General features: G+C 60.6%; 13 protein-coding genes and 1 non-coding gene across 24 annotated transcripts; 5 read left to right on the forward strand and 9 right to left on the reverse strand.

Annotated features, from left to right (window-relative positions):
- Positions 1-1,692: 1,692 nt before the first annotated feature.
- LOC136302828 (interleukin-36 receptor antagonist protein-like) lies at positions 1,693-6,175 on the reverse strand. The gene is made up of 5 exons (XM_066206408.1): positions 6,097-6,175; positions 5,875-5,981; positions 4,767-4,910; positions 3,589-3,713; positions 1,693-2,239 (listed from the first exon to the last, which is right to left on the reverse strand). The coding sequence occupies exons 1-5, from the start codon at positions 6,126-6,128 to the stop codon at positions 2,042-2,044; spliced, it is 606 nt and encodes a 201-aa protein (XP_066062505.1). The 5' UTR covers positions 6,129-6,175; the 3' UTR covers positions 1,693-2,041.
- Positions 6,176-8,220: 2,045 nt separating this feature from the next.
- Positions 8,221-10,456, reverse strand: LOC136302758 (interleukin-36 receptor antagonist protein-like). Of its 2 annotated transcripts, XM_066206285.1 has the most exons (5): positions 10,221-10,306; positions 9,971-10,031; positions 9,796-9,884; positions 9,538-9,713; positions 8,221-8,528 (listed from the first exon to the last, which is right to left on the reverse strand). In XM_066206285.1, exons 1-5 carry the CDS (start codon positions 10,222-10,224, stop codon positions 8,316-8,318), a joined length of 543 nt encoding a protein of 180 aa, XP_066062382.1. In that variant the 5' UTR covers positions 10,225-10,306; the 3' UTR covers positions 8,221-8,315. The 2 variants fall into 2 exon arrangements, with proteins under 2 accessions (XP_066062382.1, XP_066062381.1); XM_066206284.1 differs by having other exon boundaries at positions 9,796-10,031; positions 10,221-10,456.
- Positions 10,457-10,765: 309 nt separating this feature from the next.
- TMED4 (transmembrane p24 trafficking protein 4) lies at positions 10,766-13,822 on the forward strand. The gene is made up of 5 exons (XM_066206286.1): positions 10,766-10,944; positions 11,570-11,670; positions 12,577-12,702; positions 12,819-12,965; positions 13,244-13,822. The coding sequence occupies exons 1-5, from the start codon at positions 10,800-10,802 to the stop codon at positions 13,391-13,393; spliced, it is 669 nt and encodes a 222-aa protein (XP_066062383.1). The 5' UTR covers positions 10,766-10,799; the 3' UTR covers positions 13,394-13,822.
- Positions 13,823-14,059: 237 nt separating this feature from the next.
- Positions 14,060-25,266, forward strand: DDX56 (DEAD-box helicase 56). 5 transcript variants are annotated; one of them, XM_066206276.1, is made up of 14 exons: positions 14,060-14,142; positions 15,068-15,229; positions 15,618-15,778; positions 16,222-16,392; positions 17,164-17,254; positions 18,564-18,808; positions 19,404-19,502; positions 20,062-20,238; positions 20,866-20,960; positions 21,174-21,247; positions 21,905-21,994; positions 22,680-22,785; positions 24,276-24,358; positions 24,765-25,266. In XM_066206276.1, the coding sequence occupies exons 1-14, from the start codon at positions 14,080-14,082 to the stop codon at positions 24,825-24,827; spliced, it is 1,680 nt and encodes a 559-aa protein (XP_066062373.1). In that variant the 5' UTR covers positions 14,060-14,079; the 3' UTR covers positions 24,828-25,266. The 5 variants fall into 5 exon arrangements, 3 of the variants coding, with proteins under 3 accessions (XP_066062373.1, XP_066062374.1, XP_066062375.1); XM_066206277.1 differs by having other exon boundaries at positions 18,570-18,808; XR_010724133.1 differs by lacking the exon at positions 24,765-25,266 and having other exon boundaries at positions 22,680-23,338.
- Positions 25,267-28,324: 3,058 nt separating this feature from the next.
- Positions 28,325-41,363, forward strand: NPC1L1 (NPC1 like intracellular cholesterol transporter 1; the record flags this gene model as incomplete). The annotated part of the gene is given in 20 exon segments (XM_066206073.1): positions 28,325-28,383; positions 28,385-28,481; positions 29,632-31,148; positions 32,036-32,136; positions 32,543-32,715; positions 33,345-33,473; positions 33,724-33,906; positions 34,308-34,425; positions 34,933-35,060; positions 35,393-35,530; positions 36,043-36,132; positions 36,685-36,875; positions 36,962-37,089; positions 38,246-38,366; positions 38,601-38,656; positions 38,850-39,000; positions 39,635-39,866; positions 40,311-40,424; positions 40,565-40,727; positions 41,206-41,363. Coding segments are annotated over 20 exon segments (4,047 nt in total), but the record flags the coding sequence as incomplete, so codon positions are not given.
- A 753-nt stretch (positions 41,364-42,116) lies between these two features.
- On the reverse strand, positions 42,117-44,651 carry MRPS24 (mitochondrial ribosomal protein S24). Its single transcript, XM_066206236.1, has 4 exons — positions 43,874-44,651; positions 43,176-43,244; positions 42,834-42,945; positions 42,117-42,502 (listed from the first exon to the last, which is right to left on the reverse strand). The coding sequence occupies exons 1-4, from the start codon at positions 43,898-43,900 to the stop codon at positions 42,219-42,221; spliced, it is 492 nt and encodes a 163-aa protein (XP_066062333.1). The 5' UTR covers positions 43,901-44,651; the 3' UTR covers positions 42,117-42,218.
- Positions 44,652-45,433: 782 nt separating this feature from the next.
- CUNH2orf42 (chromosome unknown C2orf42 homolog) lies at positions 45,434-53,776 on the reverse strand. The gene is given in 10 exon segments (XM_066206235.1): positions 45,434-45,549; positions 45,551-45,720; positions 46,630-46,792; positions 46,871-46,971; positions 47,618-47,725; positions 48,455-48,559; positions 49,707-49,829; positions 50,599-50,703; positions 51,746-52,554; positions 53,667-53,776. Coding segments are annotated over 10 exon segments (1,740 nt in total). The 5' UTR covers positions 53,693-53,776; the 3' UTR covers positions 45,434-45,519.
- A 299-nt stretch (positions 53,777-54,075) lies between these two features.
- Positions 54,076-70,851, reverse strand: TIA1 (TIA1 cytotoxic granule associated RNA binding protein). 5 transcript variants are annotated; one of them, XM_066206252.1, is made up of 12 exons: positions 70,694-70,851; positions 65,705-65,801; positions 63,949-64,047; positions 62,752-62,806; positions 62,116-62,203; positions 59,394-59,469; positions 58,180-58,288; positions 57,372-57,467; positions 57,200-57,284; positions 56,596-56,719; positions 56,060-56,199; positions 54,076-55,440 (listed from the first exon to the last, which is right to left on the reverse strand). In XM_066206252.1, the coding sequence occupies exons 1-12, from the start codon at positions 70,717-70,719 to the stop codon at positions 55,323-55,325; spliced, it is 1,113 nt and encodes a 370-aa protein (XP_066062349.1). In that variant the 5' UTR covers positions 70,720-70,851; the 3' UTR covers positions 54,076-55,322. The 5 variants fall into 5 exon arrangements, with proteins under 5 accessions (XP_066062349.1, XP_066062348.1, XP_066062352.1 ...); XM_066206251.1 differs by lacking the exon at positions 70,694-70,851 and adding an exon at positions 70,283-70,413; XM_066206255.1 differs by lacking the exon at positions 70,694-70,851 and adding an exon at positions 69,508-69,633 and having other exon boundaries at positions 54,077-55,440; positions 63,949-64,043.
- A 957-nt stretch (positions 70,852-71,808) lies between these two features.
- Positions 71,809-71,879, reverse strand: TRNAG-CCC (transfer RNA glycine (anticodon CCC)). Its single transcript has one exon. It is a non-coding gene; the product is annotated as a tRNA-Gly (tRNA).
- Positions 71,880-71,952: 73 nt separating this feature from the next.
- PCYOX1 (prenylcysteine oxidase 1) lies at positions 71,953-77,418 on the forward strand. Its single transcript, XM_066206300.1, has 6 exons — positions 71,953-72,097; positions 72,971-73,177; positions 73,858-74,032; positions 74,372-74,583; positions 74,719-74,871; positions 75,235-77,418. The coding sequence occupies exons 1-6, from the start codon at positions 71,977-71,979 to the stop codon at positions 75,885-75,887; spliced, it is 1,521 nt and encodes a 506-aa protein (XP_066062397.1). The 5' UTR covers positions 71,953-71,976; the 3' UTR covers positions 75,888-77,418.
- A 1,026-nt stretch (positions 77,419-78,444) lies between these two features.
- On the forward strand, positions 78,445-80,500 carry SNRPG (small nuclear ribonucleoprotein polypeptide G). The gene is made up of 4 exons (XM_066206099.1): positions 78,445-78,534; positions 78,788-78,810; positions 79,308-79,432; positions 80,331-80,500. The coding sequence occupies exons 1-4, from the start codon at positions 78,503-78,505 to the stop codon at positions 80,379-80,381; spliced, it is 231 nt and encodes a 76-aa protein (XP_066062196.1). The 5' UTR covers positions 78,445-78,502; the 3' UTR covers positions 80,382-80,500.
- Positions 80,501-80,640: 140 nt separating this feature from the next.
- Positions 80,641-87,455, reverse strand: LOC136302636 (prenylcysteine oxidase 1-like). The gene is made up of 6 exons (XM_066206098.1): positions 85,769-87,455; positions 84,690-84,896; positions 83,833-84,007; positions 83,284-83,495; positions 82,992-83,144; positions 80,641-82,628 (listed from the first exon to the last, which is right to left on the reverse strand). Exons 1-6 carry the CDS (start codon positions 85,959-85,961, stop codon positions 81,970-81,972), a joined length of 1,599 nt encoding a protein of 532 aa, XP_066062195.1. The 5' UTR covers positions 85,962-87,455; the 3' UTR covers positions 80,641-81,969.
- A 1,185-nt stretch (positions 87,456-88,640) lies between these two features.
- On the reverse strand, positions 88,641-90,909 carry FAM136A (family with sequence similarity 136 member A). Its single transcript, XM_066206261.1, has 3 exons — positions 90,745-90,909; positions 89,553-89,693; positions 88,641-88,886 (listed from the first exon to the last, which is right to left on the reverse strand). Exons 1-3 carry the CDS (start codon positions 90,829-90,831, stop codon positions 88,698-88,700), a joined length of 417 nt encoding a protein of 138 aa, XP_066062358.1. The 5' UTR covers positions 90,832-90,909; the 3' UTR covers positions 88,641-88,697.
- A 2,620-nt stretch (positions 90,910-93,529) lies between these two features.
- Positions 93,530-102,627, reverse strand: TGFA (transforming growth factor alpha). Of its 2 annotated transcripts, XM_066206237.1 has the most exons (7): positions 102,547-102,578; positions 102,263-102,331; positions 99,638-99,691; positions 96,975-97,089; positions 94,747-94,896; positions 94,088-94,200; positions 93,530-93,621 (listed from the first exon to the last, which is right to left on the reverse strand). In XM_066206237.1, the coding sequence occupies exons 1-7, from the start codon at positions 102,575-102,577 to the stop codon at positions 93,614-93,616; spliced, it is 540 nt and encodes a 179-aa protein (XP_066062334.1). In that variant the 5' UTR covers position 102,578; the 3' UTR covers positions 93,530-93,613. The 2 variants fall into 2 exon arrangements, with proteins under 2 accessions (XP_066062334.1, XP_066062335.1); XM_066206238.1 differs by lacking the exon at positions 102,263-102,331 and having other exon boundaries at positions 102,547-102,627.
- Between the last annotated feature and the right edge of the window lie 31,247 nt (positions 102,628-133,874).

Raw genomic sequence — 133,874 nt, forward strand, 5'->3', positions numbered from 1 at the left:
GGGGGGGCAGCACCCAAGGGTGCGGGTCCCCAAATTGAGGAGGGGGGCGGGTCCTGCCCCCAAAATCTGGTGACACCGCGCCCCAAGTGACCCCAAAACGGGGGGACCCCGAAGTTTATGGGGACCCCAGAAGTGATGGGGAACCCCAAAATGAGCGGGGGAGACCCCAAGAAAGGGGGGGGGACCCCAAACTTTGTGGGAGACCCTAAAAGTATCGGGCGACCCCCCAAAGGGGCTGGGGTGACTTAAACAGGGGGGAGACCCCAAAAATGGGGGGACCCTCAGCGCCCGGGGGGACCCCAAAGTTTATGGGGGACCCCAAAAGTTCGGGGGGACCCCAAAACTTACGGGAGACCCCAAAGTTCAGGGCGGGGTGGAGGGCGAAGGTTACGGGGGCGTGGCCCCGAGGTTTGGGGGGGCTGTCCCCGCGGGGGCGGGGCCCGGGGGGGTTTTGGGGACCCTCGGGGACCCCCCAGGGGACCCCGGATCCCCCCGGGGCTTTGGGGACCCCCCCGGGTGCCGCCCCCCGCCCTCCCCTCCCCCTTCCCTTACCGGCACTGCCGCGCGGGGGGCGTGGTCTGAGGGGACACGCCCATACAAGGGGGCGTGGTCCTCGGGGATACGCCCATATGTGAGGGCCGTGGACGGGGACACGCCCATACGTGGAGGGGCGGGGCGAGTTCATTACCATGTGTGGCCACGCCCATAGCGAAAGGCCACGCCCCCAACGTGAGACCACGCCTCCCACAGTGAGACCACGCCCCGTTCCGTCAGGGAAGGATCGGGGAGGGCTGGGGGATGCGGAGACCCCCAAAAAAGGGAATTGTGACTCCAAAGAGGGAATTGTGACCCCAAAGAGGGAATTGTGACCCCAAAAAAGGGAATTGTGACCCCAAAGAGGGAATTGTGACCCCAAAAAAGGGAATTGTGACCCCAAAGAGGGAATTGTGACCCCAAAAAAGGGAATTGTGACCCCAAAGAGGGAATTGTGACCCCAAAGAGGGAATTGTGACCCCAAAAAAGGGAATTGTGACCCCAAAGAGGGAATTGTGACCCCAAAAAAGGGAATTGTGACCCCAAAGAGGGAATTGTGACCCCCAAAAGGGAATTGTGACCCCAAAGAGGGAATTGTGACCCCCAAAAGGGAATTGTGACCCCAAAGAGGGAATTGTGACCCCCAAAGAGGGAATTGTGACCCCAAAAAAGGGAATTGTGACCCCAAAGAGGGAATTGTGACCCCCAAAAGGGAATTGTGACCCCAAAGAGGGAATTGTGACCCCAAAAATGGAATTGTGACCCCAAAGAGGGAATTGTGACCCCAAAGAGGGAATTGTGACCCCAAAAAAGGGAATTGTGACCCCAAAGAGGGAATTGTGACCCCAAAAAAGGGAATTGTGACCCCAAAGAGGGAATTGTGACCCCAAAAAAGGGAATTGTGACCCCAAAGAGGGAATTGTGACCCCAAAAAAGGGAGTTCTGAGCCCAAAAATGGGTCCTGACCCCAGAGGGGTCCCTGGGGTCCCCCCCGGTGCTGCCCCCCAGGCGCCGCTGTCCCCACAAACGACACCCGCCAGGTGACACCGACAGTGGCACGTTATTGACAGCACAGTGACAGCAGCCCCGGGTGTCCCCAGCCCACCCCTGGGTGTCCCCAACCCACAGATGTGTCCCCACCCCGTGGATTTGTCCCCAGTCACGGATGTCCCCAAGGCCTGGGTGACCCCTGGGTGTCACTTTGGGTGCAGGCAGAAGGTGGTGGCACCAGGGATGTCCCCAAGGCCCGGGTGTCCCCATGGTGTCACTTGAAGCACAGGTAGAGGGTGGTGGCCCTGGGGAATGTCCCACCAGGGATGTCCCCAAGGCCCCGATGTCCCCAGGCTGGTGGCACTGTCATTTTCTGTGCAGGTAGAAGGCGGTGGCATCAGGGATGGCCCCAAGCCCTGGATGTCCCCGTGGTGTCACTTATTGTGCAGGTAGAAGGCGGTGGCACCAGGGATGTCCCCAGGGCTGGGTGTCCCCAAGGCTGGATGTCCCCGTGGTGTCACTTCCGGTGCAGGTAGAAGGCGGTGGCGGCGGGGGGCGGGGCCAGCGCCAGCTCCTCCCCCGGGGCGGTGCTGAGGAAGAGCCCGGGGAAGGCCGCGGCCTCGAAGGTGTGCGTGGAGCCCCCGAAGGTCTTGTAGAAGGTGAAGGGCGTGGCCGTGTCCTTGTCACCCGCGAACAGCTCCATCACCCCCACGTCCTGCAGGGGACAGCAGGTGTGACACCTGCGGCGGTGGTGGCACCCGGTGCCCAGGTGACCCCACCTCCAGGTGACCCCACCTCGAGGAACCCGCACTGACCCTATCTCCAGGTGATCTCACCTCCAGGTGATCCCATGTCCAGGTGACCCCATCTCCAGGAACTACACTGACCCCGTGCCCAGGTGACCCCAAACCCAGGTGACCCCACCTCAAGGAACCGACACTGACTCCATCTCCAGGTGATCTCACCTCCAAGTGACCCCATGCCCAGGTGACCCCATCTCCAGGAACTACACTGACCCCGTGCCCAGGTGACCCCAAACCCAGGTGACCCCACCTCAAGGAACCGACACTGACTCCATCTCCAGGTGATCTCACCTCCAAGTGACCCCATGCCCAGGTGACCCCATTTCAAGGAACCCACAGTGACCCCATCCCAAGGTGATCCCGTGCCCAGGTGACCCCATCTCAAGGAACCCCCATCTCCAGATGACGCCACCACCAGGTGACTGCGTCTCCAGGTGACCACACCCCTGGGCGGTGCCACCATTAAGTGACCCCGCCCTGGGGAATCCCCAGTTCCAGGTGACGCTGGTTTGGGGTTCGGGGTGACATCACTTTAGGGTGCCCGACCTGGGGCTGACCCCGCCCCCCCGTGCCCACCACACCTTGGGATGACCCTTCCCGGGGTGTCCACCTTGGGTTGCCCACCTTGGGTTGTCCACCTTGGCCTGACCCACCTTGGGTTGTCCACCTTGGATGTCATCCCACACCTTGGGATGACCCTTCCCGGGGTGTCCACCTTGGGTTGCCCACCTTGGGTTGTCCACCTTGGATTGACCCACCTTGGCCTGACCCACCTTGGGTTGTCCACCTTGGATGTCATCCCACACCTTGGGATGACCCTTCCCGGGGTGTCCACCTTGGCCTGACCCACCTTGGGTTGTCCACCTTGGGTTGTCCACCTTGGCCTGACCCACCTTGGGTTGTCCACCTTGGATGTCATCCCACACCTTGGGATGACCCTTCCTGGGGTGTCCACCCTGAGTTGATCCAATTGGGATTGGCTTGACCCACCTTGGCCTGACCCACCTTGAGGTGACCCAGCTTGGGGTCCCAACCACGTTTGGATGCCACCACCCTGAGTTGTCCCAATTGGGATTGACCCAAACCGACGTGACCCCCCTCAGCCTGTCCCACCTCTGCGTCCCCACCGCCCCACACTGAGTTGCCCCCTGGGCCACCCCCAGGTCCCTTTGGTCACCCCCAGTCCCCTGTGCCACCCCCTGGTAACCCCCAGGTCACGCCCTGTCCCCTGTGTCACCCCCGGTGTCACCCCCGGTGTCACCTGGAGGTGCAGGCGGGGCTCGGGGCCGGTGCCGCAGGACAGGGCCTGGGTGCCACCGCGGATGCCAACGATGAGGGGACAGCGCCGCCGCTCCAGGTGCCGGTTGGGGACAACGCTGATGGGCTCTGGGGGACACCGGGGTTGGCACCTCAGAGGGTCACCCACGGGGGTGTCACTCATGGAGTGTCACCCCTGTCCTCCCCAGAGTGACACCTACAGAGTGTCACCACTGTCCCCGCAATGTCCCCCCCCGAGTGTCACCCATGGAGTGTCCCCCCTGTGCCCCCAAGGGTCACCCATGGAGTGTCACCACTGTCACCACAGAGGATCACCCATGGAGTGTCACCCCTGTCCCTGCAGTGTCACCCATGGGAGTGTCACCCCTGTCTGCCACCAGAGGGACACCCATAGATTGTCACCCCTGTCACCCTCAAGGGACATCCGTGGATTGTCACCCCTGTCACCCCAGAGAGACATCCATAGATTGTCACCCTGTCCCCACAGAAGGTCACCAATGGAGTGTCACCGCTGTCCCCCCAGAGGGACATCAATGGAATGTCACCCCTATCACCCCCAGCATGACACCCACGGGAGTGTCACCCCTGTCACCCACTAGAGGGACACCCCTGGATTGTCACCCCTGTCACTCCCCAGAGTGTCACCCACAGAGTGTCACCCGTCCCTGAGTGTCACCCACCGATTGTCACCCCTGTCCCTCCCAGAGTGTCACCCACAGAGTGTCACCCCTGTCCCTGAGTGTCACCCACGGATTGTCACCCCTGTCACTCCCCAGAGTGTCACCCACAGGAGTGTCACCCCTGTCCCTGAGTGTCACCCACCGATTGTCACCCCTGTCCCCCCCAGAGTGTCACCCACAGAGTGTCACCCCTGTCACCCACTAGAGGGACACCCCTGGATTGTCACCCCTGTCACTCCCCAGAGTGTCACCCACAGAGCGTCACCCGTCCCTGAGTGTCACCCACGGATTGTCACCCCTGTCCCCCCCAGAGTGTCACCCACAGAGCGTCACTCCTGTCCCACAGTGACACCCACCAAGCGTCACCCCTGTCCAAAAGTGTCCCTCACGCAGTGTCACCCACCGAGTGTCACCCCTTTCCCCGCGGTGCCCCCCACGTGGTGTCCCCCGTGTCCCCGCGGTGTCCCCGCGGTGTCCCCACCTTCCTGTGCGGCGTTGGCCACCTGCAGGGCGGCGGCCACCAGGTGTCCGTCCCGCAGGTACAGCCCGCGCTGCTCCGTGTCCCGCAGCACGTACTGGTACGGCCGGGCCGCCCGCGGGGACAGCCCGAATGTCACTGGCACCTCTGGGGACACACACGGGGACATGGGGACACACAGACAGTGACACGCATGGGAACACACACGGGGACATGGGGACATGGGGACACACACACAGTGACACACATGGGGACACACACGGGGACATGGGGACATAGGGACACACACACAGTGACACACATGGGGACACACACGGGGACATGGGGACATGGGGACACACACACAGTGACACACATGGGGACACACACGGGGACGTGAGGACACACACAGTGACACACACGGGGACACACACGGGGACATGGGGACACACACACAGTGACACATATGGGGACACACACGGGGACATGGGGACATGGGGACACACACACACAGTGACAGACATGGGGAAACACATGGGGACACACATGGGGACACACACAGGGACATGGGGACACACACACAGTGACACACATAGGGACACACACGGGGACACACATGGGGACACACACGGGGACACACACGGGGACACACATGGGGACACACACGGGGACACACACGGGGACATGGGGACATGGGGACACACGCACACAGTGACACACATGGGGACACACATGGGGACACACACAGGGACATGGGGACACGGGGACACACGCACAGTGACACACATAGGGACACACATGGGGACATGGGGATGTGGGACATTGGGGGAATGGACACGTGGGGACTTGGGACACAGGGACATCACAAGGACATGGGGATGGGGGACGTGGGGACAATGGGACATGGGGACATGGGGACAGGGGCACATGTGGGGCAGCAATGGCACAGGAGACACAGGGACATGGGGATGGGGACATGGGGACACAGGGACGTGGGAACATGGGCACGGGGACATTGGAACATGTGAGACAGGGGTTGGCACGGGGACATGGGGACACGGGGACATTCGGAGCAGGGCTGGGCACAGGGACACAGGGACGGGGACACAGGGACGGGGACACCCGCACTCACCTTCCCCCAGGAACTCCTCGAACAAGGCCACCATGTCGGGGTCGGTGACAGCCCCGCCCGTGTCCCCGGGCGCCGCCAACCACGGGCGCTGTCCCCGCGGTGCCACCCTGCGGGGACAGCGGGGTTAGGGCAGGGGACAGCGGGAGGGGAGGGGACACGCCCCGGGCCGCGAGGGGAGGGACGGCGCTGTCCCCGCGCTGTCCCCACGGTGTCACCGCTCACCTGGGGGCAGCTCTCGACGTGCAGTGCGACATGGCTGTGCCTGCCGAGAGGGTGACGCGGGTGACACGGGTGGCACAGGTGACACAGGTGACACGGGTGGCACGGGTGACACGGGTGACACGGGCTTGTCGCCGTCCCCAGCGGTATCTGCGGATGTGTCACCAGCCGGGATGGTGTCCTGTGTCCCTCGGGCCGTGTCACCCGTGGGTGACAGTGGCTTTATAGGCGCGGGCGGGGCGGGGGACAGAGCCCGCCCCGGTAATTGGCGAGGTGGGTGACAGTGACGCCGAGCGATGGCGAAATGTCACCTAGTGCCAGCGTCCCCAGCTGTCACCGCGGCGGGGATGTCCCCTGAGCCGTGTCCCCTGGGCCAGGCCTGACCTCGCTGTGTCCCCTGTCCCACACCCCTGTCCCCAGGGTGCTGGTGTGTCCCCTGTGGTCCCTTGTCACCACTGTCACCACCAGCGCTGTCCCCAAGGTGCTGGTGTGTCCCCTGTGGTCCCTTGTCACCACTGTCACCACCAGCGCTGTCCCCAGGGTGCTGGTGTGTCCCCTGTGGTCCCTTGTCACCACTGTCACCACCAGCGCTGTCCCCAGGGTGCTGTGAGCACTGTCCCCACACTCCCCCATGTCCCTTTGTCCCCTGTGTCCCCTCCCCATGGTCCCCTGTGCCTTGTCCCCAAGGTCCCACATCTCCTGTCCCCAAGGCTGTGTGTGCCTCGTCCCCGTGATCCCGTGTGCTCTGTCCCCAGGGTGTCCCCAGGGTGCCCCCATGTCCCCTGTCCTTTGTGCCCTGTCCCCAAAATGCCACCTTCCCTGTCCCCATGGTGCCACATGCCCCATCCCCACAGTGCCCGTGCCCCCATCCCCATGTCCCCTGTCCCCATTGTCCCCATCCCCTAACCCCATGGTGTCCTGTCCCCAAAACCCCATGTCCCCTGTCCCCAAAATGCCACATTCCCTGTCCCTGTTGTCCCACGTGTCTTGTCCCCAAGATCCCATGTCTCTATTGTCCCCCTGTCCATGTCCCCAGTCCCTGATGTCCCCATGATGCCCACGGGTCCTGTCCCCACATCCCCGTGTGTCCCTGTCCCCGCTGTCCCCCTCCCCTGTCCCCACATCCCCGTGTGTTCCTGTCCCCGCTGTCCCCCTCCCCTGTCCCCACATCCCCGTGTGTTCCTGTCCCCGCTGTCCCCCTCCCCTGTCCCCACATCCCCGTGTGTCCCTGTCCCCGCTGTCCCCCTCCCCTGTCCCCACATCCCCGTGTGTCCCTGTCCCCGCTGTCCCCCTCCCCTGTCCCCACATCCCCGTGTGTCCCTGTCCCTGCTGTCCCCCTCCCCTGTCCCCACATCCCCGTGTGTTCCTGTCCCCGCTGTCCCCCTCCCCTGTCCCCGCGGTGTCCCCGTGTCGCGGTGTCCCCGCTGTGTCCCCACCGGCTCCGGGAAGCGGCCGCGTCACCCGGCGCGGGGATGTCCCGCTGTGTCCCCACGGCGCGGGTGGCGCAAGAGCGGCCACCCCGGGCTGGTGACACAGCCCCGCCCTGTCCCCTCCCGTGCCACCGCCGTGCCACCCACGCTCCACACCGCGCGGCATCAGCGTCTTTATTGTCACACCGGATGTCGCTGTCCCCGGGGGGGGTGGCATTGTCCCCGGGGGGGGTGGTATTGTCCTCAGAGGGATGTCGCTGTCCCCGAGGGGTGGCATTGTCCCCGGGGGGGTGGCATTGTCCTCAGAGGGATGTCGCTGTCCCCGAGGGGTGGCATTATCCCCGGGAGGTGGCATTGTCCCCACAGGAATGGCACTGTCCCCGGGTGGGTGGCATTGTCGCTGTCGCCAGGAGGATGTCACGGTCCCGGAAGGATGTCACCGAGCTGGGGAAGATACTACCGAGGAGTAACGATGTCACCTCCCCTGGGTGAGGATGTTCACCAACCCCAGGGGCATGTCACCATCCTGAGGGCGATGCCACCATCCCTGGGAAGATGTCCCCATGCCTGGGGTGAGGATGTCACCCTCCTGGAGAGGATGTCACCCTTCCCAGGGGGATGTCCCCATGCTGGGGGTGATGGCACCCTCCCTCGGAAGATGTCACCATCCCTGGGGTGAGGATGTCACCATCCTGGGGGGGATGTCACCCTCTCCAGGGGGATGTCACCCTCCCTGGGAAGCTGTCCCCGTGCCCGGGGCCGGGCTGTCCCCGCGCAGGGCCCGGGGGTGGCTCAGCAGAGCTGGAAGTAGAAGTCGACGAGGTGGGAGGTGACATCGCGGTGGCAGCAGAGCGCCAGGGGCTGGTGGCCGCGCGGGGACGTGCACAGGAACCAGCCGGGGTGCGCGGCCGACTCGAAGCGCCACAGCCCGTCCCGGTAGGAGCGGAAGAAGGTGAAGGCGGCCGCGCTGTCCCCGGCGCGGGGCAGCTCCCGGATGTCCACGTCCTGCGGGCCACCCCGTGTCACCCGCGGGGACAGCCCGGCAGTGTCCCCGGCACCGCGGGCACCGCGCTGCACCGCCCGGGCTGCGTTGTCCCCCGTGTCCCCACACGGCAGTGTGCCATCCCCGCGGTCCCCGTGTCCCCATGCCCACAGCCCCGGTGTCCCTATCCCCGCTGTCCCTGTGTCCCCAGGTGTCCCCTCCATTCCCATGGCGTCCCCTCCCCAAGCCCTTTGTGTCCCCACCCTCATCACCGCCCCCACGGTGTCCCCATCTCTTCAGGCGTCCCCTTCCCCTCGGCATCCCCCTCCTGCTGTCCCCGTGGTGTCCCCATCTCCATCCCGTGTCCCCGCGGTGTTCCCCGGTGTCCCCTGGTGTCCCCATGGTGTCCCCATTCCCTGTCCCCGTGGTGCTCCCCTTCCTCCTCTCCGCGGTGTCCCCTCGTGTCCCCATCCCCTAGATGTCCCCGTCCCCTTCCCTGCAGTGTCCCTGCAGTGTCCCCATCCCCTTGGTGTCCCCACTCTCACGGCGTCCCCATCCCCTTGATGTCCCCGTCCCTTTTGATGTCCCCGTCCCTCTGTTGTCCCCACTTCCTTGGCACGCCCATCCCCACCCCTGTGATGTCACCACCCCCTCGGCACGCCCGTCCCTGTGCCCGCGCTGTCCCCTCTCTATCCCCGCGCTGTCCCCTCGCTGTCACATCTCAATCCCCAACCCTGTCCCCTCCCTGTCCCCATCCCTGTCCCCGCAGTCCCTGTCCCCACCTGCAGGCTGAGCCGCGACTCCCCGGCGCTGCTGTCCCCATCCCTGTCCCCGTCCCCATCCCTGTCCCCTCCCTGTCCCCATCCCTGTCCCCGCTGTCCCTGTCCCACCTGCAGGCTGAGCTGCGACTCGCCGGAGCTGCTGCCCCACCCCTGTCCCCTCGCTGTCCCCCTCCCTGTCCCCGCTGTCCCTGTCCCCTCGCTGTCCCCTCGCTGTCCCCTCGCTGTCCCCTCCCTGTCCCCGCTGTCCCACCTGCAGGCTGAGGCGCGGCTGCCCGCCCTTGCCCTTGCCGTGGCTGTCGCTGTCGCTGTCGCCGTGGCTGTCGCTGTCGCTGTCGGCGCGCAGGCAGCGGGAGCCGCGGCGGATCCCCAGGATCACCGGCAGCCGCGCGGGCTCCAGGGCTCGGTTGGGCACCCAGAACACTTTCTCTGCGGGCGGGTGACACCCTCAGCGCCTGTCCCCTGGCTGTCCCCACCGTCCCCAAGTGTCGCCCCCCACCCCGTGTGTCACCTTCCAGCGCGGCGTTGGCGCCCTGCAGGTGGCCGGCCAGCAGCTGGTCACCGCGCAGGTACAGCGACTTCTGGTTCACGTCCCACAGCCTGCCGGGGGGGCAAAGCGGGGCCAGCCGTGCCACCGGCACTGTCCCCCGGCCGCTGGCCCGCCGTCCCCCCGGGCCGGCCCTTACCGGTACTGGAACACTTTGGTCTGCAGGACGGGCGCCCGGCAGAGCGCGGAGCCTTCGGCCTCTGCGCGGAGGAAGAGGAGGGCGAGGCTGAGGGTGACCCCCCGGAGAGCCCCGCGCCCCCTGCCCGCGCCCCCCGAGCTTTGGGGACCCCTCCCGGGGGGGGTCCCGGCGGTGTCACCGTCCCTGCCAAGCGCTCCGTGTCCCCTCCCGCCCGGCCGGGCCGTGCGCGGGGTCCCCGGGCAGCGCTCACCCATGGGACCCCCGGCTCTGCTGGGACCCCCGGCTCTGCTGGGACCCCCGGCTCCGGTGAGACCCCCGGTTCTGTGGGCGCTGCGGGCGGCGGAGAGAGAGGAAGGAAGGAAGGAAGGAGGTTGGCGTTGGTGATGTTGCCACACTGCAGGGAAGGGCGGGCCCCGCCCCGGCCATTGCTCAGCACCCCCGCGGGGTGACAACCGAGGGGACACACTGCGGAGGGCAAAGGGAGGCGACAACGCTGCGCGGTGACAGCGTGACCCCCAAGGGGGCCGCGGCGGGGCTCGAACCAGTGACCTCAGCAGCCACGGAGCGGCGCCCTCCCCGCTGCGCCACGGCGGCGGCGGGCGCGCATGCGCAGTGCGGGAGCGGCGGGCAAGGACCGCGGGCGGCGTGGGGAGCGCTGAGTGGCCGCGGGCGCCGCGCACGCGCAGAGCGAGGCGCGAAGCCGCGGGGCTCTGAGGGCGGCACTGCGCGTGCGCGGCGCGGGCGGTGAGGGCGCGGCGCACGCGCACTGAGCCAGGTGAGGCGCTGGCGCATGCGTAAAGCGCCCCCCGGCGGCCGGGCAGGAGGGAGCATGGCGGCGCTGGGGGAGGCGCTGAGGGCGGCGGTGGCCGCGCTGCTGCTGCTGGGCTGGAGCGCCCACGGGCTCTACTTCCACATCGGCGAGACCGAGAAGCGCTGCTTCATCGAGGAGATCCCCGATGAGACCATGGTCATCGGTACGGGCGGCGGGGCAGGGAGCACCGGGAGTGGCGGGGGTGGTGAGGGGGGAACGGGAGAGACCATCGGGACTGGCGGGGGGAGAGAGGGGTAACGGGAGAGACCATCGGGAATGGCGGGGAGGAGAGGGGATAACGGGAGAGACCATTGGGAATAGCGGGGGGGGAGAGGGGATAACGGGAGAGACCACCGGGAATGGCGGGGGGAGAGAGGGGTAACGGGAGTGGCCACCGGGAATGGCGGGGGGGAGTTACCGGGAGGGACCACCGGGGATGGCGGGGGGCAGTTACCGGGAGGGACCACCGGGGATGGCGGGGGGCAGTTACCGGGAGGGACCACCGGGGATGGCGGGGGGCAGTTACCGGGAGGGACCACCGGGGATGGCGGGGGGCAGTTACCGGGAGGGACCACCGGGGATGGCGGGGGGCAGTTACCGGGAGGGACCACCGGGGATGGCGGGGGGCAGTTACCGGGAGGGACCCCCGGGCATTTTGGCGAGGTAACGGGAGGCAGCATTCGGGCGCGGAGATTACCGGGCAGCGGGAGGAGCCACCGGTGGGTTTGGGGGGGATCAGAGCCCACCGGGCCCGGGGGTCCCGCTCTGAGGGGCCCGGCCCGGTGCAGGGAATTACCGGACACAGCTGTGGGACAAACAGTCCGAGTCCTTCCTGCCCTCCACGCCCGGGCTGGGCATGCACGTGGAGGTCAAGGACCCCGATGGAAAGGTGAGGGGGCGGTTGGGGATCCCCCGGGTACGGGGAGGGGTCCCTGGGGTGCCATTCCCACCGGGATGGGGGTCCCTGGGGTGCCATTCCCACCGGGATGGGGGTCTCTGGGGTGCCATTCCCACCGGGATGGGGGTCTCTGGGGTGCCATTCCCACCGGGATGGGGGTCTCTGGGGTGCCATTCCCACCGGGATGGGGGTCCCTGGGGTGCCGCTCTGTCCTGGCCGGGGTGTCCCTGACCCAACCCTGCTGTGTCCCAGTGCCCGGGGGGTGACAGTGGCCATGCCCTGGTCCTCATGGTGTGACAACAGCCGTGTCTTGGTGCCCAGTGTGGTGACAATGTTCTCATGGTGACCCAGGCGATACCAGTGACCATGCCCTGGTGCCCATGGCAGTGACAGTGGCCCCGTGGTGGCACAGGGGGTGACAGTGGCCATGCTCCGATGCCCTGAGGGTGACAGTGGCCATGCCCTGGTGCCCATGGGGTGATGACAGTGGCCCCGTGGTGGCACAGGGGGCCATGCCCAGGTCCCAGGGATGGTGACAGTGTCCCCGTGGGGTGCCAGTGGCCATGCCCAGGTCCCAGGGATGGTGACAGTGTCCCCGTGGGGTGCCAGTGGCCATGCCCAGGTCCCAGGGATGGTGACAGTGTCCCCGTGGGGTGCCAGTGGCCGTGCCCAGGTCCCAGGGATGGTGACAGTGTCCCCGTGGGGTGCCAGTGGCCGTGCCCAGGTCCCAGGGATGGTGACAGTGTCCCCGTGGGGTGCCAGTGGCCGTAGCCCTGTAGCCATGGGGTGGTGACAGTGTCCCCGTGGTGGCACAGGTGGCCATGTCCTGGGCCCCGTGGGGTGGCAGCGGCCACGGCCCGGTCCCTGTCAGTGGCAGTGTCCCCGTGGTGTCCCCAGGTGGTGCTGTCCCGGCAGTACGGCTCCGAGGGTCGCTTCACCTTCACCTCCCACACGCCGGGCGAGCACCAGATCTGCCTCCACTCCAACTCCACTCGCATGGCGCTCTTCGCCGGGGGAAAGCTGGTAATGTTGGGCTGGGGACACCGGGGGACAGCCCACAGCCTTTGTGACATCCCCGTGCCCTCCCAATGGCTGTCCCAGCCCTGGGGACACCCCTGGTGACATCGCTGTCCCCGCAGCGGGTGCACCTGGACATCCAGGTGGGCGAGCACACCAACAACTACCCCGAGATCGCGGCCAAGGACAAGCTGACGGAGCTGCAGCTCCGCGCCCGGCAGCTGCTGGACCAGGTGGAGCAGATCCAGAAGGAGCAGAACTACCAGAGGGTGAGGGGGACAATCCATGGGGTTTTGGAGTGAATGCAAGGGGATTTTGGGGTGAATCCATGGGGATTTGAGGTAATCCGTGCGGGGTTTTGGTGTAAATCCGGGCGTTTGGGGATAAATCCGTGGGGTTTTGGTGTAGACCCCCTTGGTTTTGGGGTCAATCCCTGCCATTTTGGGGTGAATCCACGAGGTTTAGGGTAAATCCCAGTGGTTTTGGGATTCAATCCCTGCCATTTTGGGGTGAATCCGTGCTGTTTTGGCCCCGTCCGGCCCCGCAGTACCGCGAGGAGCGTTTCCGCATGACGAGCGAGAGCACCAACCAGCGCGTGCTCTGGTGGTCCATCGCCCAGACCATCATCCTCATCCTCACCGGCATCTGGCAGATGCGGCACCTCAAGAGCTTCTTCGAGGCCAAGAAACTGGTGTAGCCCCCCGAAAACCCCGGGGGGCTCCCCAAAACTCGCCCTCACCTCCTTATGGGGGATCCCTCCCACCCTGGGGTGTTGGGGAGAGACCCCCAGATCAATCTCCCCCACCCTGGGGTGCTCAGAGGGACCCTCAAATAGATCCCACCCGCCCTGGGGTGATTGGAGGGACCCCAAAACCCATCCCACCCACCCCGGGGTGCTCGGAGGGACCCCCAGATCGATCCCCTCCACTCTGGGGTGCTGGGGAGGGACCCCCAAACCCATCCCACCCACCCCAGGGTGCTCAGAGGGACGCTCGCTGCCTGCAGGGGGCCGTGGGCGGGTTTGGGGGGAGTCCTGCCTTCCATGGGGGGAGCAAAGATAACCCACCCACCCCGAGGTGGGAGTTTTTTTGGGGGAGAAATAAAGGTTTTTTTGGTTCCACCAAGAGCTGTCGGTGCGTTTTTTGGGGCGGGGAAGGGGTTCTGGCGCTGCAGGCATTCACTGCCCGGCCCAGGCGCTGGCGGGGGGTGAACCCCCCAAAAACCCACCCCGGGGCGATTTGGGGGCGTCGGGGGGAGTGGTGTCAGTCCTCCGCCGCCGGGGGGCGCTGTAAGCTCCCAGCAGCCCCGGCGGCGCTCTGGGAGCGAGACCGGAAGTGTGTGGGCGGTGCGGCCGGAAGTGCCTTTCTGGGCGGCGGGGCCAAGATGGCGGCAGCCATGGAGGCGAAGGGATTCGAGCACATGGGGCTGGACGGGCGGCTGCTGCGGGTCAGGGGAACGGGGACCGTGAGGGGAGAACGGGCGGCTGCTGCGGGAACGCGGAGCGGGGCTCGGGGCGGGGGGTGGCGATGGGCGGGTGCCGTGAGCGGTGTTGGGGGGACGGGGAACCTCTGAGGGGACGGCATGGGGACATCGGGGTCCCTTGGGCGGATGGGATGGCGACACTGGGGTCCCTTAGAGGGGAATGGGGTCATTGGGGTCCCTTTGGGGGGCATGGGGACATTGGGGTCCTTTGGGGACACGGGGACACTGGGGTCCCTTTGGGGACATGAGGAGCGGGACGTTGGGGTCCCTTGAGGGGTGGGGGACCCTGAGGGGACACCGGAGTCCCCCGGGGTGGGGAGACACTGGGGACTGTCACCGTGGGGACCCTGCCATGGCCGTGGGGTGACACTGAGGACACTGCCATGGCCGTGGGGTGACACTGAGGACACTGCCATGGCCGTGGGGTGACACTGGGGACCTTGCCATGGCCGTGGCGTGACACTGGGGACCCTGCCATGGCCGTGAAAAAGGGCTGGCTGGGAGGGGACACTGGGGACTGTCACCGTGGTGTCCCTGTGTCCCCATGTCCCCACAGGCGATGGCAGAGCTGGGCTGGGCTGTCTCCATGGGTAGGGGCTGTCCCCACGGTGGCACTGGTGACACTGAAGTGTCCCCACAGGCGGTGGCAGAGCTGGGCTGGGCTGTCCCCACGGCCATCCAGCCTCACTGGGGACTGTCCCCACGGTGTCCCTGTCCCCACAGGCGGTGGCAGAGCTGGGCTGGGCTGTCCCCACGGCCATCCAGGCTCACTGGGGACTGTCCCCACGGTGTCCCTGTCCCCACAGGCGGTGGCAGAGCTGGGCTGGGCTGTCCCCACGGCCATCCAGGCTCACTGGGGACTGTCCCCACGGTGTCCCTGTCCCCACAGGCGGTGGCAGAGCTGGGCTGGGCTGTCCCCACGGCCATCCAGGCTCAGGCCATCCCGCTGGCCCTGGAGGGCCGGGACCTGCTGGCCAGAGCCAGGACGGGCTCCGGGAAAACGGGAGCGTACGGCCTGCCCCTGCTGCACAAACTGCTGGGGGTCAAAGAGGTGTGTATGGGGACACTGGGGGGGACACTGGGGACACTGGGGGGGACTGGGGACACTGGGGGGGACACTGGGGACACTGGGGCTGCCCCTGCTGCACAAACTGCTGGGGGCCAAAGAAGTATGGGGGGACACTGGGGACACTGGACGTGGGGGACATCGGGGGGCACTGAAAGACTGGGGATGGGGGATTGGGGGTGACCCTGCTGTCCCCCTGTGTGTCCCCAACTGTGCTACAGACCGTGCAGGGCTGATGTTCCTGTGACCCCTGTGTGTCCCCAGGCGTCCCCAGCCGTCCCCCAGGCCGTGCGGGCCCTGGTGCTGGTGTCCCTGATGTCCCTGTGTGTCCCTGATGTCCCTGTGTGTCCCTGATGTCCCCGTGTCCCCCCAGGCGTCCCCAGCCGTCCCCCAGGCCGTGCGGGCCCTGGTGCTGGTGCCCTCGGCGGAGCTGGCCCGGCAGGTGTGTCACACCCTGCGCCGTCTCGCCGCCTTCTGCTCCCGCCAGCTGCGCGTGGCCGAGCTCTGCGGGCACTCGGACATCGCTGACCAGCGGTCAGTCACCCCCCGGCCCCGGGCTCCCCTCAGACCCCCCTGGGTGTCCTCCTGGTGTCCCTGACCCCTGGCTGTGTCCTGACACCCTCCTGGTGTCCCCTGAGACCCTCTGGGTGTCCCCCCTGGTGTCCCTGACCCTCCTGGTGTCCCCCAGGACCCTCCTGGTGTGCCCTTGGTGTCCCTGACCCCTCCATGGGTGTCCTTTCAATGCCCCGGGTGTTCCCAAGCCCTTGTGACCCCCCTGGTATCCCCTGGGGCCCCCCTGGATGTCCCCTGGGTGTCCCTGACCCCTGGGTGTCCCCTGGGTGTCCCTGACCCCTGGGTGTCCCCTGGGTGTCCCCTGGGTGTGCCCTGGGTGTCCCCTGGGTGTCCCTGACCCCTGGGTGTCCCCTGGGTGTGCCCTGGGTGTGCCCTGGGTGTCCCTGACCCCCCTGTGTCCCCAGGCCGGTGCTGATGGAGCAGCCGGACGTCGTGGTGGGCACTCCGGGCCGTGTCCTGGCGCACGTGGCCGGGCACAGCCTGACCCTGCGGCCGTGGCTGGAGGTGCTGGTGCTGGACGAGGCCGACCTGCTGCTGTCCTTCGGCTGCGGGGACGACATCAGGGCCCTGCTCTGGTGGGGACACCGGGGGACATGGGGGTCATGGAGGGGATGGTGGGGGCTTAGAGGGGGGACAGAGGAGGGGACAGTGCGAGGGACACGGGGACAGTGCTGAGGTAGAGGGGGGACAGTGGGAGGGGACGTGGAGGGACACAGTGGGGACATGAGGGGACAGTGGGAGGGGACACGAAGGGACGGTGCAGGGGTACAGAGGGGACGCGGGGCGGGGCATGGAGGGGATGTGGGGGGACATAGAGGGGACAGTGCAGGGGTGGAGGGTGGGACACGGGTAGGACAATGGGAGGGGACACTGGGGGGGACATGGGGGGACAGTGCAGGGGTAGAGGAGGGACATGGGGGACATGAAGGGGACGGTGGGGGGACACGGGGGGGACAACGGGAGGGGACGTGGGTGGGACAGTGGAAGAGGACGTGGGACAGTTTAGGATGGAGGAGGGGACACAGGAGGGGACATGGAGGGAACAGTGGGAAGGGTCATGAGGGGACAGTGTGAGGTAGAGGAGGGGACATGAGGGGACAGCGTGGGGGTGCAGGGGGACACAGGTGGGACAGTGGCGGGGAAAGGGTTGGGGGGCTCTGGGCTTTTGGGATCTTGAAGGTTTTGTGGGGCGCTGGAGGGTCATGGGGGTTCTGAGGGGTTTGGGGGGGTTCTGGGGGCACTCTGAGGGTTTTGGGGTGCCCAGGGGGGGTCTGGCATGCCCGGGGGGGGATTTGGGGTGCCCTGGGGGGGTTTTGGGGTGCCCCTGACCCCCCGTTCCCCCGCAGCCACCTGCCCAAGATCTACCAGGCCATGCTGGTGTCGGCCACGCTGAACCCCGAGCTGGAGGCGCTGCAGGAGCTGGTGCTGCACAACCCCGTCAGTCTGGGGGGGGTCTGGGGGGTCTGGGGGGTCTGCAATGAGGCTGGGGGCTCCCACAGAGATGGGAAACGATGGGATTCGGGAATGCTGGCGCCGCAGGGCCGCGTTTGGGGATGGGAGAACACCGGGATTTGGGATGGCCCCGGTCCCAGGAGTGCGTTCTGGGGCTGTAACTGGGGGTTTTGGGGCTGGGAATTCCGGCTCCGCCATCTCCCATTTCCCATCCCCCAATCCCAAATTCCCGTTCCTGACTCCAAATTCCAGCTCCCTGACCCCAAATTCCCATCCCCAATCCCAAATTCCAGCTCTCTGACCCCAAATTCTCATCCCTGACCCCAAATTCCCATCTCTAATCCCAAATTCGCATTCCAGCTGCTGGGAATTCCAGCTCCCTGACCCCAAACTCCCATCCCTGACCCCAAATTCCCCTTCCAGGTGCAGGTGCTCCCTCTGGAGCCGTGTTTCTTTTGCATTTCCCAGCTGCAGCAGTTCCATGTGCTGGGAATTGCAGCTCCCTGACCCCAAATCCTCGTCTCTGGCCCCACATTCCAGCTCCCTGACCCCAAATTCCCATCCCTGACTCCAAACTCCCTTTCCAGGTCCACGTTCTCCCCCCAGAGCCCCGTCTCCGGGTGTGTCCCAGCTGCAGCAGCTGCAGGTGCTGGGAATTCCAGCTCCCTGACCCCAAATTCGCATCTCTAATCCCAAATTCCCATTGCAGGTGCTGGGAATTCCAGCTCCCTGACCCCAAATTCGCATCTCTAATCCCAAATTCCCATTGCAGGTGCTGGGAATTCCAGCTCCCTGACCCCAAATTCGCATCTCTAATCCCAAATTCCCATTGCAGGTGCTGGGAATTCCAGCTCCCTGACCCCAAATTCGCATCTCTAATCCCAAATTCCCATTGCAGGTGCTGGGAATTCCAGCTCCCTGACCCCAAATCCTCATCCCTGACCCCAAATCCTCATCCCTGACCCCAAATTCGCATCTCTAATCCCAAATTCCCATTGCAGGTGCTGGGAATTCCAGCTCCCTGACCCCAAATTCGCATCTCTAATCCCAAATTCCCATTGCAGGTGCTGGGAATTCCAGCTCCCTGACCCCAAATTCGCATCTCTAATCCCAAATTCCCATTGCAGGTGCTGGGAATTCCAGCTCCCTGACCCCAAATTCGCATCTCTAATCCCAAATTCCCATTGCAGGTGCTGGGAATTCCAGCTCCCTGACCCCAAATCCTCATCCCTGACCCCGAATTCCAGCTCCCTGACCCCCACTTCCCATCCCTGAGCCCAAACTGCCATTGCAGGTGCAGGTCCTGCCCCCGGAGCCCCGTCTCCCGGGCGTGTCCCAGCTGCAGCAGCTGCAGGTGCGGTGCGGCACGGAGGAGGACAAGTTCCTGCTGCTGGCGGCGCTGCTGAAGCTGCGGCTGCTGCGGGGCCGGGCGCTGCTCTTCGTGGGCAGCCTGCCCCGCGCCTTCCGCCTCAAGCTCTTCCTGGAGCAGTTCGGGATCCCCGCCTGCACCCTCAACCCGCAGCTGCCCGCCAGGTCCAGGTGGGTCGGGGGGGATCTGTGGGGTGGGATGTGTGGGGTGGGATTTGGGGGATTTCACACCTGCACCCTCAACCCGCAGCTGCCAGCATGGTCCAGGTGGGTCCGGGGGAATTTGTGGGATTTGTGGGGTGGGATTTGGGGGATTTCACACCTGCACCCTCAACCCGCAGCTGCCTGCACAGTCATAGTGGGTCAGGGGGGATAATGGGGTGGGATTTGTGCGAATTCCCATTTGGGACCTCAGCCCACAGCTGCCAGCATGGTCCAGGTGCGTCAGGGGGACTTATGGGATTTGTGGGATTTGTAGGGTGGGATGGGAGTTCCCGTTTGGGGCCTCAGTTCCTGGGAATTCCCATTTGTGTTCTCAATTTCTGTGATCTCACCTGATCCCAGTGATTTCTGAGGGGAAATAAGCGGGGTGGGATTTATGGGAATTCCCGTTTGGGATCTCAGTTCCTGGGAATTCTTGTTTGTGCGGGATGTCCCTGGTGACACTGGTGACATGTGTGTCCTTGTCGAAGATGCCTGGTGGCACAGGTTGTCTCTGGTGTCACCCTGGGTGACAGTTGGTGACACTGACACGTCCCTGTGGCAGGTGCCACGTCATTGCCCAGTTCAATCGCGGTCTGTACGATTACATCGTGGCCACCGACGAGGAGGGGACAGCAGAGACACCGCGGCAGGGGACAGCCAGGTCAGCCGGGGACAGCTCTGGGGACAGCTCTGGGGACAGCCAGGACAGCTGGGGACAGCCCTGGGGACAGCCCTGGGGACAGCCAGGACAGCTGGGGACAGCCCTGGGGACAGCCAGGACAGCTGGGGACAGCCAGGACAGCTGGGGACAGCTCTGGGGGCAGCCAGGACAGCTGGGGACAGCTCTGGGGACAGCTCTGGAGACAGCCAGGACAGCTGGGGACATCTGTGGGGACAGCTCTGGGGACAGCTCTGGAGACAGCTCTGGGGACAGCCCTGGGGACAGCTCTGGGGACAGCCAGGTCAGCTGGGGACAGCCAGGTCAGCTGGGGTCAGCTCTGGGGACAGCAGGGTGGCACAGGGGACTGGGGAGCCACCAGGGAGCCATTGGTGTCACGTGTGTCGTGTGGGTGGCACTGGGCATTGGGGGTGGCACTGGGTTCAGGGCCGGAGGGGACAGCAGCTGTGTCCCCATGTCCCCGAGTGTCCCCGGGAAGGGTGGCAGCAGGGGACAGCAGGAGCAGCGTCCCCATGTCCCTGAGCCCTTTGTGTCCCCCCAGGAAGGGTGGCAAGAAGAGTGTCCCCAGGAAGGGTGACAAGAGGAAGGGACAGTCCCCCCGCTGTCCCCAGGACCCCGAGTTTGGCGTGTCTCGTGGCATCGATTTCCAGAACGTCGCCGCCGTCATCAACTTCGATGTCCCCAACTCAGTGGAGACCTACATCCACCGTGTGGGCAGGTGTGTCCCCGCCGTCACCGCCGTGTCACCGGGCTCCCCGGGGGGCTGGGGCTGTCCCTGGGGGGGTCTGGGGGGTCCCCAGGGTGTCCCAGCTATCCCTGTCCCCAGGGTGTCCCCATGTCCCGGCTGTCCCTGTCCCCAGGGTGTCCCAGGGTGTCCCCATGTCCCGGCTGTCCCTGTCCCCAGGGCTGTCCCCAGGGTGTCCCCATGTCCTGGCTGTCCCTGTCCCCAGGGCTGTCCCCAGGGCTGTCCCCAGGGCTGTCCCCAGGGTGTCCCAGGGTGTCCCAGGGTGTCCCAGGGTGTCCCCATGTCCTGGCTGTCCCTGTCCCCAGGGCTGTCCCCAGGGCTGTCCCCAGGGCTGTCCCCAGGGCTGTCCCCAGGGTGTCCCCATGTCCTGGCTGTCCCTGTCCCCAGGGCTGTCCCAGGCTGTCCCCAGGGTGTCCCCATGTCCTGGCTGTCCCTGTCCCCAGGGCTGTCCCCAGGGTGTCCCCATGTCCCGGCTGTCCCTGTCCCCAGGGTGTCCCAGGGTGTCCTCATGTCCTGGCTGTCCCTGTCCCCAGGGCTGTCCCAGGCTGTCCCCAGGGTGTCCCCAGGGTGTCCCCATGTCCCGGCTGTCCCTGTCCCCAGGACGGCGCGTGGGGACAATCCGGGCACGGCGCTGACGCTGGCACTGCCCCAGGAGATGGAGGCGCTGCGACACATCGAGGACGCGCTGCCAGGAGGTCTGGGGACACTGGGGACACTGGGGGGGTTTGGGGACATTGGGGGGACATTGGGGGGACTGGGGACACTGGGGGGGATTGGGGACATTGGGGGGACTGGGGACACTGGAGGGGATTGTGGACACTGTGGTCTGGGGACACTGTGGGCTTTGGGGGGTCCTGGTGGCACTGAGGTGACCCTGGGGACACTGAGGTGACCCGGTGTCCCCGCAGAGAACGGGCAGTCCCTGCTGCAGCCCTACGAGTTCAAAATGGAGGAGATCGAGACCCTGCGGTACCGCTGCCGGGTACGGGGACAGGGGGACAACGGGGACACTGAGGGGACAGTGGGACACTGGGGGCACCGGGGGGACACTGGGGGCATTGAGGGGACACTGGGGACACTGAGGGGACACTGGGGATCCTGCGGTACTGCTGCTGGATATGGGGAATGAGGGGACAATGGGGACACTGAGGGGACATGGGGACAGTGGGGACACTGAGGGGGCTAGTGCCACCCCGTGTCCCCTTCTGAGGATGCAGTGGGGGGTCCCCGGGGGTGTCCCCGTGTCCCCAGACAGGACGCCATGTGCTGTCACCAAGCAGGCCTGTTCCCAGTGTCCCTATTCATGTCCCCAGTGTCCCTGTGTCCCCACTGATGCCCCCATTGATGTCCCCAAGCAGGATGCCATGTGCTCTGTCACCAAGCAGGCCTGTCCCCATTGATGTCACTGTGTCCTCATGTCCCCACTGATGTCCCCAATGTCCCCATTGATGTCCCCACCAGGACGCCATGCGCTCGGTGACCAAGCAGGCCTGTCCCCAATGCTGTCACTGTGTCCCCAATGTCCCCATTGACGTCCCCAATGTCCCCAGGACGCCATGCGCTCGGTGACCAAGCAGGCCTGTCCCCAATGCAGTCACTGTGTCCCCAATGTCCCCATTGATGTCCCCAATGTCCCCAGGACGCCATGCGCTCGGTGACCAAGCAGGCCGTGCGCGAGGCGCGGCTCCGGGAGCTTCGCCAGGAGCTGCTCAACTGCGAGAAACTCAAGGTGAGCCTAAAAACTGACACTACAACGGGGTGAAAACACCCAGAATCGGGCAAAAGCATCCAAAATTGGATAAAGACACCCGAAATTGGGGTAAAAACATCCGAAATGGGGATAAAACCCCCCAAATTGGGATAGAAACCCCGAAATTGAGATAGAAATGTCAACAACGGGGATAAAACCCCCAAATCAGGTAAAAACATCTAAAATGGGGATAGAAGCACCCAAAATGGGGAGAAAAAAACCCAAAATGGGGATAAAAACATCCAAAATCGGGATCAAACCCCCAAATTTAAAAACTTGGATTTAAAAATTTGGATTTTAAAATCCTGAATTCCCCCTTAAAAAACCCACAAATATCAATAAAAAGCCCCCAAAGTCCCTTTAAAAGACCCAAAATTCCCCTTTAAAAACCCCCCAAAAAATTCCCCTTCAAACCCCCAAAAATTCCCCTTCAACCCCAAAAAATTCTCCTTAAAACCCCAAAATTCTTTTTGGGATTTCCTCCCCAAATTCTCCCGTTTTACCCCAATTTTTTTTTGTCATTTTAGCTCCACCCAGCAGGCTTTGGGGGAGGAATTTCCCTGCTGCAATGAGTGAATTAATAACTAATTAACGGCTAATTAATGGCTAATGAAGGACCTGAGGACAAATCCGGGGATTTGGGGGATTTTTTTGGCATTTCCAGGTTTATTTTGAGGACAACCCCCGGGATCTGCAGGCGCTGAGACACGACCGGCCCCTGCACCCGGCCAACGTCCAGCCTCACCTGGGCCACGTCCCCGAGTACCTGGGTAGGGAAAAATGGGGCAAAACCCAGGAAAACTGGGAAAAAATGGGATAAAAATGGGGAAAATTACAAAAAATTGGGGGAAAAATGGGTTAAAATGGATAAAAATGGGGAAAATTACAAAAATTTGGGGGAAAATTGGGTTAAAATGGATAAAAATGGGGAATGGGAGCGACCCCTGCACCTGGCCAACGTCCAGCCTCACCTGGGCCACGTCCCCGAGTACCTGGGTACCCAAAAATGGGGTGAAAATGGGAGAAAATGGGAAAAAATGGAATAAAAATGTGAAAAAATGGGGTTAAAATGGAAAAATGGGTAAAAACTGGGAATGGGAATGGCCCCTGCACCAGGCCAGTGTCCAGCCACACCTGGGCCACAGCTCTGGGTACCTGGGTACCCAAAAACGGGGCAAAAAACAGGGAAATTGGGAAAATAGGGGATAAAAATGTGAAAAAACCGGGATAGAAATGGGAAAAAATGGGTGAAAAATGGGTAAAAACGGGTGGGAAATGGGGAATGGGAGCAGCCACACCTGGGCCACGTCCCCGAGTACCTGGGTACCCAAAATGGGGTGAAAATGGGAAAAAACAGGGCAAAATTATGAAAAAAACGGGGTAAAAATGGGGAAATCAGGGAGAAACTGGGAAAAATGGGGGGAAAATGGAAAACGGGGCAGGGAAAATGGGGAGAAAGGGAGAGAAAACGGGAAAAATGGGGGGAAAACGGGAAAAATGAGGATTGGGGGAGGTTTGGGCGGTGGGCAGAAGCCCCTGATTGTCCCCCAGGTCCTGTTTTGGGGGGAAAAAAGCAGGAAAATGGGAAAAAGGGGTAAATTTGGGGTGGACTAGCCCCTCTTCAACCCCCCAGGTTTGGTTTGGGGGTGGTTTGTGGGGTAAATTTGGGGTCAGGGGTGGGTTTGGGGTGGAACAAGCCCTTTTTTACCTCCCTGGGTTCGGTTTTGGGGTGGGAAACGGGGTAAATTGGGGTTCAGCTTTGGTTTTGGGGTGGATTATGGGGTAAAAGAGGCTTCAGGGGTGATTTTGGGGTGGCAAATGGGGTCATTGGGGATCCAGGTCCGGTTTTAGGGTGGAATGATCCCTTTTTGTCCCCCCAGATTGGTTTTTGGGTGGTAAATGGGGTAAATTGGGGTCCAGGTTCAGTTTTGGGGTGGAATAACCCCTTTTTTACCCCCCTGGCTTTGGTTTTGGGGTGGGAAATGGGGTAAATGGGGTTCAGGGGTGGGTTCGGGGTGGTTTATGGGGTAAATCAGGGTTCAGGGGTGGGTTTGGGGTGGTTTATGGGGTAAATCAGGGTTCAGGGGTGGGTTTGGGGTGGTTTATGGGGTAAATCGGGGTCCAGGGGTGGGTTTGGGGTGGGTTTGGGGTGGTTTATGGGATAAATCGGGGTTCAGGGGTGGGTTTGGGGTGGTTTATGGGGTAAATGTGCCCCAGGCTCAGTTTTGGGGTGCCATCTCCCCGTTTTTGCTCCCCCCAGTGCCCCCCAGTCTCCGTGGCATCGCCAACCCCAACCCCAAAAAGAGAAAAGGGCCCCGAGGGGCCGGACGGGGGGGGAAAAAGGTGAGGGACCCCAAAACTCCCCCAAATTCCCTCAAATCCCCCAAAACTCCCCAAATTCCCAAACCCCTGAGCCCTCAAATCCCCCCCCCAAATTCCCCTAAATCCCCCCAAATTTTCCCCAAATCCCACAGATCCCCCCTGAACCCTCAACCCCACCCCAAATTTCCCCCTGAACCCCCAAATCCCCCCCAGATCCTCCCCAAATTCCCTCCCTTGCCACTCCCAGGGGTCCCGCTGGGGGGGCCGGGGGAAGTGAGGGACCCCCAAATTCCCCCAAACTCTCCCCCAATCCCCCCTAAATCCCAGAAATTCCCCCAAAATTCCCCAAATCCCCCCTAAATCCCAGAAATTCCCCCCAAATTCCCCAAATCCCAGAAATCCCCCAACCCCCCCGTTTGTGTTCCAGCCCCGCGGCTCCGGGAACCCCCTGCAGAGCTTCAGGTTCACCCGCTGTGGGAACAAAGCCTGACACACCTGGGGACACCTGGGGACACCTGGGGACACCTGGGACACCCCCTGACCACCCTGGAGACACCTGGGGACACACCTGGGGACACCTGGGACACCCCCTGACCACCCTGGGGACAATGGGGACACCCCTGGGGACACCTGGGACACCTGGGACACACCTGGGGACACCTGGGACACCCCCTGACCACCCTGGGGACAATGGGGACACCCCTGGGGACACACCTGGGACATCCCTTGAGCCTGGGGACACCCCTGGGGACATCCTCTGAGCCCTGGGGACATCCCGGGGACACCACAGTCACCCCGAGGTCACTGCTGTCACCCCCTGTGCCACCCTGGGGACACCGGTGTCACCCCTTGACCCTCTCCCTGTCACCCTGGGGCCACCCCGTGTCCCCGCGGGGCACTGGTGACAAATAAAGGTGCCAAGGAGCCGCTCCCGTGTCCCCTGGTGTCTCTTTGTGTCCCCGGGCCCGGCTGGGGACAGGGCCAGGCGGGGGGTGGGGACAATTGGGGACAGGCTGGTGACGCAGGTGTGGGCAAAGGTGCCCGGGCGGGGTCTCCGTTACCTGTGCCCGTTATCTGTCACTGTCCCCATTATCTGTCCCCATTATCTGTCCCCTGTCCCCATTATCTGTCCCCATTATCTGTCACTGTCCCCATTATCTGTCCCCTGTCCCCATTATCTGTCCCCATTATCTGTCACTGTCCCCATTATCTGTCCCCATTATCTGTCACTGTCCCCATGATCTGTCCCCTGTGTCCCGTTATGTCACTGTCCCCATTATCTGTCCCCCCTTATCGTCCCCAAGGCCACCAGGGCCATAAATGGCGGGTCAGGGACACCTGGGCGTGGCACCGATGGCACCTGGGGGGTGGCACCGCCGTAGGGACACTGCGGGGACCGGGGGGGCACCGGTGACACCGGGGGGGGACAGGTTTGGCACTGCCCACCCTGATGACATCCTGGTGACATTGGGGACAGGGGTGGCACTGTCCTGTCCTGGTGACACTGGGGACAGAGGTGGCACTGCCCACCCTGGTGACATTGGGGACAGGGGTGGCACTGTCCTGTCCTGGTGACATTGGGGACAGAGGTGGGACTGCCCATCCTGGTGACATTGGGGACAGGGGTGGCACTGTCCTGTCCTGGTGACACTGGGGACAGAGGTGGCACTGCCCACCCTGGTGACATTGGGGACAGGGGTGGCACTGTCCTGTCCTGGTGACATCGGGGACAGGGGTGGCACTGTCCTGTCCTGGTGACATTGGGGACAGAGGTGGGACTGTCCTCTCCAGGTGACATTGGGGACAGGGGTGGCACTGTCCTGTCCTGGTGACATTGGGGACAGGGGTGGCACTGCCCATCCTGGTGACATTGGGGACAGGGGTGGCACTGTCCTGTCCTGGTGACATCGGGGACAGGGGTGGCACTGTCCTGTCCTGGTGACATTGGGGACAGAGGTGGGACTGTCCTCTCCAGGTGACATTGGGGACAGGGGTGGCACTGTCCTGTCCTGGTGACATTGGGGACAGGGGTGGCACTGCCCATCCTGGTGACATTGGGGACAGGGGTGGCACTGTCCTCTCCAGGTGACACTGGGGACAGAGGTGGCACTGCCCATCCGGGTGACATTGGGGACAGGGGTGGGACTGTCCTCTCCAGGTGACATTGGGGACAGGAGTGGCACTGTCCTGTCCTGGTGACATTGGGGACAGGGGTGGTGGCACTTCCCGGCCGCCAGCCAGGGACCAGGGCACTGAACCCGCCCGGGGACAGAGGGCAGCAGGTGGCACTGTTACTGTCACATGGGATGGCACTGTCACCGCCGAGATAGTGCTGGCACACAGAATGGCACCGGGATGGCGCTGTCACCGTCACACGGGATGGCACTGGCACTGTCACACGGGATGGCACCGGGATGGCGTTGTCACTGTCACATGGGGATGGCACTGGGATGTCACTGTCACCACCAGGATGCCACTGTCACACAGGGATGGCACCAGGATGGCGTTGTCACTGTCACATGGGGATGGCACTGGGATGTCACTGTCACCACCAGGATGCCACTGTCACACAGGGATGGCACCAGGATGGCACCAGGATGATGATGTCACCCAGGGGATGGCACTGTCACCACCGAGATAGTGCTGGCACACAAGGGATGGCACCGGGATGTCGCTGTCACCACCAGGATGCCATTGTCACACAGTGATGGCACCGGGATGGCCCTGTCACTGTCACACGGGGATGGCACTGGGATGACAATGTCATACAAAGGATGGCACTGTCACCACCAGGATGCCACTGTCGCACAAGAGATGGCACTGGGGTGGCAGGGGCACTACTGGAACGGCCCTGTCACCACCAGCGTGACACTGGGGTGACCCCGGTACACAGAGATGGCACCGGGATGGCCGTGGTGTCACCGCCAGGATGGCCCTGTCACACGGGTGGCACTGGGATGGTCCTGTCACCACCCGGATGGCCCTGGCACACAGGGAAGGCCCTGGCACCCAGGGGTGGCACTGGGGTGGCCCTGGCACCGCCGAGTCCTGCTCACGGCCTGGGGGACACCAGGGTGTCACCCCCGGGATGTGGCACTGTCACAGGTGCCCGTGGGTGACGTCGTGCTGCCACCCGGTGCCACCCCGCGCTCCCAAATTCCCGTTTTTGTGCCCAAATCGGCGCTGGCACTGCCACCAGTGCCACCACTGCCACCCAGTGCCACCCAGTGCCACCATTGCCACCGCGAGCTCCCGAATTCCCGGTTTTGTGCCCAAATCGGCGCTGGCACTGCCACCACCCGGTGCCAGCACTGTCACCCGGGTCCGGCACTGTCACCACCCGGGTCCGGCACTGTCACCACCCGGGGCTGGCAGTGTCACCACCCGGGGCCGGCACTGTCACCACCCGGGGCTGGCACTGTCACCACCCGGGGCTGGCAGTGTCACCACCCGGGGCCGGCACTGTCACCACCCGGGGCTGGCAGTGTCACCACCCGGGGCCGGCAGTGTCACCACCCGGGGCTGGCAGTGTCACCACCCGGGGCCGGCAGTGTCACCACCCGGGGCTGGCAGTGTCACCCGGGTCTGGCACTGTCACCACCCGGGTCCGGCACTGTCACCACCCGGGGCTGGCACTGTCACCACCCGGGTCCGGCACTGTCACCACCCGGGTCTGGCACTGTCACCCGGGTCCGGCACTGTCACCACCCGGGGCTGGCACTGTCACCCGGGTCCGGCAGTGTCACCACCCGGGGCTGGCAGTGTCACCACCCGGGTCCGGCACTGTCACCACCCGGGTCCGGCACTGTCACCACCCGGGGCTGGCACTGTCACCCGGGGCCGGCAGTGTCACCACCCGCCGCCCGTCCCGGAGCCGGGGCTGGCGCGGCCCCGCCCGGATCGATCGATGGCGGCGGGTTAATGATCGCCGCGGTTAATGAGCGCTGGCTGCCGGTTCATTAATGATCGATCCGGGCCCGCCGCGATTGGCCGCGCCGCCGTCAGGCCAGCGGGACCCTCCCAGGGTGGCACCGCGGGGGCGGGGGGGGTTTAAAGGCGCGGGTGACACTCGGGGACAGACCCCGTCGGCATGGCCGGGTCCCTGGCGCTGTCCGGCGCCCTCCTGGCCGCGCTCCTGGCGCTGGTAGGGGACAGGCGACACCGCGGGTGGCACTGGGAGGGACAGCGGGGCGGCGGGGGCGGGCACGGGGAGTGGCACCGGGGGGGCTGGGGACACCCGGGGCCGTCGGGTGACATTCGGGGGCTGAGCGTGGCACAGCCAGGGCCCATCGGGTGACATTTGTGACATTCGGGGGCTGAGCGTGGCACAGCCAGGGCCCATCGAGTGGCATTTGGGGACTGTGGGTGGCACAGCCAGAGCCCATCGGGTGACATTTGTGACATTCGGGGGCTGAGGGTGGCACAGCCAGGGCCCATCGAGTGGCATTTGGGGACTGTGGGTGGCACAGCCAGGGCCCATCGGGTGACATTTGTGACATTCGGGGGCTGAGCGTGGCACAGCCAGGGCCCATCGGGTGACATTTGTGACATTCGGGGGCTGAGGGTGGCACAGCCAGGGCCCATCGGGTGATATTTGTGACATTCGGGTGCTGAGGGTGGCACAGCTGGGGGACACCGGTGTCCATCGAGTGACATCTGGGTGACATTCAGCGGTGACAGCTCTGGGGACACTGCTATGGTCCCCTTTGGGTGGCATTTGGGTGCCCTTTGGGTGCCCTTTGGGTGACACTGGGAGGTGACAGCGTTGGTGGCACTGGTGCCCTTTGGTGCCATTCAGGGATGATGCGGAGGAGCTGGGAGTGGCAGAGCCGCTCCTTGTGGTGCCCTTGGGTGACACCACGGTGACGCCTGGGTGACATTCGGGGGGACTGTTCATGGCAGAGCCCCCTGAGAGGCAGGGGACACCCTTGTGGTGCCCACTGGGTGACATTTGGGTGACATTTGGGTGATGTTTTGGGCCACTGGGCGTGGCAGAGCGCGGGGCTCTGTGGTGTCCTTTGGGTGACGTTTGGGTGACATTTGGAGGGGCTGGGGGTGACAGAATGAGGGGACAATGTCCTGGTGCCACTGGGTGACATTTGGAGAGACTGAAGGTGGCAGAGCTGTGGGGACACCGCAGCACCCACCAAATTCCCCTTGACCCCTCAAGGTGCCACTGCCACCACGCCACCAACCCATCCCTGTCCCATCCCTGTCCCCATCCCTGTCCTCTCCACGTCCCTGTCCCCGCCGTCCCCACCCGTGTCCCACGGCTGTCCCCGCTGTCCCCGCAGGCCTGTCCCTCGCTGACCCCCACGCACCAGGCCGGCGTCTGCGCCTTCTACGGCCAGTGCGGCCGCAACCCCGAGGTGAACGTGTCGCTTGTCCCCTCCTCGGTGCCCTGCCTGGACAACTCCCCGGCCCGGCCGGCGCAGGGGCTCCTGCTGTCGCTGCTGCGCTCCGTGTGCCCGGAGCTGGTGGGCAGCGACAACGACACGCGCGTGTGCTGCAGCTACAACCAGCTGCAGGCTCTGCAGTTCAGCGTGGCGCTCTCGGGGGCCGTGCTGGCGCGCTGCCCCTCCTGCGCCCGCAACTTCGCCAACCTGCACTGCCGCAACATCTGCAGCCCGGACCAGAGCCTGTTCACCGACGTCACCCGCGTCACCAACTCCAGCACGCGGCCCGGCCAGCTGGCCGTGCTGGAGTACCGCGTGTTCTACCGGCGCCGCTTCGCCGAGGCCGCCTTCTCGTCGTGCCGGGACGTGCAGCTGCCGGCCACGGGCGGCTACGCCATCGCCACCATGTGCGGCCGCTACGGCGCCGAGCTGTGCACGGCGCAGCGCTGGCTGGACTTCCAGGGCGACAAGAACAACGGGCTGGCGCCGCTGCAGATCCAGTTCCTCCTGCTGGAGGACGCCGACGCCGGGCCCGGGCAGGGGGTGGCCCCGCTGGACGCGCCGGTGTGGGGCTGCGACCAGGCCCCCGGCGACGACCAGGAGCCGTGCTCGTGCCAGGACTGCGCCCAGGCGTGCCCGCCCGTGGTGCCGCCCTCGGAGGAGCCGCCGCCGTTCCGCCTGGGCCGCGCCGACGGCGTGCTGGTCATCTGCGCGCTCCTCTTCGTCCTCCTCGCCCTGACCTTCCTGCTGGCCCTGTGGTGCCGCCGGGACGCCCGGGAGCCGCCGCCCAAAGCGCCCGGCCGCGGGTGCTCTCAGCGGGCCACCGACGCCTGGCACGGCGGCCTGCAGCGCGCCTTCCGTCTCTGGGGCACGGCGGTGGCCTCGTGGCCCGTGCCCGTGCTGCTGGCCGCCGTGGCCGTGGCCGGAGGGCTGTCGGCCGGCCTGGTCACCCTGCGGCTGACCACGGACCCCGTGGAGCTGTGGTCGGCCCCCGAGAGCCGCGCCCGGCTGGAGAAGGAGTTCCACGACCGCCACTTCGGGCCCTTCCTGCGCACCAACCAGGTGATCGTGACGGCGCCGGGCCGGCCCGGCCTCACCTACGACTCCGTGGTGCTGGGGACCAAGAACTTCAGCGGGGTGCTCACCCTGGACGTCCTACGAGTGCTGCTGGAGCTGCAGGACAGGCTGGCGGCCGCCACGGCGTGGGCGCCCAGCTCGGGCAGGAACGTCACCCTGCAGGACGTGTGCTACGCCCCGCTGAACCCCGCCGAGCCCGGCGTGGACGACTGCGCCGTGTCCAGCGTCACCCAGTACTTCCAGAACAACCGCAGCCACCTGGAGCGCAGCGCCCCGCAGCAGGACGGGCAGAGCCAGGGCACGGCCGACTGGCACGACCACCTCATCTACTGCGTCAAGTGGGTGCCCGGGCAGGGGCAACGGGGGGAGCCCGGGGCCTGCGGGGGGCACGGCGGGGCTCGGGGGTGCCGGGGGGCACGGTTGTGCGGTTGGGGTGGTGCCCGTGGGGCTCTGGACATGATGTGGTGCCCAGTTGTGGGGCTGGGGTGGTGCCCGTGGGGCTGCGTCCATGATTTGGTGCCAGGCTGTGCGGTTGGGATGATGTCCATGGGGCTGTGTCCATGATATGGTGCCCAGCTGTGGGGCCGGGTGACATCTGTGGGGTGCTGGGTATGGTGTGGTGCCCTTGGGGTGCCCAGTTGTGGGGCCGGGGTGGTGCCCGTGGGGCTGTGTCCGTGATTTGGTGCCCAGTTGTGGGGCTGGGTGACATCTGTGGGGTGCTGGGTATGGTGTGGTGCCCATGGGGTGCCCAGTTGTGGGGTTGGGTGACATCTGTGGGGCTCTGTCCATGACTTGGTGCCCATGGGGTTCCCATTTGTGGGGCCGGGGTGGTGCCCGTGGGGCTGCGTCCATAGTTTGGTGCCCAGTTGTGGGGCCGGGTGACATCTGCGGGGCTCTGGGCACGGCCTGGTGCCCGTGGGGGTTTATCTGTGGGGCTGAGGGGTCTCTGTGGGGTGCCAGGGTGTCCCCCCTGTGTCCCCCAGGATGTCCAGGTGCCTGTGGGGTGCCAGGCCCAGCGGTTGGGGTGTCACCCGTGTGTCCCCATCACTGTTGGGGTGCCACCTGCATGTCCCCAGCACAGCTGAGGTGCCAGGCTGTGTGTCTGGGGTGTCACCCGCGTGTCCCCATCGCTGTGGGGTGCCAGGCTGTGTCCCCCGTGCCCGGCGGTGGTGGCGGGCGGCCCGGGCGGGCAGCCCCCGCTGACGGCCCGGCCGTGTCCCACCAGCTCCCCGCTCTCCTTCAAGGACATCACGGCGCTGGAGCTGAGCTGCATGGGCGCCTACGGCGGGCCCGTCTTCCCCTACGTGGCCCTGGGCGGCTACCCCGGTACGGGCTGGCCCCGCGCTGTCCCCGCGCTGTCCCCGCGCTGTCCCCGAGGTGTCCTTAAGGTGTCCCCGCGCTGTCCCCCAGGTGTCCCCGAGGTGTCCCCGAGGTGTCCCCGAGGTGTCCCCGAGGTGTCCCAAATGTGTCCCCGCGCTGTCCCCAAGGCCTGACGCGCTGTCCCCCCGTTGTCCCCTTGCTGTCCGTGAGGCGGTGTCCCCGCACTGTCCCCGCGGTGTCCCCTTGCCGTCCGTGAGGCGGTGTCCCCGAGGTGTCCCCGCGGTGTCCCCTTGCCGTCCGTGAGGCGGTGTCCCCGAGGTGTCCCCGCGGTGTCCCCTTGCCGTCCGCGACGCGGTGTCCCGAGGTGTCCCCCCGGTGTCCCCTTGCCGTCCGTGACGCGGTGTCCCCGCAGGCTCGGAGTACACGGAGGCCGAGGCGCTGATTGTCACCTACTCGCTGAACAATTTCCCGCGGGGGGACCCGCGCCTGGAGTGGGCGCTGAGCTGGGAGCGGCGCTTCCTGGAGGTGCTGCGCGACTTCCAGCGGGAGCACGGCCACAACCTCTCGGTCACCTTCATGGCCGAGGTGCGCCCCTTGCCCCGCACGGTCACCGCACGGTCACCTCGGTGGCCCCCGTGTCCCTGGTGTCACCCGTGTCACCGTGCCCCCTCCACGTCCCTGTGCCCCCCGTGTCCCTGATGTCACCGTGTCACCGTGCCCCCTCCATGTCCCTGTGCCCTCCATGCCCCTTGTGTCACCGTGCCCCCTCCATGTCCCCCGTGTCACCGTGTCCCCTCCGTGTCCCTGCGTCTCCTCCATGTCCCTGTGTCCCCCGTGTCACCGTGCCCCCTCCATGTCCCCGTGTCCTCTCCGTGTCCCTATGCCCCCTGCCCCCGCAGAGCCCCCAGAGTCCCCCGTGTCCCCTCCACGTCCCTGTGTCCCCCGTGTCCCTGGTGTCAACTGTGTCACTGTGCCCCCCCTCATGTCACCATGTCCCCTCCGTGTCCCTGTTGCCCCCTCCACGTTTCTGTGCCCCCCGTGTCACCGTGTCCCCTCCATGATCCCGGTGCCCCTCGTGTCACCGCGTCCCCTCTGTGCCCCTGTGCCCTCCGTGTCCCCGGTGTCCCCGTGTCCCCTCCGTGTCCCCTCCGTGCCCCTGTGCCCCCCGTGTCCCCGGTGTCCCCGGTGTCCCCGAGCCGTGTCTGTCCCCTCAGCGCTCTCTGGAGGATGAGATCAACCGCACGAGCGCGGAGGACATCCCGGTGATGGCCACCAGTTACCTGCTGGTGTTCGCCTACATCGCGCTGGCCCTGGGCGAGTACACGGCCTGGCGGAGGCTCCTGGTGGGTCCGGGGGGCCTGGAGGTTTTTGGGGGTCCTGGGGGTTTTGGGGGGTCCTGGGGGGTTCGGTTCGTGGGGGGATCGGGCGGTCCTGGGCGAGTACACGGCCTGGCGGAGGCTCCTGGTGAACCGGGGGGCCTGGGGGGGTCCGGGGGGGCCTGGGGAGCCCCGGGGTGTCGGTTTGGGGGGACCCGAGAGGTTCGAGGGTTCGGGGCCTCCCGGTTTGGTGGCCCTGACCCCGCGGGTGTCGCAGGTGGAGTCCAAGGTGACGCTGGCGCTGGGGGGCATCGCGGTGGTGCTGGGGGCCGTGCTGGCCGCCATGGGGCTGCTGGCGCTGCTGGGGCTGCCCTCGTCCCTCATCATCCTCGAGGTCGTGCCCTTCCTCGTGCTGGCCGTGGGCGCCGACAACATCTTCATCTTCGTGCAGGAGCTGCAGGTGGGCCTGAGGGGGACAACGGGGGGCTTGGGGGGCTCGGGGGTGTCCTTGGGGCAGGGGGCACCTGTGGGTCACGGGGGTCCCCATGGGTGACCTGGGGGCACTTTGGGGGCAGGGATCCCCATGGGGCACAGGGGCTTGGGGACACTTTGGGGACACTTTGGGGACACCTTGGGGACACCGGTGTTCCCATGGGGCACGGGGGCGCTTTTGGGATTCCCACGGCGAATGTGTCCCATGGGAGGGGGTCCCCGTGGGGCAGGTGGGCACCCTCGGGTGGGCGGGGGGGTGCCCGCGGGGGTCTCCTGCATCTGGGTGTCCCCTTGGGTGTCCCCTGGATCTGGGGATGTCCCTGGGTGTCCCCCGATCCGGGGGCCCCCCCTGACCCCCCCCCGGGACAGCAGCAGTCGCAGCGGGAGCCGGGCGAGACGCGGGAGCAGCACCTGGGCCGGGTGCTGGCGCAGGTGGCCCCGAGCATGCTGCTGTGCAGCCTCTCCGAGACCGTCTGCTTCCTGCTCGGTGCGTGCGGGGACACCGGGGACACCGGGGGGAACGGGGGGCACGGGGGGGATTGGGGGGATCTGGGGGAACGGGGGGAGCGGGGGGGATCGGGGGTGCAGGGACACGGGGGCACGGGGGCCACTGAGGGCACAGGGACACGGGGGACAAGCGGAGATGAGGGGACACGGGGCACTGGCGGCACAGGGACATGGGGGACACGGGGGGGCACATGGGGATGGCGGTGGCAGGGGGCAAGGAGCGGGGACAGGGACATGGGGGTGCCCAGGGCTGTCCCGGTGAGACAGGGGGTGGCGGGGGCTGTCCGGTGACCCCGGGCTGTCCGGTGCCCCGGTGACCCCGGGCTGTCCGGTGGCCCTGGGGCTGTCCGGTGACCCCGGGCTGTCCGGTGCCCCGGTGACCCCGGGCTGTCCGGTGACCCCGGGCTGTCCGGTGCCCCGGTGACCCCGGGCTGTCCGGTGGCCCTGGGGCTGTCCGGTGACCCCGGGGCTGTCCGGTGCCCCGCAGGTGCGCTGTCGTCCATGCCCGCCGTGCGCACCTTCGCGCTGACGGCCGCGCTGGCCATCGCGCTGGATTTCCTGCTGCAGATGACGGGATTCGTGGCGCTGGTGGCGCTCGACAGCCGGCGACAGGAGGTGACACCGCGGGACACCGCGGGGACTGGGGACGGGGGCGCGGGGTGGGCGTGGGGATCCCCAGGGTGGGCACAGGGTGGGCGTGGGGATCTTCAGGGTGGGCGTGGGGATCCCCAGGGTGGGTGTGGGGATCTCCAGGGTGGGTGTGGGGTCTCCAGGGTGGATGTGGGGTCTCCAGGGTGGGTAGGCATCCCCAAGGTGGGCACAGGGTGGGCACAGGGGATCCCCAGGGGGGGTGGGCATCCCCAGGCCGTGCCCGGGGTGGGCAGGGGACCCCCGGGGGGCACGGGGGGCCCGCGGAGATGCGGTGCCAGCCCCCCCGTTCCCCGCAGGCCGGGCGCTTTGACCTCTGCTGCTGCTGCGGGTCGGACAAGGGGGGCCCGGCCGGGGAGGGGCTGCGGCTGCTGCGGCCCCTCCTGGAGCGGTTCTACACCCCAGTGCTGCTGCACCCCATCGTGCGGCCCGCCGTGGTGAGGGGCACGGGGGGCACGGGGGGCATTGGGGGCACGGGGGGCATTGGGAGCACGGGGGGCTCGGGGGGAATTGGGGGGCATTGGGGGCACGGGGGGCATTGGGAGCACGGGGGGCTCGGGGGGAATTGGGGGGCATTGGGGGCACGGGGGGCATTGGGGACACGGGGGGCATTGGGGGCACGGGGGGCATTGGGGGCACGGGGGGCACGGGGGGCATTGGGGACACGGGGGCATTGGGGGCACGGGGGGCATCGAGGGATATGGGAACATGAGGGACACTGGGGGCACAGGGGGCATTGGGGGGCGTGGGGGGAATTGGGGGCATTGGGGGTCATCGAAGGACATGGAACATGGGGGGCTCTGGGGAGCACGGGGGGCATTGGGGGCACTGGGGGACATGGGGGGCACGGAGGGCTCTGGGTGACACAGGAACATGGGCAGCACGGGGGGGTTTGGGGGGCCATGAGGGGCTGGGGGGGTTTGGGGGTCCCTGACCGAGCCCCCGGCAGGTGCTGCTGTTCCTGTTCCTGTCCTGTGCCGGGCTCTTCCTGCTGTTCCACGTGTCCGTGGGGCTGGACCAGGAGCTGGCCCTGCCCGAGGTGGGGACACACGGGGCACAGGGGGAGACACAGGGGACAGGGGGAGACACAGGGGACAGGGGACACACGGGGGCCAGTGGGACACACGGGGGCCAGGGGGACACACAGGGGACAGGAGGACACACGGGGGACAGTGGGACACACAGGGGATAGGGGGAGACACAGGGGACAGGGGGACACACAGGGGACAGTGGGACACACACGGGACAGGGGGGACACACAGGGGGCAGGGGGGACACACGGGACAGGGGGGACACACAGGGGACAGTGGGACACACGGGACAGGGGGACACACGGGACAGTGGGACACACACGGGACAGGGGGGACACACAGGGGACAGGGGGACACACGGGGGACAGGGGGGACACACAGGGGACAGCGCGGTCCGTGGGGAACATCAGGGGGGTTGGACCCTATGGGGAGGCTTGGGGACCCATGGGGGTGACATGGCTCTGTATGGGGACACATGGGGATGCTGGGACCCCTCTGGGACTCCTTCGGGACCCCTCTGTGACCCTCTGCGGGTGTCCCCCGCGCGTGGCTGTCCCCAGGACTCGTACCTGCTCCCGTACTTCTCGGAGATGAACCAGTACCTGGCCGTGGGCGTCCCCACCTACTTTGTCACCACGGGCGGCTACAACTTCTCCAGCGCCAACGGCACCAACGCCATCTGCTCCAGCGCCGGCTGCGACGCCGACTCGCTGACCCAGACCATCCAGCTGGCCACGAACTTCCCCAACGTGTGAGTGACCCCCGGGAGCCTCGAGGCCGGACCCTCGGGGCCAGCCCTGCCCCGGCCACTGCCAGCCCCGTGTCCCCCCCCGGCAGGTCCTACCTGGCCATCCCGGCCACCTCGTGGGTGGACGATTTCCTGGACTGGCTGAACCCCACGGGGCGCTGCTGCCGCATCCACCAGTTCGGGAATAACGCGGGCGAGTTCTGCCCCTCCACCAGCAGTGAGTGCCGGGCCTGGGGGGACGGGGGCTACTCTGGGGCGGCCATTGGGTGCCCACCGTGGTGGCCGTTGGGTGGCTGTTGGGTGGTGATTGGGTGCCCATCATGGTGGCCGTTGGGTGGTCATTGGATGCCCACCATGGTGGTCATTGGGTGGTGATTGGGTGCCCACCATGGTGGTCATTGGGTGGTGATTGGGTGGCCATTGGGTGGCCATTGGGTGGTCATTGGGTGCCCACTGTGGTGGTCATTGAGTGCCTACCATGGTGGCTGTTGGGTGGTCATTGAGTGTCCACCCTGGTGGTCACTGGGTGGTCATTGGCTGCCCACCATGGTGGTCATTGGGTGCCCACCATGGTGGCCGTTGGGTGGTCATTGGGTGCCCACCATGGTGGCCATTGGGTGGCCATTGGGTGCCCACCATGGTGGTCACTGGGTGGTCATTGAGTGTCCACCATGGTGGCTGCTGGGTGGTCATTTGGTGCCCACCATGGTGGCTGTTGGGTGGTCATTTTGTGCCCACCATGGTGGCCATTGGGTGGTCATTGGTTGCCCATCGTGGTGGTCATTGGGTACCTACTGTGATGACCATTGCGTGCCGACCATGGCGGTCACTGGGTGTCCATTGGGTGTCCACCATGTCGGTCATTGGGTACCCAGTGTGATGACCATTGGGTGCCCATTGAATGGCGTGTGCCAGTGGTGTCCCTGGGCCACACTGACCCCGTGTGGGTGACACTGTGCCGCCCAGCGGTGTCCGGTGCCCACGCTGACCCCGTGTGGGTGACACTGTGCCGCCCAGCGGTGGTGGCAGTGCCCACGCTGACCCCGTGTGGGTGACACTGTGCCGCCCAGCGGTGTCCGGTGCCCACGCTGACCCCGTGTGGGTGACACTGTGCCGCCCAGCGGTGGTGGCAGTGCCCACGCTGACCCCGTGTGGGTGACACTGTGCCGCCCAGCGGTGGTGGCAGTGCCCACGCTGACCCCGTGTGGGTGACACTGTGCCGCCCAGCGGTGGTGGCAGTGCCCACGCTGACCCCGTGTGGGTGACACTGTGCCGCCCAGCGGTGGTGGCAGTGCCCACGCTGACCCCGTGTGGGTGACACTGTGCCGCCCAGCGGTGGTGGCAGTGCCCACGCTGACCCCGTGTCCCCGCAGATGACTTGAGCTGCCTGCTGGGGCAGTGCCTGAAGCAGGTGCGGCGCCCCACGCCCGAGGAGTTCCAGCGCTTCCTGCCCTGGTTCCTGCAAGACCGCCCCAACCTGCAGTGCCCCAAGGGGTCAGTGGCACCGCCTGGCACCGGGGTGACACTGGGGTGACACCGGGGTGACACTGGGGATGGCACTGGGGTGGCGCTGTGGTGGTACTGGGGTGGCACTGGGGATGGCACCGGGGTGGCACCAGAGGTGTGGTACCAGGGGCACACGGGGGTAAATGCCACCCAAGGGGACACAGAGCTGGGTGGCACCATGTCCTCCGTGACCCCGTGTCCCCTGACCCCGTGTCCCCGCAGTGGCCTGGGCGCCTACGACACCGCGCTGAGCATGGATGACAACGGCACCATCCTGGGTGAGTGCGGGGGGGACACGGGGACAGGGGGGACATGGGGACAGGGGCTGGGGGTGACACCGGGACAGTGGGTGACTGCTGCGGGGGTGACCGCTGACACCTGTGGTGCCCTCTGCCCCGAGTGACCACTGCCCCTGGAGTGCCCACTCCCCCGAGTGCCCGCTGCCCCCCGGTGACCGCCCGGTGTCCGCAGCCTCGCGGTTCATGGCGTACCAGCGGCCGCTCCGCACGTCCCAGGAGTACACGGCCGCGCTGCGCGCCGCCCGCGCCCTGGCCGAGCGCATCACCAGCACCCTGCGCCGCGTCCCCGGCACCGACCCCTCCTTCGAAGTCTTCCCCTACGCGTGAGTGCCACCGCGGGACCCGCTCCGGGAGGCTGGGGGGTCCCCGGGCCCCTGCTGGGGGTCACACGGGGGTGCTCCAGTCTGGGGCACCAGTTTAGGGGTTCCCAGTCAGGGGTTCCCAGTTAGGGGTTCCCAGTTAAGGGTTCCCAGTTAAGGGTTCCCAGTTTGGGTGCCCAGTTAGGGGCGCTGGCAGTGCCCCAAAGCTCCTGTTGGGGGTCACAAGGGGGTGCCCTGGTCAGGGGTCAGTGTGGGTGCCCATTTTAGGGGTTCCCAGTCAGGGGTGCCCAGGCAGTGGTCAGGGTCAGGGGGCCCGTTCTGGGGTGCCCCCGAGCCCCTGGTGGGGGTCACACAGGGGTGCCCCAGTCAGGACTTAGAGGGGTCCCAGCCCAGGGAAGGGGTGCCCAGTTTAAGGGACGTCCACACTGGGGTGCCCCGCGCTGCTCTGGGGTGCCCAGTGTCTGTATCAGCGTGCCCAGTGCCCGTTTTGGGGTTCTCAGTGCCCGTTTTGGAGTGCCCAGTGCCAATCTCGGGGTCCCCAGTGCCACAACGGTGCCACAGCCAGTGCCATGGCAATGCCGCAGTGGTTCCACAGCGGTGGCACAGGCGGTGGCACCCACGGGCGCTGTCCCCGCAGGGTGACGTACGTGTACTACGAGCAGTACCTGTCGGTGGTGTACGAGGGGCTGGCCATGCTGGCGCTGTGCCTGGTGCCCACCTTCGCCGTGTCCTTCCTCCTGCTGGGCATGGACGGCCGCTCCAGCCTGGCCACGCTGCTGACCATCGCCATGGTGCTGCTGGACACGGCCGGCTGCATGGCCCTCTGGGGCATCCCCTACAACGCCGTGGCCCTCATCAACCTGGTGGCGGTGCGGGGACACGGGGACACGGGGACAGCGGGGATTGTGGGGACACGGGGACAGAGGGGACAGAGGGGATAGGGGGGACAGTGGAGATAGCGGGGACAGCGGGGATATGGGGATGGGGGGGACAGCAGGGACAGTGGGGACAGTGGGGACCGTGGGCATCCAGGGTGGCACTGGGATGTGGGGTGGCATGGGGACATGGGGGGCTATGGGGTGGGACAGGGACGTGGGGCATGTGAGGTGGCACAGAGGCATAGGGGACACAAGGGGTGGCCCTGGGGACACAAAGCGTGATCCTGGGGGCACAGGGGTGGCTCTGGTGACACAGGGGGTGGCCCCGGGGACACAAAGGGTGGCTCTGGGGACACAAAGGGTGGCTCTGGGGGCACAGGGGTGGCCCTGGGGACATAGGGGTGGCACTGGGGTGACAGCCCGGTGTCCCCACAGGCCGTAGGCATCTCGGTGGAGTTTGTGTCCCACATCACGTGCGCCTTCGCCCGCAGCCACCAGCCCACGCGGGTGGCCCGGGCCGCCGAGGCCACTGTCACCATGGGCAGCAAGGTGGGCACGGGGACACCGAGAGACCCCACACCCCGCCGCGGGAGGGGGGTGACACCGCGGGATTCCCTCCCGGGGCCGGGAGGTGACACCGCGGGCCGCTCCCGGGGCCGGTGTCACTGCGGTGGCCGCTGTCCCCGCAGGTGGTGGCAGGGGTGGCCATGACCAACCTGCCGGGCGTGGTGGTGCTGGCGTTCGCCAGGTCGCGGCTCATCCAGATCTTCTTCTTCCGCCTCAACCTCATCATCACCCTGGTGGGGCTGGCGCACGGCCTGGCCTTCCTGCCCGTGCTGCTCAGCTACATCGGTACGGAACTGTCACCTCCCGGGGACGGGGACAGCGGGACAGCGGGACATCGGGTGGGATCACCTCCCCGGGGACGGGACAGTGTGACATGGGCCGGTGTCACTGCGGGGACAGGGACAGCGTGACACCAGCCAGTGTCACCTCCCTGGGGATGGGGACTGTGTGACATCGGGTGGTGTCACCTCCATGAACAGGGCCAGTGTGACATGGGCTGGGGTCACTGCGGGGACAGGGACAGTGTGACACCGGCACCACCGGCCACCCGCAGGGACAGGGACAGACCGTCACCATCCCCATTGTCCCCCCGTGTCCCCAGCCCCGGCGACAGGGACAGCCCAGCAGCGTCCCTGTTGTCCTCACCCTGTGCCCGTGTCCCCCTCACCCTGGGGGACAGGGACAGCCTGGTGACAGGAACAGGGCTGTCCGTGTCACCCTTGGGGACAAGGACAGCCTGGCACCACCCCCATTGTCCCCACAGGGCCCAGGGCGCGGGTGGCACCAGGGGAGGACACGCCGGGGGACACGCAGGGGACACGGCTGGGCGTTGACAACCCCTACTTCAAGGACACAGAGAAGGACACGGACACGGACAAGGACAAGGACAAGGACAAGGACAAGGGATCCAGGAAGGGCTGAGCCACCCCCCCCCCCCCCCCCCCCTTTCTATTTAAACTGGTTTTGTCACAGCCTGGACTGGTTGGACTGGGATGGGCCAGGGGGGGAGGGGACAGGGGCCTTGGGTCCCAGGTGTCACTCACAGGGGTTGGGGACACGGGGACAGCACACGGGGCACGAGAATGTGGAGGACACAGGACCATGTGGGGACAGGGACACTGCAGGGACAGGGCCATGGGGGGCCAGGGCCATGTGTGGCAGGGACACTGTGGGGACAGGGACACTGCGAGGACAGGGCCATGTGGGCACAGGGACACAGGGGACACAGGGACATCACAGGGTCCCACACGGGACATGGCCGCACGGACATGCGGGTCACAGGGACATCCCTGGGATGAAACCTCAGGGGCACACGTGGTGACACGGTGGTGACAGGGACACGCAGGGCACGAGGCCACCACAGAGCTGGGGCCAGGTGTCCCCAAACCCTCCCAGTCTGGGATCACACCTGCACTGGGCAGACTGGGATGGGGGCTGTCCCCTGGCTCCCAAATGTCACAGGGGCTGGGGACATGGGGACGGGGACATCGTGGGGACATGTGGGGGTTTATCCCCATCCCTACAGGCACTTGTAGGGCACACAGGGGACATCCCAGAGCATTTAGGGACGTTTATAGGTTTATTGCCATCCCTACATGTACTTGTAGGGCACACAGGGGACATCCCAGAGCATTTAGGGACGTTTGGAGGTTACACAGGGGACATCCCAGAGCATTTAGGGCCATTAATAGGTTTATTCCCGGCCCTACAGGCGCTTGTAGGGCACACAGGGGACACCCCAGAGCATTTAGGGACGTTTGGAGGTTCATCCCGGCCCTACAGGTACTTGTAGGGCACACGGGCGGGCACGGTCTGCAGCTCCAGGCGCACGGGGCACTTGTAGAAGTGTCCCAGCAGGGTCTCGGCGTAGCCCAGCAGGAAGTAGAGCCTGTGTGGCGGCAGGGCCCGGGCCAGCAGCGCGCACGCCACCAGCGCGTTCCCGCGGCGCTTCAGCACCACCTCGTCGGCCAGCAGCCCCGGGAAGGTCCCGTACAGGAACCGCCGCACGAAGGCGTCCTCCAGGGCCCGCTGCGCCGCGCCCGCCTCGCCGCACAGGTTCCCTGGGGACAGCGGGTGGCACTGGTGACACTGGTCACTGCTCACCGTGCCTCGCCGCACAGGTTCCCAGAGGGGACAGGAGGTGGCACTGGTGGCACCTGGCCGCCCAGCCCAGGTGTGGTCCTGGCACCACAGGGGTTGTCTTCTGTCCCCAGGGTGCCCATGGGTACCACGTGTCACTGTGCCCATCGTGCCCTCGTGTCCCTGTGTCCCCATCCCCATCCCAGTCCCCTCGTGTCCCCATCCCTGTCCCAACACCCCGTGACCCTCCCCAAAGTGCCCTCCTGTCCCCCCCGTCCCCTCCCCGCCCGCAGGGGTCCCCGTGTCACCCACCGGTGTGCTGGGACAGCCAGCCCTTGCGGTGGCCGATGTAGTGGGGGGGGTGTGCCTGCTCGTATGTCACCAGCTTGTCACCCTTGCCCGCACGGACCCGCGCCGCCCGCGTCTGTGGGGACAGCGGCGTCAGGGGACACCGCGGGGTCACGGGGACAACATGGGGACACGGGGACAGCATGAGGACACAGCCGCGGGGCGGGGGGACACGGGGACACCGCGGGGCAGGGGGACACGGGGACACCGCGGGGCGGGGGGACACAGCCGCGGGGCGGGGGGACACGGGGACACCGCGGGGCGGGGGGACACGGGGACATCGCCGCGGTGTCCCCAAGGACTCACCTTGAGGCAGGCGGGGGTGGTGTGGAGCTGCCGGGTGGCGCTGGGAACATGCAGGGCACAGGGAAGGACCTGGGGAGGGGACAGGGCTGGGGACAGCCTGGCAGGGGGACATCCCCGGTCCCCAACAACAGCCAGTGTGTCCCCAGGAGCCCCACGGAGCAGTCCCGGTGTCCCCGGAGTGGGGACAGCGCTGGTGTGACCCCACAGCCTGTGACCCTGTCCCCAGCGTCACCACAGCCCTTGTCCCTTGTCCAGTGCCCCCCACGCTCAGTGTGCCCCATCCCAGTGTCCCCCAGACCCGGTGTCCCCTGTCACCCCCATCCCCAGTGTCCCCACACTCAGGGTCCCAGAGCCCCCCATGCCCACCCCCCTCCCCAGCTCACGTCCCCCGGGCTGGAGCCCCTGGAACCTCCCATCCCAGTGTCCCCAGTGTCCCCATTCCCAGTGTCCCCATCCCCAGTGTCCCCATCCCAGTGTCCCCAGTGTCCCCATTCCCAGTGTCCCCAGTGTCCCCATCCCAGTGTCCCCAGCGCCCCTCAGCTGCCCGTGCCGCCACCGCGTCTGGAGCCCCCGGTGTCCCCGGTCCCCGTGCCGTTCCCCATTCCCGGTGCCGTTCCCCATTCCCGCCGTTTTCCCCCCATTTTCGGGTTTTTTCCCCCATTTTCGGGTCTTTTCCCCCATTCCCGCTCTCCGCTCACCCGCAGCGCGCCCGCGGCCGCCGCCATCTTGGATCGGGGCGGGGCGGCAGCGCCCCCTGGCGGCGGGAGGTCAGCGCTGGGGGGCACTGGGGATACTGGGAATACTGGGAATACTGGAGATACTGGGGGGCACTGGGGGGGACTGGGGATACTGGGAATACTGGAGATACTGGGGGGCACTGGGGATACTGGGAATACTGGAGATACTGGGGGGCACTGGGGGGGACTGGGGATACTGGGAATACTGGGGGGGCACTGGGGGGGACTGGGGACACTGGGGGGACTGGGAATACTGGGGATACTGGGGGGGACTGGGGGGACTGGGAATACTGGGAATACTGGGGGGCACTGGGGGGGACTGGGGATACTGGGAATACTGGGGGGGCACTGGGGGGGACTGGGGACACTGGGGGGACTGGGAATACTGGGGATACTGGGGGGGACTGGGGGGACTGGGAATACTGGGAATACTGGGGGGCACTGGGGGGGACTGGGGATACTGGGAATACTGGGGGGGCACTGGGGGGGACTGGGGATACTGGGGACACTGGGGACACTGGGGAGGACTGGGGATCCTGGGGGGACTGGGAATACTGGGGATACTGGGGGGGTCTGGGGGGGACTGGGGGGACTGGGAATACTGGGAATACTGGGGGGGCACTGGGGGGGACTGGGGATACTGGGGACACTGGGGAGGACTGGGGATACTGGGGGGACTGGGGGGGCACTGGGAATACTGGGGGGACACTGGGGGGGACTGGGGATACTGGGGAGGACTGGGGATACTGAGGGATACTGGGGATATGGGGGATACTGGGGGGGCTACTGGGAATACTGGGCGATGCTGGGGACACTGGGGGGATACTGGGACTACCAGGAGTCCTGGGGACTCTTGAAGCTAACTGGGAGCGGACCGAACGCTTACTGGGAGCAACTGGGAGCTGCTGGTGCCTACTGGGGGTCCTGGGGGTCTTTACTGGGCACCCCCCAGTACCACCGGGGGGTCTGGGCAGATCTGGGGGTGTCCCCCTTTCTCCCCGCTCGGTACCCCCATTCTGGGGGGGCTGCCGGGCATTTCCCCCCCCCCCTCCCCCCCCCCATTTTGGGGGTCTCCTGGACGCCCCCCGTTTCTACCCCCCCCCACTCAGGGGGTCTCCCAGGTGTTCCCCCTTTTCTCCTGCTTTTTGGGGATGTCCCTGGGTGCCCCCCCCGTCACTTTTGGGGATTCCCAAGTGCTCCCTCCTTCCCTCGCCCCCCCACTCTGGGGGTCTCCCAGCTCCCTTCGCCCCCTTCATTTTGGGCGTCTCCCAGTCCCCCCCTCTCATTTTGGGGGTCTCCCAAGTGCCCCCCTCACCATCCCCCATTTTGGGGGTCTCCCAGGTTTCCCCCCTCCCACTTTGGGGATCTCTGAGCCCCCCCCCCCTCCCTTTGGGGGGTCTCCCAAGCGCTCTGTCCTTTCCCCCCAATTTTCCCAGGTTCCCCCTTTCACTTTGGGGGTCTCCCACCTGCCCCCCCCACCCTTTTGGGGGTCTCTCCCTTTCCCCCCCCGTTCTGGGCGCCCCCCCAGACGCTCAGCACACTGTGGGGCGGTGCGGGGGGTTTATTCCGGGGGTGCCCCCGGGTGTCCCCCCCAGCCCGGGGGGGGCTCAGGGGAAGGCGATGGCGCCCAGGGGGGGCAGCGGCTCGGAGGGGGGGGGTCCCGCGGGCCGGGGGGGGCTGCCGGGGCCCCCCGTGGTGGCCGTACTGGAACTTGAGGCGCAGCTCGCCCAGGCGGGAGCGGGGCAGGATGTCGGGGATCCACTCGATGGTGAACGGCGTCGGCTCCTTCTGCGTGGGGGACGTGTGGCCTGCGGGTGGGGGGACACGGCGGCGTGGCTGCTGCGGGGCCCGGCCCCGGGGAGGACCCCCCCGGCCTCGGGGACACCCCCTCTTCCTGTCCTTGGAGTCCCCCAACCCTTTGGGACCCGCCCTTTGCTCCTGCCTTGGAGCCCCCTGGGTTGTGTCCATCCCAACCCTATGGACACCCCTTTTCCTGTCCCATGGAGCCCCCAGGGGTGTCTGTGACCCCCCACCCTCTGGGACCCCCATTTTCTTCCTTTCTCTGAAGCTCCTCTATGCCCTGAACCCCCTTTTCCTGTCCCTTGAAGTCCTCCCACCTCTGGGACCCCCTCCCTTGAAGCCCCCCAAACCCTGAACCCCCTTTTCCCCTCCCTTGGAACCCTCAGGGGTGTTTGTGTCCCCCCAACCCTTTGGGACCCACCCTTTGCTCCAGCCTTGAAGCCCCCTGGGTTGTGTCCATCCCAACCCTATGGAAACCCCCTTTTCCTGTCCCACGGAGCCCTCAGGGGTGTTTGTGTCCCCTCAATCCTATGTGGAGTTGGGACCTCCCAGGTGGGTTTTGGGGTCCCACCCTGTTCCTCTTTGGGGCTGTTTTGGGGTCCCACTCGGCCCTTTCTGAGGAGTTTTTGGGTTCTCTCCCCTGCCCCTCCCGGCTGGGTTTTGGGGTCATGCTTTGCCCCTCCCGGGGGCTGTTTTGGGGTTTCACCCTGCCCTTTCTGAGCACTGTTTTGGGGTCACACCCAGTTCCTCCCAGCTGGGTTTTGGGATCATGCTGTGTCGCTCCCGGGGGCTGTTTTGGGGTCCCACCCTGTGCCCCTCCTGTGGGTGTTCTGGGATCCCCCTGTACCCCTCCCAGGTGGGTTTTGGGGTCCCCCCGTGCCCTTCCCAGGTGGGTTTTGGGCTCCCCCGAGGCTCACCGACTTTGAGGAAGGTCTGCAGCTCCAGGGGCCGCAGCGGGGGCTGTCTGTCGTGCGGGCCCAGCCCCTCGGGCAGGCTCTCCACCTCCACCCGCGGGCTGCGGAAAGGCTCGTACGAGCCGTCCCTGTTCTGCACGAAGCTGCGGGTGATCTCCAGCGGCACCTGCGGGGCGGGCAGCGCTCAGCCCCGGCCCCACCGCGGGGCTGCGGGGGGGCTCCGCGGGCCGTTTCCCGGCCTTACCTCGGGCGTGTCGAAGATCTGCTTCACCTGCAGCACGTTGGTGATGTGCCAGGTGTACTTGGAGAAGGTGCCCAGGGGCAGCGCGTCCCTGCGCACGAAGGCTGCGGGGAGGGGCCCGGGGGGGGCTTCAGCCCCTGGGCTCTTTCCCCACTTTTTATCAGCCCTCTGTTCCCCCTCTCTTTAGTTTTCCTCTCCTTTCCCCCACATTTTTTGCCTCTTTCTCCTCATTTTTTTTTGCCTTTCTCTCATTTATTGCCTCTTTTCTTCCTTTTTTGCCTCTTCCCCCCCTTTTTTCCTTTTCCTCCCCCTCCTTCACCCTTTCCCCTCTTTCTCCCTTTTTTGCCTCTTTCCCCCCTTTTTGCCTTTTCCCCCTCCTTCACCCCCTTTTTCCCCTCCCCTTTTTGCCTCTTTCCCCCTTTGTCTTTTCTCCCTTTCTGTCCCTTTTTGCCTTCCCCTCCCTTCATCCCTTTTTCCCTTTTTTTGCCTCTTCCCCCTTTTTTTTTTACCTTTTTTCCTCCTTTTTTGCTTCTTTTCTTCCTCCTTCCCCCTTTTTTACCTATTTTCCCCCTCTCTTACCTCTTTCCCCCTTTATCTCTTTCCTCCCTTTCTGTCCTCTTTTTGCCAAGAAAAACCCAGGAACCCTCGGGGCAGCTTGGATTCCTCTCCATGCCACCAAAACCCCCAAAGCTCGGCTCCCAGCGGGGTTTTCCCGTGGTTTTTTCCATGTTTTTTCCCCTTTTTCCTCACCCGTGGTGGAGTTGGGGAGTCTCTTCTTGCCGCTACCGCTGGAGATCCTCTGCTGCAGAGCCTCGAAGAAGGACTGGGGGATGTGGAACACCAGCGGCTCTGGGTGGCCTGGGGGGGCACAGAGGGCTCCCAAATTCCCATCCCAAAGTGTCCCTGGGGATGAATTCCCAGGGAAAGTCTGGGATTTGGGGGCTGTCCCTTCCCTGTGGCTGTTTGGGTGGTTTGGGGGGTCACTCTGGTCAGCGGGAGGCGGTGGTGGGAGCTGTGGATGGTGAGGAGAGGGTGGTGCCAAAACGGCATCAAAAGTGTTCCTAAAGTGGCACCAAAAGTGTTCCCAAAAAACGGACACAGTGCTCCCAAAATGGCACCCAAAGTGCTCCCAAAACGGCACCCAAAGTCTTCCCAAAAAGACACCAAAGCATCCCCAAAAAGGGACACAGTGTTCCCAAAATGGCACCAAAAATGCTCCCAAAGTGGCACCAAAAGTGTTCCCAAAAAGGGACAGAGAGTTCCCCAAAGGGCCCCAAAAGAGCTCCTGAACTGGCCCCAAAAGTGTTGCCAGAAGTGAACACAGTGTATCCAGAACAGCTCCAACTCTTCCCAAACAGCACCAGAAGCGCTCCCAAAAAGGGAGACGGTATTCCCAAAACGGCACCAAAAGTTCCCCAAATGTCCCCCAAAGAGCAGAGGGGCTGGAGAACCCTGGGCCCCCGAGCTGCAGGTGGGGTGTCCCCTGGTTGGGGCAGAGGGACAGCATCCCCCCCTCCGCCCTCGATGTGACCTGGAAATCCCAAAGAACCTCCCGGGGGAACCTCCCCGTCCTGGGAGGACACTCACCCTCAAACTGGTAGTGCATGGTCTGGTGGATGCGCTCTGTGACGCTGCCCAGCCACTCCTGGAAGGACAGGGACACCTGGGACTCGTCCAGCACCTGGGGACAGCCTGCAGGGACAGGGACACTGCGATGTCACCCTGTCCCAAACCTGGGACACCTGGAACTCATCCAGCACCTAGGGACAGCCTGCAGGGGACAGGGACACTGCGATGTCACTGTGCCCCAGACATGACCCCCCAGAGCTCTGTGACACTGTGACATTGCCCAGACACTCCAGGAAAGACAGGGACACCTGGGACTCATCCAGCCTGCAGGGGACAGGGAGGGACACTGGGATGTCACCCTGCCCCAAACTTGGGACTCATTCAGCACCAGGGGACAGCCTGCAGGGGACTGGGACACTGCAATGTCACCCTGCCCCAAACTTCAGCCCCCAGAGTTCTGTGACGCTGCCCAGCCACTCCTGGGACACCTGGGACTCGTCTAGCACCTGGGGACAGCCTGCAGGGGACAGGGACACTGCGATGTCACCCTGTCCCAAACCTGGGACTCATCCAGCCTGCAGGGGACAGTAAGGGACACTGGGGTGCCACCGTGCCCCAGAGCTCACGCAGGCAGCCTGGGGGTGTCAGTGGGAGCTGAAGCAGCCCGGGGTGGGATGGGCGAGACCCGTGTCAGGGGAAATCAGGAAACCGAGGGTCCCGGGCCCATTCGCAGGCAGAACCGAAGGCAGGAGGGGGAAAGCCCCAGGCCAAGGCTGCTGCCCCGGCACAGGGCGATGCCAGCGAGGAGATCCCCACTGGGATGTGGGGAAACCCACGGGGTTTCGTGGTGCTGGGGGGACCTTTCCTCTCCCAAGCATCCCACAGAACCCTGGCAGAAATAAATAACTCATGGAATGTGGGAATGGCTTGGGTTGGAAGGGAGCTCAAAGCTCATCCTGATCCACCAGGGACAGCTTCCACAAGACCAGCCTGGAACAACTCCAGGGACATCCAGTGCTTTTTTTCCTAAAATCCCATCTAAACCTGCACATCCTGGGTCGGTTTGGGGTGCAAAGGACCTCAAAGCCCATCCAGTCCCAATCCCAACACCTCCCACTGTCCCAGGTGCTCCAGCCAGGCCTTGGGCGCTGCCAGGGATCCAGGGGCAGCCACAGCTCCTCTGGGTATTCCATCCCAGCCCAGAATTCCTTCCCAAGCCCCACACCCACCCTGCCAACCCAGCGCTGGCAGCGCCCCGGGGCTCACTCACCGTGTCTCCTCAGTGAGGAGGAGGAGGATGAGGATGAGGCGACGGGCGGCTTCCTCAGGCTGCCCCTCCTGGGGCCGGGCAGCGCCGGCTCTGGGGCCAGCAGGGGCCCGGGCAGCTGCGGGCCTGAGGGAGGGACTGTCACCACCCGGAACTGCCTGTCACCTCCCTGCCGGGGGCCTCAGCCCCACACCGCCACCAGTGACCCCACACACAACCATCAGTGACCCCACACACCATCAGTGACCCCACACACAACCATCAGTGACCCCACACACCATCAGTGACCCCACACACAACCATCAGTGACCCCACACACAAACATCAGTGACCCCACACACAACCATCAGTGACCCCACACACCATCAGTGACCCCACACACAACCATCAGTGACCCCACACACCATCAGTGACCCCACACACCATCAGTGACCCCACACACAAACATCAGTGACCCCACACACAAACATCAGTGACCCCACACACAACCATCAGTGACCCCACACACAAACATCAGTGACCCCACACACAACCATCAATGACCTCACACCATCAGTGACCCCACACACCATCAGTGACCCCACACAACCATCAGTGACCCCACACAACCATCAGTGACCCCACACAACCATCAGTGACCTCCTGGCCCTGGGGCAGGTGACACCTAACACCTGGAGCAGTTCCAGAGGCTCCACAGCTGGATCTGACCACATGGGGGAATTTCAGCTCCCACCCACCCCACAGCCCAACACCTGAGGCTGCTCCAGAGGCTCCACAGCTGGGTCTGACCCCATGGAACTGCTCCAGAGGTTTTAACAGCTGGATCTGCCCCCCAGAACTGCCCGGGGGGGACTCCAGCCCCCAGGCACCCCAGAGGCCTCCCCAGGACACTCACCTGGCCCCAAGTCCTTCCTCCTCCTCTTGGCCCTGGCAGCGGCCGCCCCCCGGGCCCGCGCCGTGGGGCCGCGCAGCAGCTGCGGGATCACCGTCCCCTTCAGACCTGGGGACAACAGCGGGTCCCTAAAAACGTCCCCACCACGGCCCAGGGGACACAGTGACCGCCCAGAGCACTCAAGTGTCCCCAAGGAGCCCCCACACTGCCAAGAGGCTCCTTTAAAGGGGAGGGGGAATTTTATCCTGCCTCTACAGTGCCCAAAAAATGGGTTTTCACCTTGGGCTGTGTGGGGTTATTGGGGGGCGGCTTTGGGGGAGTGGAATCCCCTCAATGGTGCGAACACTGCTGTGGGAGGGGTTTTGGGGAATGAACCCCAGATATTCCTGCTGTGGGGTCAGGGGATGAACCCCAGATATTCCTGCTGTGGGGTCACAGGGAATGAACCCCAGATATTCCTGCTGTGGGGTCACAGGGAATGAACCCCAGATATTCCTGCTGTGGGGTCAGGGGATGAACCCCAGATATTCCTGCTGTGGGGTCACAGGGGATGAACCCCAGATATTCCTGCTGTGGGGTCAGGGGATGAACCCCAGATATTCCTGCTGTGGGGTCACAGGGGATGAACCCCAGATATTCCTGCTGTGGGGTCACAGGGAATGAACCCCAGATATTCCTGCTGTGGGGTCACAGGGAATGAACCCCAGATATTCCTGCTGTGGGGTCACAGGGAATGAACCCCAGATATTCCTGCTGTGGGGTCAGGGGATGAACCCAGATATTCCTGCGGTGGGAGGTGTTCAGTAGGAATGAACCCCAGAGATATTCCTGTGGTGGGAAGCATTTAGGGGAGATGGCCCCAGAGGCTGCTTTGGGATGAGGTTGAGAGTTTCCAGCCCTGGAAAGGATCCCCACCCCAGTGGGATGAGCCCCCCTGGCGCCCCCTCTGTGCTCCCCCACAGGCAGGAGCTGTGGGATCAGCCCCCCAGAGGGAACAGCTCCCCACAGAGCTCTGTGCTCACAGCGGGACGGGAACAACCCCAATCCCCACGTGCTTGGGGACCACGGAACAGCGGCTGGGAGAGCCCAGGCTGGCGTCTGGGGTGACCCCAACCCCTGAAGCCCCCAAACCCCCCGTGCCCCTTCCCACCACCAGCATCAGAGGCGAGGAACTCGGCGAACTCCTGGGCCAGGCTCTCGTCGCTGGCGAAGGCGCAGATACAGGCCAGGAAGTGGATGCAGCGTGCGGGGGGCGACTCTTCCTCCTCCTCCTCCTCTTCCTCCTCCTCCTCCTCCTCCCCCTTGGCCTGGCCGTGCCGGGGCGCCCGGCAGGCGCAGGAGAACCGTCTCTGCCCGAAGCTGGCGTGCAGATAGCCCAGGCTGTGCCTCTGGCTGGCCTTACACTTGACCACCAGCACGCTCTTGGTGACCCTCTGCACCAGCGGCCCCGTGGGCTCCGTGGCCAGCTCCCACAGGCTCTGCTTGGCCTCGGCGGGCGCCTGCACGGCCGCCAGCACCGAGCTCTTGAGCGGCAGCGGCGTGGCCTCGGCCTGGCAGCCCAGGGCCAGCTGCACGTGCTGGCACCGCCCGTCGGCCGCCGCCTTGGCGCAGGCGGGCGCGTGGCAGCGCCCCGAGGCCGGCTGGGCCCCCGGGGCGCCCTCGGGGCTCTGCGGGGAGGGCTGGCACGGCCCCAGCTGCACGAAGCAGCGCGAGTGGCGCAGACGCACCGAGTAGAGGCGGCCCTGGGCGCCGCCGAGGACGCGCACGGCGTCGGCGCCGGGCGGGCGGCGGGCGGCGGCGCGGAACACGGCCCCGCAGCTCTTGTTCTTGCAGCTCAGCCCCCGCGTGCCGTTGTAGGTGCCGCAGCCCGGGCAGCGCCGGATGCCGCGCAGAGTGGCCTTGCCCAGGTCGGACAGGAAGGACGGCGCTTTGGCTCGGGCCCCGCACGGATCCATGGCGCTGGGGAGGGAGAGCGGGGTTACAGCGGGAGGCTGATGGGGTGTGGGACCCCCGTGGTCACCCTGAGAGTCCCTGTGCCACCCTAAGAGTCCCTGTGCCACCCCAGTGCTCACCCTGTGAGTCCTTGTGTCACCCCAGTGCTCACCCTGAGAGTCCCTGTGCCACCCCATTGTTCACTCTGAGAGTCCCTGTGTCACCCTGAGAGTCCCTGTGCCACCCCAGTGCTCACCCTGTGAGTCCTTGTGTCACCCCAGTGCTCACCCTGAGAGTCCCTGTGCCACCCTGAGAGTCCCTGTGCCACCCTGAGAGTCCTTGTGCCACCCCATTGTTCACTCTGAGAGTCCCTGTGTCACCCTGAGAGTCCCTGTGCCACCCCAGTGCTCACCCTGAGAGTCCCTGTGTCACTCTGAGAGTCCCTGTGCCACCCCAGTGCCACCCTGAGAGTCCCTGTGTCACTCTGAGAGTCCCTGTGCCACCCCAGTGCCACCCTGAGAGTCCCTGTGTCACTCTGAGAGTCCCTGTGCCACCCCAGTGCCACCCTGAGAGTCCCTGTGTCACCCCAGTGCTCACCCTGAGAGTCCCTGTGCCACCCTGGCAGCCCTGATGTCACCCTGCCTGTGCCTGTGCCACCCTGATAGTCCTGATGTCACCCTGATAGTCCCTGTGTCACCCCAACGGCCACTGTCTGTCTCTGTGCCACCCTGCCAGTGCCTGTCCAGCACTTGGGGACATTTTAGGGGGACAGGAGCTTCAGGATCACCAGGTCCAACCCTGACCGTGTCCCCAAGCGCCACATCCACGGACAAACCCCCCCGGGGACGGGGACTCTGCCCCTGCCCTGGGCAGGAAAACTTAATCCAACCTGAACCCCCCGGCAGAGCCTGAGCCCGTTCCCTCCTGTGCTGCCACTTGTTCCCCGGGAGCACAGCCCGACCCTCAGCTGGTGTCACCCTCCTGTCCCCCTGGGGTCCCCACGAGCCCTTTGTCCTCAGCCTGAGCCCCACCAAGCCTCGTCCCCGTCCCTCTCCCGGTCCCCACGTCCCCCTCAGGGCCAGGCCCGGGGGTCTCTCCCCTCACGGTCAGGCCCCGGGGGTCTCGTCCCCGCCCCTCACCGGCGTCTCCCGGTGTTTCCCAGCATCCCTCACAGCCCGTGACGTCACCTCCGCCGCCGGGCCCGCCCCGGTACCTGCGCTCCGTTACCGCCGCCGGGAGCGCCGTGAGGGGGGCTCCACTTCCGCCACCGGCGCGCTCCTATTGGTCCGTTGGCACCACGTGCTGCGCCGCGAGGGCTGCTGGGAGTTGTAGTCCAAGGAGGAGTTAAACAGCCCGCGACGCTTGGACTACAACTCCCATCAGCCCCCGCAGTGCGAATTCCCCAATTTCCCTTTTTCTCCTCCAAATTTCGCTCTTTCCTCCCCCAAATTCCGCTTTTCCCCCACCAAATCCCACCAGCTCCACCCGCCCCCTCTCAACGCCAACGCACCACCACACGACAAAACACAGCACACGAGCAGCTCAGTTTTTTTCATTTTTCCTTTTTTTTTTTTAAAAAAAAGTTTTTCGTATTTTTTTCCATTTTTTGTGAGTTTTTTTGTGTTTTTTTGTTTTAAAGGCTGGGCGAGAGGTAGGATAGAAAAGGGCGTTTTTTGGCCTCTGACAGATAAGGTTGGGGAGCTCTTCTCACCTTTCACTCCCTTGTGAAACAACACCTGGGCTACTTGAGGGAAATTTTTTACACAATGGATTAAAAACTTTATATTCCAAAGAGATTATCTCATATCCACCAAAAAAAAAAAAAAGGACAAAAAAAAAGGGGGGGGGGAAGATCTGAGGCATAAATCACATCCAAAGACTCCGTGTCCTACCTTTAAATAAGGAAAACGTACAAAAGTGGCCGAAGGTTGTGCAAAAAATTCTTCCATTTGCTCTTAATATTTTACAGAATCAGTACAGGAAAATGTAGAAATCAGTAAAAAAATTAAAAAAAAACAGCAAACAACCAAGCCCCGGAGGGATCTGTCACGTTTTAGCAACAGGAATTTTGCTGTCCCAGGGTGGGAATCTTGGCTCACGTGGGGAGAGCTGGGCACTTTCAAGTCCCTTTTTTTTTAAAAAAAAAAATTATTTTTGTGGGTTTTTTTTAATATTTTCCCCAGCATAAGGCAAAAAACCCCGACCCTGAAAAACACACTGAGATCCACAAAAATATGATGTAAACGAAGGACTAATCTTCCAAAAACAAATAAAAAAAAACCTCCCCCCGTTGGAGGGATGCTCCAAGAGGCTCCTTTAAAACAGAGGGTGTGAAGCTGGAGGCAGCTCCACACTTTTGGCTTCTTTTGGGGTCGTTTGTTTTGTTTTTTTTTTCCCCCAGCTGTTTTTGCTTTTTCTGAGGAAAAAAAAAACAAACCAAAAAACTGGAAAACAAAGAAAAAAAAGACAAAAAAAAAAAAAAAAGAAAACAAAACAAAACAAACCCCCCCCCCAAAGATGACTTTGTGCAATTCCTGCCCCCCGATTTCTCAGCTAAAGGCAGCGAAGTTCCCTGGGCAAAATTTTTGTGTTTCTAATAAAATAAAAAAAACCAACACGCATCCAAAAAAAAAAAAAAAAAATCAATAATTATAATAAAAAAATAACGACGAGGAGAGAAAAGGCGGCGGCGGCGGCGATCCAGCATTTGTGTTCTGGGGGTGAGGAGGGAGGCGTTTCTGTGACGTCTGAAGGCTGGGGGGGCTGTCCCATGATGGGTGGTGGCTCTGGGGGGCTCAGGGGGTCTCGAAGCCCACGCGGAAGCCGGGCTGGGGCGGCACCACGGCCGGGCCGTTCTGCGCCGGCTGCACGCCGTAACCCGCGCCCAGCCACGGAGCTGACGACTGGCTCTGCCTGCGTGGGGTGGAGAAAAGCTTTTAGGGGTGGTGGAATCGTCAGGGGAAAGGGGAGGGAAGGTGTTTGGTGGAGGTTTGGGGGGGGGAGGGTTGTCGCTCTGTTGGGGGGGACTCGCCCTGGTGCGGCTCTGAGGTGCAAAGATCGATTCCCAAAAGGGGATAAAATCTGGGATTGGAACAGCTCTGGGTTCACACAAACCCTTGCTGGGGTGTCCCCATCTCACTGCGGCTTGGAGGTGCAAAGATTGATTCCCAAAAGGGAGAAAATTTGGGATAAAAACACTCTGGATCCATTCAAAGTCCCATTGGGATGTCCCCACCCCTGCTGGGATGTCCCCATCCTGGCTGCAGCTCTGAGGTGCAAAAATCCCTTCCCAAAGGGAATAAAAATTGGGATAAAACCACTCAGGATTCACCCAAACCCCTGCTGGGCTATCCTTACCCCACTGCAGCTGTAAGGAGCAAAAATCCCTTCCCAAAGGGAATAAAAATTGGGATAAAAACGCTCATGACTGACACAAAGCCCTGCTGGGATTTCCCCACCCCACTGCAGCTCCGAGGTGCTAAAACCACATTCCAAAGGAGATAAAACTTGGGCCAACCCCCAGGGGACTCACCCGAAGCCCTGCTGGTTCCAGGCCTGGCCGTAGACGCCGTAGGTGGGCACCTGCCACCCGTTGGGCACGTACTGGCCCAGCTGGGCCCCGCCGTACCACTGCCCCCACTGCCCGTAGGCCGGCGGGTAGCTCAGCTGGCCCTGGGGACAACACGGGGCATGGTCAGGAGGCGGAATCTGGGAATTCTCACCCCCTGGGAGCATGTGGCTGGTCTGAGCTGGCCATGGAGGCTCCCAGGGCAGAGGTTTGCCGGGAATTCCATCAAACCCTTCCAAATGTCACATCCAACTGTTCCCAGTATCCCTCCTATGCTTTCCCAATATCCCATCAAACCCTTCCCAGTATCCCATCACACCCTTCCCAGTATCCCATCAAACCCTTCCATCCATCCATCCATCCATCCATCCATCCATCCATCCATCCATCCATCATCCATCCATCATCCCTCCATCATCCATCCATCCATCCATCCCTCCCATTCCCACTTCCCAGCCAATTATCAGGTGACTAATTATCAGCTGCAGGGGCTCCCTGACCTGCTGGACAGGGCTGACCATGTCGGGTGTCTCCTTGCCCCAGTAACACTTGACCACGTGGCCCTCGATGGTGGTGCCGTTGACAGAGACGATGGCGTGGGCAGCGCTCTCGTGGGAATTGAACCTGTCGGGATGAAATTGGGAATGTTTATTGGGATATTTCTTGGGAATGACTCCATGCTGAATGTGAAATCAGTCTCTCAAGCATTTAATCCCAGCTCTAACAGGAAATCAGATAAGAACCTCCACATTTTAATGGTGTCCTGTGTGGGGAGGACAATAAGTGGATCTAATCCGTTTACTGAAGAAAGAAACAGATCTTTGCCATTTATTAAAGAAGGAAATGAAGGGATCCCACCCGTTAATGAATGAAGGGATCTTTCCCAATTAGTGGAGAATGAAATAAAAGGAGTATTTCCCAATTACTGCAGGAATCTAACATCCTACCATTTTTAGAAGATGGAAACGAAGGGACCTTACCCATTTATTGAAGGAGGAAATGAAGAAGGAAATTAATCTCTCTCCCATTTAGAGAGCCCTGTGAGAGCCAGGACCTCCCTGAAGAAACCCAGAGCAAACAGAACCCCCCCGTGGCCATTCCCACCTGACGAAGGAGTAACCTTTATCCGGGAACACTCGGATCTCCATGATCTGCCCGAAGGGGGAGAAGGTCTGGCGCATCAGCTGCTCTGGAGCAGGAAGGACAGAGAGAGAGCAGCGTGAGGCACCCGTGGGTGACACGGGGACAGCTGCCACGGGCTGGGGTCACACGGTACCTGTGAGGCCCGAGGTGACCCCCCCGCAGTACACGGTGCAGTTGCTGGGGCTGGACTGAGTGACCACCTCGTCGTAGGACAATTGTTTGGTGTTTGCTGCAAGAGATTGGAGGGGATTTTTGGTTTTCCAAGGGGTGGGGATGGGATTTGTGGGGGAGTTTTAGTCCTGACTGGAACAGGATGTGGAACGACCTATAAATCTTTATAGGGACACCTCAGAGCTCCTTCCAGGGGTTAAAGGGGCTCCAGGAGAGCTGGGGAGGGACTGGGGACAAGGGATGGAGGGACAGGACACAGGGAATGGCTTCCCACTGGGAAAGGGGAGATTGGGGTGGGAATTTAGGAAGGAATTCCTGGCTGGGAGGGTGGGGAGGGGTTGAGATGGAATTCCCAGAGGAGCTGTGGCTGCCCCTGGATCCCTGGGAGTGTCCAAGGGAGAAGGGAAAGGCTCCAGGGAGAGCTCAGAGCCCCTTCCAGGGGTTAAAGGAGTTCCAGGAGAGCTGGAGAGGGGCTGGGGACAAGGGACGGAGGGACAGGACACAGGGAATGGCTTCCCACTGGGAAAAGGGAGATTGGGGTGGGATGTGGGGCAGGAATGAGGGTGGGAGGGGCTGGGCTGGAGTTCCCAGAGGAGCTGTGGCTGCTCCATCCCTGGCAGTGTCCCAGGCCAGGCTGGAGCCCCCCGGGACAGGGGAAGGTGCCCCAGGCCCAGGCAGGGTTGGGGTGGGATAGGCTCCGAGGTCCTTCCCACCCCAAACCCTCTGGGATCCCCCAGCCCAGGGCTGGCAGGGCCCGGGGGGGCACCTACTCTCATAGGTGCTCTTGGGAGCCGGCGGTTTCCTGGTGGCCCAGTTGGTCCGGATCTGCCGCCCCCCGAGCCACTGCCCCCCCATCTGCTGGATGGCGTTCTCGGCGTCCTGGAGGGGAGACAGGGAGAGAAAGACCCCACTGACCCCACTGCTGGCACCCCCTCCTGTGGGACAGAGCCACGGGGTGACCCCGCTGCCCTCCTGAGTGACCCTGGATCCCTGGGAATGTCCCTGAGTGACCCTGGATCCCTGGCAATGTCCCCACTGCTGGCCCCCCTTCCTGTGGGACAGAGCCACGGGAGTGACCCCGCTGCCCTCCTGAGTGAACCTGGATCCCTGGGAATGTCCCTGAGTGATCCTGGATCCCTGGGAATACCCCAGTCTGGAACCCTCCTGTGGGACAGAGCCACAGGAGTGACCCTGGTGTCCTCCTGAGTGACCCTGGCAGTGTCCCAGGCCAGGCTGGACGGGGCTTGGAGCACCCTGGGACAGTGGGAGGGGTCCCTGCCCATGGCAGGGGTGGCACTGGATGGGGTTTAAGGTCCCTTCCAACCCAAATCTTGCAGGGATTCCGTGATTTCTGTGGATTTGTAAACAGAGAGATGTTTATAAACATTTCCCCCTGTTACAGGCAGGGAAACCAAAGTGAAAATCAGCTGGGGAAGATCCAGACTGTGACAGAGATGACCTGTTTATTGGAGAGGGAAATGAAAGGATGTAATCCATTTATTGAAGAGGGAAATGAAGGGATCTAATCCATTTACTGAAGATCCTTCCCATTTAATAAATGAAGGGATCCCTATCTTACCTATTTACTGAAGAGGGAAATAAAGGGATTTTACCCATTTATTGAAGGGGGAAATGAAGGGATTTTACCCACTTATTAAGAGGGAAATGAGGGGATTTTACCCATTTACTCAAGAGGGAAATAAAGGGACGTTACCCATTTACTGAAGGAGGAAATAAAGAGATTTTAACCATATACTGAAGGAGGAAATGAAGGGATTTTACCCATGTTTTGAGAAGGAAACCAAGGGCTCTTACCCATTTATTAAGAGGGAAAGGAAGGAATTTTACCCATTTAGTGAAGGAGGAAATAAAGGTATTTTTACCATTTACAGAAGAAGGAAATAAAAGGATTTTACCCATATTTTGAGGAAGGAAAGGAAGGGATTTTACCCATTTTCTGAGGAAGGAAACCAAGGGTTCTTACCCATTTATTGAAGAAGGAGACGAAGCCGTAGCCCTTGGACTTGCCCGTGGCCATGTCCTTGACCACCCGAGCGTCCCTGAAAGCACAAAGGGAACCAGCTCAGCCCCACAGCTCCAGCTCTCCCCTCTCCCCTCCACCAGCACCACACTCAAACCAACTCCTTTTCCACACGCAGCTGGGCTACAGGAGCAAAATTCAACTGAAAACGTGCAAATGGAGAGTTTCCCTAAGGAATTCACTGGTTCCTGCTGCCAGGAGAGGCACGAAGCAGCTGCTCCAGGACACTGCAGGAGCTGGGCTGGATCTCTGGAGCCATGCAAGGGTTTAAAATCTTATTTATCTGCCTGCTCGTTGCAAATGTTACATTGAAATGAATGGAAAATAAAAATAGTGATTTAAAAATAGGAATTGAAAGGCTCATGTTGCCTGCTGGCTGAATTCTTTCATTCTCAGGTTAATTTGTTACCCCCTTTTGTGGGCAGCTGTAAATTTTCAGGGATTTATATTTCAGAAATTACTGAAGAAAAGACATTTCAAGTCTTAAAACCACACATCAGATATCATTATCAAACAGAGATAATGACTGGAACTATGGGGTACAGGAAAAAACAGTGGGGAAAAAGGAATTAAAAGGATAAAGGTGAATAAAATTGATAAAGGTAAATAAAACAACATTTCCCCACTGTGAACTGTAGCCTGTGGTTTGCCATGGAATTCTGTCCATTCTTTAGAACAGCCAAAAAAAACCCCAAAAAACAAAAACCCCAAAAAACCAGTCAGGAAATGATGGAAGTGAAATCAGAGAACCCGGCAGAGCATGGGCACAGCGCTGAGAAGCCACATGGGCAGAAAGTTCATTAAGGCTCAGAGGTTTTAAGCTTAATTAACAGTAATTCTGGCACTCAGAGCCAGATGCCTTGAGGAAAATCCCTCTCCAAAGCAGCAGGAATATCTGTTTTCCTCTTTTTAATTTTCATTTTCCCAGAGTTTGGTAAAAGCCACTTTGGGGAGCTGAGCTGGGCTTGCTTGAGAGGGAAAGGGGAAAACACTCATCTCTGCTTCTCTCAGCTGAAAAATTTGGGAATAAATACTCAAGAACATGAAAAAAAACCCAGGAAAACATGAGCAGAGTGAGAGGATGTTTGACAGGGATTCAAACCAGCCAGAGGCCAAGAATTGCCCCCATTTCTCTCTGTGCTGATCAGGCCTCGAGGTCATCAATAAAAATTAGTTTAGCACCAGTAAAGATTCAAATGAAAGGAAATCAATCAGGAAATATTCCACTGGCAGCACATCTGCAGAGCCTGGTCACTGATGAAGCACAGCTGGAGAAGTCACTTCATTCAATCCCTCCTTTTTCCAGGTTAAATTTAAATAAGGAGAAAATCTGGGTTCTCTGGGGTTTGGAAAGAGAGTTCAAAAAGGAGAATTCTGCTTTTTTGGGGGGAAAAAACTTGAGTTTCAGGTTGGATGGTGAGTCTGAGCCAGCATGGATCCCTTCCTGTGAGCACAGGGACAGCTCTGGAAGGGAGAAAACTCCTCCAGGGGAGACGAGACAGAGGGCCTGGCCCCAGCTCGGGGCTCAGGAGGGAATTTGGGGGCTCTGGGGGGATTTTTTGGAAGGTGTTCAGTGACTCCAGGGAGGGGGAAACCCTCACACCAACACCTCATTCCAACTGTTACAGCCCCTCATCCCTTCCCTGCAGACACATCTGGCCAGAGGATGGAATTCCTGCAGTCCCATTCCTTCCCTGCAGCCACATCTGGCCAGAGGATGGACTCCTTCTGGTCAGAAGATGGATGAACTCCCTGGAGCCCCATCCCTTCCATCCAGAGGATGAACAAAATCCCTACAGCTTCATCCCTTCCATCCAGATCCCCTGGAGATCATCCCCTCCATCCAGAGGATGAACAAAATCCCTGGAGCTCCATCCTTTCCATCCAGAAGAAAAATTCCCTGTAGCTTCATCCCTTCCATCCAAAGCCCCTGGAACCTCATCTTCCTCCCAGACCCCCTGGACTCCTCCCTCCGCACTCCCCAGTGACCCTCAGCTGCACTCAGGGGATGCCTGAAGCAAAAACAAATCACATTTGGAGAACTTTTTAAAGCCTTCTAATAAAAGCAAATCAAGCTGCCATGAGAAGAGGAATAAACTGCAACTCCTGAGGGGGAAAGAAACAAACCCCAGACAACAAACCCCCAAACTTACTTCAATTAAAGGTTTCACTCCCCAACACCCCAAAGGGATGTGTGTTGTTAAACCAGCACCAAGAAACTCCAGTGTGTAGTAGAGATAGGAGGAGAATCCATGGATTTACCTTTGGAGCAGGGATGGAGAGGCTGGGTGGGACAGGGACAGCTCCCTGGGAATGTCCCTGCCCTGCTGGCACCAGCTCAGCCCCCTCAGCCCAAGGCTCTGGACAAATGTGTGGGGCCTCAGGACACGGGGGTGCTGCCCCGGTCAGTACTCCTAAAAAGGCTCATTCTGAGGGAAATGGGAATTCACTCCATTAAAAAAAATGTTGGATGAGGGTGGCTGGCACCAAAAATCCACCAAAAAGGGATTCAGGGCAGGGAGATGCGGAGGCCAGGGGCAGGATCTGGGTTTTCCAGCTTTGTTGGGAGAGCAGAACAGGAGCTGGCAGTGTGAGCAGCAGTGTGGGCCCTGCTCAGTGTCACAGAGCTGCCCCCACCCAGCACAGACACCTGGAAAAGACTCACGAGATCCTTCCAAAGGGAGCAAAGGCCGCTTTGATGTCCTCAGTCGTGATCTCGGGGCTCAGGTCTCCCACAAAGACGTGGAAATGATCTTGGGGGGAAAAGAGAAAGGAGGATTTAGTGGCTGAAGACACCCTCTGAGCAGAGCAGAGCAGAGCAGAGCAAAAAAACTCTTCTTAAAAACCCCTTTATTTAATTCACAACTGCCCAGGTTTGGGGTTTAATTCACAGTCACCCAGGTTTGGGGTTTAATTCACAGTCACCCAGGTTTGGGATTTAATTCACAACTGCCCAGGTTTGGGGTTTAATTCACAACAGCCACAGATTTGCACTAAATCCCTTCCTGATACTACAAGGAAATGGAAGGGAAGTACTTCCATTAAAAAATCAATGGAAAACAAACAAAAAAACCCCCAATTTAGCTGCAGGGAACACCCTGGAGAGCCACAATTTGATGTTTAAGAAGACACAATTACCTCGTGAACGCTGTGTGATGGCAAAGATCACATTTGCCCTGAAGTTCAATTAACACAAACACAATAAATAATTAGGATCCCAATCAAAACCACCCCCCCAGAGCTCTGGGTGGTGCATTTCTGTCCCAGAGCTTGCCCAGCTCGGGGCACAGGTGACACTTACTGCTGGTGTCTTTCTTCTGGCTGCTGGGGGTGGTGGCCCAGTTCACTTTGACCTCCTGCAAACGGGAATCACACATCAGATCTGGCAAACCCCAAAAAGCTCAGGCAGCTCCAGGGCTCCAATCTGATCCTACAGGGCACCCCCTGTGCAAGGCTGGGGTTAAAACTCGAGTTTAAGACATTTTTCTAGGGAGGTTTGTAATTAAATTAACAGGGCTAGAGCTTCCCTGTTCTGGGGGGGTTCAGCTGGAAAAGAAAAGGATCCAGGGAGAGCTTCCAGCACATTCCAGGGCCTAAAGGGGCTCCAGGAGAGCTGGAGAGGGACTGGGGACAAGGGATGGGGGGACAGGACACAGGGAATGGCTTCCAAATGTCTCAGGGGTGACTGTGAGGAGGATGGGAACACACTGATCAGTGATGCCTGTGACAGGGTAAGGGGCAATGGGCCTGGACTGAAACATGGGAAGTTCCACCTGAATATGAAGAAAAGAAGGAAAATATGAAAGAAAACTTTCCTTTGAGGCCTGGAAGAGGCTGTGGTATCTCCTGAGCAGACATCAGCTCCCTGCCTGGACACCACCTGTGCGCTCTGCTCTGGATGGACTCCGGCACAGGATCGGCTCCAGAGGGGCTTCCCAACCCCACCCACTGGAATTCTGTGACTTTTCTCCCAGTTCCACATCCTCAGCCCCAAGTTCCTCCTCAAACTCTGAATTTCTCCTCCCAACACCCTCAACACCTCCCAGTGCTCTGAAACTCCTCCTCCCAACAGCCTGAACTTCTCCCAACTGCCTGAACTTCTTCCAACACCCTGAACTCCTTCTCCCAACACTCTGAACTCCTCCTCCCAACACCCTGAACTTCTCCCAACACCCTGAACTCCTTCTCCCAACACCTTGAACTCCTTCTCCCAACACTCTGAACTTCTTCCAACACCCTGAACTCCTCCTCCCAACAGTCTGAACTCCATCTCCCAACACCCTGAACTTCTTCCAACACCCTGAACTTCTCCTCCCAACACCCTGAACTCTTCCTCCCACCATTCCCAACACCCTGAACTTCTCTCAGCACCCTGGACTCCTCTTCTGAGCCGTGTCCCTCTCCAAGCTCCACCCCAAAGGAAGAGGCTGCCATCTGCAGCCCGTCCCCTCCTCCCCAGCAGGATCCCCCCAGACTCACCCCGGAGCTCAGACCTTACCTTACCCATTATCTTCCTGCCGTTCATGGCCGCCAGCGCCGCCGCCGCGTGCCGGTGCTCGTAGAACTCCACAAAGCAGTAGGGATCATTGCCAGCTGTCTGAGACAGGGAGCGGCCGGGATCAGGGACACAGACCGGGATTGGGGACAGGGAATGGCCGGGATCAGGGACACAGACCGGGACTGGGGATATAGACCCAGGACTGGGGACAGGGAACCGCTGGGATCAGGGATAGAGACTGGGATTAGGGACAGGGAACAGCCAGGATCAGGGACACAGACCAGGACTGGGGACAGGGAACGGCCAGGATCAGGGACACAGACCAGGATTGGGGACAGGGAACGGCCAGGATCAGGGACAGAGACTGGGACTGGGGACAGGGAACAGCCAGATGAGGGACAGAGACCGGGATTGGGGATATAGACCCAGGACTGGGGACAGGGAATGGCCGGGACCAGGGACACAGACCGGGACTGGGGATATAGACCCAGGACTGGGGACAGGGAACCGCTGGGATCAGGGATAGAGACTGGGATTAGGGACAGGGAACAGCCAGGATCAGGGACACAGACCAGGACTGGGGACAGGGAACGGCCAGGATCAGGGACACAGACCAGGATTGGGGACAGGGAACGGCCAGGATCAGGGACAGAGACTGGGACTGGGGACAGGGAACAGCCAGATGAGGGACAGAGACCGGGATTGGGGATATAGACCCAGGACTGGGGACAGGGAATGGCCGGGATCAGGGACACAGACCGGGATTGGGGACAGGGAACAGCCAGGATCAGGGACACAGACACGGGATTGGGGACAGGGAATGGCCAGGATCAGGGACAGAGACCAGGACTGGGGATAGAAACCCAGGATTGGGGACATAAACCCGGTGCTCATAGAACTCCACAAAGCAGTAGGGATCATTGCCAGCTGTCTGAGACAGGGAGCGGCCAGGATCAGGGACACAGACCGGGATTGGGGACAGGGAACGGCCGGGATCAGGGATAGAAACCTGGGATCAGGGATATAGACCCAGGATTGGGGATAGAAACCTGGGATTGGGGATAGAAACCTAGGATTGGGGACAAAAACCTGGGATCAGGGATATAGACCCGGGATTGGGGATAGAAACCCGGGATTGGGGATAGAAACCTGGGATTGGGGACAGAAACCCGGGATTGGGGACAGAAACCCAGGATTGAGGACACAGACCCGGGATTGGGGACACAAACCCAGGATTAGGGATACAAATCCCAACTCTGCCTGCTCTGCTCAGCCTGACTGCTGACACCTCAACAGACAGGTTTTCTGACTCTACAGGGATTAACAACACCCCCCAGAGCTTTCAGTTGTGCCTTAGAAAGGTAAAATTATGGTAAAGAGTTTTTAAACTTCATTTGCAATCCTCCCTTGATTTAATGAGCTCACTGTCCCTCTTGGCAGCCCCACGTGGACAGGTTTTCTGACTCTACAGGGATTACCAATGCTCCCACAGCTCTCAATTCCACTTTAGAAAGGTAAAATTATGGTAAAGAGCTTTCAAAACCTCATTTGCAATCCTCCCTTGATTTAATGAGTCCATTGTCCCTCTCCATGCCCACCTATCCTTAAATTCACCACCAGGCACGTGCAGAAACGATGCCACAAACATCTGAGTGCATCTCCAGGTTTATTTGAGGTGGCTGTGCCCTGTTTCCAGAGGAATTCCCGGAGCCAGCAGCTCTGAGGAGAAGGGAAAGCAGAGGGTTCAGGCTCTTACATCCATGATCATCTTGCAGTTCTTGCAGGGTCCGATCTGGCTGAAGAGCTGCAGGATCAGAGCCTCGGTCACGTCCCTGGAGAGGTTCCCCACGTACCTGAGGGTCAAACACAGGCGTGGACACGGGTGTTGGACACACTGGGACATGGGGAGGGTGTGACAGGAGAAGGGGGAATGGCTTCCCACTGCCGGAGGGCTGAGTGAGATGGGATATTGGAATGGAATTCCCAGAGGAGCTGTGGCTGCCCCTGGATCCCTGGAAGTGCCAAAGGCCAGGCTGGAGCACCCTGGGACAGTGGGAGGTGTCCCTGCCCATGGCAGGGGTGGCACTGGGTGAGTTTAATGTCCCTTCCCACCCAAACTATTCCAGGATTCCTTGACTCTATGAACCTGACCTTCCAAACTGATTTCCCAGTAGAGAATCCAATTCCCATATCCCCACACTGAATTCCCAGTACAGAATCTCCAGTATCCATATCCCTATTATGATTTCCCAGTACAGAAATTCCCAATTCCCATATTCCTACGCTGACTGAATTCCCAGTCCAGATTCCAGTTCCCATATCCCTACTATGATTTCTCAGTCCAGAAATTCCAGTTCCCATATCCCTACACTGATTGATTTCCCAGTAGACTCCAGTTCCCACCTCCCTACACCAAATTCCCAATACAGAAATTCCAATTCCCATATCCCCACACTGACTCATTTCCCAGTCCAGAAATTCCAGTTCCCATATCCCCACACTGACTGAATTCCCAGTACAGACACTCCAGTACCCATCTCTCTATTACAAGTTCCCAGCACAGAAATTCCAATTCCCACATCCCCACACCACCATCCCTTCCCCAGCACCACGTCCCAGCTGCCCCAGCAGGCTCAGGCCGCTGTTTGACCACGTTTCACACAACATTTGGCCAGTTCCTTCCAAAGGTCTGAGGTTCTGGAAGCCCCAGATGTGCCTGGAACAGCCGAGCGCCAACGTGCTGGAGCTCACACATTCCCAGCTCGGGCACAAACACATCCCAAAACCCCACTCCCACCTGGGATTTTGGCTCCCTTGCCCACCCAGCCCATCTGTGACCCACGGGTGCCTGTTTTTGTTGTTGTTGTTGTTGAGGCCAAGTCATGGGGTTTTTATAAAAAGCCCAGGGAGAAACCTCAGCCCTCGAGGTGTGACCACAGAGGAACGCTCCGAGGGGAACTTCTGCCACGGGAATCCAGATCCCAGGCCTGAAAACACCAGCAGTGACCCCTGAGCTGCTGCCAGAGGGGCAAAGGGGCTGCAGGAAACAGCCAGGGGCAAATCCAAGCTCTGCTCACACTCCTGCTGCTGCTGGAGGTTTGCTTATGTGGGAAGGAGTGATTTTGTCAGAAATGGCTCATCCAGAGCCCTGGGTTAATTATTTGGACAACTGTTTTAGGCAGGACTGGGTTTGAAAAACCCGTTACAGGCTTTGTCTGACTCTAAGTGAGTGATTCCTGCACTTCTGACAAGATTCCTTCAAACCTTAAAGAAAGGAGGGATTTTTAGATTAGAACCCTTCATTAAGGTAATTAACACCAGGACATTCTCCCTCCAGCAAGTCCAGCTGAGAGTGGGACCAGAGAGGTTGGAAAAGCCCTCCGAGTCCAACCTCTGACCCATCACCACCTCATCAACCAGAGCACAACTAGCAAGGCCTCTCCTTAACTCCCTTTTTTATTATTATAATTATTTGGGTGACAAATCAATGGAAGCAGCAGAGTGACGAGCCTTGTGGCACCTTCTGGGTATAAATTAATGAATTTGTGACTGCAAGGTTCCCAAAGAGGGTGTCCACCCCCTGAGCTCTGCACTGATGCGATTTCAGACCAATGGATGGGTGTCTCCTGAGATAGTCCTGACTGACATATTCCTGAATATCCTGAGATATTCCTGAAATATTTCTGATATTCCTGAGATATTCCTGATATATTCCTCCTAAGATATTCCTGACCCCAGCACTGGCTTTAGCAGGTTTCAGGGAAGTGATTCCCAACAGCCCCACGACTTTCTGTGCTCCTGAAGGATCCACTGCAGGAATATCTGTGTGTGTGCCCAGGCAGATGGGGAACACCCGGAGCTGTGACCCCTCCTGTGCCACATTCCCTGACTTTTCCATGGAATTTTGCTGCAGCTCCGTGTCACACAGACAGGATCCAGCACTGCTGGGCCACTCACACAGCAATAACCCAGCACCAGGTGACCCAGCCAGGTGTAAGCCCAGCAGAGCTCAGTCCTGCCTCCTCCTGCACCTCTCCCACCCTCCCCTTCCCTGCTAATTGGACAAGAATCCAATTAACTGGATCGACTGGTTAATCAATTAGCTGGTTGATGACTCTGCAGAGGAAGGGCTGTGTTATCCAAGTTCATCTGGAGATAAAAGCCAAACCCAAGTGCTGCTTCAGCCCACAAATGAATTTAATTGAGGACACGTAGCCCACGTGCATCCGTGGCCAACATAAACCACAGGACCCTGTCACCTCCGTCACTTGCTGCTGAAAAGTGGCTTTCAGGGAAGGAACAGCCCCTGGGAGAAGGGGCTGCCTCTCCAGGAGTTCGTTGACACCAGGACAAAACAGCTCCTGAGGGAACACGGGGCTCTGCACGCTCCTCACAGCCACGGGTGAGGTGGGAAAGGCAAAAACAAGGAGTTACTGCCAGGAGTGTCTGCAGTCTGGTCCACAAAAACAACTGGGATGTGATGAGGAAGGAAAGGACAGGGTGCAGAGGGCCTTGAGAGCCCCAAAATCCCCACCCAGGGGGGTTTCTGGAGCGGAAATCCTACAGAACCCCCCCTGTGAGCACAGATTTAACATCCCCTAAACATGACCTGAGCTGCTCTTTCTGCCTTTGCTCCTTCTAAACCCTCCTGTGACACCCAGCTGGTGACAATTTCCTGCGTGACCCCAGAAAGCCGCTGGGAGGGAGTCAGAGAAACCCCACCCTGGATTAGCTCAGTCCTGAGCTGTGTTTTGAGGCAGGACTTGGTGATCCTGGAGGTCTTTTCCAGCCTCAGTGATTCCCTGTCTGTGCCAGCAGCAGCACCTGCTCCAGGACAGGGATGTGGGTTCCTTGTGATGCCTGAGGGTTTAATTTCATGTATTTCAGGTTCTGCGCTGCCCAGGGGTGCAGCTCTGAGCTCACAGTCAGTGTCACTCAGCTCCGCACACAGCAGGGACACAAAACAAATCCTTCTCCTGCTGCACACCAAGGACGACGTTCGGGCCCAAAAGCACAAACAAGGGTGGGCTGGAGGGAGGAACAAGGAGGATGGGACCTCACAACCTGCAGCTGGAACTGGACAATTAAACCCCGGAATGCAGCCACTTTGCGCCCATTTTGTGACTATTTTGTGTCCATTTTGTGACCACCTTGGGTGTAGCCCTGGCCAGGCTCTGTCCTGCCCAAGGTGTACCCTAGGTGTACCCTAAAGGCCTTTCAATAAATCTCTACTTTACTCTCCAGCTCTGCCCAGTCTCTGTCCCATCCCAGCCTGCTCAGGGCATCCCTTGGCACAGGCTGAGGCCGCCAGGCCCCGCAGGACCCTTGGGATGGGGGGGAAAACCTCACCCCAAATAAACACACAAACACCCTGCAGCTCTGTGTTTGCAGAGGCCAGGAATAGCTCCCAAAACGTGGGAAAACACCAGGAGTGGGGAGGCAGAGAGTGCTCAGTGCTCAGCACAGCTGGGGTGAGGACATCAGGGTCTTGTTGTCCTGCGGTCACTCGGCCAAGCTGTTTCCCAAGCCCTGGGGAGGGGCAGCACAACATTCCCTCACCTCGGAATGATTCCCTCTCTCCCTCCTGCTGCTGGCACTGGAGAACAAGGCTTCTATAGGTGGGATGGGAGGGTTGGAGCCTGATTGCCCTGATCCAAACAAGGGGAAGCTACTCCAGGTAACACCTGCCTGGGAAAAGGGAGGAAACACAGCCCAGGTGTGCGAAACAGTCAGGTGTGCACAGCACCGGCACCTCCTGCTAAAATCCACCCTAAAGCTGCCCTGACGTGGCTTTGTAATTCATTCCTTGGGAAGCAACAGGTTCAGAGAGTGTTTTGAACACGGGGACAAGCACTGGATTCACAGGTTGGTGCTGCTGCCCAGGGCAGTGGGGTCCAGCTGTCTGCCCCCCACACCCCCCAGGGCAAAATCCAGCCAGCTGCTCGCAAAAACCTCCGTGGGCCATGCACAATGACAGGATCCTCACCACGGAATGCTTTGGGGTGGGAAGGACTGGGATCGTTCCAGTTCTATCCCGTGCCACGGGCTGGGATGGGCTGGTGAGGGGGGCACACAGCCCTTTCCCTCCGGATGTGAGCGTGGGTGCAGCAGGGACGGGGGAACACCTTCCACACTGCCCTTCCCTCAGACGTGACCTGGGACAGGCTGGGGACAGAGGCACACATTTTCCAGACCCCCTTTCAATCCAGGAGAAGGGGGGACACACCTTCCAGACTTTTCCCTCAGGATGTGACCTGGGATGGACTGGGGAGAGAGGCACAGAGAGGCACACACTTTCAGACCCCCTTTCTATACAGGAGAAAGGGGGACAAACCTTCCAGACCACTTTTCCCTCCAGATGTGACCTGGGACGGGCTGGGAAAGGGGACACACCATCCAGACCCCTTTTCTCTCCACATGTGAGTTGGGATGTACTGGCGAAGGGACACACAGCTTCTACACAGCCCTGTCCCTCCAGATGTGAGCTGAAGGCCCAGGGTAACGCCCGGAGCGTAGGGCAGGCCGGCGGTGCCCAGCCCTGGGAACGGGGAAAGGGCAGGAATACCGCGGGAGCCGGGCTCCCCTCGCTGCCGGAGGGGGCCGGCCACCCCTGAGCCCTGGGCAGCACTGCGGGCGGCTGAGGCTCCGCGGCGGAGCTCTGAGGGGCCCGTCCGTGAGGCGACCCCGGGCCGCCCCTCCCCGCGGAGCCGGGAACAATAGGCGGTCTCGCCCCCTCCCCACTCACAGGGTCTTGGGCATTTCATCCTCCATGGCGCCGCCGCCGCCCGCCCCGGCTCTTCCCGCCCGCCGGGGCGGCCCCGTGAGCCCTGGGCAAGCCCGGGCAGCCCGAGCGGCGCCGGCCCCGCCGGCGGACGGTCCCGCGGCGGCTCCTCGCAAGATGGCGGCGGGCGGGCGGGCTGAGGGGCCGGGGGGGGGGGCGGGGGCGGGAACGCGCGTGCGCGGGGACAGCGCGGGAACGGCGCGGGCACGCGCGTCCGCGTCCGCTCCGCGCATGCGCGGCCGTGAGGGGAAAACCATCAAAGCGCCGAAAATTGATTTAAAACAAAGGGGTTTATAAAGGTAAAGGGGTGACAGTTGAAGGGGTTTAAAATAAAGGGCTTAAAAATAAAAGGGTTCAAAGGAAAACGCTTAAAAGCGCCGTGTAAAGGTGCTGGCGGGCACAGGGAACGGCGGCATCAGCGCGGGGAAATGGCAATAAAGGTGTGAAAATAAAGGTGTTAAAAGAACAAAATATAAAATTAAGGAATTGAAGCGAAAATAATTAAAAGGGGTTAAAACCGGGGTGGAAAGGGATATACAGGTCAGGGGCATGCGGGCACCAGGAATGGGGGCAGCAGGGCTGGAAAATAAAAATAAAGGGAGTTAAAGTAAAGGAATTAAAAGTAAAGGAGCTAAAGGAATTAAAATGTAGGCGTTTAAAACGAAGGATTTAAAAATGAAAGAATCAAAAGTGAAGTGTTTAAAAGCGAGGTGAAAAGGTTTGCGTGGGGACCGGGAAAAGACTTTTGGGGGGAAGGAATAAAAATAAAGAAGTTAAAATAAGATAGCTAAAGGCGTTTAAAAAAAAAGGGTTTAAAAGAAGGGAACTTAAAACGAAAGTGTTAAAAATAAAATAATTAAGAGATTAATTAAAAGGATTTAAAGTAAAGGGATTCGTAGCAGGATGAAAAGGTACATGTGAGCACCGAGAGAGGCGGCGCCTTCTACAGGGGCGGGAAAATTAAAAGAGTTAAACTAAAGTGATTGAAATTAAGGAAGTAAAAAAAAAAAAAAAAAAAAAGGAAGTAAAAAAAAGAACTTCAGGATAAAAGAATTCAAATGGACATTAAAACAAAACACTGCGCCGCCCGGGAATCGAACCCGGGTCGCAAGAATGGGAATCTTGCATGATACCACTACACCAGCGGCGCGGATGGGAGACGCAGCTTCCCGTGTCCTTCATGCTCCCGGAGCCCGCCAGGGCCGCGCTGCCGGCCCGCCCATCGCCCTGCGCCCTTCTCCGGCGCCATGCCGGGCCTCCGCCGCCTCCTCCCGCCGCCGCCGCCGCCGCTGCTGCTGCTGCTGCTGCTGCTGCTGGCCGCGCTCTGCCCGCCCGCCCGCAGCCTCCGACATGGGCCCGCCAGGATCGGTGCGCCGGGGGACACACGGGGACACGGACACCCCGCCGGGGACGGCACTGTGGGGCGGAGGGCGGCTCTCTGGGACGGGGAAAGCTGAGCGGGGAATCTCGTAAGGGGATCTGGCCCAGGGGCCGGGGCCCGGTGTCCCTTGCAGGGATCTCACAGGGGAGACTGTCAGCGGATGAGTGAGGGGCGGGGGGTGCCAGGGGGATCCTTTGAGGGGATCTGTGAGGAAGGTGTCAGGGGAGGATCCATTAAGGGGATTTATGTGGGTCAGAGAGTATTGCAGGCTGTCCCTTGAGGGATCTAACTGTGGGGGACCCATGAGGGATCTGTGAGGGGCAGGGGATTGTGAGTGGGATCCTTTGAGGGGGTCTGTGAGAAAGGTGTGAGGGGGAACCCCTCAAGGTCCCTGCAGGTCAGGGGGGGCCATGAGAGGAACTTTGAGGGACAGGGGATATGAGGGGGGGTCTGTTGAAGGGATCCCTTGGTCACGGGGCCTGGGAGGGATCTTTGAGGGGCAGGGAGTATGGGGGGGGGGTATGCCTTGAGAGATCTGTGCGGGGATGTCCCGTGAGGGGATCTGTCAATGAGGGGGTGTCCCATGAGGGGTGTGTCATGGGGCCGCGAGGAATCTGCGAGGGGGTTCCCGTGAGGGATCTGTCATGGGGTGTCCTGTAAGGGGATCCGTCATGGGGCCGTGAGGGATCTGTCATGGGTGTCCCGTGAGGGGATCTGTCAGTGAGGGGGTTCCCGTGAGGGATCTGTCATGGGTGTCCCGTGAGGGGACGTGTCACGGGCCGTGAGGGACCGGCGAGGGGCAGGGGCTGTGCCCCGGGGGCTCCCGGCGCTCTCAAGGTGACCGCGCCGCCTTCTCGCAGCCGTGGTGGGCGGCGGCATCGGCGGCTCGGCCGCCGCCTATTTCCTGCGGCAGAAGTTCGGGCCCGGCGTGCAGCTGCACGTGCTGGAGAAGGCGGCGCTGGGCGGGCGGCTGCACACGCTGGACGTGGAGGGGGCCGCCTACGAGGCCGGGGGCTCCGTCATCCACCCCCTCAACCTGCACATGAAGCATTTTGTCAAGGAGCTGGGTGAGCACGGGCCCCCCACCCCGCTGTCTCCATGTCCCAAAATTGTCCCAAAACTATCCCCCTGGGGTGCTCTGGGGCCGCTCTGCTGGGGGAAATCCCTCAAAACAGCAAGGTTTGGTAGCCCCTTATCCATGCCCAGCAGCCCTCATATCCTGCTCCAGTGGTCTCCCTTCTTTTCCAGTAACCTCCATATCCTTCCCCAGTAGGCCCTCACATCCTTCCCCAATAGCCCGCCCTTCTTTTCCCAGTATTGCCCCATGTCCTTCCCCAATAGTTCCCCTTCTTGTCCCAATATCCTCCCCATATAGTTCCCTAGTAATCACCTTTCTCCAATATCCCTCCCCCACAGGCCACTTTCCTCCCCAAGTAGCCCCCATCACCTCCCCCATGCCCCCTGTGGTACCCCAGCCCCACTCCAGGCAAAGGAAACCCATATCCCAATGGGAATGGTCCTGCCCCTCCCCACAGGTGACCCACTGATGGCATCATAAAGGTCCAAAATTCACCTCCAATCACTCCCTGGCCCACGGTCAAGGGCTAATTCCCCTTTCCATGCCTTGGGACTCCGATCTTCAATCACTCACCCTTGTCAGCACGAAGCCAGGTTATCTCAGGAAGTTAAAATTGAGGTGGAATAACTCTACCTTTCCCTAAATTACCTTTCTCTCTTTTTCCCAAAGGCCTATCAGTCGCCTCACCCGAGGGCAGCCTTGCAGGTGTTTACAATGGGGAGGAATTTGTGTTTGAGGAGAGCAGCTGGTCCTTCCTCAACCTCCTCAAACTGCTCTGGCACTACGGCTTCAACCCCTTGCGCATGTCCATGTGGGTGGAGGACATCCTGGACAAGTTCATGAGGTGGGTTGGGGCCCTGAGGGGGAAAAACTGGGAAAGGACCTTAAAAACACCTCATTCCATGGGCAGGGACACCTTCCACTGTCCCAGGTTGCTCCAAGCTCCGTCCAGCCTGGCCTTGGACACTTGCAGGGATGGGGCAGCCACAGCTTCTGTGGGGAAACTCTGCCAGGGCCTCTCCACCCTCATAAAAATCCCCAATACCCAACCACAACCTGCCCCTTTGTGCTGCCCCTCCAGGCCCTTGTCCTGCTGCTCCCACGGAGCCGCCCCACGAGATCCCCGCAGCTCCCAGGGCCGCAGAGCTCGTTAACAGAGACAATTTCTTGTCTGCAATTAAAGGATCTACCGGTACCAGATGCACGACTACGCCTTCAGCAGCAACGAGCGCCTGCTGCACGCCCTGGGGGGCAACGACTTCATGCAGCTGCTCAACCAGACCATTGACGAGGCCATGCAGAAAGCAGGATTCTCCCAGAAATTCATCAACGAGGTGGTTTGTCCAACCATGAGGGTGAACTATGGCCAAGGGGTCACCATCAATGGCTTTGTAGGTGAGTGTTTGGAGGCAGCCTCCCATCCGGTTGGGGTGGTGGGGATCCTGCTCCCTGGGCTCCAAGCTCTGTGTCCCAAAGAGATGTTGATCCCCCTTGATTTTGCAGTTGGTTTTTCCCATGGTTTCCTTGCAGGAGCTGTGTCTCTAGCTGGGGTGCAGTCTGGCCTTTGGTCCGTGAAAGGAGGGAACAAACTTGTCTGCTCCGGCCTCATCTACTCCTCCAAGGCCGAGGTTATCCCGGGAACAGTCGTGTCCATAGAGCCCAAAACCAGACCCAGCCGTGGTGGTGAGTGGGGCTGGAGTTCCCGTCAGTGGGGAGGGCGTGGGGACACTGGAGACCAACCTCGGCCCCTTGGGGGTTTCACAATGACAATTCCTCCCTGGGAGGCTGGGGAGGGGCTGGGATGGAATTCCCGGAGAATCTCCTGGATCCTGGATCCCTGGAAGTGTCCAAGGCCAGGTAGGACGGGGCTTGGATAGAGGAGGGTGTCCCTGCCATGGAACTGGATGGGCTTTGAGATCCCTTCCAACCCAAACCATTCCACGATTCCATGAGAACAGGGCTCAAAACCCAGCTGAATGTTGAAATGCCAGGGACACTCAGGATTCCCTCCCAGCATGGTCAGGATAACTGAGCTGTTCTCCGCAGGGGACCCGGGGAAGGTCTACGAGGTCACCTACAACACGTCCTCGGGGCTGACAGGGGACACCTACGACATCGTGCTCATCGCAGCCCCGCTCGGCCGCAAGTTGGCCAACATCACCTTCCGCAACTTCGACCCTCCCATCCCGGAATTCCCAAATCCCTACCACCAAACTGTCACCACCTTGGTGCACGGGCGCTTGAACGCCTCCTTCTTCGGTTACCACGACCCCCAGGCTTTTCACTTGGGGGCCATTTTCACCACGGACAACCCCAAACTGTTCATCAACAGCCTGGGCGTGGTGTCCCCCGTAGGGGCCACGGGCAGGAAGCTGCTGTTGCAGTCGGCCGTCTGGAAGGTGTTTTCCAAGGAAGAGCTGACCAAGGAGCAGCTGAACCTGCTCTTCTCCTCCTACGACTCGGTGAAGGTGAAGCCGTGGCTGGCGTACCCCGAGTACAGCGCTCCCGAGAGGTTTCCTCCCCTGGTCCTGCACGAGCAGCTGTACTACCTGAACGGGCTGGAGCGCGCGGCCAGCGCCATGGAGATGAGCGCCATCGCCGCCCGCAACGCCGCCCTGCTCGCCTTCCACCGCTGGCGCGGCCACAGCGCCAGCATCGACCAGGAGGACCTGCACGAGAAGCTCAAGACGGAGCTCTGAGAGCCCCAGGGCTTAATTAGCACTAATGAACTCCGTGCTTCGCCCCTCTGAGGAGGTGTTTTGTAGGATCATTGGATTCCTAAAGTAGGAAGACTCTCAACATGATCAAGACCTTCAAGATTAAGACCTTCCAGACAGCCACTTAACAGCCAAGTAATTAACACAACTGAACTCCATGCTTTGCCCCTCCAAGGAGGTGTTTCATAGGATCATGGGATCCCTAAATTTTAAAGACTTTCAAGATGATCAAGACCTTCAAGACATCTTAATTTTCATTTATGAACTCTCTACTTTGCCCCTCTGAGAATGTGTTTCATGGGATCATGGGATCCTTAAGGCTGGAAGACTCTCAAGATGATCAAGACCTTCAGGATCATCAAGATCTTCAAGATGAAGACCGTCAGGACAGCCAATTAAGAGGCAAGTAATTAATACCAATGAATTCTGTGCTTTGCCCCTCCAAGGAGGTGTTTTGTAGGATCATGGGATCCTTAAGTGTGGAAGATCTTTAAGATCTTCAAGAACAGCAAGACTTTCAAGACCATCAAGATGCTGTTATTAACTCAAATGAACTCCATACTTCACTCCTCCAAGGAGGTGTTCCATAGGATTGTGGGATCCTTATGGCTGGAAGATCATCAAGACCTTCAAGATCTTCAAGATGCTGTAATTAATGAACTCTGAACTTTGCCCCTCTAAGGAGGTATCTCATAGGATCATGAGATCCTTAACTTTGGAAGATCTTCAAGATGATCAAGACCGTCACGACCTTCAAGATGCCATAATTAACATTAATGAACTCTGCTTCACCCCTCCAAGGAGGTGTCTCATGGGATTGTGGGATCCTTAAGGCTGGAAGAGCTTCAAGAACTTCATGACCCTCAAGGTCATCAAGACCTTCAAGAACATGAAAACCTTCAAGACCTTCAGGATCTTCAACACCTCCTAGATCATCAACAGCCTCAAGGTCATCAAGACCTTCAGGCCCAACCGTCAGCCCACCCACGTTCACGTTAACGATGTCCTCAAGCGCTGCGTCCGTGCGTCGTCTGGACACTTCAGGGATGGTGACTCCAGCCCCGACCCAGGCTGGACAACCCTTCCTCGCATGACAAAATTCTTCCCAATGTCTCATCTGGACCTGTCCCGGCCCCACCTGGAAGCTCTTTGGCCAACTCAGGAGGGAGCAGGAGCAGGGAAACGTTCCCAAGTGAGCCGGGACATTTTCCTCAGGCGGATTCCTCAGTTTCCCTCCAACTCCGTGAGTTATCCCTGTCTGAGATCAGGGAATTCATTCCAAGTGCCGCACTGACCCCAAAAGTGCCCTCCAGCTGGGAATGTCCCCTCCCTGGCTGTCCATCCCCCTGCCCCAGCTTTTCCAAAGGGGCTGCCCAGGAATTATTGCTCAGGGTGGGAACTGGGGGAACGGGGTACTGGGAGCTGCCAGAATGGGTGGGAAAGAGGAAAAACCACCCGTACCCATCGCTGAGGTGAGGCGTGAAGGAGTTAATAAAGAAGTTTTAAATCCTGAGCGTTTTTGAGGAGAAAATCACCAAAAGTAGCACAAATTTAACACCCACTTCAATCCGTTCCCTGTGCCCCATGAATGCCCCCTCTGCCCCCCAATCCATTCCCTGTGTCCCCTAAACACACCCTGTGCCCCCCAGTCCATTCCATGTGCCCCCTCCCTGCCCCCTGTTGTGCCGGCCATCAGTGGGGCTGGACGCCTCCCAGTCACAAGTGACCTTGACCTTGACTCCATCAGCCTCTGCCTGTGACAGAAAGGAAACGTCTGTGGGGCAGAGGGCATGGAGAGGAGGAGGGGCCTGGCTGCAGGAACGGGGAACAGGGGGGCACTGGGGGCGGTGGGGGAGAACAGGGGGGCACTGGGAGCACCAGGACGCATTAGGGATGATCAGGTGGGTGGTGAGGGGACGCTGCAGGTGATGGGAGCACTGGGAGCATGATGGGGTAATAATGGGGGGCACTGGGGAGGATGGGGGGCACTGGTGTGGCAATGGGGGCACTGGGGGATGATGGGGTGGGCGATGAGGGGACACTGCAGTTAAGGGGGGGCACTGGGGGTGATGCTTGGGCACAGTGGGGGGAGCCTGGTCTGCGCTGTGCAAGGCACGTGGTGACCCCGTGCGTGTGCAGGGCGTGCGGGGGTCCCGCGCTGGCCTGAGGTGTCCCCGGGCCGTGCACACCTACACACACACGGGCACACTCAAACGTACACGCGTGTGAACACAGGAACACGCGAACACACAAACGCGTGCAGAGGTGGGCACACGCAGAACACGTGCAGACACTCACACGTGCGCACACGCGCCGCACCCGATGGCGGCCAGGCCGCCGTATCTCCCCCTGTAGCCGCGCACATCCCACACCGCGCTGTGCTCTGTCTCCCCACCATTCCGCTGTCTTTCTCTGGATGCGCCGCTACTCGGGTGAGTGCGGTACCGCGCCGCGGGCCGCCATTGGCTGGCGGGGCGGCGCACGGGGAAGCGGCGGGAAGGCCCGCGCGGCTCCCATTGGCTGGCGCGGGGAGACGCACGGCGCGCTGACGTCAGAACGCGGCGCGCGGCAGAGACGGGTCGGGGGCTGCCATCGCCATGAGCAAAGCGCACCCGCCAGAGCTGAAAAAGTGGGTCTGGGGGCGCCGGGGCTGGGCCGGGGCTGGGCCGGGGGACGAGGGGAGCCGGGCAGGGTGAGGGGGGAAGCGGGGACCGGAACAGCGCTCTTCGGTGCTTGCCGGTGTCCCGGCGTGCACCGCGCGGCCCCGGTGTCATGGCGGCGGGGGGGGGCGCGGCTCGCCCCGGTGTCATGAGGGGATAATGGCGGGGGTCTCCTGGGCCGTCCCCACCCGCCGCTGCTGAGCCGGGCCCGTCTCGTTGCAGGTTCATGGACAAGAAGCTGTCGTGTGAGTTGTGGGGCTGCTCCCACCCCGATCCCCCTCGCGGTGCCCGGGGACCCCCGCCCGCCCCCATCCCCTTCACGGCCCCCGCGGCCCCAGCAATGCCGGGTTTGTGGTTTGGGGACGCTCCAGAGCCCCCTTCCCCTTCCCAGACCCCGCTGTGGGGGTCTCCTGAGCCCCCCGCCCACCCCTCACGGTGCCCAGGGAGGGGCTCCCTGTGCTGGGGCTGGCGCTCGCACCAGCCCACCCCTGACTGATATCAGACCTCCCAGCCTATTAATTAAAATTCCAATTCATCCATTTAAACCATAATTCGTCAATTTAACTATAACATGAATTGAAGATTGGCTCTTAGCCACTTTTCCTTGCCCCAGTAATGGGTCCCATTAAGCCTTTCCCATTCACCCCCCGCCCCGCGGGTCCCGCTCCTTCCGAGGGGCCGGTTTGGGGTGAAAGCCCGCGGGTTTGGGCACTCTCCACCCCTCACGCCCCGGTCCCCGCAGTGAAGCTCAACGGCGGGCGGCACGTGCAGGGGATCCTGCGGGGCTTCGACCCCTTCATGAACCTGGTGATCGACGAGTGCGTGGAGATGGCGCCGGGCGGGCAGCAGAACAACATCGGCATGGTGGTGAGTGGCACTGGGAGCACTGGTGGAACCGTGTGTGCAGAATGAGTAGGAAATTTGGGGAGGGACAGGTTTGGGATGTGTCAGTTGGGAATTCGGCAGAGCTTTGGGTGCTTCTCCTTTTCAGAGAGGTGAAGTCTTAGCTGGAAACACCTGGAGGGATGATGGATGGATGGATGGATGGACGGACCCAAGGGTTGGTGGGAATGGGGCCAAACCCATCTGGTATCAGTGATGTCCCCAAGGTTCAGGAGAGGATCCAGCCCTGTTCAATACCTTTATCCATGATCTGGCGGGGGAATCAAGGGACCCCCCAGTGAATTTATGGATGGCACCAAGGTGGGAGGGACACAGATCTGCTGGAATAGGGTCAGGAAAAGGGTCTGGAGCACCTGGAGAGGCTGAGGGAGCTGGGAAAGGGGCTCAGCCTGGAGAAAAGGGGATTGGGGGGACCCTGTGGCTCTGCACAAGTCCCTGCCAGGAGGGGACAGTCGGGGGGGATTTGGGATCTTCTCCCAGGGAACAGGGACAGGAGGAGAGGGAACGGCCTCAGGCTGGGCCAGGGGAGGCTCAGGGTGGACAGCAGCAGGAATTTCCCCATGGAAAGGGTGCTCAGGCCTTGGAAGTGCCCAGGGAGGTTTGGATCCCCATCCCTGGAGGTGTCCAAGAAATCCCTGGAGGTGGCACTCAGAACTCTGGGCTGGGGACAAGGTTGGACTCCCATGATCCCAGAGGTCTTTTCCACCCTCAGGGATTTTGGGATTCTGTGATCCTTGGGGATTTAGGGTTAAATTCAGTCCGTTTTCATCCTTGTAGGGGAATTCCAGCCAATTTTTCAAAGATTTTTGGGAAAATAAACTGGAGGGAAGAAACCATAACAGCTCTCCCCTTCCCCTTCCAGGTGATCCGAGGGAACAGCATCATCATGCTGGAAGCTTTGGAACGAGTATAAACCTCTGGAAAACCCCAAATCCCGACCCACCGGTTCCAGTCCCTCGTCCAAGACGCCGCCCATGAGTGTACAATAATTTTGTTTTTGTTATTAAATCAATTTTGTAATGGTTGACCTAACTCAAGCCTTTCTCACATCACTTTTTGGCAGCTGGGCGTTAATTCCGCTCCCAGTCCTAGGAACACTCATGGAAAATGTTAATTTTTTGCAGTGGGCGTTAAATTTGTGCTACTTTTGGTGATTTTCTCCTCAAAAACGCTCAGGATTTAAAACTTCTTTATTAACTCCTTCATGCCTCACCACAGCGATGGGTACGGGTGGTTTTTCCTCTTTCCCACCCATTCTGGCAGCTCCCAGTACCCCGTTCCCCCAGTTCCCACCCTGAGCAATAATTCCTGGGCAGCCCCTTTGGAAAAGCTGGGGCAGGGGGATGGACAGCCAGGGAGGGGACATTCCCAGCTGGAGGGCACTTTTGGGGTCAGTGCGGCACTTGGAATGAATTCCCTGATCTCAGACAGGGATAACTCACGGAGTTGGAGGGAAACTGAGGAATCCGCCTGAGGAAAATGTCCCGGCTCACTTGGGAACGTTTCCCTGCTCCTGCTCCCTCCTGAGTTGGCCAAAGAGCTTCCAGGTGGGGCCGGGACAGGTCCAGATGAGACATTGGGAAGAATTTTGTCAGGGGAGGAAGGGCTGTCCAGCCTGGGTCGGGGCTGGAGTCACCATCCCTGAAGTGTCCAGACGACGCACGGACTCGGCGCTTGAGGACATCGTTAACGTGAACGTGGGTGGGCTGACGGTTGGGATTGAAGGTCTTGATGACCTTGAGGCTCTTGATGATCTAGGAGGTCTTGATCATATTGCTGGTCTTGAAGCTCTTCCAGCCTTAAGGATCCCACAATCCCATGAGACACCTCCTTGGTGGGGCGAAGCACGGAGTTCATTAGAGTTAATTACGGCATCTTGAAGGTCTTGAAGATCTTAAAGGTCTTGATCATCTTGAAGACCTTCCAACCTTAAGGATCCCATGAAACACCTCCTTGGAGCAGTGAAGTAGAGAGTTCATTAATGTTAGTTACGGCATCTTGAAGGTCGTGACGGTCTTGAGGGTCTTTGATGGTCTTGATGATCTTGAAGGTCTTGATCATCTTGAAGGTCTTCCAACTTTAAGGATCTCATGATCCTATGAAACACCTCCCTGGAGGGGCAAAGTACTGAGTTCATAAATGATAATTAAGACGACTTGAAGGTCTTGACGGTCTTGAAGATCTTCAAGATCATGAAGGTTTTGATGGTCTTGAAGACCTTGAAGATCTTGATGATCTTGATCTTGAAGGTCTTGATCATCTTGAAAGTCTTTAAGATTTAGGGATCCCATGATCCTATGAAACACCTCCTTGGAGGGGCAAAGCATGGAGTTCATTAGTGTTAATTACTTGGCTGTTAAGTGGCTGTCTGGAAGGTCTTAATCTTGAAGGTCTTGATCATCTTGAGTCTTCCTACTTTACGGACCCGATGATCCTACAAAACACCTCCTCAGAGGGGCGAAGCACGGAGTTCATTAGTGCTAATTAAGCCCCGGGGGCTCTCAGAGCTCCGTCTTGAGCTTCTCGTGCAGGTCCTCCTGGTCGATGCTGGCGCTGTGGCCGTGCCAGCGGTGGAAGGCGAGCAGGGCGGCGTTGCGGGCGGCGATGGCGCTCATCTCCATGGCGCTGGCCGCGCGCTCCAGCCCGTTCAGGTAGTACAGCTGCTCGTGCAGGACCAGGGGAGGAAACCTCTCGGGAGCGCTGTACTCGGGGTACGCCAGCCACGGCTTCACCTTCACCGAGTCGTAGGAGGAGAAGAGCAGGTTCAGCTGCTCCTTGGTCAGCTCTTCATTGGAAAACACCTTCCAGACATCAGAGTGCAACGGCAGCTTCCTGCCCGTGTCCGTGTCCCCTGTGGGGGGCTCTATGTTCACGCTGTTGATGAACAGTTTGGGGTTGTCTGTGGTGAAAATTGACCTGAAGTTAAAAGCCTGGGGGTCGTGGTAGCCAAAGAAGGAGGCGTTCAAGCGCCCTTGCACCAAGGTGGTGAAGATCTGTTGGTAGGGATTTGGGAATTCCGGGATGGGAGGGTCGAAGTTGCGGAAGGTGATGTTGGCCAACTTGCGGCCGAGCGGGGCCGCGATGAGCACGATGTCGTAGGTGTCCCCTGTCAGCCCCGAGGACGTGTTGTAGGTGACCTCGTAGACCTTCCCCGGGTCCCCTGCGGAGAACAGCTCAGTTATCCTGACCATGCTGGGAGGGAATCCTGAGTGTCCCTGGCATTTCAACATTCAGCTGGGTTTTGAGCCCTGTTCTCATGGAATCGTGGAATGGTTTGGGTTGGAAGGGATCTCAAAGCCCATCCAGTTCCATAGCAGGGACACCCTCCTCTATCCAAGCCCCGTCCTACCTGGCCTTGGACACTTCCAGGGATCCAGGATCCAGGAGATTCTCCGGGAATTCCATCCCAGCCCCTCCCCAGCCTCCCAGGGAGGAATTGTCATTGTGAAACCCCCAAGGGGCCGAGGTTGGTCTCCAGTGTCCCCACGCCCTCCCCACTGACGGGAACTCCAGCCCCACTCACCGCCACGGCTGGGTCTGGTTTTGGGCTCTATGGACACGACTGTTCCCGGGATAACCTCGGCCTTGGAGGAGTAGATGAGGCCGGAGCAGACAAGTTTGTTCCCTCCTTTCACGGACCAAAGGCCAGACTGTATCCAGGCCATGGACACAGCTCCTGCAAGGAAACCACAGCTGTCAGAGCAGAGAAACACGGAAAAAACCAACTGCAAAATCGGGGGGGATCAACAACCCTTTGGGACAGAGCAGGACCACCACCACCCCAACAGGATGGGAGGCTGCCTCCAACCACTCACCTACAAGGCCATTGACCTTGCCTCCTTGGCCGTAAGCAAACCTCATGGTTGGACAAACCACCTCGTTGATGAATTTCTGGGAGAATCCTGCTTTCTGCATGGCCTCGTCAATGGTCTGGTTGAGCAGCTGCATGAAGTCGTTGCCCCCCAGGGCGTGCAGCAGGCGCTCGTTGCTGCTGAAGGCGTAGTCGTGCATCTGGTACCGGTAGATCCTTTAATTGCAGACAAGAAATTGTCTCTGTTAACGAGCTCTGCGGCCCTGGGAGCTGCGGGGATCTCGTGGGGCGGCTCCGTGGGAGCAGCAGGACAAGGGCCTGGAGGGGCAGCACAAAGGGGCAGGTTGTGGTTGGGTATTGGGGATTTTTATGAGGGTGGAGAGGCCCTGGCAGTTTCCCCACAGAAGCTGCGGCTGCCCCATCCCTGCAAGTGTCCAAGGCCAGGCTGGACGGAGCTTGGAGCAACCTGGGACAGTGGAAGGTGTCCCTGCCCATGGAATGAGGTGTTTTTAAGGTCCTTTCCCAGTTTTCCCCCCTCAGGGCCCCAACCCACCTCATGAACTTGTCCAGGATGTCCTCCACCCACGTGGACATGCGCAAGGGGTTGAAGCCGTAGTGCCAGAGCAGCTTGGGGTGGTTGAGGAAGGACCAGCTGCTCTCCTCAAACACAAATTCCTCCCCATTGTAAAAGCCCGCAGGGTTGCCCTGGACTGTGGTGGTTGAAAGACCTTTGGGAAAAGGAGGGAAAAAGGTAATTTAGGGAAAGGTAGAGTTATTCCACCTCAATTTTAACTTCCTGAGATAACCTGGCTTTGTGCTGACAAGAGTGAGTGATTGAAGATCGGAGTCCCAAGGCATGGAAAGGGGAATTAGCCCTTGACCGTGGGCCAGGGAGTGATTGGAGGTGAATTTTGGACCTTTATGATGCCATCAGTGGGTCACCTGTGGGGAGGGGCAGGACCATTCCCATTGGGATATGGGTTTCCTTTGCCTGGAGTGGGGCTGGGGTACCACAGGGGGCATGGGGGAGGTGATGGGGGCTACTTGGGGAGGAAAGTGGCCTGTGGGGGAGGGATATTGGAGAAAGGTGATTACTAGGGAACTATATGGGGAGGATATTGGGACAAGAAGGGGAACTATTGGGGAAGGACATGGGGCAATACTGGGAAAAGAAGGGCGGGCTATTGGGGAAGGATGTGAGGGCCTACTGGGGAAGGATATGGAGGTTACTGGAAAAGAAGGGAGACCACTGGAGCAGGATATGAGGGCTGCTGGGCATGGATAAGGGGCTACCAAACCTTGCTGTTTTGAGGGATTTCCCCCAGCAGAGCGGCCCCAGAGCACCCCAGGGGGATAGTTTTGGGACAATTTTGGGACATGGAGACAGCGGGGTGGGGGGCCCGTGCTCACCCAGCTCCTTGACAAAATGCTTCATGTGCAGGTTGAGGGGGTGGATGACGGAGCCCCCGGCCTCGTAGGCGGCCCCCTCCACGTCCAGCGTGTGCAGCCGCCCGCCCAGCGCCGCCTTCTCCAGCACGTGCAGCTGCACGCCGGGCCCGAACTTCTGCCGCAGGAAATAGGCGGCGGCCGAGCCGCCGATGCCGCCGCCCACCACGGCTGCGAGAAGGCGGCGCGGTCACCTTGAGAGCGCCGGGAGCCCCCGGGGCACAGCCCCTGCCCCTCGCCGGTCCCTCACGGCCCGTGACACGTCCCCTCACGGGACACCCATGACAGATCCCTCACGGGAACCCCCTCACTGACAGATCCCTCACGGGACACCCATGACAGATCCCTCACGGCCCCATGACGGATCCCCTTACAGGACACCCCATGACAGATCCCTCACGGGAACCCCCTCGCAGATTCCTCGCGGCCCCATGACACACCCCTCATGGGACACCCCCTCATTGACAGATCCCCTCACGGGACATCCCCGCACAGATCTCTCAAGGCATACCCCCCCCCCATACTCCCTGCCCCTCAAAGATCCCTCCCAGGCCCCGTGACCAAGGGATCCCTTCAAGAGACCCCCCCTCATATCCCCTGTCCCTCAAAGTTCCTCTCATGGCCCCCCCTGACCTTCAGGGACCTTGAGGGGTTCCCCCTCACACCTTTCTCACAGACCCCCTCAAAGGATCCCACTCACAATCCCCTGCCCCTCACAGATCCCTCATGGGTCCCCCACAGTTAGATCCCTCAAGGGACAGCCTGCAATACTCCCTGACCCACATAAATCCCCTTAATGGATCCTCCCCTGACACCTTCCTCACAGATCCCCTCAAAGGATCCCCCTGGCACCCCCCGCCCCTCACTCATCCGCTGACAGTCTCCCCTGTGAGATCCCTGCAAGGGACACCGGGCCCCGGCCCCTGGGCCAGATCCCCTTACGAGATTCCCCGCTCAGCTTTCCCCGTCCCAGAGAGCCGCCCTCCGCCCCACAGTGCCGTCCCCGGCGGGGTGTCCGTGTCCCCGTGTGTCCCCCGGCGCACCGATCCTGGCGGGCCCATGTCGGAGGCTGCGGGCGGGCGGGCAGAGCGCGGCCAGCAGCAGCAGCAGCAGCAGCAGCGGCGGCGGCGGCGGCGGCGGGAGGAGGCAGCGGAGGCCCGGCATGGCGCCGGAGAAGGGCGCAGGGCGATGGGCGGGCCGGCAGCGCGGCCCCGCTTCGATCCGCCGGCGGCGCATGGATCTTTTAGCGCCCCTTTGGATTTCTTCATCCTCAGTTCCAAAGTCCTTTCTTTTACTTCCTTTCCTTTTCTTTTAATTACTTTAGTTTAACCCCTTTGTTTTAATTTTCCCGCCCCTGTAGACGGTGCCCCCGTTCTCGGTGCCCACATGTACCTTTTCACCCTTTACTTTCAATTATTTTTAATATTTTAAAATTTTTTAATATAAAATTATTTTTAAAAATTATTTTAATTTTTCCTTTTAATCCCTGTACTTTTAACTCCTTTGCTTTTAATCCCTCACTTTTAATTATTTCTTGAAAACGACCCCACTATATTGGCTTTCGCATTTGTGTATTGGCCTTTACATGCTACTGATTTTAATATAGCGCAATTAATAACCCCTTTTATCTGCTTGCTAATAAAACTTGATTTCGCATTTCAAGTATGCACCGTATAGCCCATGGAAGTAGTAGTGTGATGAATATATTATGTTGATGTATACGCTTTATAGCGTATAAAAATAATTGCGCGATGAACGTATTGCACTGTAGGCTTTAGCAAAATATGTTAAAATATTTCTATGTAAGCGAGAAAACTGTATAGAGCAATTAAGTTGTTTCCCACATCTACTGACTGCCCTCTCTGATAACCGTGACACAAACCAGAGCACCGGAGAAGAATTAGAGAAGAACTTGTTAATTCCTCGTTATCAGGGAAGTGTGAAACAACAAACTGAAGCCACGAGAAGGAATTAAGTACACCGACCTGATCTGCAGGATGTCGCGTAGATAAGTCAGAGTGGAAAACCAAAACAAAGGGAAGTTTCTACAACATCAAAAGCTACCAAGAATGTTTGAATAATGCATAAAACTTACGAAATATGTACGTACCTCAGTAAAATAACAGTGTAGAGATAACACTGCCTTAACGTACAAGGTACTGATAGCCAGGAACACCCCAGCGCTGGACACTCTCCTTTTTTTATTCCCTTATTAAACTTCTGGAAAACATTCTAAGAGTGAACTTCAGTTTCCCACATTATTTTATTTTTAACGCCTTCGTTTTAAATTCCTTTCGTTTAAACGCCTTTATTTTTAGCTACTTTAATTACTTTACTTCTATTTCCCCCCACCCCAAAGCCTCTGTTCCCGGTCCCCACATGAACCTTTTCAACCTGCTTTTAAACCCTTCACTTTTGATCATTTCATTTTTAAACCCTTCATTTTAAATCCCTTTAGTTAATGTTTTTAAATTAATTTATTTTAATTCCTTTATTTTAGTAATCTTTCTCCTAGTCCCTGTATTTTATAAACTTTATTCCCCCACCCCGGTGCCCCGTTCCTGATGTCCCTTTCCTACTGTGACTTGACCTCCAATTCTTTCATTTTTATATCCCATAATCTTAAACTCCTTCATTTCAAACGCCCCGGGACAGCACCGGGACCCTGGGCAGGACCTGAGCCCCCCAATCCCTGTCCTGTGCCCCCTAAATCCATTCCCTGTGCCCCCTAAATGCACCGTGCCCCCCATCCATTCCCCGTGCCCCCCAAACACACCGTGTGCCCCCAATCCATTCCCCGTGCCCCCCAAACACACCGTGTGCCCCCAATCCATTCCCCGTGCCCCCCAAACACACCGTGTGCCCCCAATCCATTCCCCGTGCCCCCCAAACACACCGTGTGCCCCCAATCCATTCCCCGTGCCCCCCAAACACACCGTGTGACCCCAATCCATTCCCCGTGCCCCCCAAACACACCGTGTGCTCCCAATCCATTCCCCGTGCCCCCAAACACACCCAGCGCATCTCCTCACCCCGCCCCGCTCTGACGTCAGCGCGCCGTACGTCTCCTCGCCCCAGCCAATGGCAGCCGCGCGCACCTCCCCGCGCGCCGCCTCGGCAGCCAATGGCGGCCCGCGGAGCGCTACCGCGCTCACCCGAGTAGCGGCGCAGCCGCGGGACGTTAGCGGAATAGTAGAGGGGGAAAGCAGGGGGCGGTGTGGGGAGTGCGCGGCCACAGGGGGAGGTACGGCGGTATGGCCGCCAGCGGGTGCGGCGCGTGTGCGCACGTGTTGTGCTTGAGTGTGTCAACAGGTGCACACGTGTGTGCGTCTGCGCGTGTCCGTGTGTGTGTAGGTGCGCATGGCCCGGGGTCACCTCAGGGACCCGCCGCACACGCTGCACACGCACGGGGTCACCCTGTCCCTTGCACACACACGCTGGGCACACCCCAAGCCTTGCACAGCGCAGACCTGGCTCCCCCCACTGTGCCCAAGCATCACTCCCAGTGTCCCCCCTTACCTGCAGTGTCCCCTCATCGCCCACCCCATCACCCTCCAGTGTCCCCTCAGCAGGCACCCCATCATCCCCAGTGACTCTATCACCTTCCCATTGCTCCCAAACACCCCCAATGCCCCCTTACCACCCACACCATCACCTCCAGCTCCTCCAGTGCCTCCCATCACCCCCCCCAGAGTCCCTCTATTGCCCCCCATTACCACCCTAGTGGTTTTTGGGGGCAATAGAAAACCATCACCCCCAGTGGTCCTCAGTGCCCCCATCACCTAGAGTACCCTACATTACCCAGTGCCCCCCATCACCCCCAGTGCCCCCCTATTCTCCCCCATCGCCCCTCAGTTCTCCCCCATTGTCCCCCATCACCCCCCCGGTCCCCCTGTCCCCCTGCAGCACCCGCTGTTGGTGGGAGGCGCCTTTAATGAGCTCGGGGGGGTGTCCCCGGGGCTGTCCCTGCTGTCACTGCTGGATGTTGGCCAGCCCGTCCCGCATCTTCTTGGCCATGGCGGGCACGAGGCGCAGGTGCTGGTCCCCGCAGGTGGCCAGGCAGGCGTCCAGCTGGCCCCGCACGCGCGGCTCCGAGCCCCCCGAGTCCAGAGCGTCCTTGGCCTGGTCCGAGCACTGCAGCGAGCACCGGCTCAGCCGGTCCTGGGGACGGTGTGGTCACAGGGGGGACAGTGAGCTCAGTGGGCATGGGGACAGGGGGACAGTTGTGGTCACAGGGGGGACAGTGAGCTCAGTGGGCATGGGGACAGGGGGACAGTGTGGTCACAGGGGGGACAGTGAGCTCAGTGGGCATGGGGACAGGGGGACAGTGTGGTCACAGGGGGGACAGTGAGCTCAGTGGGCATGGGGACAGGGGGGACAGTCGGTCACAGGGGGGACAGTGAGCTCAGTGGGCATGGGGACAGGGGGACAGTGTGGTCACAGGGGGGACAGTGAGCTCAGTGGGCATGGGGACAGGGGGACAGAGTGGTCACAGGGGGGACTGAGCTCAGTGGGGATGGGGACAGGGGGACAGTGTGGTCACAGGGGGGACAGTGAGCTCAGTGGGCATGGGGACAGGGGGACAGTGTGGTCACAGGGGGGACAGTGAGCTCAGTGGGGATGGGGACAGGGGGGACAGTTGGTCAGCGGGGATGGGGGGACAGGGGGAATGGGGGCACAGGGGATGGACTGCGGGGCACAGGATGTGTTTAGGAGGCACAGGGTGGATTTAGGGGCACAGGATGTGCAGCAGGGTTGCAGGGATTTGGGCTCAGGTCCTGCCCAGGGTCCCGGGGCTGTCCCCGGGGGTCCCGGGGCTGTGCTCACCTGGAAGTGCTCGAGCTCGGCGGTGACGATGGCCTGGGCGCGGGCCAGGGGCGCGTGGCAGCGCTCGATGCAGCGCTGCACCTCCTGCATCGAGGCCGCCGCATCCTCGCAGCACCGAGCGCTGCAGCGGAACATGGCGCCCTGGGGACACCAGGGGACACGGGGTGTCACTGGGCACCCTGGGGACACGGGGTGTCACTGGGGACACGGGATAGGTCACTGGGACAGAGGGTGTCACATGGCGCCCTGGGGACACGGGACAGGGTCACAGAGACACTGGGGACACTGGGACTGGGACACTGGGGGACATGGGGACAGGGTCACAGAGACACTGGGGACACTGGGACACTGGGGGACATGGGACAGGGTCACAGGGACATGGGGACAAGGTCCCAGGGCGCCCTGGGGACATGGGGAACAGGGGTACCCTGGGGACACTGGGGCACAGGGGGGTCACAGAGTCACATGGGGACATGGGGGACAGGGGGTCACAGGGGACACTGGGGACACCAGGGACAGGGTCACACAGAGACCCTGGGGACACCAGGAGATGGAGGGCACCCTGGGGACACAGGACAGGGGTGAACAGGCACCCTGGGGACACGGAGTGTACTGGGGGGGCACAGAGTGTATTTGGGGGGCACGGTGTATTTAGGGGACACAGAAAATGTTGGGGGGCACAGGAGATGAACTGGGGGGGCGCAATTTATTTAGGGAGGGCACAGGGTGTATTTAGCAGACATAGGAAATGTTGGGGGGCACAGGGTGTTTTTAGGGGACGCAGGACGTGCCCTGGGGGTGTGCAGGGATTCAGGGGGGCTTCAGGGTTGTCCTGGGGGTCTCAGTGAACTCGGGGGGGGTCTCAGGGTATGTATGGGGGGGTCGTCTCAGTGAATTAGGGGTGGTCACAGCAAATCGGGGGGGGGTCACGGGGTGTGCATAGGGGTTCACAGAGAACTGGGGGGTCTCAGGGTGTGCGTGGGGGGATCTCAGTGAATTGGGGGGTCTCAGGGCCGGTCCCGGCGCTGCCCGGGGCACCCACGTGTCTCTGTGTGTGTGTGTGTGTGTGTGTGTGTGTGTGCAGCAGCCCCGGGACGCGCCCAGACCCGTCCCCGCGTGTCCCCTGCTGTCCCCGCGGTGTCCCCGCGGTGTCCCCGCGGTGTCCCCGCGGTGTCCCGTGCTGTCCCGGTACCTGCATGGCGCGGATCTGCTCCCGCTCCAGGCCCTGCACGGCGCTCTCCACCGCGGCCTGCACCCGGCCCTGCGCCGCCTCCGCCATGGGCCCGCACGGCGCGGGCCCGCCCCGCGCTGTGACCGGGCTGAATCCGGGCTGAATCCGGGCTGAAACGGCCCTGAACCCGCCCTAAACCCGCCCTAAACCCGCCCTGAACCCGCCCTAAACCCGCCCCAAAACCCGCCCCAAAACCCGCCCCAAAACCCGCCCTGAACCCGCCCTAAACCCGCCCCAAAACCCGCCCCAAAACCCGCCCCGGCCCGGCCTCACCCCGCGCCGGGACCGGGCTGAATCCGGGCTGAAACCGCCCAAAACCCGCCCCAAAACCCGCCCCAAAACCCGCCCTGAACCCGCCCTAAACCCGCCCCAAAACCCGCCCCAAAACCCGCCCTGAACCCGCCCTAAACCCGCCCCAAACCCGCCCCGGCCCGGCCTCACCCCGCGCCGGGACCGGGCTGAATCCGGGCTGAATCCGGGCTGCAACGGCCCTGAACCCGCCCTAAACCCGCCCTAAACCCGCCCTGAACCCGCCCTAAACCCGCCCAAAACCCGCCCCAAAACCCGCCCCAAAACCCGCCCTGAACCCGCCCCGGCCCGACCTCACCCCGCGCTGGGACCGGGCTGAATCCGGGCTGAAACCGCCCAAAACCCGCCCCAAAACCCGCCCCAAAACCCGCCCTGAACCCGCCCTGAACCCGCCCTAAACCCGCCCTGAACCCGCCCTGAACCCGCCCCAAAACCCGCGCTGGGACCGGGCTGAATCCGGGCTAAACCCGCCCCAAAACCCGCCCCAAAACCCGCCCTGAAACCCGCCCCGGGGCGGCCTGAAACCCGCCTCAGAACCGCCCTAAAACCCGCCTCAGAACCGCCCTAAAACCCGCCTCAGAACCGCCCCAGAGCCGCCCTAAAACCCGCCCTAAATCACACGCTAAAACCCGCCCTAAATCTCGCCCTAAAATCCGCCCCAAACCTGCCGGGAACCGCCCTAAAACCCTCCCGGAGCCTGAGGGGAACCGCCCCAAAACCCGCCCCAAACCTGCCCTAAAGGCTGCCCCAAAGACCTGACAGATACCCCCAAAAAACCCACCCTAAAACCTGCCCCAAACATGACAGGAACCGCCCCAAAACCCGCCCGAAAACCTGAGGGGAACTGCCCCAAACCTGAGGGGAATCGTCCCAAAACCGTCGGGAACCGCCCCAAAACTCGCCCCGAAGTCTCCGGGAACGGCCCCAAACCCGCCGGGCATCGTCCCAAACCCGCCCCAAAGCTCCTGGGAAACTGAAAGCACCCCAAACCACCCCAAAACTGAGGAGAATCGCCCCAAAAGCGCCCCCAAACCCGCGGGGAATCGTCCCAAACCTGAGGGAAATTGTCCCAAAACTGCAAGGAAACCCCAAAGCGTCCCAAATCAACCCAAACCTGACGGGAATCGCCCCAAACCCGCCTCAAAACTGCTGAGAAGCCCCACAAAACTGCCGGGACTTGTCCCAAACCCGCTGAGAATCGCCCCCAAACACGCCGGGACTGCCCCAAAACTGCCAGGATTTACCCCAAAGCGCTGAGAATCGCCCCAAAACCACCCTGGCCCATCCAAAAACTCTCCCCAAATCTCCAGGAACTGCCCCAAAACTGCTGGGAATTGGCCCAAAACCGCCCCAAACGTGCCCCAGAATGGGAAAATGGGGCTGAGCCCAAAACTGGGGCATCGGGGATTGGAAATTTGGGATGAAATCATGGGAAAATGGGGCTGAGTTCATCACTGGAGCATCGGGGATTGGAAATTTGGGATGAAATTCTGGGAGAATGGGGCTGAGTCCAAAACCGGGACCTTGGGCTTCAAAATTTGGGATGAAATCATGGGAAAATGGGGCTGAGTCCATCACTGGAGCATCGGGGATTGGAAATTTGGGATGCAATAATGGGGCTGAATCCATCATTGGGGCATCATGGATTGAAAATTTGGGGTGAAAACATGGGAAATTCGGGCTCAGCCACCCCTGGGAACATTCCCCCCAATCCCGGCCACGGGATCCAGCATCTCCTTCCCAAATATCCTCCCCCAAAAAAACCCCAAACCACGAATTTTCTGGGGAAAAAAAAAAAAGCGTTTTACACCACTTCAGTAACTCTAACCCAGGTCATTAGGATGGGAAAAAAACCCCCCCACAAATAACCCAAAAAACAAACTCAAGACCAGGCGATGACAAGAACATCTTTATAGGAATCAAAATTAATTTAAACCACGCGAAATAAATTAAAACATTAAATATTAACTTTCAGTGCAACATATACAGAAGACATGAGAGTAACCATGACTTTAAAAAAAAAAAAAAAAACAAACCCAAAAACAAACCCCAAAAATCCCCCAAAACAACCCCAAAACAGAGGGAAAAGCTCCGGGTTGGTTACGAGGAAGGACTAAGGGGGGAAATTAAGGCCATGCCAGAGGTTGGAGCTCCAGCCCGAGGAGGTTTCCTGGGATTTAAGTTCATTTATTATTAATAAAAAGCTGGGATTTGTCCCCAAAAATCAGCCGGGGCCGAGGGGGATTTTTTTGTGTTTTTCTTTTTTTGTTCCTCTGTAGAAAAATAAAGCCTCATCCTGGCTGGGGGGGTTTGGTTTAAAACCCAAATATTTTGGGAGGGTGAAAATCCGGGAAAAAACGACCCCAAGAAGCCAAAGGGAAAAAAAAAAACAACCTTGGAAAAACCAGGAAAACGACGGGAAAAGGGGGAAACGCCCCAAAAAGGATGGGAAGCAGAGGAGAGGGGGGAGCGGGGCTGGTCCTGGCGGGTCCCTGGGTGTCCCCAGGTGGTCCCGGGTCTGTCACACACCTGTGGGGATGGCAACGGCAGAGGTTACACCCCGGGCTGTCACCTGGCCCCTGTGCCTCAGCTGGCAGGTGACAGCAGCAGGGACAACGCCCAGCGTCCCTCACCTGTCCCAGGTGTCCCCACGTGTCCCCTCACCTGTCTCAGGTGTCCCCTCACCTGTCCCAGGTGTCCCCACGTGTCCCCTCACCTGTCCCAGGTGTCCCCTCACCTGTTTCAGGTGTCCCCTCACCCGTCTTGGTGTGCCAGCAGGATATGCCTCCCATCCTCAGGTGTCCCCTGTGTCCCCCACCTGTCCCAGGTGTCCCCAGGTGTCCCCTGTCCCCTCACCTGTCTCTCTGTGGCAGCAGGACCTGCCCCCTTGAGCAGCCCCCCCGGTTTCTCCTGTCACCCCCAAGGTGCTCCCTGTGTCCCTCACCTGTCCCCCAGGCGTCCCTCTGTCCCCTCACCTGTCCCAGGTGTCCCTCACCTGTCTCGCTGTGGCAGCAGGACGTGCCCCCCTTGAGCAGCCCCCCCGGTTTCTCCTGGCCGGCTCCGTGCTCACGGCACCACCCGGGACAGCGCTTCCGCAGGCGGCAGCAGCTGAGGGGACACGGAGAGCCATGGGACAGGGGACAGGGACAGGGACAGGGGACAGGGGACAGCGCTTCCGCAGGCGGCAGCAGCTGAGGGGACACGGAGAGCCATGGGACAGGGGACAGGGACAGGGACAGGGGACAGGGGACAGCGCTTCCGCAGGCGGCAGCAGCTGAGGGGACACGGAGAGCCATGGGACAGGGGACAGGGACAGGGGACAGGGACAGGGGACAGCGCTTCCGCAGGCGGCAGCAGCTGAGGGGACACGGAGAGCCATGGGACAGGGGACAGGGACAGGGGACAGGGACAGGGACAGGGGACAGGGACAGGGGACAGGGACAGGGGACAGGGGACAGCGCTTCCGCAGGCGGCAGCAGCTGAGGGGACACGGACAGCCATGGGACAGGGGACAGTGACAGGGGACAGGGACAGGGGACAGGGACAGGGGATAGGGCTGGGACAGGGACAGGGTCGGAGGAGGGGTTGGGGACAGGACAGGGTCGGGGTCCCCTGTTCCGGGATGTCCCCGGGCAGTCCCTGGCTGGCACTCACTGGACCAGGACACAGACGGTGACGAGCAGCGCCGAGGCCACCACGGCCACCACGAGCAGGGCCGTGATGGTCTGCTTCTTCTGGTTGGCTGCCACCACGGCCAGCAGGTCAGCGTGCTCACAGCGTGTCCCCACGTACCCCGAGTGACACCTGGGGACACAGGGCAGGGCTCACAGCGTGTCCCCACGTACCCCGAGTGACACCTGGGGACACAGGGCAGGGCTCACAGCGTGTCCCCACGTACCCCGAGTGACACCTGGGGACACAGAGCAGTGCTCACAGCGTGTCCCCATGTACCCTGAGTGACACCTGGGGACACCTGGGGACACAGAGCAGTGCTCACAGTGTGTCCTCATGTACCCCGAGTGACACCTGGGGACACCTGGGGACACAGAGCAGGGCTCACAGCGTGTCCCCACGTACCCTGAGTGACACCTGGGGACACCTGGGGACACAGAGCAGTGCTCACAGTGTGTCCTCATGTACCCCGAGTGACACCTGGGGACACCTGGGGACAGAGCAGGGCTCACAGCGTGTCCCCACCTACCCCGAGTGACACCTGGGGACACCTGGGGACACAGGGCAGGGCTCACAGCATGTCCCCACGTACCCTGAGTGACACCTGGGGACACAGAGCAGTGCTCACAGTGTGTCACCACCTACCCCAAGTGACACCTGAAGGACGTGGGGTCACCTTGGGACAGGGACACATGGGAACAGGGACAGGGAGTCACCCCAGGGACAGGGACACATGAGTACAGGGAGTCACCCCAGGATTGGGACACAGCACAGGGACAGAGGAGTCACCCTGGGACAGGGACACGTGGCAGGGACAGGGACAGGGAGTCACCCCTGGATTGGGACACATGGCGGGGACAAGGAGTCACCCTGGGAACAGGGACAGAGGAGTCACCCAGGGATAGGGACACACAGGAGGGACAACAGAATCACCCTGGGACACTGAACCCGGAGCTTGGGATCCCCAGGACACTGAACCCAGAATTTTGGGACCCCCAGGACCCCAGGCTGGTAGTCCGGGGCATCCCCAGGAGCCCAGCCCCACAGTTTGGGGTGTCCCCAGGATTCCAGCCCCGCAGTTTGGGGTGTCCCCATCCCCGAAGTTTGGGGTGTCCCCAGCACCCCATCCCCGCAGTTTGGGGTGTCCCCATCCCCGCAGTTTGGGGTGTCCCCATTCCCGCAGTTTTGGGGTGTCCCCAGCACCCCATCCCCGCAGTTTTGGGGTGTCCCCATCCCCGAAGTTTGGGGTGTCCCCAGCACCCCATCCCCGCAGTTTGGGGTGTCCCCATTCCCGCAGTTTTGGGGTGTCCCCAGCACCCCATCCCCGCAGTTTTGGGGTGTCCCCATCCCCGCAGTTTTGGGGTGTCCCCATCCCCGCAGTTTGGGGTGTCCCCGGCACCCCATCCCCGCAGTTTGGGGTGTCCCCATTCCCGCAGTTTGGGGTGTCCCCAGCACCCCATCCCCGCAGTTTTGGGGTGTCCCCATCCCCGCAGTTTGGGGTGTCCCCATCCCCGCAGTTTTGGGGTGTCCCCATCCCCGCAGTTTGGGGTGTCCCCACCCCGCAGTTTTGGGGTGTCCCCGGCACCCCATCCCCGCAGTTTGGGGTGTCCCCATCCCCGCAGTTTGGGGTGTCCCCAGCACCCCATCCCCGCAGTTTTGGGGTGTCCCCATCCCCGCAGTTTGGGGTGTCCCCATCCCCGCAGTTTTGGGGTGTCCCCATCCCCGCAGTTTTGGGGTGTTCCCATCCCCGCAGTTTGGGGTGTCCCCACCCCGCAGTTTTGGGGTGTCCCCATCCCCGCAGTTTGGGGTGTCCCCAGCACCCCATCCCCGCAGTTTGGGGTGTCCCCATCCCCGCAGTTTTGGGGTGTCCCCATCCCCGCAGTTTGGGGTGTCCTCGGCACCCCACCCCCGCAGTTTGGGGTGTCCCCATCCCCGCAGTTTGGGGTGTCCCCACCCCGCAGTTTTGGGGTGTTCCCATCCCCGCAGTTTGGGGTGTCCCCACCCCGCAGTTTTGGGGTGTTCCCATCCCCGCAGTTTTGGGGTGTCCCCATCCCCGCAGTTTTGGGGTGTTCCCATCCCCGCAGTTTGGGGTGTCCCCACCCCGCAGTTTTGGGGTGTCCCCATCCCCGCAGTTTGGGGTGTCCCCACCCCGCAGTTTTGGGGTGTCCCCATCCCCGCAGTTTGGGGTGTCCGGCCCGCGGGGCACTCACACGCAGGCCGGTTTGTCCTCCTGCACCAGGAAGCGGCAGGTGCCGTGGAAGCAGAACTGGCTGTGCGAGTCCGGGCACTCGTTGAAGTGCGACCTCACCGCCGCCGCCACCGGAGCTGCGGGCAGAAACGGGGCGAAACCCGGCGTTTTTGGGCAATCCCGGACCCGGGCGAGGCAACTCCGCTCCAGGGTTTGTTTTTTTTGGGGGGATCGCCGCGCCACCCCAAAGAGCCCAGGCGGGTCCCGCTTCAATAATCCCTCAGGAATTCCCTAAGGAGCTTTAACAGGGAGGAGGGGGCAGCTCAAGGCGGGCTCCTGTTTCCCATTAAACCCCCCGGGCTGCTTTGAATTATCCCTGGGGAAGGGAATATCCTGCTCCGGGATTATCCCGGGATGGAGCCACTTCCGACCGCCGGCGCTTCAAAGCCGCCCCCGGCTCCCGGGGCCGCGATTTATGGCGGCCCCAGACCGGAGCGGGAGATGAAAGGCTGCGATGTCGTGGGGACGTGTCCGGGGCCAGCGGGGGCTCGGGCTGGGCTGTCCCCGTGTCCCCAGAGCGGGGAGAGGCACCCTCGGGGTCACCGGGATTGGGATGTCCCCGTGTCCCCAGCTTGGAGTTGTCCTTGGGGTGGCTCACACCAGGATGTCCCCGTGTCCCCAGCGCTGGGAGAGGCACCCTCGGGGTCACCGGGATTGGGATATCCCCGTGTCCCCAGCTCCGGGGACATTTGGAGGGCTCAGAGCTGATGGCAGCACCCAGGGGAAGCCGGGAGCTGGGCTTTGGGGTGGGAATCTCTGCTGGAATCCCCTCCAGGAGAAAACCCCAACACCTCCGTCCCCAGGGATGGGTTTATCCCGGGACAGCACGGATCCCTGCTGCTGGATCATCCCCCAAAACACCCTTTTAGGGTTTTAACCCTGAAATCCAAGCCCCTGGATGGGATTGTGCATCCTGGGGTGTCCTGGCTCCCGTTCAGCTCCGCTCGCAGCTGTCGCCCACATTGCAGCCTCTTCTTCTTCCTCCTCCTCCTCCTCCCACCCCACGGATCTATCCCTGTCCCTGCAGGGTGCCCTCGGAGCAGCCCCTGGGATGGGCACAAATCCATGGGGAAAGGAGCTGCCAGCACCCTCGGGGTGACAGGAATGACACGGGGCTTTGCTCCCCCTGGCCCCAAAAAGGAGATTTTTTACCCCAAAAGGGAGATTTCCCATCCCAAAATGAGGTTTGGGCACAAATCCATTGGGAAAGGAGCTGCCAGCACCCTCAGGGTGACAGGAATGCCACGGGGCTTTGCTCCTGAGCAATGCCATTGAAAATCCCCTTTTCCACCCCAAAAGGAGTTTTTTCCAACCCCAAAGGGAGATTTTTCCACCCCAAAATGAGGTTTGGGCACAAAATCCATCGGGAAAGGAGCTGCCAGCATTTTGGGGTGACAGGAATGCCACAGGGCTTTGCTCCCTCCAACCCCAAAAGGAGATTTTTCCAGCCCCAAAAGGGAGATTTCCCACCCCAAAAGAGAGATTTCCCATCCCAAAACGACGTTTGGGCACAAATCCACAGGAAAGGCGCTGCCAGCACCCTCGGGGTGACAGGAGTGCCACGGGGCTTTGCTCCTGAGCAATGCCATTGAGCATTTTTCCACCCCGAAAGGGAGATTTCCCAACCCCAAAAGAAAGGGTTTCTGGCCCCTGAAAGGAAAAGGTTTCTGACTCCCCCAAAAAAGCGTTTCCAGCCCCACCAAAAAAAGGGTTTCTGGCCCCAAAAGGAAAGGATTTTCCAGCCCCAAAAGGAAAAGGATTTCTAGCCCCAAAGGGAAGGGATTTCCAGCCCCAAAGGGAAGGGAGCGGGGCTGTGTGGTGGGAGGGGTCCCTGCCCCCCAGTTTAGGGGCGGAATCCCCCAAATCCCGGCGCAGGGACCCTCGGGGGGAGGACCCCAGCGGGAGCTGCCGTGCCTGACTCCGGGAGCGTCAATGGGCCCATTCACGAGGGGCACAATGGGCAGGGCTGGGACCTCCTGTGGGGCTGGGAATCCTCTCCTTGTGGGGCTGGGACCTCCCGTGGGGCTGGGAATCCTCTCCTTGTGGGGCTGGGACCTCCCGTGGGGCTGGGAATCCTCTCCTTGTGGGGCTGGGACCTCCTGTGGGGCTGGAAATTCTCTCCTTGTGGGGCTGGGAACCTCCCATGGGGCTGAAAAACCCTTTCCTTCTGGGGCCAGAAACCTTTTCTTTCAGGGCTAGAAACCCTTTTTTGGGGGGCTGGAAACCCTCTCATTTTGGGGGGCCAGAAAACCTCTCCTTGTAGGGAAACCCTTTCCTTGTGGGGAAACTTTTTCTTTTGGGGCCAAACCTTTTCCTTTTCGGGCTGGAAACCCTTTCTTCTGGGGCTAAAACCGTTTTGGGCTTGGCTTTTTTTGGGGGGGGGACCAGGACCCCTTTTTTCTGAGGGCTGGAAAACCTTTCTTTGAAGGGAAACCCTTTCTTTTGGGGCCAAACCTTTTCCTTTTGGGGCCAAACCCTCTTTTTTTGGGACCACAACTCCTTTTTTTGGGAGGCAGGAAACCATGCCCATTTTTCCCCTGGGGGATCAGGGCCCAGGATCCCACCCGGGGCTCCGTTATCCCACAAAAAGACGGGAACATCCCGGAATTCGGGCGGGGCACTCACCGTTCCGGGCGGCCGTGGTGTTGTCCAGGGCGTGGCAGGCGGCCAGCAGGACACCTGCGGGGAGGGACACACCTGGTCAGCCCAGAAACCTCCAGGAGGGGCTTTGGGGTCTCCAAAAACCTCCGGGAGGGGGTTTGGGATTGCCAAAAAACTTGATGAAGGGGTTCCAGGATTTGACCCGATTTCCTGGGATTTGACCCAAATTTCCTGGGATTTGACCCGGTTTCCCAGGATTTGACCCAAAAGTCCCTGCGGAAAAGGTGTCGGGAGGGAGACGGAGCATGGGGCTGCACGTCCTGCAAATCCTGGTGCCACCGGAGCTGCGGGGATCCACCCGAGAGCCAGGGATCCATTGGAGCTGTGGGGATCTACCAGAGCTCCAGGGATGCACCCATGGCTTCAGGGATCCACCCACGGCCTCAGGGATCTCCCATGGCTTTGGGGATCCACCCAGGGCTTTGGGGATCCACTTGGACCTGCAGGAATCCTTCACAGCCTCAGGGATCCACCACAGCTCCAGGGACCCACTGCAGCTTCAGAGATCCACCTGAACTTTGGGGATCCTCCATGGCTTTAGGGATCCACTGCAGCTTCAGGGATCCACCCAGGGCTCTGGGGATCCACCACAGCTTTGGGGGTCCAGTAGAGCTCCAAGGATCCCCCATGGCATCAGGGGTCCACCACGGCTTTGGGGATTCGCCACGAATTCAGGGATCCTCCGTGGCTTCAGGGATCCTCTGTGGCTTCCCCGGTTTCCTTGCAGACCTCAGGGATTTTCCTCCCATGGAAATTAAACCAGGGATCCACCCAGAGCCTCAGGGATCCACCGGAGCTTCAGGGATCCACCAGAACTTCAGGGATCCTCTCTCACCCCAACTTTCCCCGTTTCTCCCGGCTCGGGGCTTTGTCCATTCCGGGTTTTTTTGGGAAAAGCGCCTCCACTTTTTGGTTTTTTGGGAAACGGCTCATCCCGATGGCAGGACGGGTGTGTGTCCAACCCCCATGAATTCCAGATCCTCTCCTGGGCAGGCGGGCAACCCTGATCCCTGATCCCGGCCTCTGGGGAGTTTTCCATGCTCAGGGCTGGCGTGGGGACACTGGACAGCCCCTGGACAGCCTCTGGACAGCCCCTGGACACTCGGACACCCCCTGGACATCTCCTGGACACCTCCTGGGCACCCCCTGGACATCTTCTGGACACCTGGACACCCCCTGGACACCCCCTGGACACTGACACCCCTCCTGGACATCTGGACACCCCCTGGACACTCGGATACCTCCTGGACACCCCTGGACACCTCCTGGACACCCCCTGGACACCTTTTGGACACCAGACACCTCCTGGACACCCCCTGGACACCTTCTGGACACCAGACACCTCCTGGACACCTCCTGAACACCTGGACATCCTTTGGACACTCCTAGACACCCCCTAGACACCCCCCTAGACACCTGGACACCTCCTGGACATCTCCATGACACCTCCTGGACACCTCCTGGACGCTCCCCGGACCCTCAGACAATTCACACCCACAACTTCTGGAGTGGGGCTGCACCCACCCCTGCCTGGCTTTCCAGCCCCATCCCATCCCCGGGATCCGGGAGATCTCCGGGAATCTCTCCCCGCAGGCCGAGCCCTCCCCCCGGAGCTCACCCCGCCCCGGGAGCCCCCCAACTCTCCAAAGGATTCCCCAAAACCTTCCCAAGGCGTTTTCAGCAGCTCCAACCCCGCCAATTCCCAAACTCCCAAACTCTGGTATCGCCGGGGTTTGTTCCCTGTTTCAGGATTTCCCTCCGGATCTGCCCCGGGGACCTGCCGGGGATCCCACCCGATCCCACCCGGATCCCGTCCCGGCTGGAATTCCTGGGATTGGGGCGCCCAGAGAGGAGGGGAAGAGAGAGAGAGAGAGAGAGAGAGAAATCTCTGGCGGAGAGAGATCCCGCAGCCACGGGAGCGGGAGAAATAAAAGGGAGGAAGAAAAAAGGTCGAAAAAAAAAAAAAAAAGGAGAAAGAAATGGGAGAAAAAAAAAGGGGGGGGCAGAAAAAAGGGGGGAGAAGAAGGAAGAAGAAAAAAAAAAGGAGAAAAAAAGGGGGGAGGAAAAAAGGGAGAAGAAGGGAGGGAAAAAAGGGAGGAAAAAAAGGGAGAAAAAAAAAGGGAGGGAAAAAAGGGAGAAAAAAAGGAGGGAAAAAAGGAGAAAAAAGAGGGAGAAAAAAAGGGAGAAGAAAAGAGGGGAAAAAAAAGGGGAGCCGTAGACGATCCGCGGAAGGAGGACACGGGGACACGGCTGCCGGAGCCCCGGGGGACCGCCGGCGGAGCAGCGGGACACGGCCGGGGCCGAGCCCGGCCGCTTCTCCCCGGTCCCCCATTCCCGAACCGCCGCTTTCCCAGCGGGACAGAACCCCCCGCGGGCCCGGGGGACAGCGGCGGGGACAGCGGGACAAAGCCAGCCCCGCTGCACCGGGATCTTCACCGCGGGAGCATCCCCGGCACCGCTCCGTCCCGTCCCGGCATCGCCCCGCGTCCCCTTCCCCCGGCACACCCCCCTCCTCCTCCCCACTGCGCTAATTAGCCCCCAGCCCTAATTAGCCGCCCTAATTAAGCCTCTGACCGCGGCCGTACTCACGCGTCGCGGCGCCTTTTCCCACAGGGAACGAACTTCGGGGAGCGCCCGCGCGGGGGATCCTCGTGGGATCTTTTATGGTTTGTTTTTTTTTTAATGGGGTTTTTTTAATGGGGTTTTCAGCGCCTTCCCTCAAGGCACGGAGCCGACCGCCGCAACCCGCCCGCGGAACCCCCCCCGAGCCCTCCCGGGGCCCGGGCACCGGGCTCTGCCGCCCCCCCGGTGTGTCCGGCCGGGGTCGGGGGCGCGGAGCCCCCCGGGCCGAGCCCCCCGAGCCCCGCACGTACCGAGGGCGAGCGCGGCCGGGCCGCCCGCCATGGCGGGGCTGCACCGGAGGAGCGGGGCCGGGGCCGGGCCGGGCCGGGCGGGCGCTGGCGGCGGCGGCGGCGGGGCCGCGGCGGGGCCAGGGGCGGCTCCGCCCGGCGGAAATGGGCGGGGCCCACGGGCCGGGGCGGGGCCAGCGCGGGCAGCGCCGGGCCCCGGGGACGGCGAGGGACACGCCCCCGGGACCACCGGGACACGCCCCCGGGGACAGCGAGGGACACAGCCCCGGGACCACCGGGACACAGCCCCGGGACCACCGGGACACGCCCCCGGGGACGGCGAGGGACACAGCCCCGGGACACCGAGACACGCCCCCGGACCACGGGGACACAGCCCCGGGACCACCGGGGCCAGGGAGGGACACAGCCCCGGGACACCGGGACACGCCCCCGGGACCACCCTGTCCCCTCCCCGGACACCCTGCGGGACTCAGCCCCACGGGACCACCCCGCGTGGAACTCCCTCGGGACCCCCCCGGGATCTCCCGCGACCCTCCCCCCGAGACTCCCCCCCGGGACCATCCGGGACCACCCCGCCGGGATCGTCCGGACTCAGCCGGGCACTCACCCGGGGTCCCCACGGGACACCCCGGGACCCCCCGGACCCCTCAGGGACCATCCAGACCCCCCCGGGACCCCCCTGGGACCATCTGGAGCCCCCGGGCTTCCACCACGGGACCCCCCCCCCCGCCGGCCCCCCCTCATGGGACCCCCCCGAGGTCCTCTGAACTCCCCCTGGCCCCCCCCGAGACCCCCAGAGACCACTGGATCCCCCCAACCCCCCTGCCCATGGACCACCCAAGACCCCACCCCACCACCCACAGACCTCCATCAATCCCCCGGCAGCCCCCAAGTCCCCCTGGACCCCCAAACCTCCTGTAGAACCGGCCCTGCCACCCCCGGGACCCCCATGGCCCCTCCTGTGTGCGGTCACTGCCACTCCCCCGATGCCACCCACGGTGGGGACCCAGCCCCGGGGGTCCCCAGGGGATCCACCCCACCCCTCCAGGGCTGAATTTGGGGCTGGGGACACCCGTGTCACCCACACAGGGAGCCCTTGGCCCCAGCTCAGTGTCACCCCCTGCCCGTGTCCCCCCCATGGAGGGGGGGCAGAAGAGACCAGGGCCCCCCCCAATGTCCCTCCCTGCCCCCCCCGGGACTCCCGGATTACCAAACCCCTGCCAGCACATCCTGTGTCATCCTCAGCTGCTGCTGAGCCCAGCCTTGGTCATCCCGAAATCTGCAGGGCCACCACCCTGCTGATCCCACCTTGGTCACCCCAAACCCTGCAGGGCCACCACCCTGCTGAGCCCACCTTGGTCACCCCAAACCCTGCAGGGCCACCACCCTGCTGAGCCCACCCTTGTCACCCCAAACCCTGCAGGGCCACCACCCCGCTGAGCCCACCCTTGTCACCCCAAACCCTGCAGGGCCACCACTCTGCTGAGCCCACCCTTGTTGCCCCAAAACCCATGGAGTTCCCACCCCCCTGATCCCACATTTGGTCACCCCAAAATCCACAGGGCACCCCACCAAACCCAGCCTTGATCATCCCCAAATCTGCTGATCCCACCCTGCTGATCTCACCCTCGGTCGTGCCAATCCGGCCGGCGGTGACCCAAACCCGGCCAGCGGTGACCCAAACCCGGCCAGCAGGGACCCAAACCTGGCTACTGGGGACCCCAACCCAGCCAGTGTTGTCCAACCCCGGCCAGCGGCCAGCACACCCCCCATTATCCATGAGGATCACCCCAGAGGACCCTGGTGTGACCCACGGAAGGCCCCGGCCATGTGGGGCCGGGCTGTGTCTCCTCCCGTGTCCCCTGGCGTGTCCCCAGCTCCCGTGGGAGCTGCTCCCAGCCCTGGGGGGGAGCGGGCCCGGCCCTGCCAGCTCCCCATTCCCAGGTGATACCATCTCCCCTCTGCACTTGAAAGAGCCTCTTTGAAGGGGCCGGGAGCCGGCGCTTCCCGACGCCGCTGATCCCGAATCCCAGCGCCCCACAACCCCTTGGAATGTCGCCCCGGAGCCCCGGCACAAAGGCCACCCAAAAATCCCACCCGGCTGGGTCACCCTGGGGGCTGCGCATTCCTTCGGGGATCCCATAGCGTTCCCACCCCGCAGGGCTCACCCCAAACATCCCAAAGTGCGTTGGAATGTGACCCCAGAACCCGAACATTCCAGAACCTGAACATCCCAGAACCCGAACATTCCAGAACCTGAATGTCCCAGAACTTGAATATCCCAGAACCTGAATGTCCCAAAATCCCACCAGAGCCTGCTGGACCAGGGGGATGCACATCCCGGGCTCTCTGTTCCTTCAGAGATCCCATGGCATTCCCACCCCACAGGGCTCATCCCAAACATCCCAAAGTGCATTGGAATGTGATCCCAGAACCTGAACATCCCAGTTTTGTGGCCATCCCAAAATCCCCCTGGAACCCTCTAGCCCACGGGTGGGGACACCCCATCACAGGCTCCCCATTCCCTTGGGCAGCCCACGGCATTCCCACCCCGCAGGGCTCATCCCAAACATCCTGAAATGCATTGGAATGTGATCCCAGAACCCGAACATTGGAATGTGACCATCCCAGGGCCATGACCATCCCAAAATCCCGCTGGAACCCTCTGGCCCAGAGCCTGGGCGAGGTGGGAATGGGGCGGTGGCAGGGCAGGGAGAGCCAGAGGGATTTGGGGGCGATCCCGAGTGCCTCGAGAGCAGCTGGAGTGTGGGAATGATGAGGGAAAGGCGTCTCCTTCCTGCTTGGCACCACTGGGATTCCCGACATCCACCAGCCTTCCCGACCCCAAAAAACATTCCAGACCCCAAAAACCATTCCTGACCCCAAAAATCATTCCTGACCCCCAAAACATTGCCAACTCCAAAACCATTCCTGAACCCAAAAAACATTGCTGACCCCAAAAACATTCCCAACCCCAAAAACCATTCCTGACCCCAAACCTTTCCTTCCTTCTCTCTCCAGGCACCGGCTCCAGGAGTTCCAGGGCTCCCGATCCCTTTTCCCAAGTTACAAAACCACAACCCCAAACTGAGGGGTTGTTTTGGGATTATAACAATAAATAATAATTAATTTGGGGTTAGTTAATTGTTCCTGCCCTGGGAACCTCGGGGTGTTGGGTTTTCCTCTCGGAATTGCTCTTTGTCTGTGGTTTACGCCGGGTTTGGGATTAAAGGGTCATTCCCAGGTGAAGGTTTGGGATAAATCCATGGATTTAGGGCAAATCCTTGAAAAAGGGGGCATAAACCCCTTTTCCTGCATCCCCCATTCCATCCCCTCTCCCGGGGTGGGAAATCCTGGGGGATTTCTGGGCTGGAATGTGACACTTTGGGCCCTTCCATGCAGGAAACTGTGGGAAAACCTGCCCAAAATATGGGATTTTGGGATTTACCCAGGCTGGAGAGAAGACCCCAGTCAATGGGAAAACCCACCCCCAAAAAATGGGATTTTGGGATTTATCCAAGCTGGAGAGCATCACTGCAGTTAATGGGAAAGCCCATCCAAAAAACGGGATTTAGGAACTGCCAAACCCCCTCCATGTGCCCTTGGAGACAACTCCAACCCCTTTGGGACAGGCCGGGAATTTTCTCCTTGTTCTGGATTCTCATCCCTCTCACTCCACCTTTGCTTCAATCCCTGATTTTTCCAACGTGGCGACGAAGAGGGGAAAAAACCCAAAAATTAAAATTTTTAAAAAAGCAGGAAAAATCCCCTAAATCCCGGGAATAAAGGGCGCTGTGTGCTCGTGTCCGGCAGGAATCCTCCGGCCGCCTGTTGATCTTGGATGGGGAAGGTGAAAATGAGGCCGAGGGAAAACACGGCCCCGGGCTCTGCCCCCCCGGCCCTTCCCGGGGCTCGCACAATCCCAAATTGTGGCGGCCGGGATGGTTTCGGCTCCTCGGCGGGGCCCCAGGATTGCTCCGGCAGCGGCGGCAGCCGGGGAGAGGGGGCCCCCCACCCCGGGATTGTTGGTTTTGATGGATGGGCTGAGGATAAATCCCGTGTCATTCATTCCCGGGGGTGGGAATGGCCCCCGGGACCCAGCCTGGGAGGGCAGTGCCTCCAGCATCTCCCTCATCCCAAATTTTGGGGGTCTGACCCATCCTGGGGCTCGTATTGGACAGGCAACGTCTCTGACATCTCCCTTGTCCCAAATTTTGGGGATGTGACCCATCCTGGGAGGGCAGCACTTCTGACATCTCCCCCATCCCAGATTTTGGGGCTCTGGCTCATTCTGGGGCTGTTTTGGGACAGGCAGTGCCTCCAACATTTCCCTCATCCCAAGTTTTGGGGGTCTGACCCATCCTGGGAGGGCACCACTTCTGACATCTCCCTCATCCCAAATTTTGGGGGACTGGCTCATCCTGGGGCTCTTTTATCGGACAGGCAACATCTCTGACATCTCCCTTGTCCCAAATTTTGGGGATGTGACCCATCCTGGGAGGGGACTGCCTCCAACATCTCCCTCATCCCAAATTTTGGGGTTCTGGCTCATTCTGGGGCTGTTTTTGGAAGGGCAGCACATCTGATAATCTCCCGCATCCCAAATTTTGGGGGTCTGTTTCCCCCTGGAGCAGTTGCCAGAGAGGCAGAACCTCCGACTTCTCCCTCATCCCAAATTCTGGGGGTTTGACCCATCCTGGGATGGGCAGCACATCTGACATCTCTCCCATCCCAGATTTTGGGGTTCTGGCTCATCCTGGGGCTGTTTTGGGACGGGCAGCACCTCCGACATCTCCCCCACCCTGCTCAAAGTGGGGCTTTTATTGGGAATTTTTTTCCTGGCTTTATCTCACAGCTCCTGTTTTTCCGCCGCCTTAAAAGGCTCTTTCATAGCCGGGATTTTCCCCGTGAATGTCCATTTTATTCCATTTTTTTTTTTTTCTTTCTTTCTTCCTTTCCTAAACAACTCTTCGGGGCTTTCTCCCTTCCCATCCCTTTTTCCCCGCTCCCCCTTTTTGGTTTACGTCCCTTTTAAAAAAAAAAAAAAAAAAACAACCCCAAACCCTCCATAAATAAAAGATTTTGGAGCTCTCCAAGCCTGGCCACTGACTTTGGAGCTTTGTTGGCCACGGGAACGCCGGCGGCTGCGGGCTGGGAAAATGTCAATATTGGATCACTTAGCACCACATTATTTTGTTTGTGTTTTTATCCCTCTCCAGCAGGGATGAAGCGTGTCCTGGAGCGAGCAGGAATTCCCGCTGGGAATGAGGGAGAGGGGTTGATCCCGCTCTGGACGTGACCCCGCGGTGGCTCTGGCAGCTCCCTCCTCCAGGTGTTTTGGGGTTTCCCGGCTCTCCGTGGTCACGGGCAGCCGTGTCCGGCCGTGTCCGGCCGTGCTGCGGACACTGGGGTCATTCAGCCGCGGTGACCGGAGCCAGGACAGCACCCGGGCGGCCGCACGTCCGGCTGTGCCCTCAGAAACCCCGAACGCCCGCTGGGCTCCTCCTGCTTCTCCTCGGGATCCCTCCGGGGCTTTGTGGTGGGACCCCAAATCCACACCCCAGCTCTCCTCCTCTTCTTTCTTGGGATCATTCCAGGAGTTCGTGGTGGGACCCCAAATCCACACCCCAGCTCTCCTCCTTCTCCTCGGGATCCCTCCAGGGCTTTGTGGTGGGACTCCAAATCCACACCTCAGGTCTTCTTCTCCTCCTTGGAATCCTTCCAGGAGTTTTCTGGTGGGACCCCAAATCCACATCCCAGCTCTCCTCCTCCTCTTCTTTGGGATCCTTCCAGGGCTTTTTACTGGGACCCCAAATCCACATTCCAGTTCTTCTCCTTGGGATCCCTCGAGGGCTTTGTGCTGGGAGTCCAAATCCACACCCCGATTCTCCTCCTCTTCCTTGGGGTCCTTCCAGGGGCCTTGCAGTGGGACCTCAAATCCATGCTCTGGTTCTTGTCCTCTTCCTCAAGGTCCTTCCAGGAATTTCGGGATGGGATCCAAAATTCATGCCCCAGTTCTTCTCCTCAGGATCCTCCCAGGGGTTTTGCCATGGGACCCCAAATTCGTGTTCTGGCTCCTCTCCTTTTCCTCAGGATCATTCCAGGGGTTTTGCCACGGGACCCCAAATCCACATCTCACTTCTTGGGACACCCTCCTAGCTCAGGTGGGACATCCCCAGGATCCATCCAAGGTGTCCAGGGCTTTGTGCTGGGACCCCAAATCCACATTCCAGCTCTCCTCCTACTTCTCTTTAGGATCCTCCCAGGAGTTTTAGGATAGGACCCCAAATCCACGCCCCAGTTCCTGGGACACCTGCTCAGGTGGGGCGTCCCCAGCACCCATCCACGGTGTCCAGGGCTTTGTGCTGGGATCCCAAATCCACGCCCAGTTCTGGGGACACCCTCCCGGCTGTGGTGGGACGTCCCCAGGATCCACCCGAGGTGTCCAGGCTCAGGAGGTCTCCCCGTGCCCATCCTGTCTCGGGAGCGGGGCAAAGGGCCAGCGGTGTCCGGCCAGGACAAAGCCCCTGGAAGGCCGGCGGCGGCGGAACAGAGGCTCTCAGTGTCCAGGCCGCAGCCCCGGGCGGTCACAATGCTGGCACTGTCCCCAAAAGGCTGGCACTGTCCCCAAGCGGGATCTGTTTGTCCCCGTCCCGCCTGTTTGTCCAGCGCTCCCATTGTGCGGCCCGGCGGGAGCGGCCCCGGGGCTGAGTCAGCGCCGCGGCCCCGCTCCCCACGCGCGACCGCCCGGGAATCCGCGGGGGCACGGGGGGCACCGGCACCTGGGGGACATGGGCACCTGGGGGACATGGGCACCTGGGGGACACGGGCACCTGGGGAGGTATGGACACCTGGGGGGGCATCGACACTTTGGGGGGTATTGACACCTGGGGGGCACCGGCACCTGGGCGGGGCATTGACACCTGGGGGGCACCGGCACCTGGGGGGATATGGGCACCTGGGCGGGCATTGGCATCTGTGGGGGCACGGGCACCTGAGGGGGATATCAACACCTGGCGGGTCATGGGCACCTGGGGGGGCATTGGTAACTCGGGGTGGGGGTATCAGCACCCCGGGAATGACATCGGGACCTGGGGATGGCATTGACACCTGGGCATGGCACTGGTACATGGGGTGACATCAGCCCCCCGGGAATGGCATCAGCACCTTGGGATGACATCGGTAACTTGGGGGTGGCATCCACACCTGGCGGGGGCGGCATCGGTTCTAGGGGGTGATATCCGGGACCACGGGGTGGCACTGGCACCTCAGGGTGACACCGACACCTCGGGGTGGCACCGGCTCTTCGGGGTGGCACCAACACCTCGGGGTGGCACCGACACCTCAGGGTGGCCCACCTCGGGGTGGCACCAACACCTCGGGGTGGCACCGACACCTCAGGGTGGCCCACCTCGGGGTGGCACCAACACCTCGGGGTGACACCGACACCTCAGGGTGGCCCCCCTCGGGGTGTCTGTGCGGAGCGGCCCGTCGTGCCCTGGGAACGCGGGGGCGCAGCGGGGCCGAGCGCCGCCTCCCCGGGATGAGTCACGGCGGGAAGCGGAGCCGGGCCCGGGAGCCGCGCGTGACTCAGCCCCGAGGCGCGGCAGGAATGTGTCCCTGCCCGGGAAGCGCGCACAGGTAGAACAGGTCCCGGCGCTCCCCGCAGCTCCTCCGGGAAGCGGCAGAGCCGGGCAGGCCCCGGAGCCGGCCGAGGTTCCCAGGCTGATCCCGCAGATCTCACACGGCTCACACCTGCGTTTCCCCAGGGAGACACACCTGCTGGGGAAGGCTGGGATCTACTCCCCGTCCCGGCAAGGTCACGACAGCGCAGCCGCTTCTGCCAGACCCCAAACTGCCCCAAAGCTCCGGCTTGGGGTCGTTATGGGGCAGGGTAGAGCCATCAGACCCCAAAGCTCTGGTTTGGGGTCATTATGGGACAGGGGAGAGCCACCAGACCCCAGACCAACCCAAAGAGTCACTTTGGGCTCGTTATGGGACAGGGAAGAGCCATCAGACCCCAAAACACCCCAAAGCTCCGGTTTGGGCTCGTTATGGGACAGGGAAGAGCCACCAGACCCCAAATCACCCCAAAGCTCCGGTTTGGGCACTTTATGGGAGAGGGAAGAGCCACCACCCCCTCTCTGGCAATTGGGAAATCCGGGAATTTGGTGTGGCTGCTCCGGGCAGTGCCGGTGACCCCAGCGGGGACCCTCAGGCCGGGGCTGGTGGCCCCACGAGGATCCCTTGCGTGGACGGGACGAGGAGCCGCCCCCTCCATCCCCACAGAGACCCCCGAGAGCCCCTTCAAGGGGTCCCGAGTGTGACTCCCCGGGACAGGAGCGGCGGGGACAGCGCAGGGGACGACACGTCCTGTGTGGAACACAAACATTTCCCCGGGGACAGCCGGACTTTGCCCCGGCCGCAGCCCCGAGCCGGCTCCGCTCCGCTGCCAAACAAATCCCGGCGCTGGGACGGCGCCAGGGCTGGAAAATTTCGAGCGCCGGGAGCGGCGCGGGGGTCACCGGAGGGGACAAACCACCGGCGGGGCGATGCCACCGCCAGCGGGGCGATGTCACCGCCGCCACCGGGGCTGTGCCCGAGGGCGCTCCGGAGGATCCGGGAGCACCGGACGGCGCTGGAGCGAGACAAGGAATTCGGGCACGGGGCAGGGATCGGCTTCCCGGGGGTCGCTGCTGTTTTGGGGTTGTGTGACAACGCGGGGACCGAGCGGGGTCTGTGCCGGGTGTCACCAGAAGGGACAGTCCCCGTGCCAGGTTTCCCCTGGGGACACCGATGGTTCCTCATCCTCATCTCCCTGCCAGGAAAAAGGCAGCGGGAGCCGGAATCCCGCCGGGATGGAGCAGAGCTGGAGCCCTCGGGGTGCGCCGGGCTGGAAAATCCTCTGCAGACAGCCCCAAAAAAACTCGGGAATCAGTAAAAACCAGGATAATGACGATAAATTATAACAGTGTGGGAATAACGGGAGTGATAACGGGAATAAGACTCAGAAGGATGCAATTATTGATAACGATGACGATAATAATAATAATGATATTAATAATAACATTATTTTTTCTTCTCCCATCGCACCAAGAAACTCGGTTACAGAGTTCTCCACGTCCGCGGGAGCTCTGTGGCGGTTCCCAGGGATCCCAGCCCCGCTCAGATCCCGCTGCCAAGCCCCCGTCTCCACCAGAATCCCCCCGTGGCCTCCCCACACCCCTTCCCTCCTTTAAGAAAGTCAGTGAAAAGAACCAGGAGCGCAAAATTCCAGCCGGAGCATCACAAAGGCGGGCTGACGTCAGGGAGGCGGAGGGCTCCGGGCCAGGAGAAGGAAGCTGTGTTCGGAAAAATGACAATTTCTGTCTAGGAAAGGCGGCTGTGAAAGGAGCCCTTCTGCAGGAGCCGGCGCGGAACAAGAAAAGCCTTTGAACGGCTCGGCCGGCGGCCAGCCCGCCGAAAAAAAAATCCATGGACACGGATTTCTCCTGGCTCGGGAGACATCCGGCACGGGGGGGGGATCCTGCCGGGCTGGAATCATGCCCTGCTCCCGGCAGGGATGGGGCTGGAACCGGGATAAAAGTGCCCGAGAGAAATATTTAAATAAAAAGGAGAGAAAATCCCAGTTTCCCCCACATGCTCCTTCAGTCAGAGGGTTTGGAAAGGGTTCGTCCTGCCCCCACAGGCACCGGGGCACCCGGGAACGACAGTTTCCTACAAAAATCCTGTTCCTGCTGGTCTTGATGTCCCCGGTGAGGTGTGGGGTGATGCTCATCCATTCCCAGCTCCAGCAATCCCAAACATTCCCAAAACTGGGACAATCCCAAACCTGGATTCTGGGACAACCCCAAACCTGGATTCTCCCTGTGCTTGGACCCTTTGATGTCGAGAGGATGAGGATGAGGATGAGGAGGGAAATAACTTCGAATTGCACCAGAGGAGGTTTAGGTTGGAAGTTGGGGAAATTCCTCCATGGGAAGGGCTCTCATTCCCCATTCCTGGTGGGATTTAACGGTGGATGTGGCACTTGGGGACACGGTCAGTGGTGGCCTTGGCAGTGCTGGGGGACCTCAGAAGTGACCACAGAGGGCTTTTCCAGCCTTAGTGATTCCAGGACCCTGAATGATTCCATGACCCCGAACAATTTCATGATCCCAAACAATTCCATGATCCCCATCAATTCTATGACCCCGAATGACTCCGGAATCATGATCCCACGATCCCGGCCGATTTCCCGGGGCTGGAGAACCCATTTTTTTGGGGGTGGCAGCTCCAGCCGGGAGGATGGTGCCATCTCCTGGCATTCCCGGGGCTTCTCCCGCCGCGGCCACGGCAGAGGAGGATGCTCAGCTCTGGGAAAGGGAAACTGAGGCACGGAGCGAGGGGAGCAGCGATGCCTGGGGGACCCTCCTGCAGCCCAAATCGCCGGAATTCCATGAAAATCCCTGTGGGATCTCTCGGCAGGCTCAGGGAGAGAGGATCAGACCCTGAGGGGTCAGTCCTGCCTCAGTTAAATCCCCAAAATAAACTTTTTTTTTTGGATCTCTGATCGGGGGCGGGAAAAACCCTCACCTTCCTCCAGCACTGCCAGAAGATCCCGTTTCCATGGCTGAGCTGGGAAAAAAAACCTCAAAACCATGGAAAATCACTTTTGAGTCCAGGCCGGAATCAACCGACGGCTCCTGAGTTTCCAGGGAAGGGAAAATCCCACGGGTCAGGCGGGAGCGGCTCTGGCAGTGCCCTCGGGGCTGTCCTGGGAGCTCCCATTTCTCCTGTAGGGAAAAAAGAGGGGAAAAAAAAATCTGTTCTCCAAGGAAAAACCTGCTCTCCAAGCAGAGTCCCCTCTCCCAAATTCCCGCCGGAGCGCTCCCAGGGCGGAATGTTGTGATGTTTCCCAGCCAGGGAGGATTTGCTGAATTCAAATAAATTTTTGGTCCCTTTTCCCCAGGAACGTGGAATGTGTGGAAAGGGAGTAGTCAGAGCTCCGAGCCCGACCAGGGATCCCTGATTTATCCGTCCCCTCCACAACCACCCACCCAACACCGATAAATTGCCAGGAATTCCAGCGGGGTGGAGGCAGGAGCGACCCCAGAGAGCGCTGGTGGGAATAGTTTCCAGCCAGGAATAATGCAAAACAAGGTTTTATTTTATTTTATTTTATTTTATTTTATTTTATTTTATTTTATTTTATTTTATTTATTTTATTTTATTTTATTTTATTTTATTTTATTTTATTTTATTTTTTTTTTGAAAGGGAGCGAATTTTGCAATTCCCAGCTCCTCTGGGAATTCCATCCCAGCCAGGAATTCCTTCCCCAAATCTCATCCATCCCTCCCCTCTGAAGCCCAGGACGGGGAGTGGAGCGGGAGCAGTCCCGAGCTGTCCTTGTCCTTTGTCCTCATCCAAACTCCCCAAACTCGGTTTTTTCCATGTTTTATTTTTTTTTTTCCGGGCACTAGAGGGCTGCAGACACCGGCGCTTGCCGCTCCTGGAAGGAATCCAGCGGGAATGGGGCTGGATCTCCGCCCCGGAATGAGGATTTGGGATTTTGGGGCTGCAGGAACTGAGGAGGGAGGGACGGGAGGTTCGGAAATCCCAAATCAGCCCCCTTTGTCCCCAACCCCTGCCCGGAGCAGGGTCCTGGTGGGATCTGAGCATCACCCAGGACAGGGACACCAAATTCCCTCGGAAAACTCATCCCGGGCTTGATCTTTGAGCATTTAGGGGGAAAAAAGGGGGGGAAAGGGGAAAAGGGGAAAGAGGGTGAAAAAGGGGGGGAAAGGGGGGAAAAAGGAGGAAAAAGGGGGGGAAAAAGGAGGAAAAAGGGGGGGAAAAGGAGGAAAAGGAGGAAAAGGAGGGGAGAAAGGGGGAAAAGGAGGAAAAAGGAGGAAAAAGAGGGAAAAGGGGGGGACAGGGTGGAAAAGGGGGGGGAAGGGGGAAAAGAGGGGGAAAGTGGGGGAAAAGGGTTAAAAAAGGGGGGAATAGGGGAAAAAGGGGAAAAAGGGGGAAAAAAGGAGGAAAAAGGGGGAAAAAGGAAAAAAAGGGGGAAAAGGGGGGAAAAGGCCATTTTTTGGCACAGAAATGAATCCCGTTTTTGGCACTGACTGCTGTCCTTTTTTCCCCTGAGAAGAGTCCGGGTCCCCCAGAAGGTTCTTTGGGGTCGCTCCTCTGGAATTCCGTCTCCTCCTGAGGTTTCTGGAACCTTCCCCTGGATCCTCGTGGTTGTTTCAGTGCCTGAGGCTTTCCCAGGATCTTTCCTCTGGCATCACTCCCCTAAAAAGCCTCTTCCCTCCAGCCCACACGTTCCTTGGGATCCCCTTCCTCTTCCCAAGGGATTTGGGATCGTGGGATCCAGGAGTGGTTTGGGACCTCAGAGCCCACCCAGTGTCACCCCTGCCATGGGCAGGGACCCCTCCCGCTGTCCCAGGTTGCTGCAAACCCTGTCCAGCCTGGCCCTGGGCACCTCCAGGAGCACCCACACCTGCCCTGGGCAGCGTCCTCTGGGTCCTCGGCAAAAAAACCCCCTGAATTTAAATCCGAATCCTGGGGGAATTCGACCCTCAGGACCCAGCAACGGGTGCAGCAAGGGCTTCGGACACATCTGGGAGGTCCTGAAACCTAAAAACCCAAAACCTTCTCCCAAAACCTCCCCCTAAAACCACCTCCGAAAACCAAAAACCTCGTCCTAAAATCTAAAACCTCACCCTAAAACCTAAAACTTTCCTCCAAAACCTACAGGGACAGCCAGGGGACAGGCAGGGCACCCCCAGGGACAGCCAGGGGACAGCAAGGGGATAGCTGGGTACAGCCAGGGGAAAGGCAGGACACCCCCAGGGAAAGCCAGGGGACAGCCAGGGCAACGCCAGGGACAGCCAGGGGACAGCCAGGGGACAGCCAAGGGACAGCCAGGGGGACAGCCAGGGCAACACAAGGGACAGCCAAGGGACAGCCAAGGGACAGCAAGGGGATAGCAGGGGACAGCCAGAGACAGCCAGGGGACAGGCACGGCTGTCCCCTGGCTGTCCCTGGGGGTGCCCTTGCTGTCCCCTAAATGTCCCTTTGGTGCCCTGGCTGTCCCCTAGGTGTCCCTGGGGTCACCTGCCTGTCCCCTAGGTGTCCCTGGGGGCCCCTGGCTGTCCCCTAGGTGTCCCTGGGGGTGCCCTGGCTGTCCCCTAGGTGTCCCTGGAGGCGCCCAGGCTGTCCCCTTGGTGTCCCTGGGGGTGCTTTGGCTGTCTCTGAGGGTGCCCCTGGCTGTCGCCTTGGTGTCCCCTGGGGTGCCCTAGCTGTCCCGAAGGTGTCCCTGGGGGTTCCCTGGCTGTCCCTGTGGGTGCCCTGGCTGTCCCCTAGGTGTCCCTGGGGGTGCCCTGGCTGTCCCCTCGTGTCCCTGGGGATACCCTGGCTGTCCCCTAGGTGTCCCTGGGGTGCCATGACTGTCCCCTTGGTGTCCCTGGGGGTGCCCTGGCTGTCCTTGGGGTGCCCTGGCTGTACCCTAGGTGTCCCTGGGGGAGCCGTGGCTGTCCCTAGGGTGCCCTGGCTGTCCCCTAGGTGTCCCTGGGGTGCCCTTGCTGTCCCCTTGGTGTCCCTGGGGGTGCCCTGGCTGTCCCTGGGGTGCCCTGGTTGTCCCCTGGGTGTCCCTGGGAGTGCCCTGGCTGTACTCTAGGTGTCCCTGGGGGTGCCCAGGCTGTCCCCTAGGTGTCCCTGGGTGTCCCCTTGGTGTCCCTGGGGGTGCTATGGCTGTCCGTTAGGTGTCCCTGGGGGTGCCCTGGTTCTCCTTGGGGTGCCTTGACTGTCCCCTAGGTGTCCCTGGGCGTGCCCTGGCTGTCCCCTAGGTGTCCCTTGGGGGTGCCCTGGCTGTCCATGGGGTGCCCTGGCTGTCCCCTAGGTGTCCCTGCCTCGCTCGTATCCTCGACTCCGCCTCCGGTGCCATGGTGACACCCCTCTCAGTCTGGACCAGTGTGGCCTCACCCCCTCCCCTGGGGCCATCCGACCCATCCCAGTATAGACCAGTAAGGCACCGAGTGGCCACCATGGACCCCCACACGCCTGCCAGTTCATCCCAGTTCATCCCAGTCCACTCTTCGTCCATCCCAGGTTTCTCTGGTCACCCTCCCAGTGCTCTCAGTCCATCCCAGTCCCGCAGGTGTTGGTGCTTGGGGCTTGATGAGCTGGTGCCTGTCCGCAACGTGGAGCGGCTCAAACGGGACCTCAGGGTGAGGGCGGCGCGGATTTGGGGGGATCCTGGGGGTCCTGAGTTGTCGTGGAGGGGGTTTTTGGGTTGGGGGGGATCTGGGGGGAGTCCGGGGAGCTGCTTTGGGTGCTTTGGGGGGTATTCGGGAGGTTTGGGCGGCCCATTTGAGGCATCAAAGAACCTGAGGAGGGTTTTGATAGCTCCTGGAGGTGAAGGGGGCCGTGGGGGTGAGCTGGCTGTCCCAGGGGGTTCCTGGCTGTCCCTCGATGTCCCTGGGGTGCCCTGGCTGTCACTTAGGTGTCCCTCGGGGTGCCCTGGCTGTCCCTAGGTGTCTCTGGGGGTGCCCTTGCTGTCCGTTAGGTGTCCCTGGGGTTGCGCTGGCTGTCCCCTAGGTGTCCCTTGGGGTTACCTTGCTGTCCCCAAGGTGCCCGTGGGGGTGCCCTGGCTGTCCCTGGGGGTGCCCTGGCTGACCCGTAGGTGTCCCTGGGGGTGCCCTGGCTGTCCCTGGAGTGCCCTGGCTGTCCCCTAGGTGTCCTTGGGGGTACTCTGGCTGTCCCCTTGGTGTCCCTGTGGGTGCCCTGGGTGTCCCTGGGGGTGCCCTGGCTGTCCCCTAGGTGTCCCTGGGGGTGCCCTGGCTGTCCCTGGGTGTGCCCTGGTTGTCCCTGTGGTGCCCTGGCTGTCACTGGAGTGCCCTGGCTGTCCCCTAGGTGTCCCTGGGTGTGCCCGGGCTGTCCCTAGGGACCCCTGGCTGTGCCCTAGGTGTCCCTGGGGGTGCCCTGGCTGTCCCCTAGGTGTCCCTGGGGGTGCCCTGGCTGTCCCTGGGGTGCGTAGGCTGTCCCCTAGGTGTCCCTGCGGGTGCCCTGTCTGTCCCCTCTGTGTCCCTGGGGGTGCCCTGGCTGTCTCTGTGGTGCCCTGGCTGTCCCCTACATGTCTCTGGGGGTGCCCTGGGTGTCCCTGGGGTTGCCCTGGCTGTCCCCTAGGTGTCCCTGGGGGTGCCCTGGCTGTGCCCTAGGTGTCCCTGTGGGTGCCCTGGCTGTCCCCTATGTGTCCCTGATGATGCCCTGGCCATCCCTGGGGGGTGCCCTGGTTGTCTATAGGGTGCCCTGGCTGTCCTCCTCGGTGTCCCTGGGGGTGCCCTGGGTTTCCCCGGGGATGCCCTGTCTGTCCCTGAGGGGGCCCTGGCTGTCCCTGGGGTGCCCTGGCTGTTCCCTAGGTGTCCCTGGGGGTGCCCTGAGTTTACCTGGGGTACCCTGGCTGTCCTTGGGGTGCTCTGGCTGTCCCCTAGATGTCCCTGGGGGGCTCCCTGGCTGTCCCCGGGGATGCCCTGGCTGTCCCCTAGGTGTCCCTGGGGGTGCCCTTGCTGTCCCCTAGGTGTCCCTGGGGGTGCTCTGGTTGTCACTGGGGTGGCCTGGCTGTCACTGGAGTGCCCTGACTGTCCCCTAGGTGTCTCTGGGGGTGCACTGGCTGTCTCTTAGGTGTCCATGGGGTGCCCTGGCTGTCCCCTCGCTGTCCCTGGGGGTGCCCTGGCTGTCCCCTAGTTGTCCCTGGGGTGCCCTGACTGTCCCGCAGGTGTCCCTGGGGGTGCCCTGGGTGTCCCTGGGGGGCCTTGGCTGTCCCCTAGGTGTCCCTGGGGGTGCCCTGGGTATCCCTGGGGGTGCCCTGGCTGTCCCCTAGGTGTCCGCTGGGGTGCCCTGGCTGTCCCTGGAGTGCTTTGGCTGTCCCCTAGGTGTCCCTGGGCGTGCCCTGGCTGCTCCTTGGTGTCCCTGGGCGTGCCCTGGGTGTCCCTGGGGGTGCCCTGGGGGTGCCCTGGCTGTCCCTGGGGGTGCCCTGGCTCTCCCCTAGGTCGTCCCTGGGGTTGCCTTGGCTCTCCCCTCGGTGTGCCTGGGGGTGCCCTGGGTTTCCCTGGGGTGCCCTGGGGGTGCCCCGGCTGTCCCCTACGTGTCCCTGGGGTTGCCTTGGCTGTCCCCTAGGTGTCCCTGAGGGTGCCCTGGCTGTCCCTGGGGTGCCCTGGCTGTCCCCTACGTGTCCCTGGGTGTGCCCTGGTGTCCCTGGGGTGCCTTGCTGTCCCCAAGGTGTCCCTGGGGGTGCCCTGGCTATCCCTGGAGTGCCCTGGCTGTCCCCTTGGTGTCCCTGGGGGTGGCCTGGCTGTCCCCTAGGTGTCCCTGGGGGGTGCCCAGGGTGTCCCTGGGGTGCCCTGGGGGTGCCCTGGCTGTCCCTGGGGGTGCCCTGGCTCTCCCCTAGGTGTTCCTGGGGGTGCCCTGGGTCTCCCTGGGGTGCTCTGGCTGTCCCCTAGGTGTCCCTGTGTGTGCCCTGGTGTCCCTGGGGTGCCTTGCTGTCCCCTAGGTGTCCCTGGGGGTGCCCTGGCTGTCGCTAGTGTGCCCTGGCTGTCACCTCGGTGTCCCTGGAGTGCTCTGGCTGTCTCTTAGGTGTCCCTGGGGTGCCCTGGCTGTCCCCTCGGTGTCCCTGGGGGTGCCCTGGCTGTCCCCTAGGTGTCCCTGGGGGTGCCCTGGCTGTCCTTTAGGTGTCCCTGCGGGTGCCCAGGCTATCTCCTAGGTGTCCCTGGGTGTCCCTAGGTGTCCCTGGGGGTGCCCAGGGTGTCCCTGGGGGTGCCCTGGCTGTCCCCTAGGTGTCCCTGAGAGTGCCCTGGCCGTCCCAGGGGGTGCCCTGGTTGTCCCTGGGGTACCCTGGCTGTTACTGGAGTGCCCTGGCTCCCCTAGTTGTCCCTGGCGGTGCCCTAGCTGTCCCCTTGGTGTCCCTGGGGGTTCCCTGGCTGTCCCTGGACTGCCCTGGCTGTCCCCTACGTGTCCCTGGGGGTGCCCTGGGTGTCCCTGGGGGTGCCCCGGCTGTCCCTGGTGTGCCCTGGCTGTCCCCTAGGTGTCCCTGGCGGTGCCCTGGCAGTCCCTGGGGCGCGTAGGCTGTCTCCTACGTGTCCCTGGGGTGCCCTGGCTGTCCCCTCGGTGTCCCTGGGGGTGCCCTGGCTGTCCCCTAGGTGTCCCTGGGGGTTCCCTGGCTGTCTCCTAGGTGTCCCTGGGGGTGCCCTCGCTACCCCTGGAGTGCCTCGGCCTCCTACAATCCCAAACAGAACAGGATTTCTTCCAGATGCAAGCTGCCACAAACTGGAAGCCTGGCTTCCCTTGGTGGGCCAAAGGCCTCCTACAAACTGACATCAGGCACCTGGGCAGCTGACTTTACTTACCCCTGGAAACAGGCCAGCCTTTGTGCCCAACTCCCTCTGCCGGGCACCCGGCTCCGTGCACCTACAATCCCGAACGGAACAGGATTTCTTCCAGATGCAAGCTGCCACAAACTGGAAGCCTGGCTTCCCTTGGGGGGCCAAAGGCCTCCTACAAACTGACATCAGGCAATTGCGCAGCTGACTTTACTTACCCCTGGAAACAGGCCATCCTTTGTGCCTGTTGGGGGTTAGGTTTGTTCCTTCTTTCTCTAAAGAATTTTTTCCCCACAAGTTACCAAGGAGACCAAGTGTTGGATACTTGAGAGTACTTAACCGAAACAAAGAGGTGGACAAAAGGTGGAAGGGGGAGATAACGCAGGTAAAAGACACAGCTTGAGGCAGCTGCGTGCTTTTCTGCTTCCGGCGTTCGGGGAGACGCGTGTCTGCCGCTCCTCGAGGAGCTCAGCCGCTGCAAAGCACGCCGAGCGAAGAACGGCTGTTGCTGGCTGGAGGAGTTTTCACTGTGGCCAAAGGGATCCAGTCCTGGGAAATCTACTATCACCGGTTCGACCTGAATCCTGAGTTTTTCTCTGCCACTCGCGGAAGCTGGGCGCTTTCTGCCTCGCCTTCGAGCTTCTTCGGCGCTGCTCCTCTTGCTGCAGCGTGACCCTGCACCCCCTGCGCTGCCGGGACATCCTGCCCCTGCCTGCCGGGACACCCTGCCATCCCAGCTACCAGCCTGGGACTTTTCCACTGTTCCAGCTTGGTGCTCTGAGGATCCTGCAGGGACACCGAAACCAAACTGCCCTGGGTTTTGTGAAACAAAGCCCTCAAGGTTCTTGGTACTGTTGTCGTTTGTCATTAATGCTGTAGTTGTTTGGTGGGGGGGGGAGTTTTTTTTTTTTTGTGTTTGTTTGCTTTGTATTACATACTAGTAAAGAACTGCTATTCCTATTTCCCAAATCTTTGCCAAAGAGCCTCTGATTGTAATTTTACCTAGCAGATACCTGTCTTCCTATACCAAGACAGATTTTGGCGCCCAAGTGTGGGGCTTGAGGGCACTGGGAAAAGAAAAGGGAAGAGAAATAGCAGTTCTTAACTAACCTAGTACTTTCTTTTGTGTGCGTTGGATGGAAAAACCTCATTAGGCTGCATCATGTGGTCTAACTTAGCCTGGTTTGGGTGGCATGTGGTTGTGGCTGTATTCCTTCCATTTGCAGGCCCTTATCTAAACATGGGCCCTATAACTAAGGCTACTGTGACTGTCATCCAGTTTATTTTATGGCTTAATAAGGTGAATAATTTCCTCTGGAAGGCAAGCACATGGATTCAGGGCTATCGTACACTAACTGTGTGTTTTTGGAGTTACTTTAACAATGGTACCTACTGTGAGGAAATGACACCGGAGGAGGCTTCTTTTTCCCAACCCTTTACCCATCTCTTTGGGTCTGCCCCACCAGTTTTTGAAGGGTTTAAATCCTCTCTGAATGCTAATGATATCATACAATGGCTGGTGCTGCTAATATGCGTATTCTGTTTAACATTCAGAGATAAGGGAAGATTGACCTGGATAACCACCCTGATACCTACCCCACAGAATAGGGATGATACCCCAGAGCCTGACTCTGCCCCACAGCCTGCCTCAGAAAGGACCCACCCGGATTGGGTTGAGGTTCTGGTAAAAGAGATAGGCCAAATGCTGAAGGAGTACATTTCCCCAGCTCATGAAAAACCCTCCCCCTGCCCCGAGAAGGCAGAGACTGATGGTGCAGCAGTGGAACCCACAGACATTACAACTGTCCAGGTTCCAGCTGAACCACAAGGGCAGCCACAGCCAGCAGCAGTCGCCCCTGTGGAAACAAGGAAGTGTAAAGTGAAATCGTCAAATCCTGGTATTAAAGATAAAAAAGGAGGGTCCTCACAATCCACAGAAGAGCCACAGGTTGAGATCATCACTGAGTCCCTGACATATGAAAGTCTACGTAATCTGCAAAAAGATATTGCACGACGAGGACGTGAGGCTTATACAGCCTGGCTACTTCGAGTCTGGGACCTTATGGGTACAGGTGTGCAACTGGATAGTGCTGAAGCAAGGAATTTGGGACCCTTGACCCAGGACTCAGGTATAAATCAGATATTTGTAAGAGAGCAAAGGCCCCTTCCCCTTTGGGAACGACTTCTAATGAGTGTGAGAGAGAGATTTGTCCACAGAGACAGAATGCAAGAGCACAACAATAGAATGCGATGGAAGACCCTTGAGGAAGGAATCCAACAGTTGAGAGAAGTGGCAGTATTGGAAGTACTTTTTGGGAGGACCGGACAGCATGATAATGACCCCGACAAGGTTAAATGCACAGGGCACATGTTGTGGAATCTGGCAACTCATGGACCATCCCAATACGCCACATTCATCGCAACAATTAATGCCGAGGATAACCGAGAGACAGTGGGTTCTGTTGCCAACAAGCTCAGAAATTATGAAAGTATGATCAGTGGCCCAATGCAGGCTCATGTCTCTGCGGTGGTGAAGGAACTCAAAGAGGAGATGAGGGAAATAAGAGAGGAGATGAGAAGGAACAGTTCCCATGTAGCACCGGTGCGAGTCACAGGCCCCAGAATCAGAGCCCAACATCCCCCAGCGAGAGAGAGAGGGTACACCCCTCGAGCTGACCTGTGGTTTTATCTGCGGGACCATGGGGAGGACATGGGAGCGTGGCATGGGAAACCTACTTCTGTCCTGGCAGCATGGGTACGTGAGCTCAAGGAGAGAAACGCTAACAGAGGGAGTTCCACTAGAATGAAGGTAGCCTCAGCCTCCCATGAGCAAGCTGCCAGGTATTACGGAGGTGGGAATGCTGTGTCAGATTCCCTCGAAGGAACCTCTACCATGTATGTCCAAGAAGGGAATAATAACCAGTGCTAGAGGGGCCCTTCCTCTAGCCAGGAAGAGGCACGGGAAAATCGGGTTTTTTGGACTGTGTGGATTCGATGGCCTGGCACATCAGAGCCACAAAAATATGAAGCTTTAGTAGATACTGGGTCGCAGTGTACTCTAATGCCATCAGGACATGTGGCGGCAGAACCGATTTCCATTGCCGGGGTGACGGGGGGATCACAGGAATTGACTCTGGTTGAAGCCGAGGTGAGCCTGACCGGGAAGGAGTGGCAGAAACTTCCGATTGTGACCGGCCCAGAGGCTCCATGTATTCTGGGCATAGACTTCCTCAGGAATGGATATTATAAAGACCCTAAAGAACTCAGATGGGCTTTTGGAATAGCTGCCGTGGAGACAGAGAACATTAAGCAGTTGAACACCTTGCCGGGACTATCAGAGAACCCATCTGCAGTGGGACTCCTGAAGGTAGAAGAACAACAAGTACCTGTTGCCACCTCGACAGTGCACCGTCGGCAGTATCGGACAAATCGGGACGCCGTGATCCCCATCCACAAGATGATCCGTGAGCTGGAGAGCCAAGGGGTGGTCAGCAAAACCCACTCACCCTTCAACAGCCCCATCTGGCCTGTGCGCAAGTCTGATGGAGAATGGAGACTGACTGTGGACTATCGTGCATTGAATAAAGTGACTCCACTGCTGAGCGCTGCTGTGCCGGACATGCTGGAACTTCAGTACGAGCTGGAGTCCAAGGCAGCGAGGTGGTATGCCACTATTGACATTGCCAATGCATTTTTCTCCATTCCTCTGGCTGCAGAATGCAGGCCTCAGTTTGCTTTCACCTGGAGGGGCGTGCAGTACACCTGGAACCGGCTGCCCCAGGGGTGGAAACACAGCCCCACCATCTGCCATGGGCTGATCCAGGCTGCACTGGAGAAAGGTGAGGCTCCAGAACATCTACAGTACATCGATGACATCATTGTGTGGGGAAAGACTGCAGCTGAAGTGTTCGAGAAAGGAGAGAGGATCATCCAGATTTTGCTGAAAGCCGGGTTTGCCATCAAGAAGAGCAAAGTCAAGGGACCTGCCAGAGAGATCCAGTTCCTGGGAGTAAAGTGGCAAGATGGACGGCGGCAGATCCCCACTGAGGTCATTGATAAGATCACAGCAATGTCTCCACCGACCAGCAAAAAGGAAACACAAGCTTTCCTAGGAGCCATAGGTTTTTGGAGGATGCACATTCCTGAGTACAGTCAGATCGTGAGCCCTCTCTACCTGGTTACCCGCAAGAAGAACAATTTCCACTGGGGCCCTGAACAGCAACACGCCTTTGCCCAGATCAAGCAGGAGATTGCTCATGCAGTAGCCCTTGGCCCAGTCAGGACGGGACCAGATGTGAAGAATGTGCTTTATTCTGCAGCCGGGAACAACGGTTTGTCCTGGAGCCTTTGGCAGAAGGTGCCAGGGGAGAGCCGAGGCCGACCACTGGGATTCTGGAGTCGAAGTTACAGAGGATCTGAAGCCAACTACACTCCCACAGAGAAGGAGATCTTGGCCGCCTATGAAGGAGTTCAAGCCGCCTCAGAAGTGATTGGCACAGAAGCACAACTCCTCTTGGCACCCCAACTACCAGTGCTGGGGTGGATGTTTAAAGGAAAGGCTCCCTCCACGCACCATGCCACTGATGCCACATGGAGCAAATGGACTGCCCTCATCACACAGCGTGCCCGTATTGGAAACCCAAATCGCCCTGGGATTTTGGAGATAATTACAAACTGGCCGGAAGGAGAAAACTTCGGTTTCACGGACGAAGAGGAGCAGGTACAAGTGACACGAGCTGAAGAAGCGCCTCCGTACAACCAACTGCCAGCAGAAGAAACACACTACGCTCTTTTCACTGATGGTTCCTGTCGCATCGTGGGAATGAACCGTAAGTGGAAAGCAGCCGTACGGAGCCCCACACGACAGGTTGCAGAAGCCACTGAAGGAGACGGGGGATCAAGTCAGCTTGCTGAACTCAAAGCTGTTCAATTAGCCCTTGACATTGCTGAAAGAGAGAAGTGGCCAAAGCTCTACCTCTACACTGATTCGTGGATGGTAGCCAATGCTCTGTGGGGCTGGCTGGAAAGGTGGAAAAAGGCCAACTGGCAGCGTAGAGGAAAACCAATCTGGGCTGCTGATGAATGGAAGGACGTTGCCACTCGTGTAGAGAAGCTGCCTGTGAAAGTCCGCCGTGTAGATGCCCATGTTCCCAAGAGTCGGGCTAATGAGGAACACCAAAACAACAAGCAGGTAGATCAGGCTGCCAAGATAGAAGTGTCAAAGATAGATTTAGATTGGCAACACAAGGGAGAGTTGTTCCTAGCCCGATGGGCCCATGATGCCTCGGGTCATCAGGGCAGAGATGCCACCTATAAGTGGGCCCGAGACCGAGGGGTGGATTTAACCATGGACAGTATTTCTCAGGTTATCCATGACTGTGAGACATGTGCTGCAATCAAGCAAGCCAAGCGGGTGAAGCCCTTATGGTATGGTGGGCGGTGGTCCAAATATAAATATGGGGAAGCCTGGCAGATTGACTACATCACCCTTCCCCAAACCCGCCAGGGCAAGCGCTATGTGCTAACCATAGTGGAAGCCACCACTGGATGGTTGAAGACCTACCCTGTGCCTCATGCTACTGCCCAAAACACCATCCTGGGCCTGGAAAAACAAGTCCTGTGGAGACATGGCACCCCTGAGAGAATCGAGTCGGACAATGGGACTCATTTCAAGAATAGTCTTATAAGCACCTGGGCTAGAGAACATGGCATTGAGTGGGTGTACCATATTCCTTATCATGCACCAGCGGCCGGGAAAGTTGAACGGTGCAATGGCCTGCTTAAAACTACCTTGAAAGCACTGGGTGGGGGAACCTTTAATAATTGGGATACTAATTTAGCAAAGGCCACCTGGTTGGTGAACACTCGAGGTTCCACCAACCGAGCAGGTCCTGCCCAATCTGAGCCCTTGCAAAAGACAGACGGAGATAAGGTTCCAGTGGTACACATGAGAGGTATGCTGGGAAAAACTGTTTGGATTAATCCTGCCTCCAGCAAAGACAATCCCATCCGTGGGGTTGTCTTCGCTCAGGGACCAGGTTGCACCTGGTGGGTGATGCAAAAGGATGGAGAGACCCGATGCATACCTCAAGGGGACCTTGTTTTGGGGTGAACTATCCATGACAATGTGGCTGCATCCATATTTGCATATATATATATATGTATTTTTAATAGTTAAAACTCAATGTAATATGTTTGTATGGGAAAAAAATTCGGGGTGCATAATGTTGGGGGTTGGGTTTGTTCCTTCTTTCTCTGGGGAATTTTTTCCCCACGGGTTGCCAAGGGGACCGGGTGTTGGATACTTGAGAGTGCTTGGCTGAAACAAAGAGATGGACAAAAGGTGGAAGGGGGAGATAACGCAGGTAAAAGACACAGCTTGAGGCAGCTGCGTGCTTTTCTGCTTCCGGCGTTCGGGAGACGCGTGTCGGCCGCTCATCGAGGATCTCAGCCGCCGCAAAGCACGCCGAGGAGAAGCTGGGCGCTTTCTGCCTCGCCTTCGAGCTTCTTCGGCGCTGCTCCTCTTGCTGCAGCGTGACCCTGCACCCCTGCGCTGCCGGGACATCCTGCCCCTGCCTGCCGGGACACCCTGCCATCCCAGCTACCAGCCCGGGACTTTTCCACTGTTCCAGCTTGGTGCTCTGAGGATCCTGCAGGGACACCGAAACCAAACTGCCCTGGGTTTTGTGAAACAAAGCCCTCAAGGTTCTTGGTACTGTTGTCGTTTGTCATTAATGCTGTAGTTGTTTGGTGGGGGGGGGAGTTTTTTTTTTTTTGTGTTTGTTTGCTTTGTATTACATACTAGTAAAGAACTGCTATTCCTATTTCCCAAATCTTTGCCAAAGAGGCTCTGATTGTAACTTTACCTAGCAGATACCTGTCTTCCTAAACCAAGACACCCCTGAAAACAGGCCATCCTTTGTGCCCAACTCCCTCTGCCGGGAACCTGGCCTTGGCCACCTACAATCCCGAACGGAACAGGACTTCTCCAGATGCAAGCTGCCACAAACTGGATAACTTGCTTCCCTTGGAGGGCCAAAGGCCTCCTACAAACTGACATCAGGCACCTGGGCAGCTGACTTTACTTACCCCTGGAAACAGGCCATCCTTTTTGCCCAACTCCCCCTGCCGGGCACCTGGCCACGGCCACCTACAATCCCGAACGGAATCGGATTTCTTCCAGATGCAAGCTGCCACAAGCTGGAAGCCTGGCTTCCCTTGAAGGGCCAAAGGCCTCCTACAAACTGACATGAGGCACCTAGGGAACTGACTTTACTTACCCCTGGAATCAGGCCATCATTTGTTCCCAACTCTTTCTGCTGGGCACCCGGCTCCGTGCACCTACAATCCCGAACGGAACAGGATTTCTTCCAGATGCAAGCTGCCACAAACATGTAGATTTGCTTCCCCTGGAGGGCCAAAGGCCTCCTACAAACTGACATCAGGCACCTGGCAGCTGACTTTACTTACCCCTGGAAACAGGCCATCATTTCTACCCAACTCCCTCTGCCGTGCACCTGGCCGCAGCCACCTACAATCCCGAACGGAACAGGATTTCTTCCAGATGCAAGCTGCCACAAGCTGGAAGCCTGGCTTCCCTTGGAGAGCCAAAGGCCTACTACAAACTGACATCAGGCACCTGGGCAGCTGACTTTACTTACCCCTGGAAACAGACCATCCTTTCTTCCCAACTCCCTCAGCAGGGCACCCGGCTGCGGCCACCTACAGTCCCGAACGGAACAGGATTTCTTCCAGATGCAAGCTTCCACAAGCAGGAAGCCTGGCTTCCCATGGAGGAACAATTGCCACCTGCAAACTGACATCAGGCACCTGGGCAGCTGACTTTACTTACCCCTGGAAACAGGCCATCATTTGTGCCCAACTCCCTCTGCCGGGCACCAGGCCTTGGCCACCTACAATCCCGAACGGAACAGGACTTCTTCCAGATGCAAGCTGCCACAAACTGGAAAACTTGCTTCCCTTCGAGGGCCAAAGGCCTCCTACAAACAGACATCAGGCACCTGGGCAGCTGACTTTACTTACCCCTGGAAACAGGCCATCCTTTTTGCCCAACTCCCTCTGCCGGGCACCTGGCCACTGACACCTACAATTCCGAACGGAACAGGATTTCTTCCAGATGCAAGCTGCCACAAGCAGGAAGCCTGGCTTCCCTTGGAGGGCCAAAGGCCTCCTACAAACTGACATCAGGCACCTGGGCATCTGACATTACTTAACCCTGAAAACAGGCCATCCTTTGTGTCCAGCTCCCTCTGCCGGGCACCTGGCCACGGCCACCTACAATCCCGAACGGAACAGGACTTCTTCCAGATGCAAGCTGCCACAAACTGGAAGACTTGCTTCCCTTGGAGGGCCAAAGGCCTCCTACAAACTGACATCAGGCACCTGGGCAGCTGACGTTACTTACCCCTGGAAACAGGCCATCCTTTTTGCCCAACTCCCCCTGCAGGGCACCTGGCCACGGCCACCTACAATCCCGAACGGAATAGGATTTCTTCCAGATGCAAGCTGCCACAAGCTGGAAGCCTGGCTTCCCTTGAAGGGCCAAAGGCCTCCTACAAACTGACATCAGGCACCTAGGGAACTGACTTTACTTACCCCTGGAAACAGGCCATCCTTTGTTCCCAACTCCCTCTGCCGGGCACCTGGCCTCGGCCACCTACAATCCCGAACGGAACAGGATTTCTTCCAGATGCAAGCTGCCACAAACTGGAAGACTTGCTTCCCTTGGAGGGCCAAAGGCCTCCTACAAACTGACATCAGGCACCTGGGCAGCTGACTTTACTTACCCCTGGAAACAGGCCATCATTTGTGCCCAACTATCTCTGCCGGGCACCTGGCCTCGGCCACCTACAATCCCGAACGGAACAGGATTTCTTCCAAATGCAAGTTGCCACAAATTGGAAGCCTGGCTTCCTTTAGAGGGCCAAAGAACTGCTACAAACTGACATCAGGCACCTGGGCAGCTGACTTTACTTCGCCCTGGAAACAGGCCATCCTTTGTGCCCAACTCCCTCTGCCGGGCACCAGGCCTCTTCCACGTACAATCCCAAACGGAATAGGATTTCTTCCAGATGAAAGCTGCCACAAGCTGGAAGCCTGGCTTCCCTTGGAGGGCCAAAGGCCTCCTACAAACTGACATCAGGCACCTGGGCAGCTGACTTTACTTACCCCTGGAAACAGGCCATCCTTTGTGCCCAACTCCCTCTGCCGGGCACCTGGCCTCGGCCACCTGCAATCCCGAACGGAACAGCATTTCTTCCAGAGGCAAGCTGCCACAAGCTGGAAGCCTGCCTTCCCATGGAAGGCCAAAGGCCTCCTACACACTGACATCAGGCACCTGGGCAGCTGACTTTACTTACCCCTGGAAACAGGCCATCCTTTGTTCCCAACTCCCTCAGCAGGGCACCCGGCTCCGGCCACCTACAATCCCGAACGGAACAGGATTTCTTCCAGATGCAAGCTGCCACAAGCAGGAAGCCTGGCTTCGATTGGAGGGCCAAAGGCCTCCTACAAACTGACATCAGGCACCTGGGCAGCTGACTTTACTTACCCCTCGAAACAGGCCATCCTTTCTTCCCAACTCCCTCAGCAGGGAACCCGGCTCCGGCCTCCTACAATCCCGAACGGAACAGGATTTCTTCCAGATGCAATCTGCCACAAACTGGAAGTCTTGCTTCCCTTGGAGGGCCAAAGGCGGCCTGCAAACTGACATCAGGCACCTGGGCAGCTGACTTTACTTAGCCCTGGGAACAGGCCATCATTTGTGCCCAACTCCCTCTGCCGGGCACCCGGCTTCGGGCACCTACAACATTGAACGGAACAGGATTTTTTCCAGATGCAAGCTGCCACAAAGTGGAAGACTAGCTTCCCTTGGAAGGCCAAAGGTCTCCTACAAACTGACATCAGGCACCTGGGCAGCTGACTTTACTTACCCCTGTAAACAGGCCATCATTTGTGCCCAACTCCCTCTGCCGGGCACCTGGCCTCGGCCACCTACAATCCCGAACGGAACAGGATTTCTTCCAGATGCAAGCTGCCACAAGCAGAAAGCCTGGCTTCCCTTGGAGGAACAATAGCCACCAGCAAACTGACATCAGGCACCTTGGCAGCTGACTTTACTTACTCCTAAAAACAGGCCATCCTTTGTGCCCAACTCCCTCTGCCGGGCACCCGGCTCCGTGCACCTACAATCCCGAATGGAACAGGATTACTTCCAGATGCAAGCTGCCACATATTTTAGACTTGATTCCCTTGGAGGGCCAAAGGCCCCTACAAACTGACATCAGGCACCTGGGCACCTGACTTTACTTACCCCTGGAAACAGGCCATCCTTTGTGCCCAACTCCCTCTGCCGGGAACCTGGCCTTGGCCACCTACAATCCCGAACGGAACAGCATTTCTTCCAGATGCAAGCTTCCACAAGCTGGAAGCCTGGCTTCCCTTGGAGGGCCAAAGGCCTCCTACAAACTGACATCAGGCACCTGGGCAGCTGACTTTACTTACCCCTGGAAACAGGCCATCATTTGTGCCCAACTTCCTCTGCCGGGGACCTGGCCTCGGCCACCTACAATCCCGAACGGAACAGGATTTCTTCCAGATGCAAGCTGCCACAAACTGGAAGACTAGCTTCCTTTAGAGGGCCAATGGCCTCCTACAAACTGACATCAAGCACCTGGGCCGCTGACTTTACTTACCCCTAAAAACAGGCCATCCTTTGTGCCCAACTCCCTCTGCCGGGCACCCGGCTCCGTGCACCTACAATCCCGAACGGAACAGGATTTTTTCCAGATGCAAGCTGCTACAAACTGGAAGACTAGCTTCCTTTAGAGGGCCAAATGCCTGCTGGAAACTGAGATCAGGCACCTGGGCCGCTGACTTTACTTACCCCTGGAAACAGGCCATCCTTTGTGCTCAACTCCCTCTGCCGGGCACCTGGCCTCAGCCACCTACAATCCCGAACGGAACAGGATTTCTTCCAGATGCAAGCTGCCACAAGGAGGAAGCCTGGCTTCGATTGGAGGGCCAAAGGCCTCCTACAAACTGACATCAGGCACCTGGGCAGCTGACTTTACTTACCCCTGGAAACAGGCCATCCTTTGTGCCCAACTCCCTCTACCGGGCACCGGGCCTTGGCCACCTACAATCCCGAACGGAATAGGATTTCTTCCAGATGCAAGCTGCCACAAACATGAAGACTTGCTTCTCTTGGAGGGCCAAAGGCCTCCTACAAACTGACATCAGGCACCTGGGCAGCTGACGTTACTTACCCCTGGAAACAGGCCATCCTTTTTGCCCAACTCTCTCTGCCGGGCACCAGGCCTCGGCCACGTACAATCCCGAACGGAATAGGATTTCTTCCAGATGCAAGCTGCCACAAGCTGGAAGCCTCGCTTCCCTTGGAGGGCCAAAGGCCTGCTACAAACTGACATCAGGCACCTGGGCAGCTGACTTTACTTACCCCTGGAAACAGGCCATCATTTGTTCCCAACTCCCTCTGCCGGGAACCTGGCTCCGTGCACCTACAATCCCGAACGGAACAGGATTTCTTCCAGATGCAAGCTGCCACAAACTGGAAGACTTGCTTCCCTTGGAGGGCCAAAGGCGTCCTACAAACTGACATCAGGCACCTGGGCAGCTGACTTTACTTACCCCTGGAAACAGGCCATCCTTTTAGCCCAACTCCCTCTGCCGGGTACCTGGCCACGGCTACCTATAATCCCGAACGGAACAGGATTTCTTCCAGATGCAAGCTGCCACAAATTGGAGGACTAGCTTCCCTTGATGGGCCTAAGGCCTCCTACAAACTGACATCAGGCACCTGGGCAGCTGACTTTACTTACTCCTGGAAACAGGCCATCCTTTCTTCCCAACTCCCTCAGCAGGGCACCCGGCTGCGGCCACCTACAATCCTGAACGGAACAGGATTTCTTCCAGATGCAAGCTGCCACAAGCTGGAAGCCAGGCTTCCCTTGGAGAGCCAAAGGCCTACTACAAACTGACATCAGGCACCTGGGCAGCTGACTTTACTTACCCTTGGAAACAGGCCATCCTTTGTGCCCAACTCCCTCTGCTGGGCACCTGGCCGCAGTCACCTACAATCCCGAACAGAACAGGATTACTTCCAGATGCAAGCTGCCACAAGCTGGAAGCCAGGCTTCCCTTGGAGAGCCAAAGGCCTACTACAAACTGACATCAGGCACCTGGGCATCTGACTTTACTTACCCCTGGAAACAGGCCATCATTTGTGCCCAACTCCCTCAGCCGGGCACCAGGCCTCAACCACCGTCGATCCCAAAAGGAACAGGATTTCTTCCAGATGCAAGCTGCCACAAACTGGAAGACTAGGTTCCCGTGGAAGGCCAAAGGCCTCCTAGAAACTGTCACCAGGCACCTGGGCAGCTGACTTTACTTACCCCTGGAAACTGGCCATCCTTTGTGCCCAACTCTCTCTGCCGGGCACCTGGCCTCGGCCACCTACAATCCCAAACGGAACAGGATTTCTTCCAGATGCAAGCAGCCACAAGCTGGAAGCCTGGCTTCCCTTGGAGGGCCAAAGGCCTCCTACAAACTGACATCAGGCACCTGGGCAGCTGACTTTACTTACACCTGTGTCTTGGTTTAGGAAGACAGGTATCTGCTAGGTAAAATTACAATCAGAGGCTCTTTGGCAAAGATTTGGGAAATATGAATAGCAGTTCTTTACTAGTATGTAATACAAAGCAAACAAACACAAAAAAAAAAACCAAAAAAAACTCCCCCCTCCCACTAAACAACTGACAAATGACAAACGACAACAGTACCAAGAACCTTGAGGGCTTTGTTTCACAAAACCCAGGGCAGTTTGGTTTCGGTGTCCTTGCAGGATCCTCAGAGCACCAAGCTGGAACAGTGGAAAAGTCCCGGGCTGGTCGCTGGGATGGCAGGGTGTCCCGGCAGGCAGGGGCAGGATGTCCCGGCAGCGCAGGGGTGCAGGGTCACGCTGCAGCAAGAGGAGCAGCGCCGAAGAAGCTCGAAGGCGAGGCAGAAAGCGCCCAGCTTCTCTTCGGCGGGCTTTGCGGCGGCTGAGATCCTCGAGGAGCGGCCGACACGCGTCTCCCGAACGCCGGAAGCAGAAAAGCACGCAGCTGCCTCAAGCTGTGTCTTTTACCTGCGTTATCTTTCCCTTCCACCTTTTGTCCATCTCTTTGTTTTAGCCAAGCACTCTCAAGTATCCAACACCCGGTCCCCTTGGCAACCCATGGGGAAAAAATTCCCCAGAGAAAGAAGGAACAAACTCAACTCTCAACATTATCCACCCCGAATTTTTTTCCCATACAAACATATTACATTGAGTTTTAACTATTAAAAATACATATATATATATGCAAATATGGATGCAGCCACATTGTCATGGATAGTTCACTCCAAAACAAGGTCCCCTTGAGGTATGCATCGGGTCTCTCCATCTTTTTGCATCACTCACCAGGTGCAACCTGGTCTCTGAGCGAAGACAACTCCACGGATGGGATTGTCTTTGCTGGAGGCAGGATTAATCTAAACAGTTTTTCTTAGCATACCTTTCATGTGTACTACTGGAACTTTATCTCCGTCTGTCTTTTGCAAGGGCTCAGATTGGGCAGGACCTGCTCGGTTGGTGGAACCTCGAGTGTTCACCAACTAGGTGGCCTTTGCTAAATTAGTATCCCAATTCTTAAAGGTTCCCCCACCCAGTGCTTTTAAGGTAGTTTTAAGCAGGCCATTGCACCGTTCAACTTTCTCGGCCGCTGGTGCATGATAAGGAATATGGTACACCCACTCAATGCCATGTTCTCTAGCCCAGGTGCTTATAAGACTATTCTTGAAATGAGTCCCATTGTCCGACTCGATTCTCTCAGGGGTGCCATGTCTCCACAGGACTTGTTTTTCCAGGCCCAGGATGGTGTTTTGGGCAGTAGCATGAGGCACGGGGT

The sequence above is a fragment of the Chamaea fasciata genome, unplaced genomic scaffold (genome assembly GCF_029207755.1).
Source record: "Chamaea fasciata isolate MVZ Bird 193981 ecotype frontalis unplaced genomic scaffold, bChaFas1.0.hap1 SCAF_30, whole genome shotgun sequence".
Taxonomy (NCBI): Eukaryota; Metazoa; Chordata; class Aves; order Passeriformes; family Sylviidae; genus Chamaea; species Chamaea fasciata.

Bases quoted from the DNA above. Each gene is read 5' to 3' on its own strand.
- LOC136302828 (XM_066206408.1), bottom strand. From the start codon at position 6,128: ATGTCGCACTGCACGTCGAGAGCTGCCCCCAG. The intron at 4,911-5,874 runs GTGAGTGCGGGT...GTGTGTCCCCAG, and splicing joins CGAGGAGTTCCTGGGGGAAG to AGGTGCCAGTGACATTCGGG. The intron at 3,714-4,766 runs GTGGGGACACCG...GGTGTCCCCCAG, and splicing joins GGCCAACGCCGCACAGGAAG to AGCCCATCAGCGTTGTCCCC.
- LOC136302758 (XM_066206284.1), bottom strand. From the start codon at position 10,396: ATGGCCGGGGCGGGGCCCGCCCTTCCCTGCAGTGTGGCAACATCACCA. The intron at 9,714-9,795 runs GTGACACACGGG...ACCCGCCCGCAG, and splicing joins CGCCAACGCCGCGCTGGAAG to AGAAAGTGTTCTGGGTGCCC. The intron at 8,529-9,537 runs GTGGGACAGCGG...GGTGGCCCGCAG, and splicing joins AGCCGCGCCTCAGCCTGCAG to GACGTGGACATCCGGGAGCT.
- TMED4 (XM_066206286.1), top strand. From the start codon at position 10,800: ATGGCGGCGCTGGGGGAGGCGCTGAGGGCGGCGGTGGCCGCGCTGCTG. The intron at 10,945-11,569 runs GTACGGGCGGCG...GGCCCGGTGCAG, and splicing joins CGATGAGACCATGGTCATCG to GGAATTACCGGACACAGCTG. The intron at 11,671-12,576 runs GTGAGGGGGCGG...TGGTGTCCCCAG, and splicing joins TCAAGGACCCCGATGGAAAG to GTGGTGCTGTCCCGGCAGTA.
- DDX56 (XM_066206276.1), top strand. From the start codon at position 14,080: ATGGCGGCAGCCATGGAGGCGAAGGGATTCGAGCACATGGGGCTGGAC. The intron at 15,230-15,617 runs GTGTGTATGGGG...GTGTCCCCCCAG, and splicing joins AACTGCTGGGGGTCAAAGAG to GCGTCCCCAGCCGTCCCCCA. The intron at 18,809-19,403 runs GTGGGTCGGGGG...TCCCTGTGGCAG, and splicing joins CAGCTGCCCGCCAGGTCCAG to GTGCCACGTCATTGCCCAGT.
- MRPS24 (XM_066206236.1), bottom strand. From the start codon at position 43,900: ATGGCGGCGGCCGCGGGCGCGCTGCGG. The intron at 42,946-43,175 runs GTGAGTCCTTGG...CTGTCCCCACAG, and splicing joins CCACCCCCGCCTGCCTCAAG to ACGCGGGCGGCGCGGGTCCG. The intron at 42,503-42,833 runs GTGGGTGACACG...CGCTGTCCCCAG, and splicing joins CTGGCTGTCCCAGCACACCG to GGAACCTGTGCGGCGAGGCG.
- TIA1 (XM_066206251.1), bottom strand. From the start codon at position 70,344: ATGGTGTGTCCCCTTTCCCAGCCCGTCCCAGGTCACATCTGGAGGGAA. The intron at 64,048-65,704 runs GTAAGAGCCTGA...TCCCTGTCTCAG, and splicing joins ACTGCAAGATGATCATGGAT to ACAGCTGGCAATGATCCCTA. The intron at 55,441-56,059 runs GTGAGTCCCCTG...CACCCCACGCAG, and splicing joins TGGAACCAGCAGGGCTTCGG to GCAGAGCCAGTCGTCAGCTC.
- PCYOX1 (XM_066206300.1), top strand. From the start codon at position 71,977: ATGCCGGGCCTCCGCCGCCTCCTCCCGCCGCCGCCGCCGCCGCTGCTG. The intron at 72,098-72,970 runs GTGCGCCGGGGG...GCCTTCTCGCAG, and splicing joins ACATGGGCCCGCCAGGATCG to CCGTGGTGGGCGGCGGCATC. The intron at 73,178-73,857 runs GTGAGCACGGGC...TTTTTCCCAAAG, and splicing joins GCATTTTGTCAAGGAGCTGG to GCCTATCAGTCGCCTCACCC.
- SNRPG (XM_066206099.1), top strand. From the start codon at position 78,503: ATGAGCAAAGCGCACCCGCCAGAGCTGAAAAA. The intron at 78,811-79,307 runs GTGAGTTGTGGG...CGGTCCCCGCAG, and splicing joins CATGGACAAGAAGCTGTCGT to TGAAGCTCAACGGCGGGCGG. The intron at 79,433-80,330 runs GTGAGTGGCACT...TTCCCCTTCCAG, and splicing joins AGAACAACATCGGCATGGTG to GTGATCCGAGGGAACAGCAT.
- LOC136302636 (XM_066206098.1), bottom strand. From the start codon at position 85,961: ATGCGCCGCCGGCGGATCGAAGCGGGGCCGCGCTGCCGGCCCGCCCAT. The intron at 84,897-85,768 runs GTGCGCCGGGGG...GCCTTCTCGCAG, and splicing joins ACATGGGCCCGCCAGGATCG to CCGTGGTGGGCGGCGGCATC. The intron at 84,008-84,689 runs GTGAGCACGGGC...CTTTTCCCAAAG, and splicing joins GCATTTTGTCAAGGAGCTGG to GTCTTTCAACCACCACAGTC.
- FAM136A (XM_066206261.1), bottom strand. From the start codon at position 90,831: ATGGCGGAGGCGGCGCAGGGCCGGGTGCAGGCCGCGGTGGAGAGCGCC. The intron at 89,694-90,744 runs GTACCGGGACAG...TGGTGTCCCCAG, and splicing joins AGCAGATCCGCGCCATGCAG to GGCGCCATGTTCCGCTGCAG. The intron at 88,887-89,552 runs GTGAGCACAGCC...CACCGTCCCCAG, and splicing joins CCGAGCTCGAGCACTTCCAG to GACCGGCTGAGCCGGTGCTC.
- TGFA (XM_066206237.1), bottom strand. From the start codon at position 102,577: ATGGCGGGCGGCCCGGCCGCGCTCGCCCTCG. The intron at 102,332-102,546 runs GTACGTGCGGGG...AAACCATAAAAG, and splicing joins CCCGGCCGCGCTCGCCCTCG to ATCCCACGAGGATCCCCCGC. The intron at 94,201-94,746 runs GTGAGTGCCAGC...GTGTCCCCTCAG, and splicing joins ACCGTCTGTGTCCTGGTCCA to CTGCTGCCGCCTGCGGAAGC.